Source organism: Accipiter gentilis, chromosome Z, assembly GCF_929443795.1.
Source record: "Accipiter gentilis chromosome Z, bAccGen1.1, whole genome shotgun sequence".
In the NCBI taxonomy this organism is placed as follows: Eukaryota; Metazoa; Chordata; class Aves; order Accipitriformes; family Accipitridae; genus Astur; species Astur gentilis.
In genome coordinates this window covers 75,831,029-75,952,924 of record NC_064919.1, presented here as the reverse complement: position 1 = coordinate 75,952,924, position 121,896 = coordinate 75,831,029, and the positions used below count along the sequence as shown (strand labels likewise).

Sequence of the window (121,896 nt, the reverse complement as noted above, 5' to 3'; positions counted from 1 at the left end):
AATTGATTACTACATTATTCCATCACTACTCAGAATCCTGTAAGAAAGCTACATTAATTTGTTAAGAGCTAAGACAGACTTAGATGAAACAGCAAATCACTACTGCATTAAAATACGAGAGAAATTCTACATCTTTCTCACAATTCTAGCTTATGTAAGTAAGATTTTTTTAGGTCTCAGCTGATTGAACAACGAATGTTATTTTTAAACAAAATTAGCTGTTTAGAAATCAATTGAATATGACAATGAACTTGAAGGAATACATTCCATTAAAAATCATAAAGATATAGGAAGTACCAGCTTTTCAGAGTCAGAGCCCATATGGAAAGAAGTTCTAGACTTAATATAAATCAGTCCAGGTTAGCATTTTTTAAATCAACATAAACTTCTGTTAATGACTACTTGCAGCAACATGTAACTATATATAAGCATAAATACATATATATTGATTTCTGGAGCTGAGGAAAAAAATTCCATGATGAAGCTAAAATAGATTTGTTCTTTGCACTCTGACATACCAGAAACACTTTGATGGTAGAAACTCCCACTGCAAACATTATTAAAAAAAAAAAACCACAAAGTTTTTTCTTCCCTTAAAGTGTGGGTATTTTTCTAACTTAACATATACGCAAAACTTTAAATCTTTAAAAGGATATAAATATTAAACATCTGCCCTGAAAGTACTCCTCCTCTCTTGAAGTCTCCTGTTACTGATTCACTCATGTGCCACTAATTTGACAATGACCTTGTCAAGATATAAATGACTGGCCAGTTATATATTTACTCTTACAAAACTCAAATCATTTATTTTGATTTAAAGTACACTGCCTGTAAAAGCACAGAGATTTAATCTGAAGACTTCTAGAGGTACAGAATCCATAATATTCCAAGTTGTTTATGTCAACTGTTAATCCTTGTCACTTTTGAAAATTATGGTTGGTTTGGTGTCATTAGCCACTATATCCTCTTGTTCCTGTCTTTTTTAGATTAAATAGTCCTTTAGGACTCTGTATTGCACTGAAAGGTACTTGAACACTTAATTAAATCAACTACAGATCTTTTCCAGAAGAAGAATCCCCATGGTGTACACTGTATTTGCCAGATGTAGTTCTCTTCTCTATGGTCTACATTTTTGTAACACACTCTTCAAAATGGGGGCAACAAAACTCTTCATGATTCTTTCAGTGTGATTCTAAACCAATGACGACCTACTACAATTGAAAGCTGAGTAAGAAAGAGTATCAGTGAGGCTTCTTTCAAACCAAGCTCAGATTCCCAAATTGGCCTACCGCAGAGGCACACGCAGCTAAATTGGCACACAAACGCTTCCGAGACTTCTTACACAAACACTACTGTTGAAAAACATCCTTGTAAATGTGTAGCACGCATTCAAACCAGCAGTGCTTTTTTCAGCAGTTCTTGCTCTCCCTCCCCCTTTCCTACGGTGCCAAGACAGTAATTTGCGCTGTTCTGCGAACTGATTCGGGAAGGTTACCCCGGATTAATTTTTCCTCATTTTTCTTCTTCCCACCAGGTCGTTTGGCAGCCCAAGACTCCTCTGCTCCACGCCATCCGTGCTAGCACAAGAGCAAATGCAGGAATGAGCCGCCTGAAGCCGGGTGGAAGGGGGAAGCACTGATTTCAACACCTATTAAACAGGCAGCTAGACACGCGGCCACGCAGCCATGAGGAGGCGGGTGGGGCGGGCGGGGAGGACGGCTGACAAGGCAGCCCCCGCACCGCCCGCCGGCGACAGGCCTCACAGGAGACGGCAGAGGATGGCCGAGCGACAGGGGCTACCGAGCACCTGTGACTAGAAGGGTCCTGTTCGCCCCCCCTCCCCGCCCCCCAGCCGCCAGCTCCCTTCTGCTCAGCCGCCCCCTCCTCAGCCCAACGGGCAGCCCCGCGCTCGCCCGCCCAACGCCGAACGGCCCCGCCGCAGGGGGGAGCCTGGGCCGGGCCGGGCCGGGGCCGGGCCGGGCCGGGCCGGGCCGGGCCCTGGCCCGACGCGCGCCACTCGGCCGGCGGAGGCGGGCACGCGCTCCTGCTCGCAGCGCGCTCACCTTCCTCCTCGTCAGCCCGCCCCGGCCACCCACGCGAACGCGCCCCCTCCCTTCCCCCCGCCCGCTGCAGCGCATGCGCAGCCTTCGCGGCGGCGCGCGCGCTCGTGCAGATCGGCCGCAGCAGCGGGCGGGGGCGCCTTCCCCTCCTCCATCGCGCATGCGCCGGGCCCGGTCGTCGTGGCAACGGGACGCGGTGCGTGGCGGTCGTGAGGGCCGCCGCTGCCGCCGTCGTTGTCCGTCATGTCGGAGATCTTGTGCGAGTGGCTGAACGAGGAGGTGAAGCTCTCCCGGAGCGTGGGTGAGTGGGGGGGCCCGCTGCCTTGTGAAGGGGCAGGGGCTCGGGGGGGCAGCAGGCTTGCCCGTCAGCGCGGGGGGCTGCCGCCGGGTCAGGCCGCGGAGCCACCGGGGGATCCAAAGGGTCCCCCGGGGCCAGCTCCTGCTGACCTACCGACGAACCCTCCCGCTTCCACGCGTCCAGATACCTCCTCAGGTACGTTTTTAATCCTCATGTGCGAGACAGTGATTTTCGAGGCGAAGTTAGTTTTCCTCAAGGCGCAAGTGCTCTCAGGAGATACGAAGAGCTCAAGCTTCATCTGCTAATAAGGACTCCAGAGGATAAAAATATTTTAATATGTTTACAAAGCAGTCCTTTGTTTTTAATGTCAGGTGTTGTGCTGGCTTTGGAGAAGCATTTGTTCTGCAAGGAGGGAGCAACTTCCTGTGGAAAAGAAGCACATTAGATCTAGCTTTGTTTTCGTTTGCATTTTTTATGGAAAATTTATTAATTATCATTTATAGATATTGCCATGATCTTAATGACAGTTATGACCACGTTTACTTTCTAACACTGAAAATGAGAATTAAATGGCTACCTAAAACTTACGTTGCAAAATAACTGCACTGAAAGCAGATATATTTGTGACTTGGAGACTAGTTGCTGCTAGATCAATCTCCTAAAATTCCTTTGGATTATTTAGTAAAGTTTGGACTTAATTTTGTTATAAAAACAATAACATTAAGATTAATATATTAATTCTTTTAATTATCTTGATTTTTTTAAAAAACAAACAACCAAAACCTGAACTTAGTTCCAGGATCATTTTCAGAAGAATTTTCTACTGGCTACCTCCTAGGAGAACTTCTACACAAATACGGTCTTCAGGATGACTTTAATCAATTTTCACAGAGCAGGTTAGTACATATGGATAACGTGTCTCTTAAAGAAATTAGAAAAAGTATTTATTTTTCAGTTTGGATTTGCTAATGCAGATTGGGAAAGACATCTAGAACTTACCAAGATTTTTTATGTTTATTAGTAATTCAAAAGCTACTTGTATTTGACACATGGATTAGCTTCATATTTCCAGAGAGATTGATCATACTACTTCAAGAAAATTATGCATTTTGATTGTAACTACGATAGTAGCAGGTTAGACCAGAAGTTCAACTAGCCCTTCAAGGATGTCCCTAAGATTAAAGATACTGACACTGTCCGCATGAGCTGTGTAGAGCCAGGAATCCAGAGGTGAGGTGTGGTGTGGTGGTGACCATTACATCTTCATTAAAATGAAAATGGTGGAGATGCATTGTGAGGCTCTGACTGAAGTCCTAGTGAAAGATCATATAAGAATTTATAAGTTTACAAGTAAACTGGTGTAATATCCATAATGAAGAAGAACAGAAAAAAAAGAAGTTGAAAAATTTTGTGCAGATCTGTGAGCCTTGGTGTTCTGCAGTTCATGGGGATCCTTGGCTTATGCTCCATTTTGGCAGACCTTGGTGCACATGCATATCAAGTGTGTCAGGCTGTACATCCTCTTCCTGTTTCTTCTGAACCTCTTCTTTACGTTCTTTGCACTTCTTATTTGTTTATACCCTTTTCTATCTAAGCCCCGCCAACTTATAGGAGAGCAGCTTGAGCACAGCTAACAAAGGCAGCCAACAAACACTGCAGTTTTGCACAGCAGTTTTTGGGCTCTGCTTCTAGGACATCTAGATCTCTCAGGAATTTCTGGGATCATTGGAGAACTCCTGGTAACTCTTCGAGGAACTTTAGAGTGCCTGCTGCTGCTGGGAAAGAGTAGCGTCAGGAGGCTTTTACTTCTAGCAAGTTCTAGCAGCTTCTGACAACTTCTGTCAACCCCTACTGATAAAAGGAAGAGCACTTGTCTCCAGCTGGCTTCTGATTAGGGAGGTGCAATTGGTAAAGCTGCACTTCAGCAGGTGCAAGAAGAGGTTAGCAACTCTGCTGAGACAGTGTATGCGTGCTCAGCAAAGGCAGTAATGCATGACAGGGCATGATCCCCAGTATCTACTGAGGCAACTACTCAGAACGTCAGAGGCCTCAACTCAGATTTCTCTCTGGAGAAAAAGGCAATTCTTCATGTTTCAGCCTGTAGGGAATGCCCAGAGTCTTTACTTAGCCTTGGGTAGGGGGAGGTAGTGGCTTTGCCTGCAGAGGTGTGCTTGCGGAGAGTTTGTGTCACCAAGTCAAGTTGCTGCAGAAGGAGGTCAGTAGACTGTTCAGCATCACAGATGACGAAAAGGAGATTGATGGGATCTTCTCTGAGACACTGCAGATACAGGAACCTAAACCCGCAGCTATGCTGAGGGAGAGGCAGGCAGAATCTGTGTTTGTTGGGTTGGGAAAAGGAGATGACTGGCAGCTTGTGATGTCTGGCAAGAGAAGGAAGGTTCCTGCTCCACCTGCTGATCCACAGCTGCAGAACAGGTTCATTGCCTTGGTAGCAGATGAGAGGCTGGTGGCTCTGTGCAACAAAGCATCTGAGCTGGCAAATTCTGAACCACACAGGAGCACCAGGAGGAAAAGGGGAGTGACAGCAGTGGGAGACTTTCTCCTGCAGGAGATGGAGGCGCCCATTTGCTGACCTCCCATGCTAGCCAGGGAGGTTTGCTGCTTGCTGGGGATTGGGTCCAGGACTGCAGAGGCTTGGCCAGCCCTTGCACTTTTACCCCTGCTGCTGTGGGCACCAAGGATACTGCCAGAGAGACCTGGAGCACATGAAGAGTGGCTCTGGAGGCAAAAGTCAAGGGCATGGGGCCCAGGTGTTTTTCTCCTCAGTTCTGCTGGTGAGGTGAAAGGGCTTGATGAGAAGGGGATAGATTCAACAGGTAAACAAGTAGTTGTGCACCTGCTGTCAACATCAGGGATTTGCTTTTTGCAGTTGTGGGATCATCTTTGAAGATACAGGACTGCTAGGAAGAGGTGGGATCCACCTGACCACGTTGGGCAAAAGCATCTTTGCCAACAGGCTGGCAAACCTGGTGAGGATAGGTTTAAACTAGTAGTGAGGGGGGAAGGAGATGATTACTCTCAAACAAGTGAGGAAGTGATGACCTAGACTGGCAAGTAAGAGGAGAAGGGTGACGTGAATAAGAGGGGCAAAATGGTGCAGAAGGCTGCTCACCCCAAATGTATGTATGCAATTAAAGAAGTGCTGAGAAGATAGCACTATGGGAGAAGCATTCGCACTTTTTGTGGTAAATCAACACAACTGGCTGCCTCTCTGAAGTGCCTGTATACTAATGCATGCAGCATGGGGAACAAACAGGAGCAATTAGAGGCCTGTGTATAGTTGCAGGACTAAAGTATCATTGGAATCACAAGGAAGCGGTAGGATAGCTCACACAACTGGCATGCTGCCATGGCTGGATATAGGCTCCTTAGGATGGACAGGCTGGGCAAGGTGAGGAGGAGGAGTTGTCCTCTATGTGAGAGAGCAGAGAAAATGCACGGAGCTCTGCCTTGGGATGGAATAGGATTAGAGGAAAGACCAAGCTGGGTGATGCTGTGGTGACTGTTTGCCACAGATCACTTGAGCAGGAAGAAGTACATAAGGTTTTCTTGAGACAACTGGAAGCATTCTCATTTTTACAGACGTCAGTCTGAATAGGAAACTTTAACCAAGTTGGTATCTGCTGGAAGAGAAACACCACCAGGCACCACCAATCCAGGAGGTTAGTGGAACGTATTGATGATAACTTCATGAGAAACGTGACTGAGGAGCTAAGGAGGGGAGACTCTCTACTAAACCTAGTATGTACAAACAAGGGAGGTAGAGCACAGCATAGACTGCAGTGACCATGAGATAGTGGAGTTCATGATCTTGAGAGGAGTGAACAACAGCAATGTCACAACCCTAAACTTCAGGATAAAACAGTTTGGCTTGTTTACGGATTTGCCTGGAAGAAACATATGTAAAAGGGTCCTGGAGAGAAGAGGGGTCCAAGACAGCTGATTGATCAGGGTTTTTTTTAAATATTTTTTTTTTTTCCCCTGGATCATCTCCTCTGAGAATAATCCATCTCAATGTGAATAAAACTGAACAAAGGCAGCAGGAGGCATGAATGGAAGAATAAAGTGTTACTGACAAAACTCAAACATAAAAAGGAAGAATACAAGATGTGGAGGCAGGCAGGTGACCCAGGAGGATCACAGAGATACTGTCTGAGTATGCAGGGGTGGCTTTAGGAAAGTTGACGCCCATTAGGAATCAAAACTGATGAGGGACATGGAGGGCAGCCACAAGGGCTTTCACAGGTATCTCCACAGCAAAAGGAAGGCTAGAGAACACGTGAGCCTACTGCTGACTGGGGCACAGGACCCGGTGAAAAAAGCCATCAGTGCTTACATTGAGGAAAACTTGTGCTCCTGAATTTTTAGCATTCTTCCTAGGGCTCTGAACTATCTTTTGATTGACTTCAGACTTTTTGTTCTGACATCATTTGTACCCACATGAAAGACCAGGAATAGGTAGTAGTCTGAAGGTTGTACTAGGCTGTTCAGTCTTATAGTGACGTCCCTAATTCAGGACCCAGGGAAGAAGAAAACTTCCTTGAAAGGAGAGTCGGGTCTGCAAATGGGTGCTTCTGTTCTGCACAGGAGGGAATCACCAATGACCATAACTCACCGCTGTTTCTTCTTGGTGCTGATCTTAATGCAGGTTTTGTTGTGAGGGGTTGGTCTCTCTGCTCTTGGGAAGACTGCTTGTGCAGGTTCCTCCTCTGTCTCATCATGCACTTCATCCACTGTACCCAGGGCCTTGTACCTATTCTGTAAGGGTATCTTAGAGGCTAAGGAGGGATTTCTCTTTCCACTCCATGCTGTAATCTTCTTCCACCCCTCTTTATCCCTGATGATGCTGCCTTCCTCCTGGCACAAAGCAGATCCAGGACCTGCCTCTGTAGTGGCCACGCAGAGTTGACTTCCATGCATCACAAATGGCAGAAAACAGCTCTATTGGTCAATTCCCCTATCAGATTCTTGAATACTCCTCCATCTGCCGTGCAAAATATTGAGGTACTTAATGCCTTCTCTGTCTTGGTCTATTCTACTGGTAAAACTCACACGCAGAAATCCCAAGCCCTTGAGACTAGGAGGTGATTGGTGGCACCCAACATGGCTTCACTAAGGGCAAATTTTGTCTGACAAATTTGGTCGTCTTCTACAGTGGCATTACAGCGTTGGTGGATAAAGGAAGAGCAACTCATGTCATCTACCTGGACTTGTGCAAAGCATTTGATACTATCCCACCTGACATCCTTGTCTCTAAATTGAAGAGACATGGATCTGATGGATGGACCACTCAGTGGATGAGGAATTGGCTGTCATGGTCAATGGCTTGATGTCCAAGTGGAGATCAGTGACAAGTGGTGATCCTCAGGAGTCGGTATGGGGCCTGGTGCTGTTTAACATCTCTGTTGGCAACATGGACGGAGGGATTGAGTGCACCCTCAGCAAGTTTGTCAATGACATCAAGCTGTGTGATGCAGTAGACATGCTGGAGGGAAGGGCTGCTATCCAGAGGGATCTTGACAGGCTTGGGAAGTGGGCCTTGTGAACCTCATGAAGTTCAACAAGGCCAAGTGCAAGGTCCTGCTCCTGGGTTGGGGCAGTCCCAAGCACAAATACAGTCTGGGTGATGAGTGAATTGAAAGCAGCCCTGCAGAGAAGGACTTGGGGGTGTTGGTTGATGAGAAGCTCGATGTGACCCAACAATGCATGCTCGCAGCTCAGAAAGCCAGCCAAATCCTGGGCTGCGTCAAAAGAAGCATGACCAGCAGGTCGAGGGAGGTGATTCTGCCCCTCTGCTCCACTCTCATGAGACCCTACCTGAAGTACTGTGTTCAGCTCTGGGGCACCCACCATAAGAAGGACATGGATGTGTTGGAGCAAGTCCAGAGGAGTGGCACGAAAATGATCGGGGGCTGGAACGCTTCTCCTATGAGGACAGGCTGTGAGAGTTGGGGTTGTTCAGCCTGGAGAAGAGAAGGCCCCAGGGAGACCTTAGAGCAGCCTTCCAGCGCCTAAAGGGGGCCTACAAGAAAGCCAGAGAGGGACTTTTGCCAAGGGCGTGTAGTGACAGGACAAGGGGTAATGGCTTTAAATTAGAAAAAGGTAGATTTAGATTAGATTTAAGGAAGAAATTCTTTACCGTGAGGGTGGTGAGACACTGGAACAGGTTGCCCAGCGAATCTGTGGATGCCCCATCCTTGGAAGTGTTCAAGGCCAGGTTGGATGGGGCTTTGAGCAACTTGGTCTAGTGGAAGGTGTCCCTGCCCATGGCAGGGGAGTTGGAACTAGATGATCTTTAAGGTCCCTTCCAACCCAGACCATTCTCTGATTCTATAAGAAAGATTTATGCTTGGTGGAGGGGGATCAGCTTAAGGAACACTTAAATAAACTGGAAATACACAAGACCATGGGACCTGATGGCATATACCCACACATGCTGAGGGACCTGGCCAATGTCACTGCTAGGCCACTCTCAATAATCTTTGAAAGGTCCTGGTGACTGGGGGAGATTTCTAGGACTAGAAGAATGCAACTGCCACTCCTCTCTTCAAGGAAAGCAAGAAGGGGGAATTGGGGATGTACAAGCCAGCCAGCCTTCCTTTAGTCCCTACGAACTGATGGAGAAAATAAGCATGGAAACCATTCCCAAGTATATTAAGGACAAGAAGATGACTGGGAGTTGTCAGTGTGGGTTTATGAAGGGGAAATCATGCCTGACTAACCTGACAGCCTTCTACAATGGGGTGGTGGGCTCAGTGGTTGAAAGGAGGTCAGCGTACGCTGTTTACATTGACTTTTGACACTGTCTTCCTTAAGATCTTCATAGACAAACTGATGCAGTATGGACTTGGTAAGTGGGCAGTGAGGTGGACTAAAAACTGGCTGAACTGCCAGGCTGAAGGGGTTGTGATCAGCAGTGTGAAGTGCAGCTGACAGTTAGTGATTAGCGGTGTAGCCCAAGCAGTCTAGCCTGAGACTAATGCTGTTTAACATCTTCATTAATGACCTGCATGACTGAGACAGAGTGCACTCTACACCAGGTGGTTGTGCTGCCCTTCAGAGAGACCTTGACGGGATGGAGAAAAGGGCTGACAGGAATCTCATAAAGTTCAGCAAAGGGAAATGCAAAGTCCTGCATCTGGTGAGGAAACCCCTATGCCGTCAGTACCAGCTGGGGGGGCCAACTGTCTTGAAAGCAGCTTTGCAGAGAAGGGCCTGGAGGCCCTGGAGGAGAACTAGTTGACCATGAGCCAGCAATGTGCCCTTGCAGCAAAGAAGACCAACAGCATCCTGGACCACGTTAAGAAGATATGGCACTAGTGAGACCACATCCGGAGTGCTGTGTCCTGTTTGGGACTCCCCAGTGTAAGAAAGGCATGGATGTATTGGACCAGGCCCAGAGAAAGGGCCTGAGAGTTATTAAGTTCTGAGAGTATCTGGCATAAGATAGGGAGGAGGACTGTATGTGGTGTTCTTTAGCACAATACTCCATGACTTTGTAAAGATAATTTTATTTTTTCACCTTTTTTCATTATTTTCTTCTCTAGTAATTACTGACATTGATCGTTTGACAACTATCAAGAACTGAGGCGATGTTGTCTCAATTCTAAGTTTTTTCTTCTGCACAGTAAATCAGTTATTAATGTATAATATTCACTGTAATGTCCTGGAAGCCTGTAAGAACCTGTACCTGCCTTATCCTACTTAATATCTATAAAGTAATACTTTTAAAATTTGGAGTGTGCTGTTAAGGAAAAGGATATTGTTCATGGATCATTTGGTAAGCTGGCATCACTTTAATATATTTTAGCACAGCCCAAGGCAAGATCATACCTTTTGGGGTGGTAGTAGGAGAAATGTAGATTCCTTTTTTATGATAGGCAACTGTAATATAGAAGGCACTAAAAGAAAAGAATGTGGGGTCATTGTAACTAACTAGTCAAGGTGTATTTAACTATATTAGCTGCTTATGTTGCACAGTTCTTGGACATATAAGCAAGGGAATAATAATTGGGAAAGTGATACTACTTTTTTTAAAAGGAATACTACTGGAATACTTTTTCCAGTTTGGCTGTCCATATTTGATAAATAAAATACTGTAGTTTTCCCTGAACTCTTACAATGACCTTGAAATAAGATTTACAACATTTTTGTATCATGAGGCAAGGTTAAGAAATTCCATCTGATCTGATTACAGAACAGAAAGATAAGAGGTGATATCACCACAGCTTCTCAATGCATGTGAGGTGTTTTCTGACAACAGGGCTCACCTTAACCTTGACTCAATGGCAGAAAAGTGTTCAAGAGTTGTAAGTTGCAGTTGTATATAACTGTATAATAACTAAGTCACGGACTATTATAGTGACAATAATGAACTCCTGGACTGTTTTGTCAAGCAATAAGGTGAATACTGTGTTACCAGAAGGTTTTAAGTTAAAATTGGACATTTTAGTAAAATTATGCTGTAGCTTGGCTCACCTAAATAGTATGTTGGTTCATGTGAAGGAACTACTGTGAACTCAAGTGTTCGAGCAGTATAGAAAACATGATGTTCTGACTCAGGTTGAAGTTATGGATCTGTTGGATGAAATTTGATGTGTTAATTTGATGTGATACAGTGATAATTTTATTGTTACTTTTTTTTGGCCTGTATATCTATTGATTTTGAGTGCTTCTGCAGGAGAATCTACATATCAAGAGCAAATGTTGATCTGCAAGCCACTGTTTCAGTTTTGAATGTGTATTGCTCATTGAGACCATAGCCTTTGTTTTCAACACTACTCCAACCCATGTGTCCATTTTTTTTTGTTGCAGAAGAAATATGGCTATGTGTTGTGAGGGTTAATAGATTATATGGATTTTTAAAAATAATTTCCTATATTTTGGCTGGTTAGAGCTCAAGTGGATTGATACAGTTAATACAGAAACTTCATTCTAACTCTGTACTTTTTGTGGATGGTATACGATTAGCTGCAATTGGGGGTAAACTTTTGCTGTCAGATGCACTTTGTGTGTGCATGTATCAAGATTCATATAACCCAATGTGTTCTCTACTTTTTCCAAAAGTTATGCCTAGTTGACCAATGCAGTTACATGCACTGCAGTATAAAACCTAAGCCAAAGTGTATATCACATTATTTTAAGGAAGTCCTCTGTGGGTTTTTTCCCCCCTCTTATTTTGCTGTGAGATAAATGTCACCACCATGCTTACTGCAACAAGTTGGAATTGAAAATAAGTTTATGTTCTGATTCTCTTGTTGTTGTTTTTAATCATATAGGGTTGCAAGTGCAAAACTTAACAATTTTTCTCGCCTGGAGCCCACGCTTCACCTCCTTAGTGTACAGTTTAATGAGAATGTGGCCCAAGACATCATGACAGGACAGCATGGGGCTGCAACAAAGCTTTTATATGAATTGTATATTGCTTTAGAAAAAAAGAGAAAGGCAAAGCTCACTGGAGTAGCCATGGAAGCAATGAGACCTGCAGCAACTGCAAAGCTTAAGTCTATTGAAAGTGTTTTGTATCGAGAGGTAACTAACTCTGCCTATTTTGTATAAATATATAGGAAAAAAGGTAGCATATTTACATGTACCTCTCAAGAATGTTACGTGCTTCCCCTCCACACTTTTTAAATCTCCTGTTCAAAACCCAATACTTATATGGAAAAGAAGCAGTCCTTTGCTATGTCTTATACATAGACAGTGGGATTACACAGTTTATCTGTGATTTATGAGGATATTGATCCTGTGTGTTTTCTGTTCCTTTGTTTTGGCTCATTCTGTGTTACCCACTGTGTTTTTAAGCTTTCTCCAGACTTAAAATATGCATAGCAACAAAAGCTATTAGTTGTGGAGCAGCTGCCATTTTGCTTATTTGATCAGTACAGATTGCAGACTGCGTTGCAGTCTAGGTGTCAACTTAGACTAATTTCACCTCCAGGAAACCTGTTTATAATTGTGTTGAGCTTTGTGCCACAAAGCTTGTTTGGTTCCTTCTGTTGTTCCTTCTCTATATATTTATACTACACTCCAGTCTGCAATAACCATATGCTGTGTAATACGAAGAGGAAAAAACAAAGGGGAACAAGGATCTAAGAGGAAGTCAGTATCAGTGCAGTAGATTCTCTTAAGGACATTCTTCTTGTCTTCAACAGCAATATTCAGCATGTGCAGAGCATACTTTGTTATTGGGCTGAGCAATCATTAAGAAGCTATATATCGTGAATCAAATTCAGCTGGGTGAAATGTCACATATTTTTTCTAGCACACTTCCTGAAAAATAGTCTACAGGCAGAAAGTTTAACAAGAAGTGCAAGGATAGTATCAAACAGTTGAAACATCCCTTCATCTGTAGAGGGATAGCTTAAAGAAGATAAAGCAACTGAGAGTAGCTCCTGTCAATAGATAGGTTCAGAATGCCATTTGAATTGTAGAATAGTTGAGGTTGGAAGGGGCCTCTGGAGGTCACTTAATCCAGCCCCCCGCTCTAAGCAAAGTCAACTAGAGCAGGTTGCTCAGGACCTTGTTCAGTTGGGTTTTGAATATCTCCAAAGATGGAGACTTCACATCTGTCTGGGCAAATTGGTTATCGTCCTTTCAATAATTCTTTTTTCTTATCATTAAGTTGAATTTTCTATATTTCAGTTTGAATAGAATACAATAGTTCCAGTTGGAAGGGACCTACAATGATCATCTAGTCCAACTGCCTGACCACTTCAGGGCTAATCAGAAGTTAAAGCATGTTGTTAAGGACATTGTCCAGATGCCTCTTAAACACTGACAGGTTTGGGGCATCGACCACCTCTCTAGGAAGCCTATTCCAGTGCTTGACCACCCTCTTGGTAAAGAAATGCTTTTTTGCATTGTTCAGTCTAAATCTCCCCTAGCACAGCTTTGAGCCATTCCCATGCATCCTGCCACTGGATCCCAGGGAGAAGAGCTCAGCACCTCTGTCTCCACTTCCCCCTTCAGGAAGCTGTAGAGAGCAATGAAATTGCCCCTCAGCCTCCTTTTCTCCAAACTAAACAAAGTTTGACATTGTTCAAGTTCAAATCTGCATGTTCTTTTCCATGGAGCTAGTCCTGTTTTTCTGAAAAAAGATTTGACCATATTTAGATGTTGTTCTGTGTACATTAACACAGGAAAACACAGTTTGAAATTATTATTGCAAAAGTTATCATATCTAAATAAGTTTTTTACTGTTTCTGACTCTTCATTGCTCGATGTTTAATTTTAGCGTTTGAAAACTTTAATGCCACGTCAGGCTGATTTACAACTACAGAAGATTTCAGACCATTTTGAAATAAAATCTAAGGCAGTAGAAGATAAAATAGCTCGTATACATATTGCAGAAAAACAGAAAGTTCAGAAGCTCCAAGAGGAACAAAGAGCCCAAGACATTGAAAAGGTGACTACTTACTTTTTAGACTTCTGAAGAAGTATTTTCTTAAGGTCATGTACATCATGACTTAGTTAAAGCCAGTGTGAATGCTTGTTAATTCTGTGCTACGCAGTAATATTTATACAAAAACAAAGAAAATCAGTATGCATTGCAATCATTAATATGCAGATATATAGCCAATATGGTGTTATAAGACCCATAAAAACATTAATATTTCAAAATCACTTAATGTTAAATTGAGAGTATTTGCATATTGGCATGCTTGGCAAATAACGATAGATTTGAAGACTAAGTGTGAATTTCACAACTGTATGAGTCCAAGTGTCCTTGTAACAGAGGTTTGTGGCATTCTTCATTTGTGAAGAAAAGATGAAGCATTGTTAAAAAGCAGAAAAAAGATAGGGAAGGGGACCTATAGTGGGTATGGCCTCAGAACATCTTGTAACTCTGTGTAGCTGTTCTGATAAACTAAAAAAGAGAAACTAAGATAAGATATGGGAACACTCATCCAAGGTACAGCCTGTAGTTTATATAGAGGGAACTGGCCAGCTATCCAAGGGGTGTTGAACCACAATGAAAATGAAGTTGACTAACTTGAGATTGAGCATTTTGTGTGGTTAATTAAAGGGAGGAGTCTTGCTGTAGTTACTTAGCTGTTCTGTTGCCACTGCATGAATAAGAATGAAAAAAAAGTCCCTTCATGTATCTAGAAAAGAAAATACAAGCAATATGCAAAATATTCAAAATAAAATTTTAAAAGAAAATTTATTATCTTATTTGATATATTACATATTTATTTTTAACTATCTTTGACACTTTGTAAAAAAACTTCTTTTCCACTCAATTCCACCTTTAACTGCATGTATTTGTAGTGCACTTTTAACTAGTGTAATCGAAATGTTTGTTACTTCTTGATCACCTGAGACTCATTGTTCAGTGGCAATATTAACTAATGGTATTCTCAGTTTCTGTAGCAGGAAGCTGGTATTCTCAGTTTCTGTGCTGAATTCTGATCTGAAACAGGAACCATACTAGAGGTAGAATTTAATCCAAGCCCTTAACTGCCTATAAGGCACTGAGCTCAAACTGGGTTTTTTTACAGGTATGCTTCTATTGCACCACACTATTTGTTAATGCAGACAGAGCTTCTACAAATGTACCATTTTCTGATAATGGTACTTAAAAAATATATTTTCATCCTCAAAACATTGAGAACGTAACCGTCAGATTATTCAGAAAGTAGAACGATACTTTAATTTAAAATGCATTTTACAACTTCTACTTCTTGATATAAAAATGGTGATTTATGAGTACAGTGGCTGAGAATATTCTTAAGGTTTAACTGTGGACAAAGGATAAAGAATTTTTTGCTTTCATGGCATTTTAGTGATCCACTTTTAAAAAAAAAGAGAAAGAAAGAACGGTCATTTGCCCAAGCCTGGAGTCTGATAAGCTTTTCTGTTTTCTTCCTGGAAGATTTTCTTCCTTACAGCTTAATTACATTTACTTCATAGATATACAGGTAGCGTATTAGGGCCCTATAGTGTATTTTGTTTAAACACGAGTTGTTGAATATTCAGCATCGCATAGGAAGAAGGAGACAAAATGAAATAATGGCCAGGATTCAAGCAGCCATTATACAAATTCCAAAGCCACCACCAAGCCACACCATAAAAGCTATTGAAGCCAAGAGACTCTTAAAGAAGAAAAGAGAAGTGGAGGTAATTATCGTCTATACTCTTTCAATATTAATTGTATGACCTTGCAAAACATACGATTTCTGGGAGCATTTACACTTACAAATACTGTACTTGCACCATCCGAAAGCTGCAGATATAACAGTTAAAAAGATATAGTAGACTCCACCAGTGAAAATGGGGCTAAATATTAATATGATTACGATTCTGCATTTGTTACTGAGTAAAAATTTGTTTTGATGAAAGAGGAAGTTCTTATTGAATAAATACCATAGGTAAGTACTAATTTAATTGTTGACAGTATTTAGCTTCTAGTCTACTGAGTAGAATATGTGAAATAAAAGCTTTAATGTTTCCTTCTCATTTGTGCACGATGAAATTTTGCACCATAATGTATGAACTCTTCTGTAACAGAGTATAAAACTGCCTGCTATATCAAAAATGTTAGTAACAGCTGAAATTGACAATAGTCTTAGATTAAATCAAGAGATGATGGCAATGCAGTAATAAAAAAAAAGTTCTGTATTACCTAGGGCTGAAGAGTACTTGGATTGTAATCTTACAGTTCATGGATTGTATTTTCATTAGGAGTGCAAATATTACCAGTTTTTGCAGCTGCAAAACCACAAAAGATGCATTTAAATGTAGAATGTAGGAACATATTTGCTTGAGTAACTATCAGGGATAAATTCAAGATACTCAATCTAAAGCAGATCATAGCCCAGAATATCTTGTTTCAAATCCCCGAATGGTGGGAATTATATAAACTGCTAGAGTCCTACATAAAATCAAAATTATCCTGCAGAATGAACAGCTGCAAAATCTTAGGATTTTCTGGCTGGTGAACATAGGTATAGCTAGGAAAAGGGGAGGGGGAAGGAAATGAAAGGTAGAAGAAGGAAATAGTCTTGCCTTTTTTCTTTATCTAGCTGATGCTTAAAATATTTTCAGTGTAAACATGTCTGTTGCACTAGCATGACATAAAAATAATTCCCTAATACTTAGTCTGTTGAACCTTCCTTATGATGCTTTGTGAAGAGAAAAGAAACATTAAATTTTGTGTTATTTCTTCAGGACACATACAAGAATATTAAAAAATTTGAGAAGTCTTTGGCAGGAAATGCCTCTGCAGTACACAGCCAAGTCACTGGCAGGTAATATTTGGATATTAGATTGTTAAGATTAAACAGGATCCTGTGTCAGGTGCCTACTATCTGTGTAGACAGCTACTTGAGGAAAATGTAGTGGCTTGTTTAGTTTAAGCTGTGGTTGTCCTTTGATTGATTGTCCCACCAGCACTGCAAATTTTCCAGCTGCAGCACCATTAGTGTTTTTACCTTACCTTTAGTTATGGTAGGGATGGCTCAAGGTTCCGTCTCTCCTTTTTGCCATATATGCAGCAACAAAGGACACAAAGTGCATCTCTTCTTCTCTGTTCATTTCAGTCATTGAGTCTGTAAGGTCAGTTAGACTTGCAGAGAGGCAGGAATGGTTGTGGATGTACATAAACAGTAAAACATTTCAAAGGTAATAGAGAGAAGTAACTTTTCTCCTTAGACTTATCTGGATGTTGATTTATTTGTGAATAATTTTAATAGTCATTCTGTTACCTTTAGTGATATGTATACCATACTCGGAAGAGGTGGCACTCATACATACTGCTGTCGATACTTCTGCGTCTTAACAACCTGCAAAACTGCAAGAGTGCCTGGATATATTGAAGAGTAACCCATCTTTCTTTGATATTCTGTGAGCCATCCTAATCTCCTGTTTCTGCAGAATTTGGCTCCGTATTAGCAAATCAGCTAATTGGCAGTTGGCTCAAGTCAGTGCTGGAGCCCTCCTCTGGACTTAGTGGTCATTATGGGGCACAAGAGCATGAATAAGTAGCCACAGCACCCACAAAGAATTGTGCATTTGTCAGACTTGCACATAACTGTACAAGGATCTGTATAAAAACACCTCTAAGAACCATAATTCCTATAAACTCAGTGATCTTTTTCTTTTTAATCTTTTCAATCAGCAATATAAAAGAATCATTGCAAACACAGAAGTTGCAAGAAACAGCTCAAGAAATTACAGCACAGATGGCAACTGAGCTGTTAGGTATTTATTCAGATGATGACTATATAAGGAAAATTCAAAAGCGTTTAGAGGAAGATATGTTTGCTAGAGAACAACGAGAAAAGAGACGACGAAAAATGCTAATGGCACAGTTAATAGCACATGAAGCTGAAGAGGTGAGAAAATGTATGCTGAAGTATATAACCCATGTACAATTGGAAATCTAAAAATTTGCTTACAAATGTAAAAGAACAGGATTTTTGGAAGGTTGAATAAAATTTGTAGGGGATAAAGGGACCTATATACACTTATCTCTGAAAATAACTTTCATGCCAGCTATTGTCTTTCCTTGAAAAATATGGAGGGTTGTCTGTTGTCTCTCACCACATTTATGTCATATTTAACCCTTATAAATCATAAAGATCAAATGAAGGCAGCAGAGCTAAAATTATGAAAAATCAGTTGAAAACCTCCCTTCTATTTCCTCCACCCCTTCCAAAGTTGAACTTCAAATTATCAAAATGTATACTGGTTCTGAAGAAGACACTTATTAAAAAGCAACAAACATAGTATTCCTTGGTTGAAAACCTGTATTTACAAATGTGTCATGTAAAGTTTTTGATCTGGACTGGATGAATTCTGCAGTGGTTGTGATGGGTGATATGAAGAAGCAAAACACTTGTTTTGCAGATCAGAGCTTTGACCTTTGATGTGATATGGAATAGAAGATGTGTCTCTGAAGGATGTCTAAAAATGGATGTTGCAGGGTATTCCATTTGAATCCTGTCCTGTAAAGCACAAGTTTTTCAGATTCTTCCTCAGACACTCCTCATTCAGAAAGCAGCTCTTAGATTACTGACTTTACAGATCTTCTGTTTCGTAATGATTGTATCAAAACAGAAGCTTGTAACTTCCTGGGTTTCTGTGATTTCTAGTTAGTTTTATCATAGTATGCACTGTGAGTCCTTAGCTTAGATCACGTGTTGAACCCAGTGTAGCCGAGCCTGATTCCACTGCTGTTGCATAATAATAGCACTTCAGATGCGTGACATTTCTGAAAAGGAAGTGTGTGACATTATAAATATATTTAATCATTGGCATGTATTATCTGGAGATGTTTTTGAAGTCGTTAAGAAAAAATTAAATTTGTTGGGGTTGGCATCTAGAAATTAGATGACTTGTCATTAACTATCCCAGCCCTATATTCTATGAAAACCACCAGTAGTGGCTTAGACCAAGAATCCATCTATCCATGTATCCTGTCTCTGAGCCCTTCTTCAAAGAAATTCTGTACCATGTTCGTGTTGATATGCATAGGCCATGAAGAAGTTTTGCAACACAGTTGTCCGAAATCACTGTAGTCCCAAAACTTGCTCTTCACCTGCTATCACCTGTTGCAGCTCCAGCACAACCCCAACAGCCTGGACTAGTGGTTCTGAATGCCGTGGCTATCAGCTGATGGCCATGTGGCTAGCAGCAATCGCTGGGGCATTTGGTGGATACAGCAGCTCTAAGCCAGCAAAGCCAGCCAGTGCTGTCAAGAAAGTCAGACAGCTGGTCCACCTGCGGTTGTAGTACAAGCCTTGTCAGTTTCAGATGGATGAATTGTTGCAATGCGTTGCCAATCAGGCTAGCTCCAGTGAGGCTCCAAAGAAAGGCAAAAGTAGCAATGGTGTTCCTAACTTACTAGTAAAAAACATCATCATTGATATAGGAACAATAGAAGTCACAGACTGCAGGAATTAGAAGGAAAGAGAAGTGAGCGGTTGATTGGAACAGTAGTCTGACCAGATCAGAGAATCTATTTAGTGGTAATTTGATTCTAAATTAACAGAGGAAGAGGCGTCTGGCTGGAACTCTGTGAGGTTTCAGAAATTAGATGTTGCTTGACTTGAGACAAGTGTGAAGCAAACTGAGATATTTTCTTTAAAAAATTAAGAAATCTACAAAATAGTTGAAAGTTACTTACCCCCTCCATTAGACATCAAACCAGAAAGGATATGCAGACTGAAATTGTAGCTTTCTTGTAGACATTAGGGTCAGATTTTTACCTATACTGCATAAAACTTGAATACAGGGCAGGGGATCATTTAGAGTCAAATGAATTTCCTCTCTTCAGAGTGCTTTAGTATGTTTCATGTCTGTACGTATAATAAACCTCTACTAAAAGAATCTTGTTCAAATTCTTGAGTTTTGGCACACTACAGGATGGAGCCTGGGAGAAAATATACTTTACAATTACATTACATTCCTCCATGCAGAGCACAGGGTGATGCCAGTCAGATTTTCATAGGCAGGAGTTGAAAGTGTTTGACAGTAACATGGCTTCATCCTAATTGAATCTTTGATCTCTACAATTTCAACAAAGTATTTGTTCTTAAATACTCATTTTTAAAAGCTCTGTTCAGATTTTATCTCTCTGAATTTAAAAAGTTATCAGGAAGAAGTTACTGTCAGCAATAAATTGAGAAGATAAAAATGGGAGGGGAAATGAATTGTTACTAGATTATTGCTTGTCAGCCAAACAGATTTATGTATGCTAAGCTATAAGTTTTGGTCATAAATTTTATGATTACACAACAGGACAGAATTGTTTCATTTGTATGTAAATTAAACAAGGAAATAGAAAAATAGAAAAACATGATATAGTAATTATGTATGAACAACATGAAACATAAACACATTAATATTTGGCCACTGGATGCCACTGTTGTCTCAAGTAGGTAAACTGAAAAAAAGTGTGTATTATGTGTTCTTAGTAATTTTTCGAATGATTACTAAGATGTCCCATTTACGTATTTATGATTTCTTCAGATTTCTTCTTCTGTGAAGAAGTTGGTGTAAAATCTTAGATCAAAAAATTGTACTACCATTTTTGTTTTGCCTCGTAGTATGTCCAGAAGTTTCAAAACTTTTCAAACTTAGGTGTTAGTACTTTGTCCATTCCTGCTTGTATGAAAGACAGCTATCAATGTTTCAACCCCCTATCCAATAAGCACCCTTTTTGAATTCAGGAGTTTGGTGTTCTGAATCATAATTTAGCCATTGTGTAGCTCTGAGTTAATTGCCTTTTCATATATTCTTGTTCCTCAGAAATTTCCTGCTGACTCTTTTTAGGCCTAATCAGCATGTCAAAGTATTTGATCACTTAGAATGTTGAAGTTCTCTACCCTTCAGTTAACAAATAAAAAGTCTCTTTTGGCTGCTCTGAAGTGTTCTAAAGGAGCACCCATTTCTTTTATAAAGAGCGCGTTTGCCTAGATGAGGGGCTTTGATTTCTCCCTGGGCCAATTACTTGCACCATACAGTTGATAGTTTGAGTATGACAAATGACTAGCCAGTTAGGGTGGCTCCTTCAGTTCCCTGTGAATTAGGATTTAAAGATCCATTTTCCTCTGGTGGAGTACTTACTGCTTTACTAATCCATGGCTGAAGATAAGCAGTTGCAACTGAAGAAAACAATAATGATATTTACTTGTAATAGGAAGCAAAGTCTGTGCATTGTCCACTCTTCTCTGAAATCTTAATGAAATACTAAGTCCAAAGAAGCAGCAGATAGAAATGAAGCAGCAAAGGGCATCATGTGTCCTTTTATTGTCTTGACTTCATGAATGTAAGAGACAAATGGACAAATTAACTCTTCAGTAGGCAGTGCTGTTGGAAAATTTTATCACCTGAACTATATCAAATGACACGTTGCATGAATATGAAAATATAAAGTGTATATAAAGTTGTTACAATTGCATTGTTTTCCATTTCAGTTGCATGCATGATGATAATTCTGTGCATAGAAAAATAATGTACAAACAGTACACTACAAATAGACTACAAAACAAAACAAATTTAAAATTAGATCCTCATTTTGTGATAAGGACACATTTTTTAAAGGACAATATCATGTGCAGGTGGAGCACTCTGGGATTAAAGCCTGAGATGACCATATCTTGCCATTAGAACTATCATGCAGTGTCATGAGATTCAGTGCTAGGAAAGGGGAGTGCAAAGTTCACGTTTTGGCTAAAATAAGCAAAATGTTGAGGGATTTTTATATCAGCTTAGTCTTTTCAAGTCACCAGTACTTAATTGGAATGTACTTTATTGCCAGCAATTGTAAAGGGAAAGGAACTTAAAAAATATGGAAGCAGTTTTGTTTGAAAAATATTGGCTTCTCCCTAACATCAACATTAAAGATCTAAATTAATTGGAAAGTTCTTGCATTTAATTCTTAATGTTGCAATTAAAATAGCCATGTTTTGCAGCTTTGTGTTAGAAATCTATTACAGATGTCCTGGTTGCATTATGTAGCACAGATCTAGACCTTTTTGTAGAGTTCTTTCATAAGTAGTATGATAATAAGTAACAAAGTTTGATTTTTTCATTTTTAGGGAATTTATGTAAAGTGTTCTGCCCTCTCTGTCACAGACAGCTGATGGAAAATAAACCAGCTTAAAAGAAAATAGAAGTGATACTTTATTTTGGTTGGCTTTTCATACTACTACTAACTGGCTTTACCTGTTCCTCTGTTCTTAGGCAAATGAATTTGAAATCTTCAGATCAGTTCCCAATTTAGGTCCTTAAGTTGGAACACGTTTTGTAACAGTTTTGCTGCATCTGAAACAAATGTCTAGGGAATCAGAAATTTCCTCTAAAATTCTGCTGTAGGAATGATATTTGGCAATGGCACTTGAAAGGCCACCTGTCTGGACTGTGGAAGAACTTTAGGTTAGGATAAGCATTAGTTTAGATACCAAGAACAGGCTAGAGAAGTGCAGTAGTAAGATACTATTATGGTTTGACAAGTACTTTGAAAAGTAAGAGTCTGCAGCCTTCAAAGTGTTTATGCACACCAACCATGCTTCAGGCAATGATTCAGAATTATTTTCTTATAGTACTGAATAAGTACTCTATGGAATTCATGGATTCTGCTCATGTCCCAGTGAGAACACCGAAACTGTTACCCAGACATCTTGTATTTTCCTCTGTTCTGAATGTTTCTTCATATTCCCAGTCTGCCGAATGGAGGAGAGTGGCAGACATAATTACCAACATCCCAAGAAAGAAGGAAAAACTTCAAACCTGTAGAAGAATAGACTGATCAAGGATCCAGCAGAGTATGGCTGAGAATGGGGACTGGTGAAGAGCAGGGATAAGTTAAGGATCTAAGGAAAGGGTATAACTTTACAAACAGAAGCAATTATTTGAAATATGCTCAGTTTCTTTGCACACAGGAAATATCAAAGTTAAATTTGAATGAATCTGAACAAATGTATTTTTACTGAGTATCTCAGTTAAGACATATTTAGAATTGACTTCTATGGCTCTACAATTCTTACATAGTTTACAAAAACAGTACTTATAAATAGATAGGTATGTTGTTCCAGATTTAGGTATCAAATGAGCAGGTAGATGCTGTTATATGACTCCATTCATATTTCTCATATGAGACACTGATGAATTGTCTATGAAATAGTTTATAAGCTGTGCTTAATACTGTTATTTTTTATCTTTAGGAGGCTTACCGGGAGGAGCAACTTATTTATAGACTAATGAGACAGTCTCAGCAGGAACGGAGGATTGCTGTTCAACTCATGCATGTTCGACATGAAAAAGAGGTGTTAAGGAAAAACAGAATTTTCAGGGAAAAACAATATGAAGAAAGAAGACTGAAAGAGTTCCAGGAAGCTCTTGATAGAGAAGCGGTAAAAGATTATTTGCTCCCTGAATTGCTCCAGGGCTGTTGCAGTATCTTCCTGTTATGAAATGGAATTCATATTATCAACTGTTAGAATTTAGGAGTTTTCTAGGGACAAGGTGATTTAGTGATGAATATATTCTTTTATCTAGGTTCAAAGTTACAGCTAAGTTAATAAGGGATAAAGCTGAGCAACTGAAAGTCTTATTTTGATCTTTTCTTCCAAACTAATTTTAACTTTGTAGGAAAGCATCTCTGTGTGATGAGTTTAAAAGGCACAGTCTTGCAGAGACAAAATGACAAAAGGCAATGACATAAGATCTTGTTTCAAGAATCATGTTTTTCATTTCCTTTAGATGCAATCTGGTAATATCCATTTTTGACAAATGCTGGAGGAGTTCCACTTGTGAGTGCTAATCTCTACCTTGGAGCTTGGAGTTGATTAATAAATTAAAAGGACTCATAATCCTGTGGCAAACTGCCAAGTGCTACGCTCATAGTAGGCCATAATGTATGGTAGAAATCTTATTTTGCTCCTGCCAAAAACGATTAGCAGCTCCAAATCCTCCAACACAGCAGGAGTCCTATGTAATCAGCAGCAATAGCTATTGATTACAACATCTCTTTAAGTACGCTGTTGGCCAAAAGGAACACACCATCACAGGAACTACTGATAATTTTCTACCATAACCAGAAATCTTTCTCAAAGATTGAACAGTATCAATAATATCAAATTATTTTCAGATCAGAATCTTGTAAGTTAAATTACTTGTCATATATTCTAAATGAGTATTCTATTGTGGGTTTCAGTGGAACTAAACCTTTACCAATGCATCTGCATAGTTGTTTGTTACGAAGAGTAGACAGCATCATTTCATGTTTTCCTGCCCTCTAAGAACTGCAGGTGTTCTTAATCTGTTTGTCATGAAAGAAGTAATATATTTCTCATTTATTTCATTATATTTTAGCAGTTAGAAAGCAAACAAACTGGAATTTATATAATGAATAAAAAATTTTAGTTTTGTCTATGTGTTAATCTGCTTGCTGGCTATCCAAGTCTCATGAGAATCTAGCTTTTTTAATTTCTTGACTTAAATAAGCACATTCATTTTCATTTCCAGGACTGTGCACTTCTGCACTTTCATTTTCTTTGCAACCTCAAATTTACTCTTTAAAAAAAATTCTAGGCTCTTGCAAAACAAGAAAAAATTGATTATGAAGAACAAATTATCAAAGAAAGAGAATGTCATGAGAAAATTGCCATTGAAAGAGCTCAGGCACGTTATGAAAAGCATTATTCTACATGTTGGGAAGTGATGAACCAGATCATTGATTTGTCAACAAAAGTAGGAGAATATCGTCTACTGACAAACAAGTGAGTATGGTAGCTGTTAGGCAAAAATAACAGCTGTTAGGTAGTTGTTAGGCTTCATTATTCAGACTGGTTTAAGCACCATAACATCTTATGTAGATTCTAAGATGTCTTACAGGACAGCTCCAATCAGTTTGTTTGGGAAAATGATGACATTACTTTTGTGTGAGGATTCACTGAGGTGTAATGCAGGATGAACTAATGCTAAAGCCTTAGCATGATTTCTTGAAAACTCAGCTAACTTGAATCTTTAGGAGGCCAAGATCCACTAGTTCTACAGCTTGTGGAACTACTGATTTCCTTTTTATGAACAAATTCCTTAGTTTAAAAGTTAAAAACTGAGTGGTGCTCATGTCATTCTAGATTGTGCTGCTAGTTGAACACTTCCTCAGTATAACATAAACAGAATCAATTTCCTAATATATATCAACCTGTCTGGACTGTCCAAACAGTAGGTCAGTCCAAAATCTTCCAAGTCCTACATGCTGTGATTCCCTTTTCTGACATGCCCTAATTGCACAGGGTTTCTGAGAAGGTCCTAAAAAGGCAGTAACCTCCAAGTGCCTGTGCTGTACGAGTGTTTCCAAAACCATGGAGTGGGGTATTGTTGCTGTTGTTTTTTCGTTAGTATTCAGTGATTAGACTATGGGGTAAGACTTACAGCATTAGAAAGTATGCCAAAATCTTCATTGCCTTTTAGTGTAATTGTATGTTAAAATAATAAAGCTGTAACCATATGAAATACACATGATTATATTTTATGGAAATTACATAAATTTAGGCCCAGTGAGTACATGATAAAATAGTCAGCCTAGACACAGTTTAGTGATGATTTGATGATTTCCCTGTCTGACACACCCATGGTTCCAGTGTAGGCCAGTGTCACATTTGCTTGTACTGAGTGGTGCACAATATATACAGATATTTGAAATATCTTTCCAAAGTTTGCATATCAAGGTTGTATCTGCATTTACGGTGACTATAGGTATGGTTCATCTGTCTTTCCATGCACTTCATTGTGCAGGATACATACAGTAGGTATTAAATTATTTTTGAACAGCACATGCAGAGTTTATTTAAAGCTATAACATTCAACTATCTACAATAATTTCTAAAAAAAAAAAGTCAGTCCAAATTGATGTAATCTTAAGAAATAGTAGAAACTTTCATTTTGACCATTGTTAAATTTAAGCTGTTATTTATACTGTTCATTTAGCAGCCATAGAATTCTAATGTGACATGTGAGCATCCTGTTTGCATTTAGCTTGCTACTATATGCAGTTTGTCTTGTTTCATATGAATATTTTTCCTTTCTAAAGGAAAACAAATAGTTTAATTACTCATATAATTCTAAAGTAATTTTAGCTTCCAGGAAAAAATTCTATAGATTTTTGGTGAGAGGAGGCTTTACCCCACAAAAGGGAAGAATATTTTGGAGCAGGGAAAAACAGCTATGGCAATACTGTTGCTACAGAGCTCTGCCAGCCAAATACTGTGCGATGACACATTTATGAAAATACTGAAGCCTATAAGTGCCTATGGCTGTCATATAAATAACCAAGCACTTATAAAAAGCTGTATTAATTATAGAAAGCATTATAAACTATATCAAGTTTAGCATATGCTTGTTTAATGATTGTGATTCTTGTAAATTTGGGTCCGCTATTCTCAAATTTCTAACCCCTTTAATTTTTGGTTTGGAACTCTTTTTTTTTTTTTATCTCCCTCTGCAGCAGAATTCCATTAAAATTGATGCTTGATTGGAAGGAAATTTTTTTTAATGGAAAACCAGTGTATGAACAAGCCTCACTTCAACCTTTGCCAAATGAACCAAACCCAGAACAACTTGTAGAGCTGAATAAAATGAATCTGTTAGATGAAAAAGATTATGGTGAATACAAGGTACATCAAACTGATAAGACATAATGGAAGATAATACACCTTGATTTTTCATAATCATAAACATTTTGTTGTGATGTTTCATTTTGTTCTTTTACTAGTCTGAAATCAGATTTTGACATGCATTTTCTTTTAATTTCCTGAGGTTCTATATGAAATATACGGCTATATTTTATGTTAGTAGCACTGGAGAACTGCTGCAATTTTAAAACACTGGTACAATTTCATTCTTGTATATAACATTGATTATGTTTCTTTCCTGAGTTCATAGGACCAACATGTTAATTGCAATGCAATTAATTTTTAGCTAATAGGAATTTGAAAGTGCGCTTAATGCTACCATGTTTCAAAATGCAACAGAAAGTAGCCAGCAAAAGCAAGTAAAATTAAATACTCTATCTGTTACAAAACCTGATAGTCTTAATTTCAGCAATTTTGAGTGAAAGCTTTCTAGCAAGATTTATTGGTTTGAGTGATCCATTTATTTTAAGATGGTAATATTTGTGAAAATTATTAAAAATGGCTGACATTTTTTCTTAACCATCTATTAGAATACAAGTAACTACTTTTCAGGGTACCTTAAAATTTTTCTTCAACTTAACAATACGTTAATGTAATTTCGCAAGTGAAAGATTAATTTTGTTGATGTTTCCCTGTTAAAATGTATTATATATTTTTTTTCCAAATTATATCAATAATACTTTTCTTTGGAAAAAAATAATCCCGCTACATATTTAGTCTTTTCAAATAATCTGTTTAACTAGCATATGGCTATCATGGCAAATAACCTGTCTTTGACTTGTTGGGAAATAATAACTACAATACATATGTGCTTTTGTCCACATCCTGAATCAATTGATATGTTTTATTTTGCAATGAGTATAAATGTTTGTTACAAGTTTTGTGATGAATGCCTGACAGCTCAATTTACTTTGGTTTCAATCTTAACATATATTCACCTGATTTATCTATTTAGAAGGTCATTGTGCAGACCTTATCAACTCATGTAATGGATTTCTTGATCAGTTTCTTTAGGTGAAAAAAGGCATATGTACAAGACCAACAGGGAGGACATACAGGCAGCAAACAGTTATTGGCGAACACTAATGAAAATTTTTTCAGTCATATTGTTGTTTATATTACAAAGTCTTGTAGTCTTCCCTAGATGTAAGGGCACTGAAGGTCACAAACATTTAATGACACATTTAAAGCCTCTTTTTTGCTACCAGTCTGTTTCAAGTGCACATTCACATAATTTTTTTTTCCAGATGTTGTTAGTCTTATGTCTTTCTGAATCAGTATTAATCGAAAGCTGGTATCATATGACATGTCTAAAATTGTTGGCACCACTTCATACTTATGTATTCTGAAAATCTAAGTGAACAGCAATACCGTCAAAGTATTGCTTCTAGAAAAAAACGGTATTGCAGGGCATTCTGGCAAAGTTTATGCTGATTTTCTTAACCCTTGAGAAAAATGCCCAGCACAGGCAATTTGGCATCTCTCAAGAACACTAAGTTTGCACAAGCAATACTGACTGAAAGCATCAAATATATTTGATAAAATACAAGAACAAAATACAGTGCTATCAGTGAGTTGCACATTCCACATTAGATTGAGCCTGAAAATATTTGGAAACTACCACATCATCAGTTGTGGGTATAAATTAATGGAATCATCCAAAACAAGCATAACAGTAGGCACTGCTCAAAATATCAAATAATTTACAGTTTTGATCAAGAGTATTGACTAGGAGTTAAATAACTCTCACCTGGATACCTGAAAACTTGTTTCTGACAGGTAAGCTACTTTAGATCAAGACAGGTACAGTCTAGCAATCTTCTGGTTAAAAGGGCAAGAAATCTGAAAGGTGAGTGCTTCATATGGGGAGCCCATTCCATTTGCAATTCGTTTTTCCTACAAGTCTGATAGAATTTAAATTAACTAATCCATCTCTGCTTCCATGTTTAAGGAAGTAAGGAAGAATGGTTCAGATGGGACAAGGTTTTTGTTTTTTAAAGCATGTTTTTTTCAATTACATATTAAGAAGGATGTTTTCTGAGATATATTAGAGAGGGTATATTGTGCAACTCAAAGATTTTTTTTGTTTATACTGATTAAAAATAGGTGATATTTTCATTTAGAGTGATACTAAGTTACATTGTGTTATTGTCTCTAATGCACATATGTTCAAAGTCAACACTGATCAAGTTCCATTAGTAGAATGTATGCTGTGGCAATATATCATTCATGGTAGTAAGTTCAGGAAAAGGTTGCATATTGTACCTGGAACATGAATTCAAACCAGTATATTTCAATAGAACTTTGAAACTGGTTGCTGCTTCTGATGGTGATTAAATATTTAATGTATAGAATGATACAATTGTCTAGGTTGAAAAAGATATGGAGGTCACTTAATTCAATGTCTTTGCTCAAAGAAGGGCCAACTTCTGAGTCAGATAAGGTTGCTCAGTACCTTGTCTGGTCAGCTTTCAAGTATTTCCAAGGATAGAGGTTCCACAGACTCTCTGTCCAACCTGCTGCTGTGCTTAACCACTCTCATTGTGAACATTTTTTTTCTTCATTTTTTTTCCTAGTTGGAATTTCTCTTGCTGAAACATTTGATTTGCCACTAAATAATAATTAATACAGGACTAGTATTATCCTGCATACTAAAATGTTATCTTTTAGTTTCTCATAGCATAAAGTGCACATCAGGACTTTCCTAGTGTTATAAGATCCAATACTGGTAGAGTGTATATTAGAGTGGCAAAAGCATAATTCTCTGTTCAGTTCTTCTGACTACATCCTGTGATTCTCATCTTTCTTCCAATGTGATTGTCAGTAAAAGTATCTTTACTAGCCAAATCTCATTAAGATACATGCTGGTAACTTATACCACTGATAAATTTTTATTAGTCTCAGAGTAGATGAACTGGAAGATTCTACTCAATATTTCCTTCCCTTAAAATTGTTGAAATTATATGGTGGTCGGATTGGTTTGGGTTGGTTTTGGGTTGTTGAGCTTTGGGTTTTTTCCTCTCTATTGAATATATGTTAGGCAAATATATATATTAGAAACCTTTGTCTGTAAAAATTTTCAAAAATTTATGTGTGATACTGGGCAATAATGATGCCCAGTTTTTAGAATGCTGAATATTAGGCTACTGGGCTTCTATTCCAAAAATCTGCTACTGATTCCTTCTGTGGTATTGGTGAAATGATTTTTCATGTTTATGGAATTAAAAAAAATGATTCTCGGACTCTATGAAAGAAGTTGTAGGAGTACTTGTCTCTCTCAACTAGGTATTAGTGAATATCAATAAATGCTTAATGATTATGACATAATTATAGCTTTTAACAATGGTCTATTCTAACAAATATTTAGTACTATTCAGATTTGGTTATATTATGTATTGTGTTTGTATATAAATACATATATCTAGAAAGATGAAAGACAAGGCATATTGACAAATTATTTGGTAATTTGTAATTTATACAGAGTATGACAGGGGAATGGCGCCCAACTGAAGAGAACAGTGAAAACAAACCTCCTCTTAATAATAACATACTGGGTCATGTGCTTCATAGACTGATGGAGATTTTCTATCCTCCAAAACCCAAATCTTCACCACCTTTATTTCCTCCATTTCCTATCAAGGGATGTATTTTGGGAAAACTTTTTAGTGGAAAAACTACCTGTGCAAAGTTTATTGAAAAAGGTAGAGATTTTTCTTTTTTTTCCCCTAAAATTCTTAAAAATGTTTATTTGCATTAAAATCCCACTTTTACAATGAAAATTGTTTGGGCAAATCCTTGCATTACTAATCCTTGAACCTCAGATGCATCGGTATTTTGCAGGGATTGGTTGCAAGCCATTCATTCATTATCTTCCAAAATAAAATTAAAAACACCTGAACTTGAATATAGTGTTCATATAGTATTACTTCTGCATTCAGAATTTGAAGATGCTTTTGGCAGTTTCTCTGGGGATATTTGTTATAGAAGAGACTAGCAAGATAGCTAGGTGATTGTGGGGACACACTGTGCGATGGTTACAGAGAAGAGACAGTGGAAGCAACTTTCATCAACAGCCCAAATGAAATAATTCACTTAATTGCCAGTAATAGTCTCTTTGTATGTATGCTTAACTCAAACTGTGTAAGTTATCTAATTTTTTTGTGTATTAGTTTGCAATATTCAGGTACTATCTGTTGATACTCTGGTTCAGGAAGCCATCCAAGCTTTTCTTAAAAATGAAATGAAAAGTGAGCACAATGTGATTCCACAAGAAGCAGAGAGTTCCGGGGAAAAAAATGAGGTAAGCATTTTTTGTTAATTTTGGGTTTGGCTCCAAAAGGAAGGTGAGAATGAAATATATAAGGAGGAAAGAATATTGTTTCAATTTTTTTACTCAATTTCAAACTTAATTCTGAGTTTTGACTTACAAGTCTTCAAGAGTCAGCTTGAATTGACAGGGTTGTTTTTCCTGTAATATGTAGTTTCCTTTCTAATCTATTTCTTTTCGTAATTGATACAAGGTCCAGAAGAACTTATCAAAATCACCAACGAAAGTTCTAAATAAACTCCAAACAGAAACATCTACCAATGGAACCAAAGGTGTGTGTATATTTTTATATGTATGTATAGTTTATACAATTTAGTTTTAATTCTTATCTTAGTAGATTTACATAGCAATTCTCCTTTCTCTTGTAGTATCCATGGTAATATCCATGACATCTGAGTTTTCACAGTAGTTTCCGTTACGAATTTCCTGTTCCCACACATTCCTAGTGTCTGGGAGCAGCAGGTGCAGGCTGCTCCATGAAGGAAGGTGAGCTAGGTGACAAGTGCAATAGCAAAGCAGGAAGCACCAACATTGACCAACAGCGAGTGAGGATATTGTCTGAAGTCAGGGTCACTATCAGTTCCAGAGACACTGATCAGTGTGAACCTGTCTGGTGATAAGCCAGAAATTCTGCCACTGAAGCAAGTCTGAAGTCAAGCCAAGCACTCAAGTCAGCAGGTGTGGATCAGGGTCAGAACAAGGAGACAGCATACGGGGTGCAGAAATGGCTGCTACACAGATGTGAAGTACCACAGGCAGCGTCCAGGATGAGAACTTCAGATTAAAAGCAGATTCCAAGGGAAAAAAGGGCAAGCCTTCATCTCCCCTCACTTTCCTCACTTTCTCACCCTCACCTTTCTTTGCAACAGATCTTACCAACAAGGTAACTGACATTGGGCTCAGCCACCTAAGCTTAGAATTACAGAATGATTGAGGGTAGAAGGGACGTCTGGAAATCATCTAGTCCAATCCTCGTCAAAGCAGGGTCACTACTGCAGGTTGCTCAGGTCTATGTTCACTTGGATGCTGAACATCTCCAAGGATAGAGACTCCACAACCTCAGTGAGCAACATGTTCCAATAGTCCGTAACCCTTACAGTTAGTATTTTTCTGTTTAAATGTAATTTCCTGTGTTTCAGTTTATGTCTGTTGCCTTTTGTAATTTTAATTGGCACCACTAAGAAGAGTCTGTCTCTGTTTTTTTTATTCCCTTCTGCAGCCCAGATATTTCTACAAATTTATAAGATTCCTCTCAGGCCTTCTCTTCTCCAGACTGAACAGTCCCAGCTCTCAGCTTTTCCTCATATGTCAGATACTCCCAGACCTTAGTAATCATCAGGCCCTTTCTCTGGGCCTGGTCCAGTACATCCATGCCTTTCTTACACTGGGGAGTCCCAAACAGGACACAGCACTCCGGATGTGGTCTCACTAGTGCCATATCTTCTTAACGTGGTCCAGGATGCTGTTGGTCTTCTTTGCTGCAAGGGCACATTGCTGGCTCATGGTCAACTAGTTCTCCTCCAGGGCCTCCAGGCCCTTCTCTGCAAAGCTGCTTTCAAGACAGTTGGCCCCCCCAGCTGGTACTGACGGCATAGGGGTTTCCTCACCAGATGCAGGACTTTGCATTTCCCTTTGCTGAACTTTATGAGATTCCTGTCAGCCCTTTTCTCCATCCCGTCAAGGTCTCTCTGAAGGGCAGCACAACCACCTGGTGTACCAACCACCCCTTCCAGTTTCACATCATGTGCACGCTTGCTGAGAGTGCACTCTGTCTCAGTCATGCAGGTCATTAATGAAGATGTTAAACAGCATTAGTCTCAGGCTAGACTGCTTGGGCTACACCGCTAATCACTAACTGTCAGCTGCACTTCACACTGCTGATCACAACCCCTTCAGCCTGGCAGTTCAGCCAGTTTTTAGTCCACCTCACTGCCCACTTACCAAGTCCATACTGCATCAGTTTGTCTATGAAGATCTTAAGGAAGACAGTGTCAAAAGTCAATGTAAACAGCGTACGCTGACCTCCTTTCAACCACTGAGCCCACCACCCCATTGTAGAAGGCTGTCAGGTTAGTCAGGCATGATTTCCCCTTCATAAACCCACACTGACAACTCCCAGTCATCTTCTTGTCCTTAATATACTTGGGAATGGTTTCCATGCTTATTTTCTCCATCAGTTCGTAGGGACTAAAGGGAGGCTGGCTGGCTTGTACATCCCCAATTCCCCCTTCTTGCTTTCCTTGAAGAGAGGAGTGGCAGTTGCATTCTTCTAGTCCTAGGAATCTCCCCCAGTCACCAGGACCTTTCAAAGATTATTGAGAGTGGCCTAGCAGTGACATTGGCCAGGTCCCTCAGCATGTGTGGGTATATGCCATCAGGTCCCATGGTCTTGTGTATTTCCAGTTTATTTAAGTGTTCCTTAAGCTGATCCCCCTCCACCAAGGGTAAATCCTTCTTGCTGCAGTCTTTCCTGCTAGTCTCAGGGGCTTGGAATACCTCAGTCTTTTTGCATGTCTCTTTCAGCAGCCCCACATTTTCCCTAGCTTTCCTTTTGCTATGGAGATACCTGTAAAAGTCCTTCTTGTTGCAGTTCTGACTAGACATAAGACAAGGCCTTTTCCGCATGAGAACCATCAAACATTGGAACAAATTGCCAGAGTGGTAGTGTAGTCTCCATCCTTGGAGGCTGTAAACATCACACTGGGTAGACAACTGAGCAACCTGGTCTGACCTTTTAACTGATGCCACTTTAAGCAGAAGATTGCTTGAACCTCCAGAAGTTGCTTCTAACCTGAATTAATCAATGATCTTATGATTGTAACAATTGTGTAAACCTTCTATATTGATTTGTTCAAAGAACAATAATGAGGCATATACTTTTCTTATTCATCTATAGTAATAAATATTATAATAATAGAATTGTAAAACTTTATAATATACCTCTTTTAGGAAATTGTCCTGTCAAAAAGGATCCATCTGGGCAAGAGTTCATATCAGATAGCAGTCAGGATGGCCTATCCAAGGTTTGTAATCCAATTTTAGCTTCTACTTTATAAAGATGCATTAGTTAAAAAGGTTAAATGACTTAAATAGTGACACCCTTTCATCATTCTGAATTAATTTGTTGTCCTTACTGCAAGCATTTTCTGTATGAAGCATGAAAAGGGTTTATCGTGAAAATCTATTCCTGTGTATGTTGGTTAAAGTTCTATATCTTCTTGTTAAATGTCCCATTAACGTAAGATATGGTACTTCCTATGTAATTTCTGAGTTAGCAAAAATATATTCCTGATCTTGCTGCTGCCAAGCAGATCATTCATCCCTTGACAAGGTTTCTTCTTTTTTTTTTCAAAAAAATTTAATTCTACAATGCTCTCTTTGACTTTATTGCTCACTGGAAAATACTTCAAAAGCTAAGATATGAAAGCATCCCTGTAGAACTAATGAAGTTAAATGCTGCAGTAGGAAACTGTCAGTGGATTTATGGTACTGAAAATCAGAATAAGCTTAGAACCAGGACACTTAATTTTTTATTTCTTGGCCTTCTTATCCTTTTTTTCTCAACCTTGTTTCTGTCTGGTATTTCCATGGATGTAAGATGGAAATCAGTTGGAGATTTCAATTAGGCGTTTTTCATATCAGTTGAAACTATTTCTCCTTAATAGATAACAATAAATATTAAATATAAATAAATCACACCATAAACATTAAATTTAAATAAATAAATAAATATAATATAATATAATATATAAAGTAGACTCATACTCTTATTAACAGTGAGTGTTGTGAACATTCTGAGCATATTAGTCTTACTCTGCACTCTTCCACAGCTATCTGTACGTGCCCAGCTTGGTGCCGCATCACAGAAATTGTTGAAGAAAGGAGAAAGTATTCCTGATGAATTACTAATTGACATCCTATTGGAAGCCATTAAGTATGAAACTGTATAGCTTTTTTTCCTCACTTATTTACAACATAATTATCCAGATGTAGTCCAAATTCAGCCATTTCTCTTTATTAAGATATTTTTTGAATGCTGCAGTCTTCAACTTGGAAAGTGGAGCTAAATTAGTGAAGGTAGTTAATGCTCATTTTATGCTAGCAGTAGAATGCTAGCAGTAGAGTCTAGCCCTAAATTATGCAGACATTATTGTACACTACTGAAGGTAAGTAAAAATATACACAACTATCACATAGTCATTAAATATAACTAATGTCTCTATTTTGTTTCTTAGTTGGAAGCTATTCACCACATGCTAGTATTTTTTCTTTTACATTTTGTGAAATGCATAGTCCAAGTATTCATACTTCTGCAGTTAGGTTACTTTTTTTTTTGTCTACTTGTTTGACAGAAAATTGTCTCAACTACCCTGATGTGCAATTAGCACTTAAGTTCCCACATGAATACCATTTAAGTTATATTACTCCCATTAGTATGTTTTAAAGTTACAAAACAGATTTTTCTATTTGTTACATTAGTGGAAAAGTTAGTAGACAATATAGGGAAATTACACCTCTGATCATAGTCTGTATAGAGAGTGTTTTTGAAAACTTTTTTTATCAAGACAGTGAAGATTGTTTTGGTTTTGATTTTTTTTCACTTTTAGTTAGTCTTGAGGTTATTTTTCTGATTTAAAATCCATTGCTTTACAGTTTAATTATGTCTGTCATTCTGTATTCATCAGGATATTTAATATTCTAAATTCAGAATGAAAGACTGCTATGACAAGCTCTTCTTTAGGTGTTATTATTATGCTATCAATGCAATGTATAATTCTGGTCCTTCATTTACTTTTAGCCAAACACCACCAGAGAAGGGGTGGATTGTGGATGGGTTTCCAATGACAATTAATCAGGCAAAACTATTTGAAAAAGCCTATACAGGGATTGATCCAGAAACAAAAGATGCAAATTCTGGAAAGCTCTCACTTGTCACAGATCCCAGAGCCCCTAACAAGCCTCCTGTTACCTCACCTGCATTTGATGTTTCTGTATTATTGGATATTTCAGACACTGCGGTACTGAAACGTCTGGCTAATTTGAAGTGTAAGTTTTCAACTACTTTAACAAAGTAAAATGGCAAGCAGATTCTGATGTATGGGGAAGGTAAAGATTGTTATAATACTGAAATGGCTAAATTGTGAGGACTCTAGCAAGTTGCATATTTTAATTAAAAATACTCAATTATATAATCTCTATATTTTCTTCTGACAATTATGAAATTAGAAATTGTTTAGATTTCTTGACAGCTTTGTTCTCCATTTCTAAGGTCCCTTTTAACTTCAGCTGTCTAAAAGTACATGACTAGGTTTAAGTAACACATTAATCCCAAGCATTATTAACCAGTTATAACTCTAAGTTATACTTATTGGAGTAAACTAGCATTACTGTACAATTTCTCTACATCTCACAGTATCACTTTCATTGTGTATTATCACCTTGAATGCTTCCATATTATTTCAATAACTTGTATTTGTTTCAGAGGCAGATAAGAAGCGTGCAAGTGCACGTGTATATACTTGCTTATATTTGTACTGAATTCTCACTGGACCTGAGCACAGTGGCTGGTGTTAGACATCACATAAAACAGTAGCTGGAAAAAACACAAGTTAACAACAGATGCAGAAATATGCCTCATTACAAATGCGTGTGTGTAAATAGTATTTTTATCCAGGAGACACATTTGGAAAGGGATGAAGGAAATTATAAACAAAGTGATGTGCCAACATTCATTCCCTGAGAGTGCCAACATTCATTCCCTATTGATTACTGCCTTTGTCTTGTCTTCAGTCAGTGAACAATCAGAAATTGTCAGTTTTGGCCAAAAAGGCAAAGGCATCAAAGGCTTTTAGATGGCTGTTTCACTGCCAGACCACACATTTTTAATTGCCTTGCTCACCTTGGCAAAACCAAAGGGTTTTTTTTATGTCCCATATTGTCCAAATTATAAGGAGATTCCTTTTCATTGTTTTCACTGCAGCATTTACATGGCACATGGCTTGAACTAAAGCACCACCTACTCTTAACTTTTATGTATAGGTAGGAGTGATGATGAGGTAAAATCATTAGAGCTTCTGCTAACAATGCGGTACAGATAAATATATAGACACTGGAAATGCTTGTTAATTTAAAGAACTTCTGTTGCCAAAACACTTTGAAAATGTGAAAATACTTGATGTAATCTCAGAAATGTGAACAATTTATTTCATAAGATGTCATGTGGTGATAGAAAGAGTCAAAAGAACAATAAAAAAGATCAGAAATCTATAAAAATTGGCTTATTTCTGATCAATAAGAGTGTTTTTTAACTTTAGAGAAGACTCAGAGAGAGAGAATACCTTGTCTTTCCGATGCAGTGGAATATGTGCCCATTGTTGTGAAAAGGACTAGGTACTTCAAGGAAGATTCAGATTAGGCTGGGAAAACACCTTCTAACTGTTACAATAGATAAACCTGAAACAGTCCACCTACAGGAATGCTCCGTCTCTACAACTGGAGATTTCTATGACTGCAAAGCATCCATCAGGATATGTTAGTGTTATAATTGGCTGTCCTGGTTTCAGCTGGGATAGAGTTAACTGTCATCCTAGTAGCTGGTACAGTGCTATGTTTTGAGTTCAGTATGTGAAGAATGTTGATAACATACTGATGTGTTCAGTTGTTGCTCAGTAGTGTTTAGACTATAGTCAAGGATTTTTCAGCTTCTCATGCCCAGCCAGCGAGAAGGCTGGAGGGACACAAGAAGTTGGCACAGGACACGGCCAGAGCACCTGACCCAAACTGGCCAACGGTGTATTCCATACCATGGGACATCCCATCTAGTATAGGAATTGGGAAGTGGGCGTGGGGGATCACTGCTCTGGGACTAGCTGGGTGTCGGTCGGCGGGTGGTGAGCAATTGCCCTGTGCATCATTTGCACATTCCAATACTTTCATTATTGCTGTTGTCATTTTATTAGTGTTATCATTATCATTATTAGTTTCTTCTTTTCTCTTCTATTAAACTGTTCTTATCTCAACCCACGAGTTTTACTTTTTTTCCTGATTTTCTCCCCCATCCCACTGGATGGGGGGGAGTGAGTGAGCGGCTGCGTGGTGCTTATTTGCTGGCTGGGGTTAAACCACGACATTGGCTATGCATTTAAACAGATGAAGAGGCAGACACTGTCTTCAGGTCCTTTCCAGTTTAATTTTATATTTCCCTGACTTTGCTTTCTTTTAGGAAGTCTGGTACCCAATTTTTAAATGGAGAAATGTAATATCAAGGAAAACTGAAATTTTGCTTTGGTTGAATAACTACCTGCATGATTGCCTTTTTCAATATATGCTCATATATCCTGTTTTCCACACAGCAAATAAATTGAAGTCGTCTCAAACTGAACAGGAGAACAACAATAAAAATTCAGATGCTGAAATCCTAGAAGAGAAGATAGACTTAGCCAGGGACCAGGTGCTACATAGGTATGTTATATGAAGTACAAAAAAGCTGCTTCAGCCAGATGTTTAGGCATGTAATTAATGTGAATCTCATATGTGATCCATGATAGTACTGACAGGCCTGATGTTAAGAATTTACTTAGGAGTTCATCTAACATGGAGCCTAAAGAGTACTTTCATTTTTGGCACAATATAAATAATCCTAATAGTTAAGAATTCTTGTGTTTTGCGTTTCCAGGGTATTCTTCCAAGGAGAATTTCTTTTTCAGATATATATTGCATGAACCAAGAACCATATGTATACATATACATATATATATGTATCTATGCATACATATATCGACATATGTCATACATCATGTGAATGCCTTGAGTGAAATGCACGTGATTTCAATTGCAGATTTTCTAAAATGGTATCTTCCACTTTTGCGTTTATAAAAAACAATCAGTTTTCTATTGTTTACTGAATCAGTTGATGTTTAACTTTACATAAAGAGCAAAATCAAGAACAAGTTTTGTTTCTAAATATTTGATACTATTAACTATTTCAGACCAATTTATTATTGATTATTATTGTTTTAGTTGTGATATAAGAAAGTAGGTTTAGCTTGTGGCAAGAAAGAGTAAGAAATATATAAGACCAGTTAACAGTAGGATTTTAAAAGTTTTCGTGTGTTGAAAATTAAGGGTTTGATGTGGATGGAGTATTATTTTGCAAAGAATATTACCTGGATTTGTTTTAGTATTAAATTAGATGGTTTGCTTTTTCTTTTGTTTATTAATTTTGGGAAATGTTTGATTTTCCATTAGTTAGATTTTAATTTTATGCATTAATATGATTTTTGTAGAATTTCAAGCTTTCTAGACACATGGCCAAAATTAGAGAAATGGTTTTCAGTCCATCAAAGTACTCTAGTTAAAGTCAATGCAGAGACAGAAGAAAGTCTTGTGTGTGAAACAGTGAAGGAAATTATAATGGAAGAAATTGCCAAAAACCAGAATAGAAGTAAGTTTTCCTATTCTTACTTTTTACAGTTCAGTAAGAAACGACTTTGTTTTTATCATTAACACTAATAATTAATATATAAAACTATATGGAAACATCAGTTGTCACTGGCCCTGCAAGACTTTGGGGATGTGTAAGTTAATGATAACTGCACCAGAACTCTGAACTTTTCTGTTGTGTTTTTACCTTTTCAGAGGATATGGACCAATTTCACATAATTGTAAAGATCATTTGAGAAAAAGTTTTAAAATATTTAAAAGAAAGTGACAGTTGGATTTATTTAAATTCCATAAAGTAAAGGATTACTAAATTCAGTCCTTCTTCCTGGTTTAAATATTGCAGCTAGCATCTTCACCATGTGGGATAGCATAATGGTATAAGAAAGACTAACTTGCCATTATTAACATATATTCATTTATCAGCAGCAGCTTAAAAACATGGATAACTTGGAGTGATTTTGGCATGTGTTTTGGTGCATGCTTATTCCATTTTTCTTCTTAATTACCCAAAAGAAAAGAATCATTTAAAAAATTAAAAAGCAAAAAAGATTAAGTATCCAGGGGAAAAGACGCATCAAGTAAACCAGGACTTCTGAATAACCAGGTTTTTTCTTCACAATTTTCACAAGAAAGTCTTGATGTGTCTTCTATGTCCGTGTCCCTGTCGTCCCCCCCCCCAAAAAAAGTTATTGTCTTGAAAAGCACTACCAGTAAAAGTTTAGACCTCTACTCCTGAACAAGGTTTCCAGTTCATGAAAAATTCTTTGAAATATCACACCTGACAGAAAACTGGATGGAACATTTTCAAAGAAGCACCTGGTTGGAATTGTTATTTTTTTATATCCTTGATACAATTCATAGCCCTGCTGGAGTTAATGGCAAAATTCCTATTGATGCAAATGGACTTGTGATTTTCTGGTTAGAATCTAGCTATCTTGTAGAAGTACTGTAATGACTATTTACTCCCTGTGGAGGAATAATCCCTGTGGTTGGTTAATAATGACTAATTTCATATTTATGTTGATAGATACCAAGCTGTCCTTCACTATTAAGTTTATATAAGCAGAACAGAGGTATGAGAATGTATATTAATGAGTCAGACATCAGTAGCATTCTGGGAGTGACATGGTAAAGCTAAATACAGATTCTCGTTCTCAAAATATTTAGCAGAAGCTGAAGTAGTTGGAATATTTTATGTGGCCAAGAGTTTTGTTCTTTTAATAAATTTAAATCAGGAGAATGATAGCAGTTTTTCCATTGAAGCACCCAGCAAGACGGTGTTTTTCAGAGACAGATTTGTCACACTTAAAGTAAAACAAAACACATCTATTCTTTAAATATTAAGCTTCTTTCAAACAAAAAGACAAGACTGTTACAACAGTGGTTTACTGCAAGCCTATTTATTTTCTTTGAATATTTTCAAATCCACAGCAAAACTGGCCAGAATTCAGTCACATGATTCTGAGCAGTTAATTAATGTTAACTTAAAGATTTAGTTGTTGTAGGATCCTTCTGTGGTCACTGAGGAGATGCTGATATCTTTCCAGAGGTCAGTTCAGATCCTAGGGTTGAATCATGCTCTGAAGCTGCTAACTACATGCAGAATTATTTTGCTATACTATAGGTTAGCAGGTTAGTTTTTCACTTGTTTCTTTTTCTACACATGATCTTTTCTGTCTCTTTCTTTTTTCCTATCCATCGTCTTTCATACTTCTCAGCTTCTTCTCAGGGTAAGGTGCATTTCCCAAATTAGGCCAAATTTAGCTCAATTTATCTGTTTGTTCCATCTTCAGTGTTTGTTTTTCTTGATTCACTCTTTCCTAAGTCTAACATGGAAGCTGTAAGTGTTTCCAACTGTTATTTAATAAAGCAGGGAGTCCTTGAAATAATGATAGTTGTAATGAATCTCAGAATTGTATCAACACCACTGGCCTTGGTTTACCTGGTAAAGAATTTGTTTCATATGCATACATACTAATTCATTATCTTCCTGTTTTTCTCACAGTGATGGTTTTAGAAAAGTATCAGTCCTGCGAAATATAAGCTTAAATGGAAGGTGATTTTAGAACTATGGCATCACTGATTTGATGAGTATGGTTTTTGATGAACGACGCCTGAGTAATGAAATATTGAATCGGTTCCATTATTTTGAAGTTGCAGAGTAGCATAGATGTTTAATTCTGTTTATTGATACTTAAAATATGTTTGAAGGTACTAATTGTATGTTCATATAGAAGGGTCTGCTCAAGAAATATCTTCAGGAAAAAAGCTTTTACCAGTTACACATCAAGATCTGCTTCCTCCCATTCCTGTGGCACCACCGCCAATTGATCCAGGATCAGATGAATGGATTTATGTAGATGAACCACTTCCCAAGGTACATGCATTCATGATTAAAATTCTCAGATATCAAAGTACATATTTTTCTTAGTACTTTATGCATATTCTACCTAAACCTTTTGTCTCATTGCATGTTGTTTTCTTCAGTATTTTTCAATGAAAGATGCACTGGTACTGTATTAGAAATATTTAAAAATATAAATAACAGTTGCTATTAAAATATATAAATTAAAGACACACACTTTAATATTTTGATCATTGTTTTTTTCTATATTTTTCACAATGATGATGAACAATAGCACATGGATTCCAAAATAATAATACTTTTTAATATTATGAAATGCTGGCATAGACTTACTAGGTCAGTTTCCTGTCTCTGACAAGGGCCAGTTGTGGATCTCATAGAAAGAATGTAAGAATGGGGAGAGTGTGCATTGATCATTCTCCTAGGATACTTTTTTCTAACATGTTTTCCCTGAGGACATCTTCCTAGTTTCCAATGATCTGAAAATTAGGGGTTTCCTGAGATGGCTTTATATCTGCATCTTTGCGTTTAGTAGCTCTCAATAGACTTTTCTTCTGTGATTATGTCTCGTTCCTCTTTTTGAAGCAATTTACTTTTTAGACTCCATGATATAGCCTGTATTATTACACTCATTCCAAAAAAATATTTCTGCCTCTTTGCTTTAAACCTGTTGTTTGCTTGGGTGATTTGATGACCCTTGTTCTTTATTGTGAGATACAATGAATAATAATTCTATAATCATCCTCTGAAGGTATTTAAGATGTGGCAGGTGTCTGTTACATCTTCATTTTGCTCAGTGTTGCTTTGCTTCTCCAATGCAGTCATAATCTGTTTAACTCTCCTCCTGTGGAGCAGTTCATATATTCAGTCATGATTCTTGCCCTTCTGTCTACCTGCTCTAGTTCTACTGTAAATTTTTTGAGATCAGGAGCTGGGACTGTGTAGAGTATTTGAGATGTAGATTTGAAAGGTGCATAATGATACTTTGTATTTTGTTCTGTAATTCTTTTCCTAATATTTACCAGTTTTGCCTTCATGACTGCCATTAGTTCGCATATGCTGGGTTTCCTATGGCCACGGGCCTTATTTTGCTCTTCATGACAGTCAGTCAGTCAAATGTCACATTTGCAATACTATATGATCAGATTAGATTTTTACCAGCTTTAACAGTTGTGTACCACCAAATTTTGATACTTAAGTACTTGCTTAGTACTTATCTAAACGAAACTAATCTTCACATAGTTAATGAGTATAACCAAACCCACAGATATTGGAAGAATTGCTGGAATTTCCCATTCATTTTGAGTACTGCCACTTTTTTCCAAAGAAATGTACATGATAAACTATATGTTGGTACAGTGTCTACGATCAGTTGTAAATAGTTGTAAAGCAAAATAAATATACATTAAAAAATATCAGTAATATGATTTAATGAAATAATCTTTCTTATATTTGCTAATGCTATAGCTAAATGGGTTACCAAGAAATATATCAATTAATTTTGATGTTTTCAAAAATTCACAGGAAATACCTGATTTTTTAGTACCTTACTGGGAAATGGTAGAACATGCATATATGAATACCATCAAAACTATACTTAGATGTCTAAGGGATGAACAGCACTCTGTGATTTATTACTTAGCAGACATTAGGTGAGTAGAAACAGTGGCTTATTACATTAATATTAGTATTTTATATTTTTTATGTGGCATTCTAAATGCCTTTAACACCAAAATTATTTTTACCACAATTTACAGAAAAAAATTCCAAGATTATTTGAAGCATCCAGACCTTAAGCAGGAGTTTGTATCTCAGTGGCAATCAGATTATAATTCAATTGCTGATGACCTGCGAGAAGATGAGGAAACAAAAGCAGAACTACACCAAAGAGTTACTGTAAGTAAATGGCAAATGTTATAATATACCCTAAAGTCTTATTTCACTGTATACAAGCTCGATGTAACATGAATGATATTATTTACATCTTTTTCCTTTTTACCACTCCTCTTAAACTAATTCACTTCCTCTTGCACATAAAGTGTGCTTCACAGCTATTTCTCTGGGGTTTGGCCATATCTTTCTTATGTTTTGCTTCTTTTTTTAGGTTATACTGTGGTATTCTGGCACACTGTAAAATAAATATTTGTCTGCGTTCTTTTTTTTTTAATGTTTTATGGTTTTCAGAGATTTTACTCACAAGTTTGGGCATTTCTATCACATTCTAACAAATCTTGGCAGTCAGTTAGTTTTTCCATAAATGATATATGGTAATATATGTTTTCTAAAACTGATTCATACAAAGTACAGAGAATTTCTTTGTAATGTTTTGATTCAGGTAGAGCTTTGCTAGGTCATACATGTCCTGAGAGTTCTTTTTCACAAAAATCCATAGGACTAAAGGTCCTAACAAGTTTAACATAGGCAGGAAGTGGAGCTGTCTTTGAATTTATTAGATTCATATTTCAGAACAGACTTTTAGTTGAAAACAGGTTTTTAGTTGAAATCGTATCAGGAAATGCTCCAAGAAAAGGAAAAAAAAGTGCTAGCAACATTGTTAGTTGAAGGGAACATTGGTGGAATCATGGATGAATTCACTGAGATGGAAAAAGCATCGGACCTCCTTTTGTATAGCATTATTTCAATAGAATGAAGTAGAGGACTTAAAAATCATCATCATGCAGGAGCAGGTGTTCTGGCAGGACCTGTGGCCCATGGGGGACCCATGCTGGAGCAGTACGATCCTGGAGTACTGCAGACAGACAAAGGGACCAATGCTGGAGCAGTTCTTGAAGAACTGCAGTCCATGGGAAAGACCCATGTTGGAGAAGTTCATGAAGGACTGTATCCATGAGAGGGACCCCCCACACTGGAGCAGGGGAAGAGTATGAGGAGGAAGGAGTGGCAGAGACAATGCATAAAGAACTCACCACAACCCTCCCATTCCCCTCTTCCATGCACCACTTGGGGACAGGAGGCAGAAGAGTCAGGAATGAAGTGGGGCCTGGGAAGAAGAAGGGGTGGGGGAAATGTGTTTTTAGTTTTGTTCTATTTCACACTGTTCTGCTCTGTGACTAATTGGCAATAAACTAAATTAATTCCCCGAAGTCAAGTCTGTTTTGCACATGACCGTAATGGGGAAGTGATCTCTCCCTCATCATCCTGACCTACGAACTTTTCGATCATATTTTCTCCCTCTGTCCTGTGAGGAGGGGGAGTGATAGAGTAGCTTGGTGGACACCTGTCAGCCAGCCAAGGTTGACTCACCACTGCAAAACAGATAAGTTGTATGCTTCTATCTTTTTTATTCATAGCATATCCTTACGTGTATATGCTACAATATGGACAGCCATGACTATCCAATAGCCTTCACCTTGGCTACCTTCACCGATGTGTTATTTAGCCCAAGGACTACTCATTTGTCAGCTTCCCTGTGCCTTTTGTCTAACAGAGGACAAATGGATTTGTCTGAAGTCTTTGGACAAGGGAGAGAAATAAGATCTGACATATTAGGCTGAGACCAAGACCTGGTGAATAAGGAATCACTTACCACCTGAATTCTAAACTTGTTGCAGGGCTAGTAGTGTGGAACATGTTTTCTCTTGACCCCAAAACAGGTCAGGTGTTGTAGAACTGCTTGGAGCCCAAGAGACAGCTCATCTTAGCCTACCTTAGCACTGCATTTAACAGCACTCTTCTCTTCCCATCACCTCTTATTATTTAGAGGTCTGTCTCACAATTTCCATGCAGAGATGGCAATGGAGAGCAGAGGGTTTGCATGCATGTTGTATGCTTAGTATGTCTTCAGTGCTGTCAGTGAGCCACATAGTCCTGTTATTAGATATCGTAACTAGGTGAAGAGCACTTAGTTATAAAGAAAGTTAAAGAAAAATGTCATGGAGCTGTCCAAATTGGAAGAATACTTGAGCGTTGACACAATTTTCTCAGAATTTTTCATATTGCACATCCCCTTATTCTTCTTGTAAGTGTATTAGCAAACCATTCTAGTGGAAAGCTATTGGTGCAGTTGGGAGCTTACCTATTCATAGTTTTACATTTTTGTCTAGCTTAGATAGGTCTTCTCTGCCTGAGGAATGCAAGGCAGCCTACACATTCATCTCACACCTTTGTATTCTTTTCTCTGGCACATTTGTAAAGCTAATTTGTTTCAGCTGTCTGTAAGCATATGACTTCTTGACCAGGCTTTGACATCTATAACAATAAAGAAAAAGCCCCAAATGGGAAGATGCCCTATGCACAGGCAAAGCCCCACAATTTTTAATAATAAAAAGGGTATTTAAGTTTTCATTCATAGTTATTTCTCATTTTTGATTTTGTGTTTTAGGACTTAAGAGATCTTCTCTGGGATATCTGTGATAACAGAAGGGAAGAAGCAGAGCAGGAACGTACTGATATCATGAATGATGGCTGGCTACCAGATCATAGGGGGATTGCTATGAACCATTTCTTTTCACTTATGCAGGTATGGATCCACTATGGAGTCTGCAATGAAAGGGGACAATGAGTTAGATTTGGAGGACAGTAAGCCTCAGAAGAATTTCGTATAGTTGGCTCCAAATAATTGAGTGATTGAGAATTAGATAAGCAAATTTTCATGCCTCTTCTTCATTTATCCAGAAAGTTAAGAGACAAAAAGCAGATGACATTCCATACATTTAACTGGCAGGCAGAAAAGGTTAAGAAAAATACCATTGTTATTGTCCAACCACCAAACTTTCAATCTGCAGTGTATAGTGCTACTTTTTGCAATTTTATCAGTAGTGAATCATCTGAGTTTTGTAACAGAAATGTTAGAGCTGTTTATCCTTCTGTGATCATATCAACATCTGCTCTTAATTTACAAATGACATAATTCACTGCTGTTGTAGACCAACTTGCTGTTAATGTTGTCCTGTATTTCCCATATCAAAAAATTATTTCAGTTGTAACTTCACCAATGTGGCTTGAGATTTTATGTACCGACTGAAAAAAAAAATTGCAATGAATGTTTGTGAGAATGTGATGTCATTGGTAGCTTTTGAGAAAATCCATTCAAATATAACCCACCTTTCACACATCTAACTTTAAAGTTTTGAAGAGACCTTCAGTTAGTTGGCTCTCCCCTCCGCCACATTAAGCCTTTCCTCTCATTAAGTCTGATTATTAATTACTTTAGTAAAGTAAGATTTCCCTGTGACTCCTGTTCTAGGTGCATAAATTTGGTTTAGGGCTGGACTGGACTGGGATAGACTAGACTAGACAGGCTTTTATGTAAACTGAGTGACCACTCTGTGAAAGTTTTGGCAACTTTAAAGAAGACAATGAAACCAGTGCTTTTTAAACATGTGCAGTGTGATGCTAATTTGGCTGAAAAATTGGGCCTAAGCAGCTTAAGGTGGGCTTCCTCCCCTTTAATCCTCTGTGTTATTTTCATGCGTTTAATAAACAAGGGAACCACTCTTTTATTTCATATGAGTGTTGTGGTAATTTATGTAAGGTTTGTGAAGTAGTCAGTTGCTATAGTAAGGAAATTATTAACTCTGTTTTCAAAAAGTCTAAATAATGCCCTAAATAAAGACTTAAGGCCACTGACTAAAGAGAGAGGTTGAAATATGAAATAACTGCTGACTAACTGAACCACATTCATCTGGTAATTAGGATATTTTTAGGACTGAGTATTTAAAAAATATATCTTGACTTATATGCCTGAGAGCCAAATTTAAGTAATATTGCTGACCTTAAATCTTTTATTTTTCTCCTTTATATTCATGTATAACTTTGCAATCCTAATTCTCTTCTAGCAGAATTTCATGGATATGTATGATGCAGTCCAGTGGAGATTCACTCTGAATCTAATTTGATATGTCATGTGTGGATATGCAAAATAGCTATTTAAAATTACAAATGCATGTATTAACCATGTATAAGCACTTTTTTTTCCTAAAGAAAAATGCAAAGTAAACCATTTTTACTTTCTTTACTTAGTATATACTCCCCATAATAAATGAATTATTAATGCTAGAACTACAGAACTATAAATATAATAACTATATCTTTATATTATGGCTTTGTTTGAGAAGCAGCCAAAAATAGGCTTCTTTGGTCCTGAGCTCTCTGTCTGTGGTTTTTTCTGTGGGAAGTTACATGTATTCCCCAGGTGGTTCTGTTACTGTATAAACACATAGATTTGTATAAATGCCTTTTATCAGATTTCTTTTCACCTTTCTGGGTATACACTGTTATACTAGAATGTATTTTCTCCTTAACTTATGGATAAGTGCTGGTTTACACCACAAAGGCTTTATCCTTTGTTTTGCGAATGTGGTTTTGTGCATTTTCCCATGAATATTTTGTACTGTTTTGTCAGTTAGAAACTAAGACCATACTGTATCAATAAATCAAAACATGACAGGTGTTGAATGTTTTTTGAATCTTACTTGATTTCTTCCAAGATGATTCACACTAAAAGTTCTTCAAGACACTTAGGTGTGTAAAGACTGTTGATTTCTTTGTTCCAGAAAAAAAGTATGGCTTTTAATATTTTCTCCATCACTTAATCATTTTTATTTTATGCTATTAAGGATTTTTTTTCTTTTGAACAAAAAGGTCCCTATAATTTGTTGGTACTAGTATACTTGCTACTATAGAAATACATATATATATCAAAATATATTGTAATTAAATTTAATGAATCAAACATTATTTATTGTAAATAATTTTTACTTCTCTAACAACAAAGATTTTTCTTAATCCTTAGAAATACCAGTGTGAAGACACTATAGGTGCAAATAGAAGTATGCATTGAATACACTATAAATTTTCAAACAAATATGGTTATGTTTCTTGCTCTCCCTCAGACACTTAGGTTTTAGAATTGCTTCTGCTATCATGTATTTAAAAATGTATCAGAAATTTGTTTTGTCTTGTTTTGAATTGCAATCTTTCTATCCTTTCTTCTTGAGGCTGAAGTGGATCGTTTCCAAGATACAAAGAGACTTCTTCATGACTATTATAGGGCAATGGAAGGAAAAATCCCAACAGATGACATTCAAGATTTTACTAGAATCCCATTGTTAGATATTTTTGATGTAGAGTGGAAAGAAGATCAAAACAAATCAAGAAGGTAGAAATGCATTATTGAATTATACAAATATCAACAAATACAATGCACTGATAGCTTTGTGGGTGTATGTGGAAATGGATGTGTGTATATTTCAAAGGATGGGGAAATAAGAATTTTTAACTAGGGATTATAGTCAAATTATGAATCTTGAATCATGTTATAGGTTTAATTTTTCCCTGATTCTTTACTGATTTACCTATATAATTTTCACTAATGCATCTCTGAATTATAAAACATTTTAAAATCTGCATTTGAGAGAAATCTGCTATAGAAATGTTTCCTACTTCCCTCTGGATTGCTGACAGTTTCCAGCACAATCCTCACATAACTAACGTAAATGTTATTATGGAACATTAACAGGTTTAAAATTTGCACCAACAGACATAATTAAATCAGTTATCTAATGACAAATATAAATCAAGGTTGCCTACAAAGATGCACAAAACTGAATGCCATATTAAAAAGTAAGGGATACCACCAAATAGTTCACAATATCAAAAATGCTGTCAATAATGACACTTGCTCTTCTAAAATACTTACAGTTAATTTAGAAACTATCCGAGTAATGAGTCTGTGCTTCTAGCCCTTGTGGAATATATCAGCAGATTACGCAGTAATTTGATATAGTTTTAACCATCTATTATTATTCCTTAGCTTTGGTAGTTAAACTAGACAGTTTTCTTGTCTTACACCACTTTTGGTCATAAGGAAAGTTCATCCCTTTTCTGTTGCTATGGCAAATTTTGAAAATAGTATTCTCATTCTCTTAGCATATTCTCCAATGTAGTTACAAATTAACACTTTTTATAAAGAGGAGTGTGAATTATGCCTTATATTTTATTTTTAAGGATTCCTCTAGTTTCTTGGAAACTGCCTTCACCAGAAATAAATATTACCAAGTCAAAAAGCAAGGGAACTCTACAGAAGAGTACTAAGGATGAGAATTCTGAAAATGGAGTGGCCACTCTGGGGAAAGATGAAAATCTTATTACTGATACATGGCAAACAGCAGTAACAGCAGTATCAGATATGGTAAGGAATGTTTTATTTACTTCAACATTTCTGGATCAGACAGCCAAAGTTTCCCGTTCAGTAGGCAGCCTAAACACACAGTCTACACACTGTATCTCAATTTCATGCCTCTTGCTCCACCACTGATATTTCCACTGAACAGGTTTGTATTTCTATGAGGAAAATGTTGGAATCTCTGTATTATCAGCACCTCCATATTTATAACTGACCCTTTCATTCCATTACTGAGAGAAATAATTTGAATGTTGACTCTATATATCTACTTCTTCTGTGATAAACTCTTCCCTTATCCCTCAATAGAAGCATGAGAATGGGGACAAGTTTTATCCTGTGATGCAATGTTTACTCAAACCTTGCACAACTTAAAAAGCTATGATTACTTTCTTCTTCATATATAGCTAAAAGTAAATTAGGTGGGCTTTTCAAATGGTTGGTTTCTCAGTTCACTTTTTCTTCTCTCTTTGTTAATTTTAAATTAAGTTAATTTCTGCACCCTTGCAGTATAACTGTAGCCTTGCTTTCCATACTGTTGATTCTTATATTTCTCACTTTTTCCTAGACTAAAGGTAATGGGTTACAAGAATTAAAACTGCTCTCTCTCTGTCTTCCATTTTTGCTGTAGAATTTTATTTTTGATAAATAATCAAAATGTAATAAATTTTATCAGTTAAAATATCTCCTTTGTTTTATTTAAGTTTCAGCACCTACTTTCAGCAAGTATAGGCTATTTAAAACAGTAGTTGTACTGTGTTGATACTATGTACTTTGCTATGTGTGACTATGGTGTCAAGGTAACAGCTGAAATACAGTCTAAAGAAATGGAGGAAGAAAAAGAACATCAGCAGCTAGAACTGAAAGAAGATCTGAAATCTTCACAGACACTGCCAGGCAAAGCTGCTGGGAAAGATGCCAAAGATACCAAAAAGCTTTCTCCAAAATCAGCTACTAAAAAGAAAGGTATTTGAAATGCAGAATTTGTTTTAGCAGTGCTTGAAATTAGTGAAATGTAAATATGTCAGTAATACAGAAAAGAGTAAGGCAAGACATTTAATTTGGATTTAATTTCTCTTTTGAGACATCAAGTGTGACATATCAATGTGAAAAGCTGGTAGTGCAGAGGCTTTTGATTGGCAATTGCACTTATTTAATCATATGTGTTGTCGTTATTATTATGTAGTAATAAATGTTCTAAACAGAACCTAGGAAGTAAGTATTAATTTTTCTCCATGTGCTGTTTTGGAATTGAACAGTTAGATCTAGTTTATCAGATTAAATAAAATTCCATTAAATTCTGCCTACTTGCCAGCCATAATTCAAAATATTTCAAATATTAAAATAAAAGTACTGGAATAGAATGGATAAATTATCCAATACCCCAAGATATTTTGGAATGAATTTATCAACCATATAGTAGCATGCATCTATCCAGGTCCATCATTTTTATATATAACTGTAATGTGGTGTAAATAAAGAACATAAAATCTAATGGCATATGTAGTCCTAAGAAAGAGCAGATTGCCACTGAGGTAGATCTTGTTCATAGGCCTGGCAAGAATCTGCCCAACCAGGTGAGAATACAAATTTTTTTTGCAAAAGAGAAACAGACCTAAAAACCTCTATCTTTTTAGCCTAGCAATTCAGGCAGTCTGTTGGAAGGAATTCTGCCATGCAATGCTGTTTATACATTTTTTCATAAATACTTCCTTGAGCAGGTAGTGGTTTAAGTAACTTCCACTTCTTTCTGCAAAATGTCATAGCTCCAGCAGGAAGCAAGGCTAGCAGCCTAAACGTTGTATCTTTTGTAAAGACATTCCACATAGCAAGAGAGGGGCTTAAGCCCTGTGGGTGTGAGGATAGCCTGAAATTCAGGTACTCCAAGTGAGAAAGCTGTAACTGCAGAGTTACTATGCATAAAGCAGCTGACTTTTTTTCTTTGACATGAAGGACATTTTATTTGCACTGCAGTCAGTGCTCTCTCTCTGGTTGATTCTGCTCATAGTACAGTGAACAAGTATAGCCCTGCAAATACTTAGCCACATGGATACCTAATTTGTGAGCCCCAGGGGGCCTTAGGTGTGTGCTTAGCATCTCAGTCCAGCCAAGAGAGTAGCAAGTTTTCAGATTTCTGGAAAAGCTTTGTGATAAAAAATCAGCAGCTGTCACCTATTGTATGCTAAGTGACTAGGTTGGAGTTTGTGGTTTGCTTCTTGGAACTAAATTTTTGTTCAGACCTGGTACTAGATGACTTACCTGAAGTCACAAAACTATGAATTGACAGAACTGCAGCCAGAACTCAGCTGTGTATTCCTCATGGTAGAAGATGAAGTGTCCACTAATGTGTCTGTAACTGAAGTATCAACCTTGATTTCATGCCGAATGCAGTGTAGTGCTCCTGTAACAGAATAATTCCCTAGGATACAGCCATAGGGTGGTAACTGAGTAATACTACTTGTCACATGTACTTTTATCACTTCTAGATTTGATCATTTGCTTTAAGTTGACCTTAGGTATCATGCAGATGTCATTATTTTTTTCTGTAACATCTCCATCTGCTCTTCTTCTTGGACAAAGCAGTTACAAATATTTTAATATTTTTGAGTTATAGTCAAAGTATTGGGGCCGCAGAATTTCATGCAATCTTTAAAAACATGATAAAATATCTTTACAATGTCTGTTCATCGATATGTAAGTTGAAACAAGCTGCAAAAGCAGCTAACAGAATGGCTTAGAAAAGCATGAAATAACATACCTCTTTTTTTTTTTCTTCTGACATATTATGATTTTTTTTAAAATAGCTTCTTTGTTCTTTTCACTGCTTTGATGGTAACTGACTAACATAGCATTTTTACTACAGTTTGCTAAACTTGAATTTGCCCCAGAAGGAATAACTATTATTCAAAAGAGGTTTATTTATGTACTGGTTGTGATAAATTGGTAGAGATTAGGGTCAAAGAGATCATTGTGGTCATCTAGGATCACAAGAGGCACACCTACCAATAGCATCCTGGCCTGTATCAGAAATGGTGTGGCCAGCAGGAGCAGGGAGGTGGTCGTCCCCCTGCACTGGGCACTGGTGAGGCCGCACCTCGAGTCCTGGGTTCAGTTTTGGGCCCCTCACTACGGGAAAGACATGGAGGTGCTGGAGCGTGTCCAGAGAAGGGCAACCAAGCTGGTGAGGGGCCTGGAGCACAAGTCTTGTGAGGAGCGGCTGAGGGAGCTGGGGCTGTTTAGCCTGGAGAAGAGGAGGCTGAGGGGAGACCTGATCGCTCTCTACAACTGCCTGAAGGGGTGTCCTGGTTTCAGCTGGTATAGAGTTAACTGTCTTCCTAGTAGCTGGTACAGTGCTATGTTTTGAGTTCAGCATGCAAAGAATGTTGACAACACTGATGTTTTCAGTTGTTGCTCAGTAGTGTTTAGACTATAGTCAAGGATTTTTCAGCTTCTCATGCCCAGCCAGGGCACAAGAAGTTGGCACAGGACACAACCAAGACACCTGACCCAAACTGGCCAACGGTGTATTCCATACCATGGGACGTCCCATCTAGTATAGGAACTGGGAAGTGGGGGGCAGTGAATCGCCGCTCGGGGACTGGCGGGGTGTCAGTCGGCGGGTGGTGAGCAATTGCCCTGCGCATCATTTGTACATTCCAATCCTTATTACTGTTGTCATTTTATTAGTGTTATCATTATCATTATTAGTTTCTTCTCTTCTGTTCTATTAAACCGTTCTTATCTCAACCCAGGAGTTTTACTTTTTTTCCCGATTTCCTCCCCCATCCCACTGGATGGGGGATAGTGAGTGAGTGGCTGCATGGTGCTTAGTTGCTGGCTGGGGTTAAACCACGACAAGGGGGTTGTAGTGAGGTGGGTGCTGGTCTCTTCTGTCAGGTGGCTGGACATAGGACGAGAGGAAATGGCCTCAAGTTGAGGCAAGGGAGATTTAGGTTAGATATTAGGAAAAATTTATTTCCTGAGAGGGTTGTCAGACATTGGAATAGGCCGCCCAGGGAAGTGGTGGAGTCACCATCCCTGGAGGTGTTCAAAAAATGCATAGATGTGGCACTTCAGGACACGATTTAGTGGGCATGGTGGTGTTGGGTTGACAGTTGGACTCGATGATCTTAAAGGTCTTTTCCAACCTACACGATTTTATGATTCATGATCTTCATTTAGAAATACATTTTAGGGTGTTATTTAATCAATTTTAATACAGTTGTATATGCTGAAGTAATTTTATGCAGTGTTAATCTTAGCATGTCTTGCAGATGTAAATAACATTTGAAGAAATCTAAATATGCTATGTGGACATAAGACACCTGAGTAACCCCGCTTTGTATTCTCAGAAATGGTCACATCAAGTAAGGTGGAAAGTGCCATTTTTCATTTTAAAATATTTGCTGTCTTGTGAGTGCCTGTGTAGAGATACACAAACTTACCAGCAACGTCCAAAGACAGTGAGAGGTCTATTTTCCTGCAGGACCACCTTCCACTGCATCTGTGGTTGAAGTCAGTCCAGCTCCTATAAACCCAGAGGAATTAAAGAAACGAAAACTGACAGTTAAGATAAAGCAAGAATATTTCAGTGCTTTGAAACATGAAGGTATGTTAGTATTTTGTTACTTATGTTGGAGGGTGATTGTTATTCCTAATTTAGGTAGTGTAGTAGTCAAAACTAGCCAGAAACTCAAGGAAAAATGGATGGATGGATGGATAAGTAAGAAAAAGGAGGGGAGAGAAAGGAGTGTCTGGAGAAATCAGGAATTTTTTTAGGGTGGTAGTCATCAGTGATTTTGTGGTGAATATATTTAAACTAGAAATGTGTTTTTCATTCTTCTTTTTGTTCCCTTCTATTTCATTTAATTTAATTTCATTTTCCATGACTAAGCAAGTACTCATCATGACAGAGTAAGTTTCATATAGGTGGTTAGCCACTCATCAGTATTCAATTAAATTGAATTCAGTATTTGAAATGTTTTGATCTGGGAAAGAATTTGTTGGCAATGATGTATTTCATTGATGCTCTTCTCTCTGATTCCCTCTTCCTTCAGCTGCATGGGATTCAAGCAGCAAGGCACAATTTTGTTTATTCTTACAAACTCCTTTCCAGACAAACCCTTCCAAAAGCTACATATTGTTCAGTCGTTCTGAACTCTTTTTCTGTCTTATCAAATAACTTCCAAGCCAACTGGACAATTTCAGCCAAAAGATGTCTGAAAAACAGAAGTCCCCAATCAAAAATACATTGAAATTTTTTTTGAAGATGGGTTTAGACTAGATGGAAAAGACCTTTTTCTCACTAAAGGGAAGATAGAACCTAGCCATTAGATACTCTGTTTGGCAACAGTTGGCAAGCCCATCATCATGTACATTACCTTCTCTGCAGGCTAACTTTTGCATAGTATTTACTATGAAAAGTAGAGGGCAAACATCAGTTAATGAACAAACCACAAATTCATAAGGCTTCTTTAGGTCCACACCAGACCAAATGCTTGTGCACCTACCACTTTCAACATGGTTTAGTCAAAAAAAGCAGCATAGGAATTAATATTCTAAGATTTTGGGATAATGAGGAGAGGAATGGTAGTAACTTTGAACATCCTAATATATGAAGATTAATTTTAGTCATTCATTGACATGTTTTGTTTTCTTGAGGTTGCTTCATTTTCATCTTATGCTTAACAAAAAAGCCAAGATAAGAATCTAAGGAAGACTAAACATGTTGAGCTATATTTCACAATTGCACAGGCACGTAGCTGGTACATTTGAGGATCATAGTTTCACTTGCAGCTATGGTAACTGGATGCTTGTGCTTTTGGTTATACAGATATATAGAGACTAGCAAAGTCACTAGTTGTGGACAGTTGCTGAGTTTTAAAAGTTGATTTCATACTCCATTTCTCTGTTGCGTCAGTGTGCCTTGCCTTTTACTCTGGTACTGTTAAGAGAGCAGCTTTATCAGAGGCCTGTGCAGTACCTGCTTCTGAAAAGGCAGGGAGACAAAAAATGTCATACACTTATCTTTGTAACATACTGATAGCAGCTACTCAAAGAAAATGCAGAGAAGTCACAAATAAGGCAGCCTTAAACTGTATAAAAGAAAGGTGACTAGACAGGCACAAAGCATCCTCTGAGGTACTTTCAGTTACTTAGAACCTTCACTCTTATGTCTTTGCCATCAAATGAAGTAACCCTCTGTGAGACCCAAATCCATTCTGTGTTTAAAATTTTGAATGTCAACTCTTTCTTGCTCAAAAGAGAAAGTGTGCAGAGTTGCATTCTGCTGTGACTGAGAAATAACCTGAAAAGGACATGCCTTATATTTTTCAGGGTCCATCTTTCTACATTGGTTGCCTAAAGAAAGTTTCAGCCCCAAACCTAAGTAGCAGGTAGAATAAGGATTATAATGTAAATAATTTTAGTCATTAACTTTGAATTCACTGTACCAATTACAATAAAATATTAATTACTTTAAAGATTCTGCAGTACAGAAGGTTAAAGATGAAGAAAAATCAGGTAGAATACTGAATTTGCCTTCAGGATTGAAAATAATCTCTAGCTACTGGTCCTCTTTCCTTACTCTTCTTTTTAAATGCTTTGAATGTCTTTCAGTGCTTGTTCTGTGTGTTTCTCAACACATTACCTCAGCTGTCTTTTCATCCACGTGGCATCCTTTTTGGTTTGCACATTGCTGACTTGTTCCCATTTCTTGTCCTTTTAGCTCCTTTTTTTAAGTATTAGCCTCTCAGTGAGAGACTGGGTTTTTTTCTCAGTTCTTCCCATTCTGAAAACTAAAAATAATGACATTGTCAATTTTTTTTAAAGTTTCTTGTAAATACTCTATGCATAATTTTGGTAAAGGTTCATTATTTTCTTAGTGCTTACTATCCAAACTCTTTTTCAATGCAGCCTGAGTTTTATGGTATAAAATACTCATATATAGGGAGCCTGGAGCAAAACTAGTGAGGTTAATTTTAAAGGGCTGGAGGTTAGAAACAGAAAAGCAAACTTTTGTTGTGATTAACATATGTAATGATTTAGATGTTTTTTCTTTAAAGTTTATCCATAACAGGGTACTCAAACTTGCATCATTAAGCTTCTAGGTCTGCTGCTGTATAGTGTTAATTTAGTTCAATGACACTGTCTACTTAAACATCGTCTGCACCTCTATATTAGTTTTATTAAGATATGTGTTACTGTGTGAATTCTGATGCTTATAGAAGACGCGCTTCTGTAAAATACATGGTGCAATAGGGGCAATTCTGAAAAATTATTTGTTCAAGAATATCAGAAATTAAATAAATATTTTACTGCCTAAAAAAAGGTTAACATGTTAAACTCTAGGTGCTTAAGACTGAGAATTTTCCTCAAATTGTATAAATATTAATTATGATGACATTACTGTTTAAACAGAGGTAGCCACAAAATCTCGACTAGAACTTATAAAAGAAAAAGCTTTAGCATTTGTTGAAGACCTAACAATGAAAGCAGAAGAGGCTTATAAAGATATGGAAAAGTGGCTTGGATCCAGGTTCTTGGCAGAAATGTCCAGGTAATGTATATTCAGTTATAAACAGGAATCTTTTCAAACTAGACTATGCTAGTAAAGATAGTTGTTTATATAGAAGCAAATAATTTGAAAAACATATGGGTTTTTTTCATGAACTGGAATTTAAATTTATGTTAAATACCTGAATGGTAATATCTCATTTTTTGGATGATTAGAAGGTATTGCTGGCAGCAGTAGGGGTAATTATCAGTTCTGCTGTTTTTCTAGACTACGGATTTAGTAGATTTACGAGCATCAGCAGACAACCAGTTATTCCATTTAGCAGAAGCTTCTATATCATTTCCGTGGTTCCTGTCACTTTGGATTGTGCGATTATTTTCTTCCCTGTGCTTTATGTATGCTGGAAAATTCAACCTAGTGTTATTACCACCATGTATAACATCACTCAAAATTATTTCAAGGTCCATTAAAAAAAAAGTTCTTCACAAGTTTTTCTGTCCTAGTAAATAAAATGTGTTTGGGACCACTCTATGACATTTAGGTCATCTGACATAGAATGGCCTATGTTCATATCATTAAAGGATTTTACTCTCCAAAAGAAAGGGGTCACTTTGCCTTTTGGAAAATGTTTCTGGCTCGTACTAACTTTTGAAGTATACCTGGGACAGTGCTAGCTGATCCATGTCAGGGCAAGGCCAAGATGAGAGATGAATGTAGGATGTGAAAGCTCTAACAGTCAATACCTCAAAGAGGCTGAGCCTCTGCCTTCCAGCCAGTTTTATTTGCTCTCCTGACAACAAGCACTACCAAAGACACAATAGTTACAGAACATCATGTTCTTTGACCTGATACCTCAGGCCAAACCTATGTCTAGTTGAACATTATAGACAGCTGACATCTTTCCCTGTATAAATTATACTCATTACACTTGAAACAGGTGTTCATATGCCCCTCCACAATGCTAATCTAGAAAGTGCTTTGTACATCTAGGATTTAGGGGCAGAGCAGAAGATGAAGGCATTGGAATAGGTTAAAGGATGATTACAGATAGAACATGTATGCTCCACCCCTATAAAATGTATGGAATAAAGAGTCATACTTTCATATTTTTCCATCTGGTTTCTTCTGTGGCTTAGATCTACCTTTATATAAATTTCTTGCCACTTTCACAAGATTTCTTGCTGCCAGAGGAGGGGTACGCTTCCTAATGATTTTGCTGAGTACAGAATTCACACACAGGATTTATAATTATTACTTCAGTAAAGCTCTCAAAGTGTAAGCACATTAAAATTTGAACCTAAGTTATTAATATTGTGTATTAAAAGTATTCATTGTTTTTCTGCATTTACACTTTCACAGTGTTGAAAAGCTGATTGAGGTTGCACGACATCATATTGAGAGTTCTAGCAAAATCCAATATGAAATTACTTTAGAAGAAACAGATTTCTTCATCAGCAGTGACGTAAAAGTGATTCCTGACCCTGTTCTATCACCGCATGTTCCACACATAGAGACCTCTGGAAGTGGTACTCTAACTATTTCACAACTTACTACACTTCATAAGCAGTTTCTACAGGTGGCACCTAAAGGTAAGAAAAATTTTTCCTTTTCACTCCTGAGGGACTGTTAGTTATCTACTTAAAATTTAAACTGCTGGGAGCTACTAAACATTACTTACCTATATTGTTAAAGATTGCACTACAGTTAAAGATCCTGCTAAATATAGAAGTAATTTATAAAGTGCAGAATATTGAAAATGTGAAATACCAGACCACTTGAAAGCTTTTAATGTCTTTGCTATGGGCTTTATATCCTCAAGACCACATAATTAATATTCCTCTAACAGGTGTCTCTGTAATATGTTTTTAAGAGTGGTATGTGTCATGCTTACTTTGCTTAAAGATGCAAATCTTGTAACTTGTTTACAGATTCATAGCTCAGTGAACAGTGAAGCTATATTATTTTAAAACACATTTTAAAAGAAATCAGTATTTTCTTGAAACTATTACATAGGTTCTATTATAACTATTAACCATTATATTCTTCAAGTCAATGTGTGCCAGTTGTTTTGGGTGATTTGCAAGTGTTAACTCAGATAAGGGTTTTTTTTTCCTTTGTGTGTGCATTTATTGTGTGCCTACCCTCTGATTATGGGAACCTTAGGCTTAGGATGCTTGGAAAGATTCTCTTGCAAAACTAGTTCCTACTGCTGTATAAATGTTACAAAATAATTTAGGTAAGGCAGTTTTAAACTGAGGTGGAAAGTAGTTAAACACATATTTGAAGGGAGTTTCATTACTACCAGTGTTCCATATTATAATTATAATTTTAGCATGATTGCCACTAAGATCATGAAATACAATGTGTAAACATGTACTTACAATCTTGGATCCAACTCTTCTATGTAATAAGGTCACAAAGGCACAAGGAAGTTGAATTTAATTCTTTATTCAGAAATGCTTTTCATGCATATTTATGGAGGATTTCCGATTACCTTTGAAGCATGAACCCATTGTAGGCAGAAAGATGTTTACAATTTTCCTTTAGAGAGACGCATATCATCTTATCTATAGTGTAGGAACGTGGGTGTGTATAAGCATTCCAAACTCTTCTATAGAGATTAATTTAGCAGATAGTATTGCATATATAATGCCATGTGAAACTAAAAATCTCTACATTTGTAGTCATTAGATAGTGCCACAGAGGTGAAACTCAGATACCAGTTTGACTGGTCATTCCACTTAAAAGGGTATTTATTTTTTTTTTGCTTTTAAATAATTTATTCATTAAGATATTTAAAACTAAAAAAAAAAATTGTCTAATAGAAACTCTCATATTCTTGACATGTTTAAGACAGAACAACTATTTTCCTCGTGCATTTGTAATAATTAGCAAGAAGACAAATGAAATGTTTCTTTCTACAATATTGTCCTTCTGATAATATATTCACTAAACTGACCCAAGATTAATTGCACAGCTATCCAAAAAGGTAAATATCTTGACTTAATAGTCACCAGACAGTAGAAGAATGCTGTTGCATGTTATCTGGGACAATGGTAAGGAATTATTGTTTAAAATAAGGTCCCAAAGAACATGCAACAGCATTCTTCTACTGTCTGGTGACTATTAAGTCAAGATATTTATTTTCTTGGATAGCTGAATTAGGATGGGAAGCACAAGCTGTGCAAGTCATCTTTAAAATACTTTCATTCTGTTACACACTTTAAGACCACATAAATCACATCCCAGATTTCCTAAGGCAACCACTCCCTTTCATTATAGAGACTCCACAGGAACAGTTAAATCCTTCCTCTCCTAAAACATCAGGAAGATTTTTCACATCCTCTTGTTCAATAGAATGCTCAACAGAAAAACATGCCTCCTTAGTAGTTAGTGTCTCGCTGAACAAAAGAGGGAAAAACACTAAAGCACCCAACACGCTGGCAGTGAAACTGACAGCAGCTCTAAAGGAGATACAAGAATGTAACAAACTAACCCCTGTCTTGGATAAGGTGTAAACAGAACTAAATTTGCTTCCAAATATCTTAGTCTTCTAATTCTTACCTAAGCAGTCCTCTGAGCATTCATAATGGAAATCCACACAAATGAGCACATGAGGCATAGACTATAGGGCAAGTCTAAATTGAATAAATCTACCAATCTTCTGTACTATCTAAATAGCAAAATTCCTGAAGTTGTTCTGAAAATGGAATATTAGGCTTATTTTCTGTAGCATGAAGAAGAATTTTACCCAGAAATCCAAGCAAAACAAAGAATAACAAAGGAGAAATTATTATGTTGGAAGAAATAAATATGTAAACAGTTTTCTCACAGGGTATTTGGTCAAAAGGATGTCTTTTCAAGATATGTTTAACAAATTGCCAAAATGAAAGCAAAAGGTGGGAATGCCAATATACTTAAAAATTGTTTGGTATTTACAAAAGAAATCTTATAAAAATTGTAAACAGTTTTGTGTTTCCTAGGAAATTAAAGTATTAAAGAACTGCCGACTCATCACAGACAACTTTGTTCTATCCTGCACACTTGGTTCTCCATTGAAGCACATTGCTCACCATTCTAAACTCCGATGGACAGAAAATACAGCCTATGCTGGACCTTCCTACCTACTGACCCAGTCTTTCACTTGATAAGGACATACTTAAATTACTATTTTTTTTTATTAATCCAAGTGCCATTGCCCAAACTCAAGGTGGCTCTGCAGTATTTGTTGATTTCAGTAACTCCTTTGATCAACTTGATGGCAGTGCTTTAATATATTGCCTCAGAAATGCTCTGCTTTTTTATAGGAAGAACTGTGGCAGGTCTTAAATGGAGCTACTAACGCTTTTTTTTCCTTTTCTCTTCTACAGTCTCTTTGGATGTGTCTGTTCTTATCAACAAAATTAAACTAACCATCTATTAGATCTCATCTCCTTTGATTCCCTTTAGGACTATATTCTTCCTATGACCACATTTATTGTCAATTCAATTAGCACACATCTGGAACGTCTCAATTTTCTTCTAAAGGTGCTTCAGAGAATGCAATTTTGGTAATGTTTTGTATTATCAAACAGATCAAACCAGATTCTATCCCAGACTTTTGTTCTCCATCTTATGACTGAATTACACAAAGGAATTTTAAATTTTATTCATTTTTTCACAGTCATGATCCTCATGAACCATTCCAGTTTGAATTATAGAACTGATTATTCATCAGAAATAAACTTCCGTCAGGTTTAAAAAACTTCTACATCCAATATCCAGAAAATGTTTCAAATGCTTATTTATAAAACTATAAAATACTCTGCTAAAATGTGAACCAGTAAAATCTAGAGGACAGCCTATGACCAAATTGTATTGCTATTATATTTCAAATTGTAGACTTGTCAATTGAGTTTTAGTGTGTTGCTAGATTTGGAACAGATAGGCAGATTAAAGTGTGCATCTAGTTTGGCTAAAATTTTACCATTTTAATAGAATATTTTGTTGAGTGGAACAGTCAGAATTATATGCTGATCCTGAATAATGTCTGTAGATTATGCTTTCTCTTCCCAAGTGCTTTTGTAGAAACAATTCAAGAGCTTAAGATGGTAATCCTCATGACCTGACTTGGATGTGAAGAGAGAGTGAAGTCCATATGTGAGCACAGAAAGTTCATCATCTCTAACTTCTCTTTTCTAAGACTATATTTCTTTTCAAAATTTGAAAATAAGAAGAGTTAAGTTTGTAGACAGAGGAAATATCTTTTGCTAGACAAATGATATAGGTAGAAAATGCCTAAACTTTGGGGATATAAAACCCTTAATCAGAGATCCAGAATAGATAGAATACCTCTCCCTACAGATAATGGAAAATTTGGTAATTCTACTGACAGTTTCACTTATGCATCCTGTTATGTCTCTTACTAAATCATGTATGTTATGTAATTTCAGAAGTCTCTGACTGTTTGCCTATGGTGTTCAAAAATCTGCATATCCAGTTACTTTTATGAAAGATGTTTAATGTTTGTATATGTTTCTGTGCATTTGAATAGATATATATACAAGTATTAAGATTTCAATCAGCATGATTATGCAGCAACAGGCATACCTTACTCTGTGTGATTCTATATTTAAAAACCCAGTTCTTGCTAATTAGTGAAGATTGGACATACAACATAGCAGATTCAGTAATAATTAGTGAATAAATGAAGTAAATATTTACAGTGGAAATCACCTGTAGGGGGTGATGAGAATCTCAATATCTTGCAGGAAATTAATAATATTTTTGCGACTCCTGTCTTTTTCATCTAAGGACAGAAGTATTCCATATTACTAGCTTTTAGACTACTAAAGTTAGATTAATATGATTCAGCCTCAGGGTTTATTTCACTCATTCATCCCTTGTAGCATTGTTACAGACTCTGGTGCATAACTTGCATAGATCATCGTCCAAACTTCTAGTCAGAAATTGCTATGGAAACATTTTTCTCAATGAAAATGGAGAAGAACAGGAATCTGTTTAAATGTTTTGGTAAAATCTGATGAAAAGGGAGTAAAATGTTAAAATAATTTTTATCTCTATTATAGGTTTGCAATTTCTTCATATTTTGTTGCCTGTTTAAATTTGTAATCTGAATCTTTACTACAGATCCTCGATTTAGGGAAATACTTTCATATGTATGAAAATATTCTGCCAACTCGTGTATCATTAAAAAATAGTCTCATTTGTATATCTGTGCCTTATAAATGAGGCATGGTGGTTGCTCTTTATTTCTTATGTCCCTTTAAAATTTCAGTCCTGGTTCACAGGGTACACACCTACTGTACACTTATGCCGCTGTCATTCTTAATGCTCCTTTTTTAATGTTTATTTTTCTGTTTTCGGTTTCACTCATGGTCCTACTCTTGATTTCTTCACTAATTTTTTGCATTTTTTTATTATGTTTCTGCACTGGTTATTGAAACATGTAAATGCTTGTCAGTGTCACCTTGTGTATCAGTGAATGATATTGACTTTTAAAAATATTTTCATGAAAAACAATTCTACATTGTATAGCTTTTTCTATATTAGTTTTTATTTTTATTTCATTGATGACAAACGTTTATGTGAAAAAGAGGTTGCTTCAGAAGTAGTAGACTGGACTTCTTTTGTATCCTGTGTTCTTTCCATAGTACCACTGCAACAAATCCCACCTTTTCCCATGTTCCCAGTTTCCTCCCACTAGTCCTCCTGTTCCTTTTCATGTCTGTTAGCCTCATTTAAAAAAAACCCAACAACTGTTGCCTTTCTTTCATGTCATCTTATCTATGTGTTTTGCTTGCACAGCTATGGCCAGGATGCACTGAATGCTGTGTAGTCTGGAACTGAGTTTAGGCTGACTTAGGCCTCTTGGCCACAGAGTGGATAAAAACTGGTCACCTCCCTGCTTTTTCCTCAGCAGGAGTGTTTTGAGGATCTTTCTCCTGTATCTCAGATCTGAAAGAAATTTATAGGACCTTCATAACTCTACCCTCCTGACAAACTTGTTTCAAATTGGCCAGTGAGGGAGAACTGGCAGACAGACAAATTGATGTAAAGATATATAGGCAACATAACTGCATGACCTTATTTCCTTAGGTAAGCATGGTAAGAATATACTAGAGGGAGGATTTGCAATGAGTATAATCATAGTTTAGATTGGTTATAGAGCTGATGTGGTGGTTCATGCCTCTTAGCTATATAGTTACTGCTCTCACACACTGTAGGATATGCTGTCTTTCTAAAGACAAATAAAGCAGATCACTTATAAACACATGATGTCCCAACCATATTTTTCTAAGAGTTGAAACCCTTGTGTTTTGAAGTAAAAAAATTCAAAACTTGAAAAATGTTGGTGACTGAAGTTCCTTCTTACAGGGAATCTTATCCCTGACAGTGACTCACAGAATCTATTCTGATCCCCATTTTCCTAATCAACAGCAAATTTCTACAGGTGCCCATACACCTGAAAAAGCAGTAGGCAGTACAAAGGTGTTACAACCATTTTGTACCTTCCACCCCCTGACTTCTGCAGTTTCAAATCCATTAATCCTGTCCCCCATCTCTTTTTCACCTTTTCTTGCAGTTTGTGGCTACCTAGTTTTAGGGAATATTTTTAATCTTTACTGTATGTTAAGAAAGCTTCTCCCCCTCTCTGTTTGGTCCTGGGTATCGTACTTGGGCACACGTCAGAAAAAACTTCTGTGGTGTGGTTGTTTTTGCTGTCCATTTGGACCACAGCTGCTACCTCAGATTTAAAGTGCTTTGAAAGAATCGCTCATAATGGAAATGTATTTAAACTGCATGTTCCTAACATTTTTTAATATTATGGCCTTTCTGCATGCTCAGAATAGAATGGAACAGACAAACTCTCATTTTTATGACAATGGGAACAAACAAACAGTTCTCACAAATTGTATAATGCATATATGAAAATTTGGCCCTTGTAAGATAGAGAAGAGTGGGGTACAGGGACTCTTTTTCTTAAGGTCTTTTAAAGCACCAGAAATGGCATTTCCTTCTATGATTATTTTAATGCAATTGTTAATTTTGCCCCTTGATGTACACATCACAACAAGGAGAGTGGGGAGTCAGATTGTTCTTAGGTCATTTCCTCACTGCTTTACTTCTGCTATTTCCCAATGAACAGATTTTTAGTTTTATTGCCTCAGTTCTTTATGGAAATTGCCTTCATTATTTGACTGCTTTCTTTTCAAAGTCATGAACTTATGGCAACAGTGTACTAAAAGAATCATTAAATTACTTGCCAAAAGTAGGAGATTCATGAGCTCTAGAGAGAAAATTTTCAAAAACATCAGCTTATGGCATTCAGTCCTACAAAATATAAGAATTACCATCTTGAGAACAATTTGGGAAAATAATATTGAGAACAATCTCAATGCTTTAAGAATGTTTCCATTTTGAGAACAAAATGTGAAGCTTATACAGTTCCTCTTTCTCAAAACAGTACTAAAATCATTCTGCAGATAAATATATTTTAAGAAGATAAGATCAGCTACATATGCCCTAGAACATCTTATGCATTCTATGACAGGTATTTGATTATGTATTTACAGACTGGCTCCAAGTTAACTTTTCTGTTAATGTCAGGTGTAATGGGCATCGTAATAGGTTTGTGACTTCAGTAGTATCTTTGGGAGACATTTTGCCTGAAAGACCATTCTGAATTCCACTCCCTAACTCTGTTTTTCTGTGTTTCAAAAATGGTATCGATGCTTCTGCATTTTACTGATTGCATATTCTGACAAACTTCTGGTAGTCAAAAGGAAGTTGGAGTCAAAACTGACCATTTCTTACAAAGGTTCTGAGTAGCCTCCAAGTGATGTAAGAGTAGATCTCAGTTTTCCTTGTTCTCTTTTATGGCTGTTTATTTCAAGTCACATTCTAGTCTCAAATTAATAAAATAAATATGTATGGACCCCCAAAAAAGAAATATACAATTGATTATTTATGAAATAAAAACTATTTTATATTTAGTTGCTTCTTTTTAAATTATAGCCATAAGAGCACTGAAACAATTTAAAAGCAAGAGTAATTCTTCTAGCAAGAGAGAAGTTGCTGACAGAGAGAAAGAGAAGAAAGACTTGGAACATCAGAGAACAAAGAGGAATCGCCAGTTTCCAAAAATATGGCTAACAAAATACTCTTGGTTGAAATATGATGATGAAAGAGGAATAATGTTTTGTGCACCGTGTCGTAAACATAATGTGGATTTGGGGGAAAACATTCATAATTTTTGTTCTGGCACTGATGACTTCAAACTTGAATTTATAAATACACACCAGAGTAGCGAAGCTCATGCCTGGGCTACCTGCATGGAAGCCGCCAGTACTGCTTCACCAGATACAGCTTCTGCTGAACAGGTGTAGAAGAGCATGAACTCCATAGCATTAGGTAGAGTAGAAAATATTTTTAGAACATGTCATGCTATTGCTAAATCTGGTCATCCCTTTACAGACCTTGACTGGATGTGCAAACTGGATGACATGAAAGGAGTGGATATTGGTTCTGTATTTAGAAATGACAAGTCAGCAAGAATGTTTATACATTTTATTGCTGAAGTAGAAAGAAGAGCTTTGAAAGAGAAACTGGAGAAATGTAAATTCTTTTCTGTTATTAGTGATGGGGTCACAGACAGCATACTCAAAGCAGCTGCAGTTGTCTACGTATGCTTTGCAAGTGAAGGAAAAGTTCATTGCCAGATTGTTGGGGTTCAACCTGTTCACAAAACTGATGCTTCAACTATAAAAAATGCGATTGAGCACACATTACAAATAAATCTTCAGCTCAGTCTGGCAAGCCAAGACTGGTCAAGAAAATTAGTTGGATTTGGAAGCGATGGTACAGATGTCACAGTAGGAGAAAACAGTGGGGTAGCTAAACTTCTGAGGGAAATTCAGCCTTGTGTACAGTCCGTGCATTGTTTTGCTCACCGCCTAAAACTGGTTTACGAAGGAGCACTGAAAAATATTCAGCTATACAACATCTTAAGCAATGCCTTGAGAAACATCTATTACTTTTATCATAACTCATCTCTAAATAAGAATAATCTCAAAGCCACATATGAAGCCATTAAGTTACGTGCAGCTATTCCTTCTCGCATTGGAGGCTCCCAGTGGCTTCCTTGTCTACGAACAGCTCTACAAACTCTCCTTAAAGGTTATCCTGCAATTGTTGTACATCTGAGTAAGGTAAATGATTTAAAATTTCAATGTAACTTCAGGAAAAATTAATTGCCATGGCTAATTTTGGTCCACACACCTGACACTTTATTTTTCTATATTGATTTCCAGATTGAAAGAGATTCAAAAGCCTCAAATCGGCAGAAGGTCAAAGGTCTTTTACACCTCCTTCTGAGAATGGAGATAGTCAAGTTTTCTCACTTTCTGTTGGATGTCATCAATGTCCTCAAGATTCTGTCACATGTTACTCTGGATCACAACTCCTCCATTGCAGACGTATTTGCAACTGTGCAGTCAACACTGGAAACACTCCACATGTATCAAACAAGGTCTGGCATGTCTAACAACTGAACAATGATCTCTTAGAATATAATAAAAGAGTATTATATATTGTTTTGTGTTCTGTATCTTTCAGAGCTGGTCCAAAGGAATGGCTGATGGAGACCATTCAGCACTTTCATGGTTACCAGCTTCTTGGGAATGGAAATATTTCTGCAGTATGAACCAAAGTACTAACTAATTTGGTGAAGAGGCTACGTGATTGTTTTTGTGATGCAAGCCAAGATGTCTTGAGAGCAACTACTATTGGAAGTTTTAAACTGTGGCCTCACAAAATGAAACAAGGTATAGAACTATGGTAGTGGCCATTTGAAATGCACCTTCTAAATTTTTTAAAAGCATAAAAATATTTTTTGTCTGTCTCTGTTATAGAATTTGGTGAAGAGGAAGTATCTGTCTTGACTAAACATTATGAAGTCATACTAGAAGCTGCTAGTGTGAAAATAGGTGAAATAGAAACTGAATGGAGCATGTTGAAATTAGAGCTGTATAACAGGTAATAAAAAAAACTTAATTTGTTTCTGTTTATTGTTTTACTCAAAAGGATTATGGAAATACATTTAGTGGTAGTTATAATTGTATTTCTTACCATGCTTTTTAGGTTTCAGAACATCCAGATCTTGACATGGGATTCAGTGAATTCAGATTACTCAAGGAAGTATCCCAACATCCTGGCATTGGTAGATTTGATCTGAACTCTGCCAGCAAGTTTGGCTGAAACAGAGCGAGGCTTTAGTCAAATGAAACTCACCATGATGCATTTACATTCTAAACTAAGCTCTGAAAGTGTGACGGATCTTATGGTAATTCAGATGAACTCTCCAGATATCAAAAAATTTGACCCCCAGAAAGCTATTCATTTGTGGAATGTTACTTGGCAGAGAAATAGAAGACTACAGGGAGGTGATATGATGACAAATGAAAGACCAGATTACTCTTCTGAGTTTGATTTGGAGAGTCGCTGTGGAAGTGAATAGATGAATATTGTTACTTTTTATTTTGCAATCTTCTTGTAACATATATGCACACTTTAATAGAACTCCTTGCAGGGTTAATGAGTATAACATTTGTATTTTTTTCATAATGTATTATAATGTTCAAATTTGCCTTTTCTTTATGTTCACTGCTGAATCACCAGTAGATGTTTACATCTGCTCTTCTGTACCCAACTTCTGTAAATCTGAAGACAATGAACAAAAATAATGGAGTACATTGTTACCTTGGTGGACAGAGGGATTACTCATAACTTCTATCTAATTGTTTCTTGCATTTAGCTGAGTCATAATATATTATAACCACTGGAGTTAACTGTCATCTTATCAGTCTTTAATAGTTCAAGAATCTTCATTGATTCTGCAAACTTTGTTTTTCTTTCGATAAATGTGTGGAAAATCAGTGCATTATTTCTGTCAAATGACTGCTTGACCTATGTAGGCTATGAATTTTGGGTCATACCTTCTCTCCATATCCGTATGTGTTCTTACTTTTTATTCTCTTGTGGTTAAGGTCTAATATGACCTTTCACAGCTTTTTGTCAGACTTGTCTTTCAGAAGACTTTCCTACAGAGGCAGAACAGATCCATTTTGTATTGCCGATTATTAATGCACAAATCAGTCTTCCCATAGAAAATAGTCTTACAGCTAGGATATGACTAATACACTTCACAGCATGAACCACTTTTATTACCTGTAAAAATGTTTGTGAGGGTTGCAGTAAGAATACTGTATCTTGATTTTTAATTTAGGAGCTGAGAATGAGAATCGTTCAGAGAAGTATCTGATTTCATAACTTCATACTTCTACATGTTCTAAATGCAACTTTCTACTTGATAAAATTATCAATAATCAAGGTAAAGCATAGCAGCACAGTATATTTCTACCATCAAGGAAAAAGCAATGTTTTATATCACAAGATAGCTAAAAATGAAATCCTTCATGACCCTTCTTAGTTCTTCCAACAGTGATGAAGATGAACTAGAAATAATTGGGGAGAAATGAATGTGAGGTCATTCACCTTTAAATCAACCCTTTTCTAATCAGGCTCAACTCTCTACTTTCAATATAAAACATGTCTAGTAATTGCAGAAGATATACTATATGTATATACGCACACACACACATAGTCTTATTTTGTGTGTCTTGCATATATTGCATATCTTGCATATATTCATGCTTCTTCTAGGTCTAAATAGTATGTCAGAAATAGAGTAGGTTTTGAATGCATGCCTCATTAAGGGATGTTAGTCCACTCAAGTAGAGTTAATCTGTGGGGATCAGAAAAAGATATCAGTACTGTGCATTCTATGGTTGATTATAAAAGATCCATCACTGAAGTATCTTCATTTGTGATTTCTCAGATAACAAAAATGTTTAGTTATTCTTTATCTAATAAGCAACAGGATATACATTAGAAAGGGTACATTATTAGATAATGTGGCATTGCTAATTCTAAGGATTTTCTGTTAAGTCACTGTTACGACCAGGGCTAGACAGACCAGGGAGTCATGTTTAATTCGGAATTCTGACAGGCTAAATTAAGGTGAAATGGCACCAAATGATCAGTTAAAGATTTTATTCATGGCAGAAGCAAACTGAACTGGGGAGGCATGATAGTGGGTGGTGGAGTTTCTCACAACAGGAATTGGCATGGAACTACCTCAGTGACCTGTGTAACCCGTGGTAACCACATACATCAATTCAGGGAGGTAGATCCCTCCCGTTGAGTCACGAGGTTCAGAGCAGAGTCCATTGCTTTCTACACTCCTTCTTAGAGAAGGGCCCAGAGGCAGCTGGATCCACTCCTAGTCCTACACTTGGTCAGCGGTTTATGACTTAAAGGGATGTGGTGTAGGAATTTTGGAAAAGGAAAAAGAAAGAGAGAGCGAGACAGAGAAAGAAAAAGGAAGAGAGAAAGATTTCACTGGTCCTGGGTCCAGCGTTGGTTCAGTCAGCCGTAGGGTCCAGTTCCACTGGGTGCACGCACCTGAGACTTCATTTTGTGTCCTTTTATAATCTCCTTGCCCCTCCTTTGGGTGGGTACTCGAATTCATTAGGCTAATGAGCAGTTTGTGAGCCTTTGGGTTTGGGGGTCATTTGGGGAGTAACTTCCCCTTCCCTGCAGACCATCCAGAACAGCTTATCAGAACAGGGAGCTGTGCACCCTCCAGCATGACCTCCCCAAGCTGTTGCTGATGTCTGTGCTGATGGGCTCTTCACCTGTGGTTCCTTGCTGTACAGGGTTTGTTGTTATTCAGAATTTGTCTTTAAGCAGAACTTGCCTCACCACAATGTTTGAGACATTAACTCTTTCAGTCTCTCACAGTCACATAATACCAAGTTTTTCCCCTCAAAGTTTTCAAATGGGAAGATTTTAACAATGATGAGATTGGAAAAAGTTTGAAAATGTGTCCCCAGAATGTCAACAACAGAAGACAAAGAACAGAAGTATATTTAGAATCTATAACACTGAAGTCACTTCTATGATGCTTGGTGGCAGCATCACATTTTTAGTATTTGAATTGAAGATAATGGATACATTGCCCTGGGAAAAATAATACCAAAATCTTAGTATCATAACAAGTATTTGGAAGGGAATATCAGGAACTCATCCATGTCTAAAAATGGGACTAGTCAGACAATCTGTATCCAGTATTTCCCCCTTGTTCTTTTTTTATAAGCTTTTAAAATAGTCTGCTGTAGAATGTGTGATTTGTTTTCCTTAGTGCTTTGGTGTCCTTCTGATTATATGTTTTATTACTACTATCTGAAATATTTTTGCTGAAAATAAATTTTATCTCCTATCATTCTTCCTAACTGCAGCTATGGAGAGGGTGTTATCCCTATCCTCTTCGTAACATTTGGTTTTAACTGGAAAACTACTGCTATGTCTTCTCATCATCTTCCTTTCATAGATGAAACTAGCAGAATTCCTTCAGCCTTGCCTCTCAGGACATGTTTTCTAAGCCTGTGATGATTCTTGCTGCCTTCTTCAGGGCACTCTTTAGTTTCCATACATCCTTCTAGATCTGCAAATTCCAAAATTGTATGCCAGCAGAAGATTTAACAGCTGAAAAGAATGCACTGGATTATTTCCAGTGTCTTCCCATGTACTTTCTGGCAATATTGTAATCTGCTATAATGCCCAGAGCCTTTTCTACAGAAATTTTACTTTGCCAGTAAGATTTCCATTGTGACATTTATGCAGTTCATTATTTCATCCCAGTGTGGCACTTGACATTTATTCTTATTGGATAGTGTCCTTCTTAGCCTAGACTATACCTCAAATTTGTAAAGTTCACTTTGAATTCTAATCCTGTGCAGTTTGTTTCTTCAAAGCACTTTGATCTGTTTCCAGTGAAACTTACTGATCTTGACCATCTCTCCAGTTTTTAAAAAGCTTTTTGAATTCTGATTCTTTTTCCAAAATGCTTGCTATCCCTTCTAATTAAAAGTGTTTCCACAGATTTAATAAGTTAATTTTCTAGTCAGTCTCCGACATAATTCAACAAAAACCTGTTGGGTTTGGTTTCTTCTTTTTTAGACTTAAAAAGATATTCTAAAGAGCATACTTTTTTTTTTTTTTTTTTTTTAACCAGTCTTGTTAGTAGACAAAGTTGATTCTGGGAACTGTTTCCCCCTTCTTTCCCAGAAGACATTATTTCATTTTACCACTTGCAGGGTACCATTTGCAGATACCAGTATTCTTTTCTCAGCACCACCTGTGTAGCTGCCCAGTCATAACATCTCTCCATGATTATAAAACATTGGCAACTCCTGAATTAAATTGATGAATCACCTTTTGTCCTGTAATATAATCAGATATTCAAAACCAGTTCCATGCTCTATGATATAAAACCAATACATTAAATCTAGACAAAATATTTTAAAATACATTGAGGAAAGTTATTTGATATCTTTTTTTATATGCTTATGAGGGGTTTCCTCTCTCTCTGAGACTTCCTCATTCCTCCTAGTTATGTCACGAGGAGGAATTAGGTCACACTCCATTTGAAATTTTTGAACTATTACAACTTTCTGAAGACACTTTGGAATTGTCCCACCTTGGATGTTTCAGGAGAAGGTAGTAAAGCAAAAGAAATTACACTACAGCACATCAGCAATTCTATAATTAATAGATAGAAAGTAGCTTAGCTCTGAATGAAAGAGAGGGTTGTTTCTTCACATTTACCACAGAGGAATAAATATGGGTAGACACTGCAGATCACCTGACAGTGCTTAAATATCTCACAATAATTCATGTTTGCCATAGGCTTGCATCAGCTAACATCAAATTTACCTGAAAACTATGTTCTAGCATGTTTGATAATCCAAAGTTCTATAAATTGTGCTTAATTTTTTAGACTCTAAGCCTTTAATCCCATTTCTGACATTATCTCTTGGTTCAAGTTCTTTAATTTCCTCACCCCTCAAATATTTTTTAGGTATGTTTCTGAAATCATGTAACCTCACAAAAAGTGACATGAGGATATGAGTATCCTTTTAGAATTTCATGCAGAAAACCAGAATTCAATTTTGGTTTAGGAAGCCAGAAACTCATAGGAAATACAGGAACAGCATTTTTTATTGTCATATAGAGAAATCATAGTAGGAATTGAACAGTTTAAACCCTGAAATAATGTGAGAGGAAGAAGTTAGATTGCCAGAGTACTGGGGATCAGATGTGGAAAGGGAAATGTTTAGTAAACATGAAATAAAAATTATCGTAGCTGGACTTTTCATGGTAAAACACTAGACAATTTGAGACTGCAGATAAGATGTAAAATTTTTTTCCTGTTATTTTAAGATAAAGTTTTCACTGGCTCCTTGGTGGACAATAGCCTATTCTCCTCATGAACCACTAAAAAGTTACCAGGTTTATTGAATCTTCTAAATCTCACAGTAATGATATTTCTGTGATATAGGCTTTATTGTGCTATATGGAAATCATCTGATTCTTGTGGCTTGAAGTTCTCATCAAAATAAATGTTTCTGGTTACCTTAACATTATGAAATCAGAATCCAAGGTGCTTCAGTAAACAGCCTAACTCACATGATTTTTAAAAGATGTTCTGCCTCAAAGTTGATAATTCAAAAACCTTCAAGAGCTGACATCAGAGCACTGTTACCAGTCTGCCAGTATTTCTTCCCAGCTTTTGCTTTCATGCTGAAATCTATTGTAGGACATAAGGCTTCAAGTCCAGGTCTTTCTCACTTCCTTCTTCTTGTCCCAATGGACTTTAAGCTTTGCAGATCTATTTTTTTCTGTTCTCTCCAAGCTTATATATGTATCAGATTTCTCTGCTGTATTAAGATGTGCTGAGGGCATTACTCCTGTTTTTCCTGATTGGAGGCAAACAGGTCTACAGATATAGTAGACAATTAATTCAAATTGGCAACTTGATTTTGAATACTGACATTATAAAATTAATGTTCATTCACATTCTTAATATTCCTACCACTTAAATCTTTCTTCATAAACTTAACAAACTTCACTTCACTGTTCCATTTCAAAGAAAAAAAATTGTTAGCCATAAAATGTGCACAGCTGTGCCTTTTCAAAAGGAGAAGACGTTTGGCTGTAAAACAGAAAAAAATTAAGTAAGTCCTTCCAGTATTTCACTGATTGCATTTGCCTTTAAAGGTAATCTGAAAACTTACTGTTTTGATGCTATGGAAGTGATCATAACCTGACCAAATCATCTTTGTCTCTCAAAATTTAGGTTATTTGAAACTTTAATTTTACATTTTTTGTCATTAACTTTAGAGGTTTTGCAGTGAATCCTCACTTAGCCAGCAAAGTCCATTTCTGAAAGAAAAGACTCATATCTGTCTGTTAAATTTTAGTTTACATAATTTTGTCTTTTAATCCTGTGCATTAAGTTTGAAGTTTCTATTTGTTTATAAGCAAATCCATGCCTATTTTAAAAAACAAATAGGATTTTTTGCACTTACTTATTTTTATCTTATGATTTCTTTAAAATAAAATTCATGGAGCTATTTATAACTTTTTTATAAGTAATTAAAGCTTTTTAAGCAATTCAATTTTGTTTCAAAGTTTAACAGACAGTCATCTGCGTTTCCATTCTATTCTCTAATACATGCTTACTTTCAAAGAATAGAGGTAGTTTTTTGGTTGGTTAAAATAGAGCACACCAAAAGAAAAGATAGGTAGGTATTCATTACATAGAAAATGTGTGTGATTGGTATTTGTGAATTCAATAACTCATAAATTGTCAGTGTGGATTGCATGAAAATGGGTTAGTGATCACAGTGCAGATCAGATTTATTAAAAGAATTGCAGTGTATTGGAATATTTTACATTTTGCTATTAGACAGACCACACATGATTTATTTTGAATGAGAAAATTTTATGTTTTGCTTGAAAGGTATTACCACTATCAATAGTATATAATAGCAAAATAAATAATTTTCCCATATGGCCATTTAAATAAAAAAAATAGAATTCCTTTAACAAAAGAAGTCTATTTAAAATGGTAAATATATTTTTTTAATATATTGTCTTTCTTTTCTTAGGTTTTATACAAGAGAAACTATTTATTGACATTTTTGTTGACTTGATTAATTTGAATCTTGGAACAAATTGCCTTCCCGATGCATGGATGAAATTAACACTTCCAGACGTAAGTTAACCCCTATTTTCATTTCAACTGAAGTATTGGTTTGTGTAGAAGATGCAGTATTATCCTTACTATGATAAAGTCAAGAGTATAACTATTATAGGGCATTATCTATTTTTCCTTAGAAGTCTTCTGTTTCACTAGAGAAAGAGTCTGGAAGCCACTGTGCCAGAAATAAAATGTTTTTGTCAGCGCTATGTTTATTTATGATTTTCAGATTATATCAGTTCCTTAGACACCATTGAAAATTCCATTTCCAGGAGTTAAAAAAGACTGTTTATGTTCTTCATTCCAACACAGGAGAATAAAATCTGGAGCTGTATGACCTTAAATTTATTTATCCAAGATTTTCAGATTTAGGAACATGAAAATTTGTAATTTAGTCTTATCCAAATCATCCATCACTGAATTCTCTGATTAATTTTACTTTCAGATGTTGGTGGTAAGCGTATGGAATGAAAAGATTTACTTGTTTTAATGTTTTTTGATAATTATTTCTGAAAGTAAGCCATGATTCACTGCAGGATTTTAATTGGATTTTACATGGGGGAAACAGCCTTATTCACATATTTTTCACACGGATGAACTGCATGAGTAAACCATTTTAAAGTTTCTGAATGATGGATTTGCACTGAGTTTAGTGAAAACTAGGCACCACTGTCATCATCAGTAGATAAAAATCTAATCATACCACAGGAAATTAATTATATGAGTAAAAAATTGTTTATTAATAGATGACATGCATGTATGCCTTGTTCTTTGTGCTTTGAGAACTTTTAGTGCTTTTAAGTACTATTTTTATTTTAATAACATAATTTTCTTTCCTCAAAAGCACCATTTTTAGATGAGACTTTTAAATTTATAGTGAAGGCAAGAACTTACATACAAAAGGAGATGCATGAAGCATTATATAAGGTAGACATTTATTCTGCACAAGCTATTCTGAACTGAACTCGCCATTTCATCATTGTGTGACTTCATAGAATTTCAAATAAGTTTTCAAATTCTAATAAGTGGTACTGTACCTGCCAATGTTAGGGCAGATGCCATCTACAACATTACCAAATTGTCTTACTCTGTGTTGCCCCAGGCCCTTATTCCTGTAAACACATTGCTTCTTTCTTGAACTCCAGTCTGAAACAAACCAGACACTTCCCTTGATAAGGAATTCTGGATGTGGGGCAGGAGATAGTGTAGAGATACATAGTAGGGTCTCACCACACCATTAGTGCAGAAATGAACTGTGCCAATTTTGTTCCCTCTATCAGATACAGCCTTCACAATGCTCTGTCAGGAGATTTTACATGTATTCTCCTATCTGTGTTCTGTAACCCACTCTGCTGTCCACATACAACGTCTTCAGTGGTAAAAAGAGACATGCGGCAAGCAGCAAAGCAGCTTTTCTACAACTGCTTTTTTCTAACTTAAAATAATGCTGGAGCACAGAAAAGCCACGTGGTGGACACCCATTAGAGTTAGCAAAATAGGGCCAAGGCACAGGCCCAAGCATTTACTAGGTTTTGTGCTCATGCTGCTAAATTGTCCATTCAATGCTTAGTGCTCTCCCAGATGGAGGACGGTTCAGGGTTTAGCATGTACTAAGAGCTGTTATCTGATATGCAGTTTAGATAGACACACCTGTTTGGGGAGTACGAGTATTTATTTAGAGGGCTGCACAGGCTAACTGGGCCTGTTTTGTTTAGTGATACATGTCCTTCTATACGTCTTTGAAATCTCACTGCAGAACCATGTCCATCCTAACCAGGAAAAAGACCTAAGGAGACATAATACATAGAAAGGGTATTTTTATGCACACATGTTTGACAGTATTTATTATTTTGTTTTTCATAGTTACAAAATCTGGCATCTGCATTCACAGTGAACTCAGAACTTACTGACTGGCGCAGATTCCTGCTAGCAGCAGCACAGCCTTGGCCAATACCATCTGTGACACAACTTCTCAAAACGCTGCATAGCTTCAAGTCTGTTGATGTAGCTGCATCAGGCTTTGTTACACAGGAATACTATATGCAGGTTATAATTCTTTTCTCTTTTGAATAATATTCTTTTGTTAAACTCTCTTTTGAATGATATTATTTTGTTAAACTCTCGTAATTGAATGATACATTGTTTAGTTTATTCACATTCAGAAATTCAGTCTGAATTTTAAATGTTTTGGGTTTTGAGGGTGCTTTCTAGTGAAAATTTTCTTCAGAAAATTGAAGGCCTGATATCTATCTTACCCATAGTTCCACAAATCAGACTAATTAAGCTTCCTTTTTACTTCCATTTCCTACTTTCTCCATAAATTAATTTCAAGTGAAAATCCTTCCTCATCTAAAGAAACTATTCTGTGCTATTAACTTGTTTGACAATGTATCTATAAGACAAAAAATTTGCCCAAACAGAAATAAGTATTTTAGTTTGGGCTCACCAGCCCTACTTTAATTAAATATTTCTAGAATATTTCTAATAAGGAATTTTTGCAAATGAAAATTGTTTTTCAGACCTTGAATACGCAGAAAATTATAAAATTCTTTGATCTATTCTTTTCTCTAAAGACAAGTTCTCTTTGAACTGTTGCATGGGTCAGCGAGGTTTTTCAGGAAGCAAGCCTCATGAAAGAGTATTAAGAATGCATTTTTCTTCTTTTAGCAAAATACTGCTCATTAAATTTTCACTTACTTTTACTTTGGATTCTTAATCATACTTAGGATGGCTGCTGGTTCATTCTTCTAATGCATACTAGCCCTATATATGATATATATTTGTGTATCGACATGTATATATATGTAGATATATATGCATGTGCATGTATACACAAAAGTTCTACAGTTCTGTCAGTTTTTATTTGTTTGGTGATACTAAAATAATTTTCAATCTGTTTTAAATAAATTTCACGGAGTCTTTATTGCGGTTTGTTTTCCAGTCACCTAGTATTAGTTTTCTTCAAAAATTAAGTAGAAGCTGTGTTATTCCAGAAGCCTGTTAGTTTCAGAACTACTTTGATTAATTTAAAACTTCCAGGAGTGCCTGCCAACCCTTACCCACCCCAGACTTGCAAAGAAACAAATTCTGCAAAGCCAGAAAACCCACAAAAGTGCAGGACTATCTGCATCTATTTGTCTATTGATGTGGTGATTTTTACTCAAGCGTGACTTTAAAAATATGATGCAGTTACAAGACATGCAGACTGAGAATGTACATTTTTAACACAGGATTCTAGTTCAAATATTAATGGAGCAATTCTTTTACTCACTTCAGGATTGGAATTTGCTCATATTCAGTCACTGATAGTAAATATGCAATGGTGTATACTCATTTCTTTATAGACCTACCCCCGTTAGTTCTTCCAAACTTCGATGAGACTAATGATGCTGAACCTACAGTCTCATACAGTTCCTTAATGACTAAAAAGTACCCAAAAGATCATGCACTTACATGCATTCAAAATGTCATGAAACTTTATTTATTTTATTTTACTGTCTTAACAAGAAACAATGACAAGCAATGTTCATTGAGAATAACAGGAAGAACCTTCCATGGGAATTTGAGTTGCCCCAGCTGGCCCTTCTATCTGCACCTTTACTAGTAAACTGCACAGCGCTAGGGAACATCCCCAGGTAATGGTACTCAATTGTCCATACTGTGACATTGTTTGCACAACCTGGCATGGTTTAACATGGGCCATTTCCAAGCAAGTGAATTTTTCTGTAGGCAGTCTGTTCCTGGCTATCCTGTTTTAGAAGGTAAGATCTACCTGATATTTCCTGTGTGGTGGGTCTAGTATTGGAGAATTGGTTCTGGACACTTTTAATTTACAGTTGTAGGTACAGCTCTGTAGGCATTACGGGACACTTAGTCTTGTTGTTCAGAGCAGGCAAACATGGGAAGAGCCATGCCCCTGTCCTTCATTATACCAAAGTGTATGGACAGTTTCTTCCCAAAGTACAGTTAGGACAAAAGCTATGGGGTAGCAAAGGATACCCTAAAAGGAAGAAACCAGAAACACACATAGAAACTCTGTGACATATTTGCTTCTTGGGCAGTGTAGGTTTACAACTACCTAGTTCATTTTCAATTTTTTCAAGAGCATAGACTCACTTCTATCCTACTCCACTTTCAATAATTCCCAAAGTATCTGTTACAAAGTACAATCAGCTACTTAATTATTCTGATGTCATTGTATATTAATAACAAATTTAGCTTGATTAAGTCCAGGAATTAAGCTTTTAGTAATCTGTCTGTTGAACAATGATAGAGCATAAAGATCACTTTATTTTAATGTGTGAAAATAAATGCCTCTTTTTTTTAATCAGGTTGGCTTATGGTTTAATGGAAATGAAGATCTAAGTATAACAAAAAGTTGCACAGAACCCTTGCCTTTAGATAGGCTAAGTCATCTCATAAAGGTAACTTTAAAAACATAGGTATTTTGAAGAGACCACTCACTATTCTAACCTGAGAGGTCTTATTCAAAAGTTCCTTGAATATCTTTTTTCCCATAACTGCTGCAGTATTTCTGTGGGCTTTGAGGTCAGGTGGTGCTTCAGAATATGATTTCCATGTATAAAAAATTCAAAGTTAGAAATAATGTAGCAAGGAGTCTAGGAATTGTCCTTCAGTATTCTAAATCATGGTCTACTCAGAAAGACTTAATTATTCCTGTTCTCCTTTGAACTGCATTAATTTTGCTACACAGTAACCAGCTTTGTAAAGAATGGGAGGCAAATGATCCTGGCTACTAAGCTTGTGGAAGTCTCCATAAAAGAGGGAGGTAATCGTGTGATCTGAATACAAAAAAATGTTTTGGACCTATTTGTCCTGACACAAGATTTTATTAATTTCTCCTTGTTCCATGAAGGTCCTCAGCCTAGAAAAGAAAATACTACAATTTCTGTTTCCCTGAATGACAGACACACTTCTGATTTTTCTTGATTTACACATCGTCAACACATTTTTAAAGATAATACTACTTATCAGCAGTCATTACTTTATTTCATCCTTTTCTCTACAGACTTTGATTTGTATTTGATTAAATTCCACTTGTAGAAATTAATATACATATTTTTGTCTATTTATAGTTTTTCTTCAGTTTATTTGCTGATAACAGGAAAGATCCTGCTCTGCTCAACTATACTCAGATGCTCCTTTATTTTGCCTCCCACTCTGATCCAGTTGAAGGTGTTTACAGAGCACTTAGCGTTGCTACTGGAACATATATTCATAGCGAAGAAGCAGCTTCTCTTCCATGTGTGGTAAAATATTACAGTAAAATATTAGGGAACAGTAGTGGTGCTTGCAAATTATAAATTACCTAGATTTCTGTATATTTTCTTATCCTGTGTAGCTCCAGTCATTACAAGTAGTCCCACTGACTTCATGGGAATTCTGCAAATAGTTTCACTGACTTTGGTAATAATACTCAGAAGTACTCTTCCAAAAGTCTGAAAATTTGCATGCCAAATAACAATGAAATCTTAAGATATTTACTGGTAACTACTCCTTGTAGAGATGAACAGAGGACATTCTTTGACCTAATCTTAGACAATTAAGTCCAGCTATCGATCCCCAGGAATTAGACTGTAGTGTGGTTTATGGTATTGTTATCTAAAAATATAAAGCCTGATATTATTGCTGGTCTTACTTTATTTTCTACTATCTTTCTTTGGGTTATGTAGAAGTATATACACCTTTGTTGTTATTTTCAAGTGTTTTGGTTTACCTGTAAATCATAAGGATTAATAATTAATAATTAGTTTCATATGAAATATTTTTTAAAATTATTTTTAGAGCCATGATGACTCTACTGTCACATAAAATGAAGCTGGGGTTTTGAACATTGTTAGTATTTCTGGGGTATGCTCTTACTTTTAAAGTCTCAAATTTGCCATTAGTGCATTGCATGCATCAGTTACTTATTATTGAAGTATAAGTCATTTTTTGAGACATAAAATCTGTAAACACCTTGGAAAGATCTTTCTCTTCTAGATAATGAAATGTTTCACTATGCTTTCACAACCACAGTGACTCTAGCATTTGCCTAATACTTAAAATACAGTTGTACTCTCCAGAAACATTACAGAAGGGGCATTATTTTACCACACAGTGTAATCCTATACATATTCCTAATTAAATTTTATCACTCCAAATGACAAAATATATTATTGTACTCCCTTGTGTCTGCTTTTATTTGGCACAACAGTGTTTTTGTCCATGGGAGAGATTGAATAAGGCAATTTCCTTTTCACATTTCATAGAAAGAAGCATGCTGCCAATTGGATACAGTAGATCTGAACTTAGTTTCCCGTTTCCCGTATTTCAGTGGGAAGTTCTTACTCGTGACGTCACTAGATATAAAGCAACACAACCTGTTCTCCTCCTTACTGTCTTCTGCTTGGTTTGATCTGTTTGCTTGGGACTTCTGTAAGATTGTAGGCAACTGCACTGGCATTATCAGCTATGTGTCAACAACTTGTCTACCTGGACTTCAGCAAGGCCTTTGACACTGTCTCTCACAGCATACTCCTTGAGGAGCTGACGGCTCATGGCTTAGACAAGTGTACTTTTCACTGGGTAAAAAACTGGCTGGATGGACGAGCCCAGAGGCTTGTGGTGAACAGAGTTAAATCCAGTTGGTGGCGGGTCACAAGTGGTGTTCCCCAGGGCTCAGTTTTGGGGCCAGTTCTGCTTAATATCTTTTTCAATGATCTGAATGAGGGGATCGAGTGCACCCTCAGTAAGTTCACAGATGACACCAAGTTGGGAGGGAATGTGGATCTGCTCGAGGGTAGGAAGGCTCTACAGAGGGATCTGGACAGGCTGGATCGATGGGCTGAGGCCAATTGTATGAAGTTCAACAACGCCAAGTGCCGGGTCCTGCCCTTGGGTCACAACAACCCCATGCAGCGCTACAGGCTTGGGGAAGAGTGGCTGGAAAGCTGCCCGGCAGAGAAAGACCTTGGGGTGCTGGTCGACAGCCGGCTGAATGTGAGCCAGCAGTGTGCCCAGGTGGCCAAGAAGGCCAACAGCATCCTGGCCTGTATCAGAAACAGTGTGGCCAGCAGGAGCAGGGAGGTGGTCGTCCCCCTGTACTGGGCACTGGTGAGGCCGCACCTCGAGTCCTGGGTTCAGTTTTGGGCCCCTCACTACGGGAAAGACATGGAGGTGCTGAAGCGTGTCCAGAGAAGGGCAACCAAGCTGGTGAGGGGCCTGGAGCACAAGTCTTGTGAGGAGCGGCTGAGGGAGCTGGGGCTGTTTAGCCTGGAGAAGAGGAGGCTGAGGGGAGACCTGATCGCTCTCTACAACTGCCTGAGGGGGGTTGCAGTGAGGTGGGTGCTGGTCTCTTCTGTCAGGTGGCTGGAGGTAGGACAAGAGGAAATGGCCTCAATTTGCACCAGGGGATGTTTAGATTGGATATTAGGAAAAATTTCCTTACTGAAAGGGTTGTCAGGCATTGGAACAGGCTGCCCAGGGAAGTGGTGGAGTCACCATCCCTGGAAGTATTCAAAAAGCGCGTAGATAAGGCATTTCAGGGCATGGTTTAGTGGGCACATTGACAGCTGGACTTGATGATCTTAAAGGTCTTTTCTAACCTAAACCATTTTATGATTCTATGACTTCTTAAGGCTGTGAGTCCCAGGTGAAGGGAAACATTTCCATTCAATCTTGAGTTAACAACATATCTCTGAGGAGCAAGTGTTATACCCCATCCAACCTGAGAATTTCCTCATGCTTAGTTTCCCACTCAATGTATTGGCTCTGTGAATTTGTGCTATGTCTGATGTATGTCTCACAATGTATTATACAGACAGTTAGCGCACTTAATTCATCTTGGAGAGTCCCTCAGAAACCTAGAAATATTAAGAATTAGATGCTAAATTAACATCTTGCATGTGTGGATTCTCTTTGACTTTATAGTTGTCTTTCATAGGTTGGTGCTCAGAATTGCAGGGCTCATAGAACATAAATTTAATCTTTTCTTTCTTCTTATGCCTTGTGTTCCATATGTGTACACTTTAACAATAAAGTTGAATACAGAAAAAAGAGAACAAATAAAATCTTGTTCCACTGAAGTGAATGAGTTTTCACTATTGGCTTCAGTAGGGCCAGCATTTCATGCAGGATATTCAACAACCGCAAGGGGGCAAAGAGTAAATTATGAGTTGGTATTGTGTCATGTTTGAGTCAAGCTCCATCACATAGAATGACATAGATCCCTGAAGACCTCCAAAGTGGTTTTCAGCACCAAATCAAGAACCTAAACCTTTTTCTGTCTCTGACTGTTTACGTGTGATCTAAATATCCCAGTTCTCACTACAGGTACTGGAAATCTAATAAATAATATTAGTGGAGTATTAATCAGTGGAACATAAAGCTCTATCAGCTCATCTCAACGGACTTTGGTAATACACTTTAGATAGCCAGCTTATAAGTAGGCACTTAACACAGCAGCACCTAATTTGTCTCTTCTCTTTTTCTTGTTCTGGGCTGATAATTGTATTGACTTCTCATTACTAGATGCCTACAGAAATAAGTCTGAAACTTAATGATGTTAATAGGAGAAGATCAGACAAGCATATTCTTAGAGACTTTTGTTACTTTTACTAGCTTCATAGCAAAGACCCTTTTACTTAAAATACTTAGCTTTTGAGTCTCAATAATTTTGTTATTGGTTGTGTAGATCTTACATCTAAATATAAATGGTAGTGGGAGGTAGAAAAACATAAGTGCTGATACTTGTTTAAAGTCCACTGTTGAATGTTAAAAATTTTAAAAGGACTGTATCAATGACTCTGCTCCTCGTGTATTGAAAAAGACATGTAGTAAGGCCACACGTGTGACTGAATCTCAGCAGTCTCTCCCTCCTAATGAGGAAACAAATGGTATGTTCAATTACATGCACTTTCCTGTTGTTGTTACTGGTTAGTCCACACAGTGGCCTAATCAATGAAATGCAGTTTCCTGTTGTTAATGGTTAGTCTACACAGTGGCCTAATCTAGTCAAAGCATTGTTCATCTGTGTGAGGTCCTTTCTCATCTTTGTGCTCACAAATCTCTACGGCAGGTTTTTTTTTTCTCTTCGGCCATCTCCAATAGCACCACAAAGATTCCTCATTGCTTGTTTATAGGGAACTTCTAATTTTTCTGCATAAAGTCTTTCTCACTTTTTCTATGGAGAGCCTATGTTAACTGTTAGCCAAAATAAAGTTCTTGCAGTGGATTTGGATTAGAAAAATCATGCTGTTTTTTTAATGTGAACATCCAGAATTACCAAGTTTGCTCCTTATACAAACACAAAATTCTTGGTAGTATCATAATTTGTAACTATTAAGTATTTTTATGTTTTGTTGCTCTGAAGAATATTAATTTCTCAGTAGAATGTTGGCCAGATTCCTGGAAAAAGCTGTTTATTAAATTTCTACTAATGCCAACATTATGGATATTTCTGGACTCTTGGGATCTATTCCTTCATCTTATAGTTCAGCAGATAATTTTGTGTGAGTTGATGATTTTTGTTTTGTAAGAACTGAAGTTTGGAAGTATAATCCACTTGATCCTTAATGAATGTCTAACTAAAACAGATGACCTACTGACAGACTATTTATCACCAAGTATTATATCTATGCTTTATTTTCTTAGGGTTTTCCTTATACCAATATAGTGCCAAATGAGAAAACTTTAATAGAAGATGAAAAAGAAGTCTTGAATTACATGGGTGAAGGAATAATTTCAATGGCAACTCTACTCAAAGTGTTTCATACTGGAGGAAGTAAAGATGAAGATAATCATAGATTTAGTAATCTGGACAGGGAAGGGAGCTATGATAAGGTAGGCTGGTTGATTTAAAGAAGCTTTTGTTCCTTGAATTAGGTGTTAAATAAATACCTGCTGCAATCTTTGCTTTTCCCCAAATTTTTTAAACACTTAATAAATTGACCACATATTATTTTTCTTAAAGCATTTCATCAAAATATACAAAGAATTAGGCACTGAAGACCTGACACCCATCCCAGTTGCACTCCTTTTGAAGCATCCTTTCATTCAAGACTTGATCAACAGGTATCAAGAATACAAGCTTCCTGTAAGTATTGCTTTCTGGGACCAAGAACTTCTTAAGTACACCTATTGAAATTGGCATTATCTCAGACACAAAAATATAATTAATTTAGATACTGCCAATTTGCAGTGTAGACCAGATATATAGCATAGCAGGTTGTAGATTAGATCAGTTGTTTTGTTTTCCATGAAAACTCCATCCATCAAAGACTGCACTGCTTTCTGACCTATGTTTTTATACCTGTCTTGCTGGCCTATAGCTGCCTACAGGTTTTCTACTGTGTTGTCACATGTGGCATTGCCTTTCCCCCCACCCATTGGAAGGAGCCTGGTTGAATTATCTTCCCAACAGGATCTTACTGCCAGACACTATAGGATATGTGATAGAACACATTCCATCCTAGGCCTACTAGGCTGCAGAAAAGGGTATGCAGAGGTAGTACAGGTTCAAATATTGTTCCCTGCCCTAGTCTAGAGCATCCCTGTTACCTGCACCTATGTTTAAATGTGCATTAAACCAGTTACACATAATGCAAGTTTGGGCCAGTGTATCAACCTATTAAATGTGTTGAACTATGGCAAAAACACATGATATACAGGGTGTAAGAAAATAGTGTGAGGCAAGATGGAAGGATGTTTGCATTCGCATGCCTGAAGATCAAACATAAACAGTCCTCACAAGTTTGAGATGATCACCACCAGGGACATATAGTCTCCCACAAACTGTAAATCTGAATAAGATAAATGATACTCCAGGAGTAACTTGCTATTTCTTAATTATATTCACCACTTGTGAGAAGAGAAGTGCCCAGCATTTATTATATTACTTATAATCATTGTTAGTAAAAGACAAGATATAAGAATAAAAAAATATATTCACTCTGTCTAAGGGTTAAAAATTTATTTACTATAGCAGGAAGAGATACAAAAGGAAAATGTAAGACAACTGAAGACTATAACTATCAATGAGTATCTATCCTGCCTATATTAATGTCTCAGCTAATTTGGGAAGATAGACACAGTGGAATGTTAGGTCATTCCTCACTTCCTGTCCCCATTCTTTCTTCCTGACCCTTTTCATTTGAGTACTGCATTTCCTAATTTGAACATTTTTTCCAGCTTCACTGAACTTCTTCTAGACCAAAGCATTTCTTAAACTAGCTCTCTGTTCTGTACCCGATCCATCTCAAGAACTGTTCTTTGCACAAACACCTCACTGACTACAACATTTGACATAATGCAAGCTCCTCACAAAGACCAAACATGATGCAACCTGAAGTAACATTTAAGTAGTGTCTAAACTGAGTAATGCCATATGCATATACTCTGCTCTTTACAGGGAGGGGGACTTCTTTTTAAAATGTTTTCGCACTAACCAATACCTGAATATCAAGAGCACAGTGTCTTTATCAAAATTTCAAATCTTCCTGTACCACTTTCAGGAGGAACTGTGTTATATAGCTTAAAGAGTAGATTGTAGCATACATTTAAAATCTATTAGCTACCATCTATCACCTATGTTATTTGTGGCTGGTAGGATATGTCAGGGCAGTACAGTTATAAAAATTGTCAGTCTATGAGAAAAGGTGTAGGTAGGAAAAAATTGTATATGAATCTTGGCAGTAGCTGAGGGTTTCAGTGCACATACTCTAGCCCAAATGAGTTTCCATACCAGAGACATTTTTTGGTATGTCTTCTACCAAAGACATACCAGTATTATTACATATAAATAGTACATTTTTCTACTTATTTGGCAGATTCATTGGATGCCTGTATCTCCTGACTTGACAGAAGATGCAGAGCTTCAGTTTTCATTTGTAATACTTAGAATTTCCTCTTGCAAGGGCTTATACTGACTGTTTCTCAAATATAGTGCTCTGTGGTTTCTGTACTTAAAAAGAGAAAATTATATTCCTTGACTGTACTGGTAAATACAGACTGCTGTTTTATGCATGAAATCAACACTTCACAGTTTTACTTTCAAATACTGACTAACTGGGAAAGAGCTAAGACCACAAATTCTTACTCAACATTACAGCAAATTATTATATTCACCAGCAAACAGGCATAGAGACCCAGTGGCCATTGTTTTACGGAGGTTAGGATTCTTGTCAAAAACATACGTACTCCAGGAAGAGTTTTCCTCTGACAATTCTTCATAGAACTATATTTGGTGAACAGGTGAATTTTTTTCTTCCCAAAACATTTCCAAAGTAAGTAAACAATATTTTTAGCACCAATTATTTTTTCATAACTTCTCCTGAGACTATAAAAATCTCTATAAAAATGAAATTTAACCACAGTGCTGTTATTTTGAGATCTTTTACAAGATAAATATAGTAAGTTAGGGTGTGGTTTTTAAGGTTAAAATGTTTCTACTGCTGCAGTCATAAACAGTGGAAAATAAAATGTTTTGCTGAAAACTATAAATGGAATATCTAGCTTACAATTTTTTAAATTTGAGTTAGGGCACCTGATTCCTTCGGCCTCTTGATGACCTCTTCAATTTTAAGCAATACTACCTCTCATAAAAATATTTTCTCCAGGTGAAATATACTCTTGAAGGGAGTTTGTTTTCTCAGTTCATATACCAATGGGCTGGCAACATCCTACATGGTAATTACCTTTCTGTTAGCCTCAGTACAAATGCCAACAAATGAACAAGCTTGGAAATTCTACTACTTTTTCATCTGGTCTTTTCTCCTCTGATTAGAAGTCTTTCTGATCCTGACTAGAACTTTCAAGTGGTTTGCCATTATCAATACATTTTTTTCACTTATCAAATGAAATTTATTCCTTTAGAATAGTTAGACCACACTTATATGCGAGTGTGTGTTTATGACTACACTTCATTACATTCTGAATTAAATTGTCTTTAAATACATTTAATAATAAAAGAGAGACAAATTTTATTAGACCAACTGATTCAGATGGAAGAAGCAAGCAATTCCACTTTTTCCACTGCATATGTTTGTCTATTAAGATTGGTCTATTAAGGACTCTTTTGCAGGCCTGGTATTATTTCTTGTTACAAATTTTGCCTTCTATCCTGAGACCGTCACAGATACAGTAATAGAGAAACAACCACACATTTCAGTAATTTTGCATTTTTATTGTGATAAATTTAAATACGGAGTCTGGGATATATTCTACTTCTTTAATTCTTAATGCTTGCATTAATCAATTATTTTCAGTGGACTACATTCTTATAATTACTGAGGATAGCAAAGTACTTTGATAATTAGCATTCAATTTGTTGATATCAAAACTATTATGCATTACATAATGTTCTGTTACCTTTTTTAATCCTGCTTTCAAATCCTGAATAGTCCTTTTTAAAAACCTCTAGGTTTGAAGATAGGGATATCATGTTGCATTTCTATGCATCTGTGTTTTGAATACATGTAACATAGGCCCTTGCATCAACCTTGTTCCTTCTAAATTAATTGTCATATTATTACTGCTGTTATTGTTGTTGGTTTTGTTAATCATTTTGGTAACATCACTCAGATATTCATTCAAATAGGAGTTCCACTGAGACAGGATTTCTAATAACGTATAGTTAACATGTCTTTATCAAAAAAACATTTATTGGTATGTGTAACAATTATTACAAAACCTGTTTATAGTCACAGTAGTCATTTAATATCACACAACAAACATTCAGAACTCCATGTATCATTTAACAAAGTAAAAATGCTTTCTCTATAGGCAGAGTTCATACAGATTACATTCAGTAAGGCTTGAGGTGGACCGTATAGTTCATAGTCGATGCTTTGGCAAAACAAAAGCACTGCTGAATCACTGTCTACTCACAGGTGGTAGTTGTAATACTTATGAAACTTGAGAAACCTTTTTCATGTGGTGTTTTAAATGTCCCAGTGTGGAAGAGAAGGAAAATCTAACTCGGTGTTTAAATACCTAGTTTAAAAAAGATACCTATATTGTGCTTCTCTTTATTCCATGAGAAAAATCTTAGGAAGTACAAATATACATGAAAAATACTGTTTCTTACATTAAAAAATGATAAAAATATCTATTCATGTAAAAGAAAAATTGTTTGTTTCATTAAACACAGACATAGTAAATCTGTTGCAGTACTATTTCTCCAGTGTTTTGAGGTTATTTAGTTTTGGTTTCCTCGCAAAACTGGTAGTTACATAAGTAAAGTCTGTCCAGAGGAAACTTTTCTTCATTCTTAAATGCTGTTCTGTCACTCTCTTTTCTGCATCTAATTATAAATTTCAATCATACCATTCTTACTTTTAGACTGATATTTAACATATATTTCTGTGGCATTGCTAGAGCATAAAATTTCCACTTCCCACACAATGAAAGTATTGGATGCATCCCTAGATATCATTTGCTCCACAATGATCAGCAGTAGCTTTCTCAAACTTATTTTTTACAGGAACATATACTCGTACTTTATATTTAGAACTCTCATAATAAAATTCACATTCTATCACGCCAGAAGCACTACAGTTTACTGAGATCCCCATCTACTTCATGTGGTAATGATAAGTACTGATAATGAACTTGCTGAAGGTTCCATTTACTAACATTTACTTCTGTTGAACCGGAATTGAAACTCCTTTTTCTGACTCATTGTGCTGAAAAAGGCCTCCTTATACTGAAGTATTTCTTAGAGTCAAAGATAAATGTTAGTACTACCTTCCAAAACAAAGGACTGGTAAAATTATCTTTAAAAATGGTTCTTCTGTATAATGCTCCTGATATTTTGCAAGGCATGTGAGGCATCATTACATACATGCCATTTTTGCTTTTGAAAAAAGGTCATGTCTTTAAAGTATGCACAAAATACCTATAGGAGTATGTATTTGAATTTGAACTATTTTATTTTATAAAAATTCTGACTGGTAATTATTCTCCTAAAGGAAATATATGTTGACAATACCAGAAAATGCTAGGAAGTTAAATTACTATCTATCTTTTTATTAACCATTCAGCACATTACTTTTTAAATCAAAAATTCCTTGTTCATCCTACTTACACAATGGATAGTATTGCTCAAATTGGAAATAGAGAAGATTGTGCTAATACAAAATTATCAAATATTAACAAATCAAACAATGTGTTATAAAGAATGCAGAGCTGTGAAAAAATTAACTAAATGTGGGTGGTTTATGCCAAATGTTAGTTACTTATTTTTTTTTATTTCTGTCTCCTTGGAGTGTTGTTTAAGTTCAGCCTGAAATATGACATATTAAAAATGAAACTTTATTGAAGAATGTGTCTTTGTATGTTCTGAATAATACTAGCTGGTTTAAACAACAGTCTTAATACCTCTCTTTACTGATAAGTTTAAGCTGATGCTTAAGATCTCTGCTTACTTTAAGAACTGCATTTTAACACACTGTAGTTTTGTAAAACTGCTGAAGGCAATGATATTGTGTGGATAACATGAAAATGGCATGATATTAATGATACTTTAGGGACTCTTTTAGAATTTGCCATGAAGAATGTTCTTTCCACAACTGTCACTGTATGTTTATGTTTTCATGAGTGCACTGAACATACATAGTGCTATGGTAATGTTGGTTTTAGTGCCCTTCTGCAAGACATCTTATGTAACCTAGGGAAAGTATAATTTATAGCAATGTATCTCCACTGAAGTTAGTTTTTCATCATAATCTTCTACTCACTAGTTAGAAAGGTCACCCCATGGAAAGACAGACATTATTATTACAAGATTTAAGGTAGATAAGGCTGTGACATGAAATGACCTTTTACTGTTTCATTTTCCTTTTCATAGGATATTGAAAACTTTCTCCAAAGATCCGAACAAGCACAGTCAACTGACGGAAAAAACACCACATGTAAAGACATCAATGTATGAAAAATCGTTGTTCATGAACATTAAGAAATCTTCTTCTTTTTTTTTTTAAGTTTGTAAGAAATGTGTCTTAGATCTCCAGTCCTGCCTTCCATGGGAAAGGATTGTTTGTTGTTGTAAAAGCAAAACCCCATTGCAATTACACATTTGCTGTTACTTTAAATTAAAAAAAAACAAAAACCACAACCAAACAGAAAAAGTTATAGTTAGTTCATATTAGTTCATACTAACTAATCTGATGATAATTCAAAATAAAATTAAACCTGTTTCTGACCTTAAATAGAGCTGATAGTGTCTTCATTAATAATTGGTATAAGAACAGAGTACGTCTAGTTCTTACAGGTGAGCTAAGATATCTGGTCACGTTTTGTTATGTGTATAGTTTATTGATTCATTAATTTTTAATGAATTAAATGTTGTAATCAATTAATTTTTGAAAACTTGTTGCAATTCATAGCTAATAAAATAAGTAAATCAAAACACTGCTTTCTCTAAGATCAGGATAAACTACTAAAAGGACACCACGTACATGAAAATGGAGTGCTGGTTGACAGCAGACATGATGAATATTTGTTATCCGACCTTTCTATTTCTCACCTTCCATTACAGCTCAACTCTGCTACCACCCACTGAAAATCTGCAGGCTCCTCCAGTGCAGCACTGCACAGAGCCCAAGGGTATGGGTGTCACAGGGTCCTGCTCCTCAGTAGCGTCCCCTCCCACCATGTTGCACTGAGCAGGCCCCAACTGAAGCAGTAAAGTAGGTGCTACACCACTTGTAGTTCCACTGCTGATTCTGCACATGATATCGGTAGTGACTAGAATGTGCAGTGGGGTTCCACACAATTGTTTTCGGTAATCAGCTAAAAGTCCTTTTTTAATCAGCACAGTGTATTCAAGGGCACCATAAACTCCAGAGACACATTGCAGGTGTTCAGGTATGGTAGGTGTTTGCCTAAAAATCTCCGTGGCACACGATGACACCTAGCGGATGTTGCCTTCTGTGGGAGGTGAAGCAGAGTCTTGGTGAAACATTCTACTTTATGTACTGCTGAAGTTGTTGCTTCTTTTTCTGTATCCAGTCTGACTCTTACTGTTTTCCTGGAAGTTGTTCTGGAACAGTTTTCATAGAAATTTTCTTGCTAATAGGATGTTTGTGTTTTCTTGATGTTTTATTCAACTTTGCTGTTCTCTTGTGGCTAGTTATGGCTAACTGTAAGACGATAGGAACTATTTGTTCATGGAACTTTTTAACATAAATTTTAGACTACTCTTTGTAATAAATTCCTCTGGAATTCATCATTGAGATGTCTAATAAACCCTCAGTTTTCAGTGGTACTCATTCTTCTGATCTACAGTTTCAAGTTTTCTGAAGATTGAACATAGCAAGTAGATAACTGTGATTATCTGAACTCGGTATACCTTCTAATTTGCAATCTGTCAGCTGCCCAAGATGTTAGCAAACCTTGTGCATTCTACATTGTCTTACTAGCTTAGAAACATAATTAATAAGTAAATACTTCCAAGGAGCCTACTCATAGCTGAACACTGCTCCATGATTCTGGCATATTTTTTTCTGCATTTGGCAGTAATTGGTAACAATTACACAAAACATTTAAAGCTTCCTTTCCCTAGTTTGATTCAGCAAAGTACTCAAACATATGATGCTCTCTAAGAATACAAATAGTCCCATTGAAGTCAGCTAACTCATAGGGAACCACAAACCTTTGCCCTTTGTTGAGATGTGCTATCTGCACAGAATACTTTTACATTTTTAATGTAACTAAGTTTATTACTTTTTAGCCAAGCATGCATGACATATTATAGTAATTGCATAACATTTGCTGATGTTCCTAATGAGGTTTCTAAATTGCCTGCTTGAGGTATAAAACAATTATGTATCAAAAAAGCAAGAGCAGCATACAAAAAAGAGAAACTGGCATAGTTATAGTTAGACAATGACTAGCAGACCTACCTGTAAAATACATTTTGTTTTCTGTCATGATAAAATAATAAACATTTTTTTGGGTTTTTAGAACTTGCTGATGTCAATAATGGCAGGTTTGTTTGTTAATTAAAGGCAGTCAAATTTTGAAAGGAAAGCTGGTAGTCTAGCGGTAGCAGATCAAAGCATCTATATGTGATATATGAAGCTCAGAATAGAACTCAGTAAGATTATCACTTCAGGCAGATAATGTTGTGTCTCTTCACTCTACATATTTTGTGCTAACCACACCGGCACATTGTAGCTAAGTACTATCTTAGAAACAGATGTAACTTTGTTGTGCCCCCACAAACCATGCTAAAACCTCAACATCCTCGTTTTACTTATGACAACAGACTATGATGCATACAAATTAATCTGCTTTGTTACCAGAATCATTTCTTCACATAGCACATACAACTTGGTAAAAATATTATCCCCAATGTTCTTGAAACCCTACAGAGATATATACATTCATACAAGACTTTGGCTTTTTTCTTCTTATGTGAAAATATTATGTGGATAGAAAAAAATTACAGTGCAGTTCTTGCCTTTTGCATGTTTCGGAATCTCTAAATTTTTACTTTTGTTTCATACTTAGTTTCTTTAATAAAAGCCAGCTTTAATTACTAAGTGTTAAATTCTGACTTTGCATACTGCACTTCTCCATGTGAAAATAAAAGGCATTGTTTTCAGAAAGGTTTGCCTACCATCTGTAAATCTGAGTGAGGTAAAAGGTTACTTCAGCTACTGGAAATCATAAATTACTATTTAGGTAAGGTTCCTCAAGTGTTACTCCTTTGTCAGACACTGTTTATATACTTTACCTATGGCCTAGAACAGAACATAAAATCATTACTGATAAAGTTTGAAAGTAAGTGCAAATTGTGGAGCAATGCCAAATAATAAAAAGTGAACTGGATTGCATGGTGAAGTGTCAAATAGTGCATATTTCTGTGTGGTAAATTAAAGGCATAATTTGAAAAGCAAAGAATGTATGCCCTGACAATAGCAACTTATTTTTGTGAAGTTACTACTTGAGTATAATTGAGTATCACAGTAGTGATTCAATAGACTTTTTGTTCCCAGCCTAATGCTGGAGCCCAGACATGAAAGAGCTCCTTGTATTTGTGAAGGGGGAATGCTGAGTACATTTGCAGTCAGATTTGATGGAGTTACAGTTGTATCATGTTCAGTCTTCAAATCTACGCTTCAAGCAGGATGTTGAAAACTGGAAAGTGTTCAGAGAAGAACCACAAGAATTATGGGAAATCATGTCTTATACCAGAAAATTCAAGGAAGTCAGTCCTTTTGCTTCATCAAAGCAAACCTTAATGGGTGTTCAGATATCAGATTACAAGAATCCAAGTAAGGCATCTTCATTCTGGTAGACAAAGACAAGCAAGATTCAATGGCTGGAACCTTAGGCTTCAAAGTAACATGCAAATTTTTAACAGGGAAGTAGATTAACTGTTGAAGCAACTTGCTAAATGTTGCAGCAATTTCCTCATCACAGAGTTGTAAAATCAAGATAGATAGTTCTTTTAAATCCAGTTTGTGATGGGAACTGAAACAAGAAATAACTGCACTTTTGATAGTAAAATACATAATTAAAAACAAAACTTGAAAAATTAGTTTGGCTTTCAGTTAATTGTGTTTGATCCTGTTTTCACAGCATGCTATCTTTTAATGTTTTATTTCCTCTACTCCTTAACTTCACTTATTTCAGGTATTCTTGTGTGTGCTGCGTAGAAAATGCCCTGGATAGTTTGCCTTAGAAAAGATGCAAGGGAGTTTATATTAACAATTTTCTTATCATAATCAAAATTACTTGTATTCCATCCCTGCAAAAAATGTTTTTTCAAAAAAACCCCAAACCCCCAAAGTGCTGCTGAATTAGAATGTCTCCTACACTTCTATTGATTCACATAAAATCTCTCTGCATAAATCAAGCTCAACATTTCATTTTCTAAAGAATTCAGACTCCATACTAGTCTGTTTCAGGGGTGTGATCCATTCCTTTACATAAGTAGAATCCCTCCAGGCACACCCCTCAGGAGAGTATGGTACAGGATGATTACAAAATTTACAAGTAAGAAGAACAGTTTTAAAGACAGTATTTTTTTTTCACTTTAAAATGTGGCTATGTGGTGTTACATTGTCACCATAATAGCAAGAAGAGTTCCTCAATCTGCTCTGTGGTCCATACCTCAAAATTTCCACTGAGCTTGAAGTTCAGCCATGGTTTCTTTTCATATTTTTCATACGTGAAGCAAGACATTTTGTGAAAAGCCTCTTAGCTGTGCTGAATTTTCTTAACACGTGAAGGCTGCTAAAGAGAAGTCCCCCAAACCATTCAAAGAAGCACAGAATGATAGATACAATCTGAAAATCAAGCATACTGCACAAAATTATTTGCAATATTATAGACATGAAATTAAAACAACAATAATCAAAATATTTCAAAAGATGTAATGTTGTTCACTTTATCAGTACAAATTACTTGCTTTGGTGCTGCTTTTGTACCTCTAACAGATTCTGCAACAAATATGCACATTTGTAAGTATAAAAGCAATTTTATGTCATTCCTGATTTTACAAAATTTCCTTGACAGTGGGAAATAATTTTTTTTATTAAGTATTATGTGTAATTAAGATTCTGCAGTTTGACATATCATCATAGGAGATCCCTGCAAATTCAAGGACAGATGCAAAAGGCTGCCCCTTTAGAAGGAGTAACTTGTCGCAATGACAAACACCAGGGGTTTTCCAGCTGGGGAGCAGCTCTGCTGAAAAGGACCTGAGCATCTTGGTGGACAGCAACCTGAACATGAGCCAGCAGTGTGCCCTGGCAGCAAAGACCAACAGCATCTTGGTGTGTGTTAGCAGGAACATAGCTAGTAGTTTGAGAAAAGTCATTATCCTCCAGCAATCAGCACTCACTATGTCTAGATTGTGTGTCCAATTTTGAGCCTCCCAATACCAGAAAGATGTCAACAAATGGCAGTGGAGGGCCACTAAGAGGGTTGGGGGCTTGAGCACTTGCCAGCAGAGGAGACACTGAAGGATCTGAGCTTGTTCAGCTTAGAGAATAGGAGGCTTTGAGGGAATTTAACAGTAGTTTTACAATACCTGTGACACAGTTATCAAGAAGATGGAGTTGGATTCTCCACTGTGGTGCATGGCGTTCATACTGCGAGGTAAATACAGTTTTTTTCAAAGTACAGGCAACCCCTTGTGTTGTTAATGTAGCAAGGCCATGAGCTAGAACCTTGTCGAGCCTTGAGCTACTAAGTCAAAGCTCTGCTACTCTGAAGCATAAGGATGTCTAAAGATGTTGCTACTGAGCCATGACAGTGACAAATCGTGAATGTAGAGTGACTACAGAAGACAGTGGGCATCATTTGAAACATGACTGGTTCTGAGCAGAGGAAAGTGAAGTCTTTTTTCCCCATAGGAACAGTCCAGCAGTGGAACAGGTTATGCAGGGAGGCTGTGCAGTCTTGTGTCCTTGGAGGTTTTCAAGACCTGACTGCATAAAGCCCTGGGAAAACTGTTCTGACATCATGCTAGACGCTGCTTGAGCAAGAGGTTGAAATAGATAGCCTCTGTAAATTCCTTCCTGAATTATTCTATGATCTTAAATATATTATTTTCAATTGTACCCTGCAAAAATAATTTACTTAATTGGTGTGACACAAGCATAACTAAGTGGCTTTTAACAACCAGTTCTTCTGAAGATGAAAATACATGAGAAAGCTATCCAGTATCTTTGCTTATCTTATGAGCACCATGATGAGAGCAATGAAAAAGTGAACATCCTTTCATTACTGAGATCAAGAGGTATGACTTTGGCTATCTCCAGGTAGCACTGCTGTTAAGCAGAAATGATATCTCCCACTGTGACTTTTAAACGTGGGCTAGATTTCACCTATGGCTTTGCCATGTACGCATTATGCAATTTATTGTTAATTGATACACAAAAATTGATTCAATAGTTATAACAAAGAAAATAGAAATAAAACATCACTGCCTTTATTTAGTTTGGAAGCATTCATATTGTAAAGGTAAATGTAGGGGGGAATTTCCGGACCTTTGAATATTCTATTCTTCATTTAAAGATTCTCTGAAACGTTTTGAATTTCATTTCCTTTGTCTTCTGTAGTCACTCTACATTCACGATTTGTCACTGTCATGGCTCAGTAGCAAAATCTTTAGACATCCTTATGCTTCAGAGTAGCAGAGCTTTGACTTAGTAGCTCAAGGCTCGACAAGGTTCTAGCTCATGGCCTTGCTACATTAACAACACAAGGGGTTGCCTGTACTTTGAAAAAAACTGTATTTACCTCGCAGTATGAATATCATACCTGTTAATTAAAAAGTAGCAGCAGTACCTGTCAGTAACAAAGAATGTGCCCACTCCCACTTCAAAGTTCAATTTAGGCAAAGAGTTCATTTTTCCTCTCTTCTTTTTCTCAAAACAGTGGTTCATCTTTTCCTTGTTTCCAATAGGTATGTGTATATATATGTGTATATATGTACACATATATACATAGAGAAAGCTAAAATGTTTTCATCTGAAGAAGTTTAATTACATCCTGGTTAACTGTGAATTGCTGCATTTCCAGCAAATTACATTCTGTGCTTGATTTGATTATTTTTTTTTTTTTTACTTGCAGCATAATCAGTATTGAATTTGTAATCTGATCCACTGCAGAACTTCACAGATATTATAGCTATCATAAGGTAGGTGTAGGAGCAGGTCTTCATCATAGTCAGTCCTGTGGAACTGTTGCTACTTCTAGAGAAATAACATTTAATTATGTCAATGTAGGATTTTTATTGGGCATTTTTAATTTGTTAATAGAAATAACAGTATGTAAAAAAGTCAAATAATTGTTGTGGGTATTTTAAAAACTGGATGTGCTGAAATCACCTGGAATTCAAGGTCCTGTGTACTCAGAGCTAGATTAAACACAAAAAAACCCTTTGCAGTACCATGACAGCTGAATTTCGGATAGTACCTGTTGCAATTGATTTAGCATCATGTTTTCCTTTTTAGCCTCATAATGATTAATAGTGACACAGTGAAACCAGTGGTTTTTAAACTGGGCATGTCATTCACATTGTTTCTGGGAGGAAGCCTAAAAGGGAAGAAGGATGGTCTTGTGGTTAGGGTTCTGCAATAAGGATATATCTCTTTGTCAAGTGAAATGTAATATAGGGGTGTCAAAGCTGGCTGCAAGAAAGTTAATTAGCTAGTTCAGGCACTGGAGTCTCGCTGAAAAAAACAGAGGCTGGTAATTGTAGTGCCATTGCTAAACTTAGAGCACCTGAACTTCATACTGCATTCTGCAGCATGCATACATCCTTAGGAGACAAAAATCAGTTTTCTGAAAAATGCTTCTTTTCCATTCTTCCAGTGGTAAAGGGAGCAGGAAACAGGAGGTTTCAGCTTCGTTCCATGTCAGTGGGATCTCAGAGAATCCATAGAAGCTTTTTTCCTTATTTTTTGAGATGAACGTTGATCTCTTCAGGTGTTCTGCTTAACACTTTTAGCAACAATTAGCTTTTACTTTAAAAGAAGTATGTTTTCACTACCTCAGCCTCCCCCACCACTTCCTTTAAAATCTGTTGAATTAGATGAGCCCTCTGAAGCTTAGCCCATGGCATATTTTCACCTCTCATTATCTGAATTACATAGGCTACTTGACAATCAGCACAGCTTTACATTTCCCCAAGCAAACTATCTAGTTTGAATTGATCTTTCTTCAGTCTGGTGCTAAAGAGAAAAATCTCTCTGTTTCTTCATTATTCTCATGCTTGATTGTAAGCCCAAATAGTTAAAATGCAAGACTCCTTAAAAGATCCAAAGCTGAGCAAAGGAAGGGCTAGGGTGGCTTCTCAGAAACAGATGAATTAGAAGTAAGAAACAGGTTTCCTCTTCTCTACCACTACCCACATCTGAACATACAAACAACAAAAACAATGGTAAGGCAAGGAACAAAATGAGGACAAACTCAAAAAAAAAAAAAAAAAAAAAAGAAAAAAGAAAAAAGAGCTGGTACTCAGATAAAATCAAAGATTGTTTCCTACCATCAGTTTGTTTTGGAGCATTTATATTCATAGGGTGAATTTTTGTCTCTACTAAAATCAGTGGACTGTTTGTTACTGCTTTCAAACTAAGCCAAGTTTTCATCTGGAGATTTTACCTTTGATTGCAAGAAACTTCATCCTAAAGTTCCCACAAAAAGCCTAGTAATTCTTCCTGATGGTTTTTAGAAAAGTGTACATTTATGATTGCAAGGGATTAGGAGAGAGTGCAGACCATCAGACACCAACTTATTCTAACAATTACACTAATTTTTAAAAATGTGCACCTCTTGTTCAGATTGAATTCTAACTTCATGCTCCAGTGCCTGGACTTTGTTATGCTTTGCGTTCTAAGCTGAAAAGCCTTCTTTCTTTTGGAAGCTAGATAGAATGACCAAATATTTTCTTAATCTTTAATTTATAGAGGAAAATTAAAGTTAAGTTCTGATGTCTTTCATTATATGTCTGTATGGATGTTCCTCTATATTACTGAGCTCAGGTTCTGGAATCAAGTAAGCCAAGTATTTGGTCAGACTTTACAGTTTAACTTATGTTAAGCCTATCTAGAAATCAGGTATTATTTTAATATTCACAACACTTTTACCACCTTCTATATCCTCAATAAATTGCTAACAAAGCTTTCTGATGTGTTCTTAAAGTAGAAAGGCCAAATATAAAGAAATATGTTACAAAGGTTTAAAATTTAACATCCCCTTAGAAAATTAGTGACCTCATACCACTGCAGAATATGGATGCAGTTTTCTTTAGCATGCACAGTTGGCAGCAGCTATGCTCTTCATGGACCTGCAGGGGATTTGGGGGATGTGCTATTTTGGGTATTTATGTTATACTGTATGTTCCTTTATTGATTAACATCTCTCTAATAATACAATACTACCAGAGTAAGATTGTTTTAGTCTCTTGCAGCTGCAGCTTAACTTCACTAATTCCCTGTAAAGAATTTTGGTGATGACACATACAAGTCTTTTGCCTGTAGCTTATAACTACGTGAATGAGATCAGTATTCTTAGCCCTTCACTACAGAAAACATGTGGCATTCCTTACACAAAGGCAAACTATTTAATGTACAAGAGGTTTAATTCATTGCCAGAGAGTATTACAGCTGATCTTGATCACATCAATGCTCTTGGAGGTTTAGTTATGAAACACTGAGCTCACCTTTGTGTTAGTTTTATTTGTGCATATAAGTGGTCTAAGCACTCTCAGAGTTAGAGAACAGGCTAAGCTGTTAAATGGACTTAAGTGTTGTAAATCGCGTTTTCAGATCTGCATTATTCATTTGTCCTTTTTAATCTGCAGACAAGTGTTGATACCAGAACTGAACAGTTACTCACCTGGTCTATATGTAGAAATGCAAACTCAATCTCATATAACATGGGTTTGCAAATTCTTACACTTGATCAAGTTGAAATAGATTTGTTTGACAGGAGTTGTGCAGTATTTTGAAAAATATTTTACCAGAGATTATCAAGATAACCTTGTCACAACGCTGTGTTAATGGCACTGGCTGCATTAAACTGTTAGTCTCAAAAAGGCTTTTAGCTCAGATGAGTGTAGCATACACAAAACAGAGGCCAGGCAGGTTTTCGGAAAGACTGGCTAAAAGTTTTGTTAATTTCTATTACAGGCGTAAAAGTTTTGCACATAAGTTTGCCTTCATGTAAGGAATGCCACGTTTTCTGTAATGAAGGGCTAAGAATACTGATCTCATTCACGTAGTTATAAGCTAGAAGATTTGTATGTGTCATCATCAAAATTCTTTACAGGGAATTAGTGAAGTTAAGCTGCAGCTGCAAGAGACTAAAACAATCTTACTCTGGTAGTATTGTATTATTAGAGAGATGTTAATCAATAAAGGAACATATAGTATAACATAAATACCAAGCATGGCTTACACGCAGATGGTTTAGGGAAAAAAAAAGCATTGTTTTCAGGGGCTTAGTGAGGGAAGAAGCTGTATACCTAAAAAGAATGTACTAATATATGTTATCATATTGCTTCTCCTTAGCCAAAGAATGCATAAGCATGAAAAATTAACACTTAGAAAGACTGGAATACTTTCATGAAATTAAAGATCAGAAAGTGCAGGTTTTATATTGCTGGTTTTTCTGTGCAAGCAGAGAATATGTTGTAGAATACCCTTGATGATATTCATCTGGCTGATTAAGCAATTATATTCAGCCAGACATACAATAGAAATCAACAGGTAAATGGTATTGGAGGAGGAGATACATAATTACACTGTCTAAGGAAAGGTATGTTGCTGGTATGTTTTTTCACTTCCAGTTATAAGGGGCAAATATAGGTACACTGATCTGAAACAGAAGGTGATGTTCTCCCAAGTTGCTCTGCCTTTCTCAGTTAATGTTTTGACAGATTTTGTACCTCCTGTTCTAGAGGCGTATTTCATAAGCAGGACACTGCAAGCTGACCTAATTTGATCTGAATAGGTTACACTTCTAACACACTCACAAATACAAGCTGACCTAATTTAGATCATCATACGTTACTGTGTTTAAAAGGTCCTTGCATTAAATTGATTGTCATGCTGTCCTGGTTTCAGCTGGGATAGAGTTAACTGTCTTCCTAGCAGCTGGTACAGTGCTATGGTTTGGGTTCAGTATGCGAATGTTGATAACACACTGACGTTTTCAGTTGTTGCTCAGTAGTGTTTAGACTATAGTCAAGGATTTTTCAGCTTCTGATGCCCAGCCAGCAAGAAGGCTGGAGGGGCGCAAGAAGTTGGCACAGGACACGGCCAGGGCAGCTGACCCAAACTGGCCAACGGTGTATTCCATACCATGGGACATCCCATCTAGTATAGGAACTGGGAAGTGGGCGCGGGGGATCACTGCTCTGGGACTAGCTGGGTGTCGGTCGGCGGGTGGTGAGCAATTGCCCTGCGCATCATTTGCACATTCCAATACTTTCATTATTGCTGTTGTCATTTTATTAGTGTTATCATTATCATTATTAGTTTCTTCTTTTCTCTTCTATTAAACTGTTCTTATCTCAACCCACGAGTTTTACTTTTTTTCCTGATTTTCTCCCCCATCCCACTGGATGGGGGGAGTGAGTGAGCGGCTGCGTGGTACTTAGCTGCTGGCTGGGGTTAAACCACCACACATGCTTATGTAAAAGTGAAGGGCTTTAGTAACTTCAGACAGCCAAAACAAATGAAATGAGTGTCTCAGTAATTGCTGTAGCAGCACTGACTCAGTTATAGTCATTTACATACTTTAGTTTAACCCATGTTTTAAGCATTTGAAATAACCTCAGGAAATTCCATATCAGGTCACTTTTTTCCTGCTATCTGAAAAGATGGCAAAGACATCCTTTGTCAGACTACTGCAGTGCTGGAGGACCTCTCCATCCTCTTTTACATAATCTTGTGTGGTTTTCAAATGCAGAGTCAATAGTATTATTTAGAAACTTATTTTTTTTCTGCAGAGATTCTTGCCTTCATGTGGTCAGAAAGGGCGAGTATCTCTCTACCTCTTCAGAGTGTCTGTAACTGACTCTGGAGGACTAGAATAGACATGAAATTAGGTCCAGTTAACCTCATTTGTTAAAAAGGTTATTTTAAAAGTGGTGGTGGCATTGTAGTAGGAAGCTCTAATTTATTTCCTCTTCAGGTCTGCTGTTCAGTTTTTTTATGGTTCAACTAGCATTTTGGGCAAAACTAATGAGTAGTGCTTCTGAGGGGCATCACTGAGAGAGAAAGGAGAGGAAGGACAGAAGCAGAAGCTGACAAATCCCAGGGACTGCGTTGAAGGAGGTGGAAGGGAAAGGGGGGAGTGACAGAAAGACGGAAGGAAGGAGATGATGAAGAACATTACTTGAGGTATTTAGCAGACACTTGAGACCTACTCTCAGACAGTAGAAATATGCCCAGGCTATGTCTATATTACTAAATAAAAAATGGTCAAAGACTATCATGCCCTGATGCTAAGCCCAGGTTGGCTGGCATCCAAGCTGTGTAGGATTAACCTCTCAAGACTATAATGGTTGGGAAAGGGAAAGGGAAAAAGAAAAGGAAAGGAAAAGGAAAAGAGAAGGGGAAGGTGAAAGGGAAGGGGAAGGGGAAGGGAAGATTTTGCATCTTGCCAAGTGCTAGGTTTTTCCATTTTCACCTGTGAGAAGTGAAACTTCTTCAAAAGACGGAGATTTCTCTTATGCAATTAAGTAACTGTAGAGTGCTGATCTATGAGAAACATGCAGACCACAATCATTCATTCCCAATGCATACAACCAGCAGCAGGTTGCCTGCATGCTAGTGGCTCATTAGATAAAACAGTTCTAGCACATAAACCACAGGCAAAAGTGTCACGTCGCACCCACACCTAAATGAACCACTTGTACATCTTTAGGGTAAATAAAAAATCTACAGTGGTCAATGTTTTTTCAGAGGTACCATTGTTTATTTCTACACAACAAAACAGTCTATTAGGTAATAAGTTTAAAAGAAGACATGGAACAAAACATGGTAACATGAATTTCTGTATTTCCTTGAAGATTCGGAAATGTGGTATAAGAGCTGAGTTTTAGTTAAGGTAATCAGTTGGAGTTTGTCATCTGAAATAACTGTTGTAGACTGTCTTTTTAGATGTAGTAAATTCTTGTGTGGATTTGAAGGCACTAGATTTTTGTGGCTTTACAGCAGATGAAAGGCTTTCAGGTAAATTGCATGACACATCATTAGCAGAGCTGTCAAATCCATCACTATATGTAGTTACTGTAATTATTCTTTTCAATCAACTTTTTAAAAAAACTTAGCCCCTTTCATCTTAGCCAGGCATTCACAAACTAAGCCAAAGATATGCCAATGTACTTGTGATTCATAAACTTCATTTGAATTTTGGATTAAGGATTTTCCTTTTTTACGTATCAGTCCTCTGCATTTTTAGTAATTTGCATAATGCATGCATAATTTGGATAATGTAAATTACAATAACATTCTTGTTTATATGAGGTGATAAAATGGGAGGGAAATGAGCAACAGATATTCTGGTTCATACATTAATAATAATTGTCCCCTTCACACCCAAGTACAGATGTTTGTAGCAACTAAACTAAAAAGCAATTTTCAAATAGTTATATAAAAGTAACATTACTCCTACAACTATTTGTTAATAATATAGGAATAGAATTAGAAAGCCAAATGGAACAGCTGCTGCGGGCTATCTTTGCCTCACTGATGTCTATGACAAAATCCCACTGGTGCAGGAAGCCCCCCACTCACTGCTGTGTTCCACTGCTTCTGAGCATAGCAGGCAACATTTATGGACCTTGATCACCAGCAACAAATCAGCTATCAAATCTGCTTCTCTTTCCAAAATCTCTGTTCTGAGGCTTTTTAGCTCAACTAAGAAACCAGTTCAAACCAGTTAAAGTGGTTTAACTCTCCATAGTCCCCAGTGCTGCTATCTTCTCTGTTGCTAGCTATTGTTGAACCCTCTGTTTCATCAACTGTATTCTTACCTTGGAACAGAAAATTTCAGGTTTTCAGTGCATGTGAATTGTTGGTAATTTTTATATTAGTAAAAATGTTTTAATAGTATTCAGGACTATAATAAACTTTTCAAGCTGTAAGTATTGGGTCTGCTATGTAAACAGGAAAACAGTTTTTTGATAGCTTCCTATCTGAACACCATTTTCTCGTTTGTATGTGCATATGAGTCAATTGTCAGGAAACTTCAAGATTCTGCATGTGTTTGTTTGTTAAAATACCACTTCTGTGACAGCATAAACCACCGTTAGATAGCAAAGGTGCTTGGGACAGATTCAGCATACCTATATAGGACCCAAAGCTGTATATTTGTGGCAGAGACAGAACATGCCCATGTCCTGCTCTGGCTCATGGTGCATTTCCCACCCTACATCCCTTGCTGCTCTGATCAGCTACTTAGTTAAACCTAGAGTTCACATCATGGTTTTACATAAGTGAACAATTTTAGAGAAAATAAAGTGAAGCTGACATAAAATTGCAAATCAAAATTTCTCAAGATTAAGAATTCACTTATTTTTGGTACAGCTTTTCTGTGATTTCAGAAAGGAGCAGAAGTGAAAGGTTTTATTATTGTTATTACTTTCTGATTATAAAATCATGGTTCATGAGGTAACATTGTGGTTGGTTAAAATCCTGATTTTCCCAAACTCAGTTTGACAGCTACCATGATTTCACTGGAAATGCACGTTCATTCATATAGTCCCTTCAGCTACTAATTACTGCTAAGGAGGTTGCCTTCACTAAGTCTCCAGTTGGGCAGAAGTACAAAGTACTCCAAACCATGCAGTTCTGTTAAAATGTTGGTGCTTTTTCCAATCTGCTTTCCTAACAAACAGCGTTCAGTGTTCAATTCCTCTTCCAAATTTCTGATCTTTTTCGGGTATTTGAATTAGATGGACAGGTGGACAAAAAAGGCTCCTGAATGATCAGGATGCTGGCAGGATTCATAGTTCACATTGCAGAGTGAATTCCCTCTCTATGAAATGAAGCTAATATTTACTTATCTTAAAAATTGTTATCAATAGGCACAAATCAGTGTGCTGTAAATAGATTGATTCCACTTCACTTTTACAAAGCATGTTTGTGATGGTGTCTACATCTTCTTTGCTGTGGGGCTGAATGTAACTGCAACAGACCTAGGCAACCTGTGCAGCCGATCTGCCCTGGGAAGGGGGAATGACTGCAACCTCTGTATGCCTTTAAAACTGTGCTTAGCAACGCCAGCGCTTCAAATGAAAATGCATTTCTATCTATCGCCAATCCTTTTGTGACGTCTTCGTAGAAGGAAATTAGTACTCCTTGTACATAGTCTAAGTCCTGAATGAATCAACATAAAACCACTCCCAGTTCTGGGCATTTCTCCAAAATGTTATACATACATATTTTCATAACTGCTGAATGACAATCCACAGTAATCAACAAAACTGCCCCATGGAACCCCATAGTTAGGCAAAGGGGCAGTAAAATGGAAGGAACGTTTTCTGGAGCAGCAGCCTTGTAAATATTATCCTGCAGAAGAAACTACAGACAGTCCTTTGCAAGACAGTTCCTTAAAGTGAGGCGCAGAAATCTATTTTTAGTTACTCAAATAAATAGTCAGATCTTTAGAGGTAATGACCAACATCTTAGAGATCAATGAAGGGTGTAGAAGAGCTGTGAAAATCAAGACAAATATTAGGTAACAAAAGTTTTATCATAGGATTTTCAAAAGCTTTGCAGTGGCCGAGAAGCACAAATCTCACTGAAATGATCCCCCCCTCCCCCCCCATCTTTTACCTTATTACTTTGAAAATCTTTTCCTAGAGTGGGAGCTAAACTGGAAGATTCCAATTTGAATTTTTTTTTCTCTGCAATTATCAGAAAGCTGCAAAATTTAAACACAACAGCTGAGGAAGTGTGACGCTATGATTCCAGTACGTTTGCAATGCAACTCCCTTGTCCCTGCAAAGTTTGCTTCACATAAGCATACACAAAAGCTGAGTGCTTCAGCATGAAAAAAAAGGTGTTGATGAGAGAAGCAAATAAGCGAAGCATTGGCAAGCACTAAAAATTTTCACTGATGTTATAAATGTGATGAAGTTTGCATAGGGAATTACAATGTGACACTGTACACATCAACATAATGATCTTGAACTAATAAGTGGTGTATCTGTGGTTGTGGAGGATCTCACCATATACTCCTGTTTCTCACTGGTTGTAGCAGTTAAACTTTGGCTGCACTGGGGCTGGGCTTGCAGTGTTCGCTTTGAAAAGTGAAACTAGGGGAGGTATGCCTGTTTTCATGTTTTGTTACAAACTCCACCTCAGGCCAAGGTCACTGAAAGGTTGGGCAGTCTCCGTAACCTGTAAGCAATCCATGTTTATTGTTTTTCACCAGCGTCGCTTCACTTTCACATAAGGCCTTAGCACAGGTTCATATGACTGTGATCAATTTCTGACTTGGCTTTGACATTTCCCTAGACTTTGAAGGCAACACCCCTCGCATATAACCCCCCGTAGAGCGAAAGCTAAGATAAAAATTGTGTCTTGTGTACAAAACTCAGTGCCATCCCCACAAGTCCAGACAGCAGTATGTGATGTTAATCCATACGCATGTAAAAAAGTAAAAGACAGCATATACCTAACTTTCCTGTATGCATTTTTGTGGAGAGAAATCTGTTTTGTATAATGGTAGAAAGCATTGGCTGATGCTGTGCAAGACAGAGTGCAAGAAGGGAGCTGCTGCAGGAGCCGGGAAGGAGGGGGAACGGACTGGCCCCTCTGAGGTTCTGCAGGTAGCCAGCTCCTCCTGCAGCACATACACCTCTGCTGACTGCAAAGAGCTCTTGCCAGTGGAGCTTGTATTGTTCAGTAAGGTGAATAGCAAACAAAAAGCTCCTTCTTGGCCTACACTGCTCCCAGAGCAAGGAAAAAGCCCTGTAATACAGTCGGTTCAGTCACCTACTAAATTACAAGAAGGCATAACTTCAGGGCAATATATTCTGCACCATGTCTGTGTGCAGAGACCCAACAAACAGCTAGGCCTTTTGTCTTCTTTCTCTCTGGGGCCCTGGCTCCTGTTCATGTGATGCTGACATTGCACAGATACTGGCAAACTTCTCCACAAGCACCATGCTGGTCATTCAGGAGAGCATAAGATGGGTGAGCCCTCCCACTGCAGGTCACCTTGTCCTGCTTGTGCTGCCCCTGCAGTCACCAAGATCTGTCTTTCCACCTTTCCCTGTGCACTATGATTTCCACCCCTCCTCTTATTTTTGTTCTTCCACTGCCTCCACGAAGGCAACATCCCTCTTAAACCATAGTGCTGAAACTGGAAATAATGACTCTTGCTCTGTTCATCAGAGCCACTTTGGGTAATGTATTCCCTAATGAAACTTAACTCTCTCTAACTGTGATGACATCCATCCAGCCCATGGTGAGTAGCCCAGCTATGCAGACCAAGCAACTGGGAGATTGACTGCAGCTTTTAGGGAAGGCATGTGAGCAAGGCAAGTAACGACCCCATGAAATTAAGCAATTAGTGACCCAAGTGGACCTGACCAAAATAGGTGTGCTCTCAACGGCAGCATCACATTCCCAGAAGTCAGTTTGGTATATCATCTGGTCAATGTTTGCACTCTCTCATCCTTTTTATTAGATAAAGGTCTGAGCTCAGGGGACTAATGGCTCCAAAGTGAAGTTAGGTAAGACTGTGGCCATGTAATTCAGCAGGCTATACCGGTAGATGCAGCAGTTAAAACAACTGTTGTGATCCATAATGCATAAGCACAAGAATGTGGAGAACTGCAGTGATGATAATATCCCAGCACACAAGGATTTGTGAGACTCTTATGAGAGTATTGTGTCTGGTTCTGAGCACTTCAGGAAAAAGCTGAAGGAAAATTTGGTGTCAGGAAGACCTGTCTTACTGAGTGAGAATTTTAAAGCCCTAGATTTAGTTTACTTGTTCAAAAACATGATAAAATGGTTGACTACAGTTATCTGCATGGGAAAGGATTTCTGATAATTTGTTTTTGTAAACAAAAGCAGACAACTCACTGGAAGTTCAATTTAGACAAATTTATATGTACAACTTGAACGATATGGACAGCTGTTTCAGGGGTGCAGTATTTCCTCCTCCACCTCAAGTCTTGAGAAGTGTAAATGTAATAACTCAGGCATCACAAATGAAACTGATGAAGGGATGAGAGAGTGATATTCTTTGGACAGTGTTGTGCTGCAGGGCACACCACATCATCGTGACAGCCTGGGCTGCTTTATAAAACCACGGGTTGCATTCACAGTGCAGCATGGGATAGAGATGCCTCATATGGATCTAGGAGTGAACTGCAGTGGTGACGTGGTTGTGCTGACACTGGGTCCATCTAAGCTCACCTCCCATTACAGTAAATTAGGTGAATCAGAACTGTACGCTAATAATGCTATATAATATCCAACTTTCATAACTACAGCTCTATACCATTGGAGCTGGTGCCTGTACCTCTAATCTTCATTGGTCTGTGAACTGAGAAAATTGCTGGGCCAGACGATTCAGTTTCCATATTACATTGAAAGCTCAGCATATTTGGAAACAATTTTTTTGGCTGTTCCCTTCACCCAGTTCTCCACTTCAGCTAGGCTGAAATTCTCACTGAATCAGATTATCTTCTTTCTTACATTTTCTACATCTTGCTATGATGAAATTCCCTTTACTTCTTTGGTCTTTTTGGTGATATGCCTCAGTGTAAAGCAAAGGAGAGCTGGAAAGGCTTGTTAGTCCCATACTGCTACACATTAGAGACTACACTGACACAGCAATCCCTCAAAAAGAATTCCCACGTAGAAAATAGTAATAATAATGTGTCAGTCTTCTGCTGTGCCCTGTAGACCTGCTGGACCCCACACCTGAAGCTTTCCATTGAGCAGACACTGCGCTCTAGATTTCAGTCCTCTGTCACCATTCTTTTTTTCGCGTTATTGACACAGACCAATTTAATCCTCTAGAGAAAGAAAGGCCAACCATATTCAGTTTGGGGTTTTAGTCTGCTTTGATCAGCATGGATAAGGAGTCATCTAAAAATGAAACAAAAATTATGAAGCAGGTAAGAACCTTTCCCTTGGGATGAAGGAGACGGCCAGCAGGTCTGCGTTATCTCGGCAGATCGTCTCTTCCATTCTGGTGGCTGAAGAGCGTTCTTTGTGCTCTGCCCCCGCAGAAGCAGGGCAAAGCATCACCTATTTGCCTCGCAGTGGTGGCTGTGGCACTCTGCTTTGGGGGAACCAACAGGGAAGAGCAGCTCTGCCCCTGAGCAGCTACCTGTGGCTGAAGGTAAACACGGAGCATGAGGAGAAGGGAGGGATGGCCGGAATGGGAGCGAGCCCGCGAATGGGGACCTTGCAGCAGGAATGCAGACAGTGAAAGCAGACAGCAGCAGGCCTTAGCAGAGATTAAAAGAAAGACACTTTCTGAAGGACACACAGGGAAGAGTGGAGCCTGTTGCTGGCAGCTGGGCTGAGCCCAAGCCTGGAGAATGGGTCCTGTGTCACACTGGACAGTATTTGAAATCTGATGGAGTTTTTCCTTTTCCAGATGTGAAAAATGTGAAACCATCTCTGGGTGGTTTTTAAATGCTCACTGTAACGACAAGATGACAAATCCGCATGCCAGCTCTGCCAGCTGGGGTCCCATCACAGCTCACATATGTCCCTCCGCAATTAGTGCCTTATCTGCATATTTCTTTTTCTCCTGGCTAATCAGGCATAATGAATGGGCAGAAAACATGTAATTATTTTTCCCTTTTATAGAGAGTTTTCTCACCTCTACACTCATATCTAAAATGGAGGATAATCTTTCAGGTTGATCACATATATTTTCTTGTGGTTTTCTGGCATGAAGTGTCTCAATTTAATGATATCTCAAACATTACTCCTATTTAATTGATATGACATAGATGAAATTCATTTTGAACAGATAAACATCTCAGTGCACAAAATTTGTGCCAAACCAAGTCACATGGATTATGTATTTTTTGTTACCTTTGATAATGTCTGTTTAACAATATGGTTTTTTCAGTTGCAATTTCATTTTCTTGTATGTTTTTTCTCAGTTCCTCTACTTCTAGGTAGGTTTCATACCAGGAAGGAGAGATTAAAATATATTTAAATGTAAACACATTTAAATTATTACTCTCTTTTGTGACCTTTTGTTATCTAACATTTATCTAGTCCTCTTTCGCTTAAGCATTCTAAATGTTTTTTAAATAATCAGTCTTGAAAAAGATTTTAATGAGTTTAGCCTTACTGATGAAGCTACATTCAACCACGCTAATTTTAACCAATAGATTCTTTTACTGCTACGGCTAACATGACAGTATGGCTAAGTTGGTATGGCTGTATCTGGCTTTTCAATGCTGCTTGTTAAGCCACTGGAAGATCAATACACACTGAGATGTGCAAGGAGAAGCAAAAGGAACCTATGGTGATATTCAAGGTTGCCTTCAGCAGCCTGATCCAGCCAAGCTGCCGCCCAAGTCCACTTCACATCCATCTAAACAGCACAAACCTTGGTTTAGAGACCCACCATCCCCCTAAAAGCCCATCTCTGGAGGCTCGTCCCACTCTCCAAGTGGAGGGCTGAGGACCCAGCCACCGTGGGGTCGGCGTTCAAGGGCTGCGGCACAAAACCCACGGAAATGGAGTGAGGGGACAAACAGTGGCAGGCTCAGCACCACGGCAGGGCACTCAGCACAGCAGCCATGGTCATTCCCACCCCACCTTGCCGCAGGTCCCCTGGGGCCGCGGGCACCCTGGCTTTGCCACACCACCTGTACTTGACACCAGCTTTTTTCCCTGAAGTTTCAGCTTCCACTTTTGTCCAATTTTGTAACTCCAGCAGCTATTACCAAAAGTCCTGGCAGTACTTGCATACCGTACCGTGCCCAGGCAGAGGTGGATCCTGTGCCTGCCTGAGTGGGAGGGAAGGGTAGAGGTAAGGGGGTGCTGGAACCCTCAGGCCAGCCCTGCCTGCTGGGTGCACACCATCCCGCCCGCACTCCCGCTTACCTGGCAGTGGCAAAGCCCCGCATCCAGAGCACACTAAACATAGATACTACAAACGTTATTTCAGGTTCCTCACGCTCTTCCGCATGTGCCACCAGCCTCAACTCCCTCAAGGTGGTTTCTGTCCATCTGTTCCATTTTACGGGGGCATGTCATCACGTTGCCGCTGTTCGCTCCTTCCCGTTGTCCTGTTTGCTGAGGTCTATGCTCGCTTTTCATCTGGGGCTTCCAAAAGAGTCCAAGTCTGTGTCATGGACTAGTCATACATTGGAATAGAGCCTCCTACGTCCCCTGGCTTTTATTTCTGGAATGGGGTCTGCATGCAGGAACGCTATGGCTAAATATTAAATATCCGAAAGCAGCCACAGCTGTTGTGGACTGATCCTTAAAGAATATGTTCAGCTGAAACCAAATCAGGTGTTAGGAATTCAAGTTTATAAACTAAAGGAAATTCTAAAATCAAATTCACTAAAAAGAAAGACATTTCAAACATATTTAATTTAAAAGTTGCAGGAGTCAGATTGGAGTATTTTGCACAATGAAAATACATTCACAAAATGCTTCATGGTCACCAAAATGGCAGGTGTTTGGCCCAGCATTGTCTTTGAAAAAAGTCATTGAGCAAGTACAGTGGTCTTATGGCAGGTGCTCTCCTGCCAGATCTCAATAAGTGGTTAATATGTCTTGCAGTAGTTTATATGTTTCTTTGAGAGCTAAAAAGAATAATGTGAAGACAATCTAAGCTTTCATTTCTTCAACCATGCTTTAACTCAAGTTGTTGTACGGAAGAGCCGAAAATATTATCCTGAGCGCCCTAAAGACTTAGAAACTAGCAAGCAAATAAAAGAAGCCCAGAAGTGTTAATATGACTGTTCTTGTTCCTGCTGTTGCTGTCTTTGTTACTGGGGAGGGGGGAGGGGGGGGGGGGGGAAATCACCTTTTTCTGTCTGTCCTGTAGTTTTGGAGTCTGATCTCATAACATTTGAATGCCTGACCAAGATGCACACCAATCCTCCTGCTTTACCCTTCACCCAGCAGTGTTTTTCTAACTTTCCTATATTCTTCCCTAAGTATAACAGGTCTCCTTGTTAATATGGTGCCAATTTATGAGTCCTGGGGGAGGAAGTTCAAAGCAGTAATTTAAAGTGTCAAAACCTCAAAGGCAAAGACAGTTCAAAGAAACAGTCAAAAATTTCTGCTCTCTGTTACCTATGGCTCCTTTCTTCAGGACAATGTGGTGACGAACTATGTACCTTCCACCCTGTATTGCTCTCGTACTCTGCAGACCAATGTAATCTGGTGATGAGGGAAGCACAATATCTTCCAGAGTAACTCCATTTAATCTCAGGTTTTCATTCTCTCCAACACTCTTACCAGAGCTGGTTTCTTAGCTAAGTAACAGCAGTGTCTACTCTGACGCTCGCTCTCTCTGTCCCCACCCAAGGCTTCAAGTTATGTTTTCCGTGGCAATGTTGCCTTAAGCAATACTGACTTGCACATGTTCCTGCTCTTGTGCCAGCAAAGCACTTCTTAGAGCAGCCTGAGGCTAACATGAAGTCCTTCAGCTGAGGGACTGTCAAAAGATGTCTCCACCAGGGAGAAGATACGTGGAACTAAGTTTTCAAAGCGCCTCAGCAAGAAATGTCAATAAGCAATAAAAAAGAAGATTCTGAATCCTTTTTTTTATATAGAAGTCCTTCTCCTCACAGCTGAAGCTGGCTGAAAGATTTCTGCTTCCCAGCATGTCTGGTTAAAAAAATAAAAATCTAAGCTGACAGTATGAAGTTTGTTTGAGTATATATGTAATGCATGTTCTAATGAGATTCTGGTTTATTACTTGCCTTGCCTTACTTTACCAAACTCTTTGTTATCAACAACAATAAAAAGTAATAATAACAACCATGCTAATAACCACATTTTTTAGTCTTAGGCACCAATCTGTAATTTACAAATATGGGTATTAACATCTCAATTTTAAGTGTTTATTGCATTTCATAAATTCTGTTTCAGAGCTGCATGAATCCCCCTGTTTGTCTTTCTGGCAATAATCTAATGAAACATCCTATGGCCGATTATTTTAATAGGTGTTTAGGGTATTTTTTCTGGAAGCTTTAATTTAAAGAGATTCAGAAGCATGTTAAAGTTAACAAATTAAATACTCTATTGAAGGAGGATAGACCTAAATAGGTATTAAAAAGCCATCTTGAATCCGCACCCATGCCTCACAGAAGGGAAGGGAAATTGTGCCATCCTCTCCTCCAGCTCCCCACATCTTTGAGGAGTAGTGCAGAGTGGGTCAGGTCAGGTCAGGCGGAGGGACGGTCACCCTCTTTCTGTGATATAAGGACATAATTTATTAATAGCCTAAGGAACAGAGGACCCCCCATGAGAAAGAGGGCCAAGAAGCCCAACAGCTCCTGCCAAATCTGATCAATCTGCCAATCAGTCCCAAGCTGGGCCATGGGTTTACCCTGGTTGTCTGATCAGTACATACCAGATGAGCTCCTCAAACCCAAGAATGCCTGTATCCTCCAACCATCAGTGTCTACATGACCTGTCTCCAGTGCTGCACAGTGGGATATGTCTGGAGGACCCACTTCATTTGGCTCCCACTGATGCTCTGGAATCTCCCTGAACTGGAATGTTTGAAGTGTAGTTGGTAGAAGGATGGGATCTACTAACTTCATCTTTCTAAGCAGGTACTGATAGTAGACTTAAATCTAGTATATGTGCAAAAGCCTTTTGCATTTTTTTTGAGCCAAAACAGAGTCAAAACAGACTTTTGTATACTCAAGACAATAAAAAACAAGTGAACAAACAGTATAAGAAGCAAACAGAAATGCTAACTTGCAGATGACTTGCTTGGTTAGTCATTTTCAGTAGCTGCAACACAAGTGATAATCCAAGAAGGCACTGGATCATGTGGAGCAATCAGCGGGAAGTGCCAAGGACACTGAAAAAATTGCTTTCCCCAGTCATAAGGGTTGTAACCTGGACTTTGTTGATGGCCGAAGATGTAAGAGAGTCTAGGGTGATTCAGAAGCTCCAAAGCAGAGTGTTATGACCCAAAGAGGGCTGGCAGAACAACGAAGCACAGGTACGTTTTTGCTGGACCATCAAAACTCTTACCTGTTTAAACTGCTTTTTCTTTTTTTCTTTTTTTCTTTTTTTTTTTTTGTGTGTGTGGAACCCTGAATTAGGAGGCAGAAGCAGTGCAAATTTATTGCAAATGAAAAGCAATCCACTCTTCTTTCAGCCTCTCCTGGCTATTAACACTTCAACCACCCTAAGATTCAGACTCTCACAAATTTGATTTCCTATCTTCAGGGCATTACAGGAAGGCAACAAGGTGAGACTGATGCACTCAAATATGTCAGAAATCAAACAATTTTTGAAGCAGAGACCCAGAAGTAAAACAAAACATACTTTTGGTTCAGGGTTTTTCTCTATACTATTTTTTTTTTTTTTCTTTTCATTGTGGTCCCTCATTTCCCCACCCAGACAAGATGCAGCTATGGCAACATGGAAATCCCCTGAGCAGCACAGCTCTGATAATAAGATTGTTCAGGTTCAACCAAAATATTATGTCTGAAAAGTCGTCTTCTTTTAATTTGCTCCAGCTGAAACAGGAAAAAAGAAAAAAAAAGATCAAAGTGATAGCCCACTCAATTATAAACAAGACAAATTTAAAGTGAGAAGGTGTCATTTCCGGATAGCGATCAGTTTGCACAGGAGAGCCCTCCTTTATTGATATTTTGCACTGAAAATCAGGTAGAAATTAGCCTGAGTATTTCTAGAATAATGTGATACTGAATATTCTTAAGCCAGGTGCTGAAATCCTTAAATAAACTTTTCTAAAGCAAGTCAGGGGTGGGCCTTAGGGATGTGAAGTCACCGGGGCCCAATCTCATTGATGCAAGCTTGGCTTCAATGAAATTGGGTCTAGCATAGGAAACTCGAGAGGGAGAGATGAGGACTAACTGCTCCTGAAGTCCCACCAGCTGACTCAGACCTCTGAAAAAGGGTATTTTTTGAAGGCATATAATGTGAATGGGGCAGTGACATAAATAATTCTGTAAGTGAAGTCAAGCTTTTGAGCGAGGGTCAGTCAGACCATGGTGCTGCCAATCTTCAGTGGCTTCTTGGCCCTGGTGCCATGTCCAGCTCTGGCCCTGCTTTGTGTGTATCGGTGGTCACTGTGGCCTGGCAGGTCCCTCTCCTGTTTCTGTGTGGGAGGTATCACAGAAGTCTGCCAAGCAGACATCTACCACCCACCTCATCTTGGGCTCTTTTTGAATTCAGTGGAGAGAAATAAATGTATTTAGTTTAGATTTCATCATCTTTTGAATGTCTATGTTAGGATGAGATGAATCATGCTCTCCGCTGGCTGGACGGGAGTGAAGCATGAAGGGCTCTGACATAGGGGTATACATTGTCAATATCTACATATTGACCAATGAATCCAAACCCATTTTGCTGCATCTACCGAGGTTTAGTGCACCTTCAGGGAACACTTTGGTGGGGAGCCTCAGGTTCCTACCACAAGGAGGGTCTTGACACAGGGATGGGAGATGTCCATCTTATGGGCAGCCTCGCTGTGCTCTCATGTAAAGGGGACCATTTCTTCCCATTAAAACAGGACAGGGAGCCCAGAAATACCCCCTTGGCTACTCACTGCCCCCTGCTCAGGGCAGCAAGTGACACTAGAGGACAGTCCCTGATGTCCTGGCAAGAAGAACACTTTTCCAGACACAAGGGCTGAGCTTTCACCATTTTGGTGAGTGGTTTAAATTATTTCCTTGCAAATGGAGAAGCTGCTGTGGCTTCCATATTGAGTCTGCTTATTATAGTGTCATCATTTTTCTGTTTGCTTGGGCATTGTTACCAACTTTCCCCTCGGTTTCCTTTACGCCTCCGACATAAAGCTTTTTTGGCGCAGCCAGGGCTGTGCCAGAGCTTGCTCTTCTCTTTCAGGTCTTCAGCTCACTTGTAGTTAGCCACATCAGTCAGCTGTGTGCATGGCCCTGCATTACGCTTTAGTGTGCGTTGGTGTATACAGCCACAGAAAGTGTGCGAAGGAAATATTTAACACCTCTTTATCTTCCGCTTTCTGCCTCTGCTTTGTCCAAAGCCTGAAAAATCATGAGATGTACCACTTTGTTCTTGGGAGCTAGGTTTTGTAGGATTAGTCTTTTAAATCACAGCTTTTCTAGGTCAGCGTTGCCTTATGTGGGACTTCATAGAATCACAGAATGGTTTGGGTTGGAAGGGACATTTGAAGATCATCTAGTCCAACCCCCCTGCCGTGGGCAGGGACACCTTCCACTCGACCAGGTTGCTCAAAGCCCCATCCAGCCTGGCCTTGAACACTGCCAGGGATGGGGCATCTGCAACCTCTCCGGGCAACCCATTCCAGCGCTTCACTATCCTCATCATAAAAAATTTCTTCCCTATGTCCAATCTAAATCTACCCTCTTTCATTTTAAAACTTTCCCCTTGTCCTGTCACTACAGGCCCTGGTAAAATGCCTCTCTCTCTCTGTCTTATAAGTGCCCTTTATATATTGAAAGGCCACAACAAGGTCTCCCTGGAGCCTTCTCTTCTCCAGTCTGAACAACTCCAAATCTCCCAGCCTTTCCTGATAGGAGAGGTGTTCCATCCCTCTGATCGTTTTTGTGGCCCTCCTCTGGACCTGCTCCAACAGGTCCACGTCTTTCCTGTGCTGAGGACCCCAGAGCTGGACACAGTACTGCAGGTGGGGTCTCACGAGAGCAGAGCAGAGGGGCAGAATCACCTCCCTCGACCTGCTGGTCACGCTTCTTTTGATACTAACAATTGAAGAATAAACAACAGCAATCACAGTTAGTGTTTCACAGCTGGAAGATTTTTTTCCCTTGGACCTGTGGCCTGCCATTGAGAGGAAAGTGGATGAGAGGACTAAACCATGCTCTCAGGGAAATCAGCAGCAAAAATCCCGCTAGCCAAGCCAGGACCACCATTCATGAAACATGCTCCCAACACACAGGACTTGACCAGATTTGGCTCAATAAGTCTGATCCAGAAGGTCCTTAGTTTTGAAGTGGGAAGCATGTTTCAAAGTAAAAGTTCTGCAAATATCTTCACGCTGGCTTCCTGCTCTCTGCCACTAGTCATCCTTGTCGGCATGTTTACATTTCCCCTTGCCTGCGGTCTCTTTATCATGCAATGGGTTTGTTCTGTGTCTAGTATAAAGTAAGTGAGCGCGGGTTTCACACACACACATACTGCACACATGCAGCCTGCTCAGGATGACACAGATGAGTACAGTATTGAGCATTTTCGTCTTGTTTCTTCACACCACTTTTGGGGAAAGTGGTTGCACCTCAGCGGATGGTGATGGTGAGTCATTTCATCTTCATCTTTCCACTCATGTATGATCTTGAAAAACCTGAGTTAAGAGCTCCAAAATGCAACTGCTGTGTTAAATGTGTTAGTGTTTTAGCCTCCAGTATCTTTCTTTTAGTGCCAGTACCTGAGGCAGATGTGGAGCTGGACGATACCTATTTAATTCAATTCCCAAGTCTGCTGTCCTTGCAACATCCAGATTTGTATGAAATGACAGAAACCATAGCTGTATGTAGAGGCCATGCAAGATCAGACCTGTTTAATCCTTTCTTGTTGTGTCTAGTGTTCATGTGAGGAATTATGCCTGGGCACGGGGAACCGCTTCACTCTTCTGCAGCCCATGGTCACTCTGAGCTGCCATCAGAGAGGGGTGAGGTTCTGGCGTCTCTTGTTCTTGGCAGTTTCCTCCAAAGAAAATGTTTCATCGTACCTCAAACTTGTCCCAAACTGTTCCACTTCAGAAGCCAAACTTTTTCCCTTTTTCTTCAAGCAATTGCATCGGATACATCTGGGAGATAGTCCCAGTCTCCCTCAGAGTAGGGCTGAAGCAGCAATTAAACTGGAGGTTCTCACAGCCTGTCACTAAGACCATTCCTCCCTTACTCAGCAAATAATTATAAATTAATTCAACAGTTTAAGTTAAGGTTTATTGCAGATTTCATTTTCTCATTCAGAGAAGTGGAAATTATTCAGCAGCATCAAAATAAAAAATCAAAACATAAAGAGCAGCGATAAAACCACTGTTTCAGTCAGCTGTCCCTTTTCTCAAAAGGGAGCCGAAAAACTGGATTTACAGATTCAGTCCTAGATCTGTTAAACTCTTACTTGTCTAATACTAAACAAACAGCAGTGACAGAGCTGGTTGCACTCTGCCTGAAGGACACAGGCAGTTGCTCAGTTACTGATAGGTTTTGGGCTCCATTGTTTGGGAGCAAGAGAGTTTTTTCAGTTTTAGGAAGATAATGGCTGTGTTCCTATGCTATCTTACAGGTAGGGAATCTCATTTTCCCATGTGTCATATATTATAACATGCATATGTGCACACATATGTACACAGATACATTTATACATAGATAGGATATGCATGATAGGTTTTTTCGTCAGAAGAAAAGAGGCAGCGGCTCAGAACTGCGTCTAACAACCTTGGTTTTTCTATTTGCCTTTTTTTTTATACAATCTCCAGCTCTTTAGAGCCAGCTTTGCAAGCAGCTACGGTGGTGAACGGTCAATGCTAGTGATTTATCCCTGATGTCACTGAAATTTTCAGGGCTTCTCAGAAGCAGATATGGCCAGACATTTCCTTGTTTTGTCACTAACTTCCAGTAAACCGTAATTTGTTTAGACTTAAAGACAAACAGATTCAGAAAAACCCCACTGAGCAATTAGCAGCTTTTATGACTTCTTTATGAGTCTCATGGATTTGGCCAACAAATTAAACAACCCCGGGTAAAATCACCCATCGTGGATGTTTGGCTTTCACTCTTCACCTTTCCGACTTGCCTTGCCTCCCAGCAAAGTGCCGCCAGCCAACGCAGGGATGAGCTCACCCCTTCTTATGGGCAGAGGAGGGAAAAGCTCACTGCAGCACTTGCCTTCATCTCCTCCTCTTTTCTGAGTGGCAGACTGCCTCCCAAGCGCTGTCCCCCAGCCTGGCAGAGGTGGTGGAGATCCCCAAAAGCCCCAGGAGACCCACAAGCAGAGCTAAGAAGGGGCAGCTGCGGAAGCACAGGAGGGCAGGGGCAGGGGGAGCGGGGGGCAGCAGGCTGCGGGGTCTCACGGGCAGGGTGGCTGGCTTCAGTGGTCCTCCTACCCAGACTTGTATGGTTTGTCCAACCCACATCAAAACTGCTGTCATTAAAACGAGTTCTGCCTGAATCAGATCGGCACTAGAGATTTCGCATTACTCTGTCCGTGGAAACAGTCACTTCATTGGCTTTGGAAATTCCCCCAAACCCAAGAGGCAACCATTTCTGTGAGGGACCTGCCATGGCTGTAGCTATGCGCACAGTCTTTCTCCCACTAGAATCTCCCCATCTCAAGCCCCACCTTGATTTCAGCAGACCCGGGCTCAGGGCTCTGCCTGGTCTGGGCTGCTCAAGGAAATAAAATATAGTCTTGTAAACTTTTAATTGTGTAAAGAGTCTTTTGCAGTGTGAGTCATGCTGGAGTCTTCAAAAACATTTACACAGCAAACACATTCATGTGTGGTGGTTCTGAAGTTTAGGCTACATGCATATTTATGTTAGACAAAAACTGACAGCCCATGGAGGAACCATGCCAGAAAATGAACGTCAGACTGCTTACTTAACACCATTCATGAGGTTTAATTATCATATATTCTATGGTTAGGATATTATTTCCATGAATAAGGAACCACGTAATCACAATGTGAAAGTTCAGCATCAAAGAGGTAAAGTCAACTTTCCTTCCAGTGCGGCAGCAAAGGTACACCACGCTGATTAAACATTAAATGGCTGTTTAAACTGCAAGAGTAAACTTTTTTTTCTTTCCTTTCATTTTGCTGTCAGCCTGATAGAGAATGAATTAAAATTTCTGTCACTTTTCGGCAAAGCAGTAGCAGACATCTGGAAGATTTTTTTCTGATATGCCATTTATTAATATGATGATTATCAGGTTTGTGTGTTTATGCAAAATCTGGTATATGTAATTGCATACACAGAGAGCACCAAGCATCATGTCTCTCTTATATAAAGGAACATCAGTCATGCTGATTCTTAAGTTTTAATGTTGTCTTGAGGTAACTGAGTATAAATAAGCCAGTCTCCTGGTAGTTGCAAGTAAAGTCTTAGAGAGGCATAAAATGTGACGTATCTGTGCATGTGAGCTTTAGGTACGTATATCTACATAAATGAGAGAGAGATATATATATATCTCATATATAAAATATGTGGGGGCGGTCCACTTTATGCAGATTCATTTCAGCTTACTTGTTATTCCCTGAATTTTGAATATATGTATATCTATGTGCACACACTTTTACCCACAAATATGTAACTCTACGTAATATGCATTTCTGTACACATATGTCTGCCCTGATGGCTCAGGGCTGTGTTGATCAAGACTCTCACCTGTGTGAAACGGCTGCAGGGCTTGTTCTACGGTTGCACTGACCTCTGTGTCTCACTCTTGAATGTGACGGTCAAATAGAGCAGATTTGTACAGCACCTGCTTTGTCCGTGTCTGCCACTGCCGTCAAAGCAGCAGCGCTGGTGGAAGACATCGCATTTCGTTGTCCTGCAGGGAGAGCTCGGCCCCCTGTGGGACAGACCCCACCAAAGCTGTGGTGAGAAGGGAAGACCAGAAATTGCTTTTTAGCACTGATTGCTCATGGTGGCAAATGGCCACTAAATATTAGCTCGGGGGATAGATCTGCCTCTGGGTTCTGGATTAGTGCAGCATCGGATGCTCCCATCCCTCCTGCTGCCCACCACGGGT

At 37.7% G+C, this 121,896-nt stretch overlaps 2 protein-coding genes across 2 annotated transcripts in view; both read left to right on the top strand.

The window, feature by feature from the left end:
• The first annotated feature begins 2,244 nt into the window (after nt 1-2,244).
• On the top strand, nt 2,245-91,480 carry SPEF2 (sperm flagellar 2). The gene is made up of 39 exons (XM_049795788.1): nt 2,245-2,361; nt 3,152-3,254; nt 11,658-11,910; nt 13,616-13,786; nt 15,361-15,501; nt 16,552-16,583; nt 17,501-17,717; nt 23,052-23,240; nt 24,421-24,608; nt 26,339-26,507; nt 30,007-30,226; nt 30,695-30,825; nt 31,046-31,124; nt 33,802-33,875; nt 34,683-34,786; nt 35,651-35,898; nt 38,205-38,313; nt 39,138-39,295; nt 41,529-41,671; nt 43,184-43,311; nt 43,417-43,555; nt 46,002-46,139; nt 48,619-48,779; nt 49,628-49,811; nt 50,603-50,768; nt 54,289-54,411; nt 57,222-57,360; nt 58,678-58,907; nt 66,796-67,524; nt 68,232-68,355; nt 68,461-68,539; nt 68,672-68,828; nt 75,393-75,499; nt 77,348-77,530; nt 79,816-79,908; nt 80,581-80,754; nt 85,139-85,327; nt 85,458-85,580; nt 91,332-91,480. Exons 1-39 carry the CDS (start codon nt 2,304-2,306, stop codon nt 91,413-91,415), a joined length of 6,237 nt encoding a protein of 2,078 aa, XP_049651745.1. The 5' UTR covers nt 2,245-2,303; the 3' UTR covers nt 91,416-91,480.
• Nucleotides 91,481-118,233: 26,753 nt separating this feature from the next.
• The window catches only part of IL7R (interleukin 7 receptor), a 17,355-nt gene continuing 13,692 nt past the window's right edge, over nt 118,234-121,896 (top strand). The window contains exon 1 of the mRNA XM_049796450.1: nt 118,234-118,434. Within this exon, the coding sequence (XP_049652407.1) occupies nt 118,344-118,434 (91 nt within the window). The 5' untranslated portion in view covers nt 118,234-118,343. The remainder of the gene's footprint in view (nt 118,435-121,896) is intronic.

What these genes read in the sequence shown, in the direction of transcription:
- SPEF2 (XM_049795788.1), top strand. Translation starts at nt 2,304, where the DNA reads ATGTCGGAGATCTTGTGCGAGTGGCTGAACGAGGAGGTGAAGCTCTCC. An exon ending in TTCTTGGCAGAAATGTCCAG is followed by an intron (nt 57,361 to 58,677) that starts GTAATGTATATT and finishes ACACTTTCACAG; the next exon opens with TGTTGAAAAGCTGATTGAGG. An exon ending in TGAAATTAACACTTCCAGAC is followed by an intron (nt 75,500 to 77,347) that starts GTAAGTTAACCC and finishes TGTTTTTCATAG; the next exon opens with TTACAAAATCTGGCATCTGC.